The 134954-nt window shown below is 41.8% G+C and overlaps 2 protein-coding genes, 2 long non-coding RNA genes and 1 pseudogene across 11 annotated transcripts in view; 1 reads left to right on the top strand and 4 right to left on the bottom strand.

Moving 5' to 3' along the window:
• Anxa5 (annexin A5) overlaps window positions 1–29521 on the bottom strand; it is a 30334-nt gene extending 813 nt beyond the window's left edge. Inside the window, exons 1-12 of one of the 2 annotated variants that reach the window (XM_042278977.2) lie at window positions 29196–29521; window positions 29039–29078; window positions 16668–16752; window positions 15098–15192; window positions 12592–12705; window positions 11177–11267; window positions 8126–8205; window positions 7653–7709; window positions 3914–4007; window positions 3057–3152; window positions 916–974; window positions 590–712 (exon numbers count right to left, since the gene is read on the bottom strand). In XM_042278977.2, the coding sequence (XP_042134911.1) occupies window positions 590–712; window positions 916–974; window positions 3057–3152; window positions 3914–4007; window positions 7653–7709; window positions 8126–8205; window positions 11177–11267; window positions 12592–12705; window positions 15098–15192; window positions 16668–16752; window positions 29039–29047 (903 nt within the window). In that variant the 5' untranslated portion in view covers window positions 29048–29078; window positions 29196–29521. The remainder of the gene's footprint in view (window positions 1–589; window positions 713–915; window positions 975–3056; window positions 3153–3913; window positions 4008–7652; window positions 7710–8125; window positions 8206–11176; window positions 11268–12591; window positions 12706–15097; window positions 15193–16667; window positions 16753–29038; window positions 29079–29195) is intronic. The other variant, XM_006971097.4, reaches the window with a different exon arrangement.
• A 32471-nt stretch (window positions 29522–61992) lies between these two features.
• Window positions 61993–62815, bottom strand: LOC143273806 (uncharacterized). Its single transcript, XR_013051984.1, has 2 exons — window positions 62486–62815; window positions 61993–62046 (listed from the first exon to the last, which is right to left on the bottom strand). It is a non-coding gene; the product is annotated as an uncharacterized LOC143273806 (long non-coding RNA).
• A 7024-nt stretch (window positions 62816–69839) lies between these two features.
• LOC102908071 (rho GTPase-activating protein 20-like) lies at window positions 69840–121789 on the top strand. 7 transcript variants are annotated; one of them, XM_042278975.2, is made up of 17 exons: window positions 69840–69991; window positions 71835–71908; window positions 81026–81205; window positions 84107–84256; window positions 86127–86168; window positions 89158–89239; window positions 95619–95696; window positions 97344–97407; window positions 100602–100787; window positions 102393–102571; window positions 102995–103156; window positions 105110–105219; window positions 105675–105861; window positions 108029–108290; window positions 110138–110366; window positions 119732–119993; window positions 120371–121789. In XM_042278975.2, exons 3-14 carry the CDS (start codon window positions 81063–81065, stop codon window positions 108104–108106), a joined length of 1461 nt encoding a protein of 486 aa, XP_042134909.2. In that variant the 5' UTR covers window positions 69840–69991; window positions 71835–71908; window positions 81026–81062; the 3' UTR covers window positions 108107–108290; window positions 110138–110366; window positions 119732–119993; window positions 120371–121789. The 7 variants fall into 7 exon arrangements, with proteins under 7 accessions (XP_042134909.2, XP_076429964.1, XP_076429962.1 ...); XM_076573849.1 differs by lacking the exon at window positions 71835–71908; XM_076573847.1 differs by lacking the exon at window positions 71835–71908 and having other exon boundaries at window positions 80989–81205.
• LOC143273805 (uncharacterized) lies at window positions 97059–100908 on the bottom strand. The gene is made up of 2 exons (XR_013051983.1): window positions 100434–100908; window positions 97059–97206 (listed from the first exon to the last, which is right to left on the bottom strand). It is a non-coding gene; the product is annotated as an uncharacterized LOC143273805 (long non-coding RNA).
• On the bottom strand, window positions 115500–120780 carry LOC102907770 (fibroblast growth factor receptor 3-like; annotated as a pseudogene).
• Window positions 121790–134954: the final 13165 nt, after the last annotated feature.

Raw genomic sequence — 134954 nt, 5'->3', positions numbered from 1 at the left:
CTCTTAGGCTAACAAAGATTCAGGGCCACCTGGCTGCTGTGGCTTTTCCTCAAACACAAGCACAGAACATGATTTTCTCAACTTTGCCTCATATATCAGTATGTGTGAAATACTAGTGTCTTAAGTGTGCCAACTGTCTAGTGCCCTTCAGCACAAGCACACATACCACATACATTAAGTGCAAAACTTTGCCTAACTGAAACCCTGCTCTACCCGGTCCGGTCCGCAGTAACTTTTATGCCCCCACAAGAAAGGCTGTCAAAAGAACAACTGCCAAATGTCAAGGTCACAGCTTTTACAGTGATAGCAGTATTGGCCTTGACCCTTACTGCAGACAGGACCTGACAGCAGAGAAAAGGTGACCCGAGAGAGGCATTCACAAAGACAGCTGATACTGCGGAAACACAGAAGAACACAGTCTAACCACGGGCCAAGTCTTGGGTCTGTTGGGCCCTGCCATGCCGGTAACCCAGCTCTGCTCCTATGACTAAAATGTGTAATTGAGCACACAAACTGGAGGATTCTTTCATCCATCCTGCATGCTGCCCACTGTCTGGCTCTGGGTTTCCAACATAAGAAAAAGTTCTACCTTGATCATAGAATACAGAGAAGTGGCGAAGTTCTTCCTAAACTCCTTCCTAATGTTGAACAGATCAATCTCACTCCTCGACACCACGACTCTGATGAGGGTGTGATCGTCCGTCCCAGCACCCTTTAAAGGAGAAAGAACAGAGATGTTGAAAGTCTTCATATACAGCATCAAATGCCCCTGGATTGACTTAAGTCACTTCAGTCTAGCAGTTTAGTAGAAACAGGGTACACATTTGAAGAAGTAAACTCCAGGCTGTTGTCTAAAGCATAATCAGACAGAGAAGGATGCATTCATTAGACAGAAGGTTCCCAGGGTCCACTCACCTTCATAGCATAGTAGAGGGTCTCTGCAAGGTAGGCAGGTATGCTCCGAATAGACTTCACTAAGAAAACACATAATATAACTATCAGATGCTATTCTGACATGAGAAGAATGATGTTATCACAATGCAAACACTGTCTTGTGTTCCTAGCTCTGTTTCTAAGTGTAAAAGTGAGATGTGCAGCTGGGTGGTTGTGGCACACATCTTTAATCCCAGCACTCAGGAGCCAGAGGCAGGTGGATCTCTGAGAGTTCGAGGCCAGCCTGGTCTACAGAGTGAGTTCCAGGATAGCCAGGACTGTTTCACAGAGAAACCCTGTCTCAAAAAACCAAAAAAAAAACCAAACAAACAAAAAACCAAAGTGAGATGTGCTACTGGGGTTCCTCACCAACCATTTTCTTAGACGCTGGCTTGGTTCTCCCCCAGAGGTCTATGCAGGCACAGAATGGCACTGGGCCAAAGGCTCGAGTCTTCTCTGTACCTTTTGTTCTCTGAGGTCTTTGCTAGCACCTGAGTAATTATTCATGAGTATGATGAGTAGCCTTCATCACTGATAAGGTATACAAGTAGCTTGGAAGTTTCTGTTCCAAGATGTTCAAATCAGATGATACAAGAAGACTACTACACTCTCTGGAGGCACTTGGACTGACTTCCTGTGTTCTCTCCTAATCCTCCAAACTAAAACTCACAATTCCTATAAGCAGGCTGGATGTCCACCACTGCAGTCCACACTGCAGTCCACACTGCAATCCACACTGCAGTCCACACTGCAGTCCACACTGCAGTCCACAGGGCCAGGTTGACAAGGAAGCGGCTCTCCTCCTGCCACATACAACTGACACAGTTAAGGCTGTGCAGACCACAGTCCACCCAGCAAAGGACACCTCGCATATAAAAACTTGGTGGTAGAAAAAAAGACAATCCTTCAGCTGTGAGATTTATTCTTCCTTTTCAAAGATGAAGAAAAACAGCTTTCCAGGCAGACTGAGAAATTATCACCTGGCTAGGGGACAAAATCATTATCATTGACGTGACAGGAGATGGGATGGTGGTTGTTTTCAGGTTAAATAATACAGAATTTTAAGTAAGTGCTCAGAATCACTGTGACGTTCATGTTTGTCTCCATCATGAAAGAGCCAAGTTTCCAGCTCACAAAGTTGGCTCTTTCGTAACTCTTGCTCATTCTTCAGAAAAAAACAGCTGGAATGAGCTCTAAGTCAAATGCTCAGAGCAGATAGACAGATAGGCCGCCTTCAGACCATGTGAAACCAGGACCTCAGGATTTGGGGATTGGCTAAAAAAAAAAAAATAAATAAATAAAAAAAAAAAACCATAGTTGACTGCAAACTGACTTCTCCAGTTCTTCTGAGCACTTAAAATTCCCAATTATTTAACCCAAAAACAAGCACCATCCCATCTCCTGTCACATCAAAGATATACACTTTTTTTTCTAGTCAGATGATAATTTCTCAGTTTGCATGAAAAGTGGTGAGGACAGTATTCAAAAGAATTCTAAAACCCCACAGAAAGGTAAGCCTCTGTGATAACATCCACAGCATCAGAGGGCCACAGTATTATTTTTCATTTATTTGTTTTTCCGAGACAGGGTTTCTCTGTGTAGCCCTGGCTGTCTTGGAACTCACTGTAGATCAGGCTGGCCTCGAACTTACAGAGATCAGTCTGCCTCTCCCTCCCAAGTGCTAGGATTAAAGGTGTGTGCCAACACATGCGGCTGTATTTTTTTTTTGAGACAGGGCTTCTCTGTGTAGCTTTGGTGCCTGTCCTGGATCTCGCTCTGTAGACCAGGCTGGCCTCGAACTCACAGAGATTCACCTGGCTCTGCCTCCTGGGTGCTGGGATTAAAGGTTTGCGCCACCACCACCCAGGTGGCTGTACTATGTTTAATGTGATTTTAAAATGAGTCTTACTAATGCTCTTAGTATTACACATAATCAGGCAAATAACCATGTCTCCACAACATCAACCTAGACTTCCCAAAGGAAATCTCAGGAGTTTGGTTTATCCAATGTCAATCATTCCCTTACTTTCCATGAAGAAACGTGATGATTTTCAGATTTAGCTTCAACTGGATGAAATCAATTCCTACCACAGTAAATATTGCACACATGTGAATTCACCTACCCACAGCCAGGAGCAACTGCTCCAAGTTCCCTGAAGTCTCTCGGTCAATGGTTTCCTCAACCTGAAATCCTGATATCGTCATGTACTTGTCAAACACTAGAAAAATAAGAAAGAACATGCGTCCATACTCGCTGGAGAAACCCGCCCTCCTCACTGCCAGGGCCACCGTGTGCTAAGCCCAAGCACCATGCTTGGATTCCACACATTGTTTCATAAGTGCTGATTTCCTGGCCTCTTGCTGGTTGGCATCAGCGAGACCACCAGGTAAATCTGCTGCGAAAGATTCTGAAAAGCCCATTTCCTTCCTTCTAAAAGGTGATCAATAAATATGACTGGTTTAACTTTTTCTCCTCTTTCTGCTATGAAAATGAGGCTTGGAGCTACAGCAGCCATCTTGTGATGAGGAGGTAAAGAAGGGACAGGTTAGCACAGAGGGCAGTGTGGCAGGAAAGCAGAGAGATACACGTCCTGCCAAATCAACCTCGTTGTACCCGAGGAAATAGAGACCGACCAACTGTTAAAGCCATGAGGAGGGGTTTCTGTCGCTTGCCATCAAACTAATTCTAAACTGACACTGGCATGGGGACTGAATGGATGCATAGGAAGTCTTAGGGACCAACATGTAGGGAAGTTCTTAGAGTGAGACGCTCCTTGGTGTCCCTCATCACCTCTGAGGGTGGAAAGACTGCGGAGGGCATCTAACTTTGTAAGAGCTACAATAGCAGTGTCAAGATCTGTGAGATTTCTCCAGATCAAACTGAAAACTGATTTTGCTCTGGGGCAGGTGTCTTCTCAGACTTGCCCACACGCTTTCCAGATTTCGCAAAGCATTGGTCTCAAATCATGTTTTTACTTACCTCTTCTCAAATGAGACACACTGCGTGTCCCAAAGATGGTGATAAACTTTTCTTCATCTGTCCCCCACTTCAGCTCTCCAGCCTGGAACAAGGCCTGCAAGGAACCACCCTGCATGAGTCAGTCACTGTCTTGGTTTCCCAGGGCTCCACCCCCTTCCTGAACAGTGAATCTGCCTGCCTGGGTGCCAAGTTAATGGGTCACATGCAAAGCATGGAAATGACAGAAAGGACACAGGAGCTCATGCATGTTGACGGGAATGTCCCATCTTCCAGGAGTGGTGCCATGGTTTGGGAAAGCTCCTGCCATCTCACTGTTGAACATGGATTGACAGACAGGAAAGTAATTCCATGAGAAGTTGTCTGGGCTTGGCTTATGCTCAGCCTATAGCTGCTGTCATGTTTACAGCACACGGCAGAAAGAAAAACGCCATAGTTCCCGCTTATATCTGTGATTTAAGCCAAGTTAGTTATAGAACACCTTGGTACACAGCCACACAGATCATGGTAAAATGCTCAAACGTTATAGGTTATCACAGTGGTTGGCATCTGTAGGGCACTTAATAAATACCCTTGAAACCGCTTGAGTACCCATATTCACCTTTGACATGAAAAGCACAAATGTTCACAGAGTTCATGCACAAGCTTACAAAGCTTATATGTGAACATTATGAAATCTGAGGTGAAATGTGGCTAATCTTTACGATGTCATACAGTTACATGTTATTTAGTTACTGTTTTAACAGACAGATCCTTGTTGGGCCAAGAGGAATGTAACTTGCCCGGAGATGGCCTTCTGCCTCAAGGACACTCCAAATAAAGACAAGACACGACAGTATATGACAACTGATCTTGGTGGGCAAAAGCATTCGGAATATAGTGGTCTAGAGCTATTTTTTATTTTGCCAACAGACTATTAAGAGATAAGACCCCTCCCAACATCTTTGTACTCAATAAACATAATTCCCTTTTTTCCTCTCCCTCCTTCCTCTAAAGGTCCAGTCCTCTGTCCAGAACAAGCCTTTGGCAAGAAAGATGATAAACATCAGTTTTAACACTCTTAAAATAGTAAGTCAATTTAACACATTTTAAAACGTGAAACTGGGAGCTGGAGAGACTGCTCATCGGTTAAGAGCATTGGCTGTTCTTCCAAAGAACCGGGGTTCAATTCCCAGCACCCACATGGTAGTTCACAACTGTTTAACTCCAGTTCCAGAGGATCTGACACCCTCACAGAGGAATACATGCAGGCAAGACCCCAATGTACATAAAAAATAAATGAATCTGAAAAACAAAACATTTTTTAAAAGTTTAAGTTGATTTAGGATGTTTAAAATTATTTTTTAAAAAAATGGTGAAGTATTGTCTAGGAATTCAGTTCCCAAGCAAATGACTCACTGTGGCTTATCAGATTCCTGAGATAACGCCTGCCTCGGTACCAAGTATCAGTAGAGAAAAAACTCAGAGGGTTGTGCAAAAGCCCTTCACTGTCTCAGCTTCCTCTCCACCAAGAAATCACAGATCCTCCTAGTGAAGACAGTCTCGCTGCCTTTGCTACAAGGGACAAAGGGTGTGTGCTGGCCCAGACCTGTGAGAAGCAGTCTGCACAAGGCTGGATTACTGATTCGAACAGTCAAGTGGGCGTGGCCAGTGTGGCTTGCTCTCTGCTGCTCCTGGTCATGGCAAAGGCAGGAAATCTGGGGTTCCATCAGGGGATTTCAAAGTCCCCCCCACCCGCATAAGGCAGTATTTACACATACAAAATCTCACTTTCGGTATTCTAATGGTCACATCTGCTGCGTGACAGGTAAGTGACATGTCCACAGCCTGGGTAATCAACACAGTCCCCAGATAAGGACATCAGTGCCTGGGAGACTATGAGAACCCCACCCAGACCTGTAGGGTCCTGAAGCCCAAGATCTGCCGGTGATCCACAGGCCCATGGACCTGAGAGACAGTTCTGTGCAACAAACGGTGAGAAGAAAAATCAATGAGAAGGTTCAGGGGACAGCCGTCCCTAGGCCTCACACAGCACAGTGCCGATTACATCAACTATGCCGGGAAGTCTGCCCACAGGGCCCTCAGGTAGGCCTCACGGCTGTCATCTGAGACTGCACTTGGCTTCCCTCGCTGCAGCCACTGAAAAGCTTCCAGAACTCCTAATCCTGAGAGTAGGAATGTGAGAACAGTACTGTCTCTCATGAAAACCCATAGGAACCAATCCTGGAAAGCAATGTGATCATCTGAAACCAAGCAAAGCCCCTAGCTGGGGCAGAATGAATCAAGAGGTCTCTTCTTGCCCTTTCTCTGCAAGAACGTGGACTTAAGTTGGATCTGAGCTTTTAACCTGCATTTAGTTAAACACTTCATATGATACAGGTAATCAGAACAGGGAGCTAACATTGAACATGAGGCTTGTTTGGTGGAAGACAGAGGGTGTTCGAGTCCCAGAGTCAGGCTGGGGATTGGAGTTCCATTGTTACTCAGGGGGCCTGGGCTTGTTCCCTCAGTCACAGCTGGGAAAGGCCTCCTGGACCTGAGTGCGGCACTTACTCACGCATCAGTTACGGACTGAATGCCAGCAGCACCCGTGTAGGAGCTGAGGCCAGAACCGAATTGACACAGTGCCCCGGAAAAGCAGGCTGAGGCAGGAAGACGGGGACAGGAAGCCTGGGGTGGTGCTACAGTTTTGTGTGAGGGCCACCTGACTTGTGCCTTGAGGTCAGGAAGGGTCACACAGGAAGCATATGAGTGAGACTGACCTTTGAAGAGATGGGGTAGGAACGAGAGGAGAAGAAAAGAGAATTCAAGGTGGGGTGGAAGGCCTAAGACACGGATTACAAGGTTTAATAAAAACTTGATCCTGAGGAGAGTGAAACACGAAGTTTGAAGGGCTTAGATAGGAACATGGCACACCTGATATTTACAAGGCAGAATGGGCATGAGTGAACTACTGTACAGTGAGCCCTCAGTAAATGTTTCCTGTCTTCTCCAGGGAGGCCAGGACCACAGTGATTGAAGCTGTTAAGAAATCAGCCACTGAAAATATAACTTTCCTCTCCTTAGCAAAGTCAGAGACATATTGCAGGCAACTGCAGAGTGGACAACCCGTCTCCCATTTCCATGGCACCTTAACTGAAGCATGACCAGAGACAGGCTACAGCGGGTGATTCTAGGAACCAAGTACTGGGGGACCAATTTCCAGGTTTCAGCTCTCATGTTTCACTTTTCCTAATGCGTAGTCCTTACGTGTGACTGTTTTATAAACCACACTGAGATTGCACTGGGATTCAGAAGTCCCTGAAGTGAAAATGTTCATTTGGGGGTTGATAAAAAGTAGCTGTCAGAAGCACAATCATCCTGTTTGGAACGCTGTCAAAGGAAACAGAGAATTTCCTAACGATGAAATAAACTAATGTGTCACTTCTTTTGTAATAAAATGCCATTTAAACCATAAACACTTTATTCATTCTTCCTTATTTTATCATACTAGGAGACCTATTCCATCATGGCAATCGAATGGTAAAACAGGGTTGTTTTTTTTAATTGTCCATTTTGTGAATGATAATAAAGAACATGCCTAGGTGTAACTTGCAATATAATTTGCTTTCTTTTATTTCAGCTTTGGATAAAATTATATTGCTGGCCAGATCAAAGTAAGAAAAACTTACCTATAAGGGTCATATGTTTTATAGGGAGCTGCTAAATACATTTTTTACAAAACATAATAGACCTTACTCACCTGAGCATCCAGTTCAACTTGAGCATCATCAATTGCGGTATCGGGGTCTCTATTTGCCTGTAAGAAATGACATCACACACTGGGCCACGGAGCATCCTCCTTCTGATGGAAAGATGCACCTGATGCCAATGCACAGGCACTCCCTCTCTCCAGAAAACCATGCTTCTACTAAGATCATATCACTGCTGCAGCACGCTGCACTACCATACAGCAGCGTGCACCAGCACAACCCTGCTGATTCTAAATTCTGTGAATGAACGGGCTGCATACAGCTGCCTGAAATGAATAATGAGTTAGCTATTTACAGTCTGAATCAGATATTCTGAGGCACAAACAAGCAAAGGCAGCATGTGGCCATCACAGTGGGAATGGGCACATACCAGTAATTATTGAAAGACTTTTAAGTGGCCTTAATACAGGTAGGTCATTCCAACCCAACTCCTTAATCAACCATGTTAAGTCTTTAGCAGTACCTGAAGGAGGACCACCAACATCCTCTGGTAGTACCCTGAGGTATCCCCCACCACATCATCTTCCAGGCTGGAACCATATTCTGCAAAACAATGATTTCACACTTGTTCATAGCATCTCTCAACTAGAAAAACCCTGCCCCATTAATCAAATGAACAAGACATACAGGAAGACAGGTTATATTTGATTAACAAAAATCTTCTCTAGGCCATCTCTGAGTGCTCTAATTCAATAAGTGAGCGGCTGGATGAAAATGGGCTACATTAATGTCCCCCAAAAGCATTCACTCAAGCCTAAATTATGACAGCCACTTAGAAATGCTCTCTCCAAATGTCATTAGTAATATGCAGACACAGAATGACAGTGTAAGGCTTTGAAAGCGTGATAATCATGAAGCTCTGCTTCTCTCATATGTTTTATGTGATTTATTTTTTGCTACATGTTTTCCATCCTCTGAATTCTTGTCTTTGCATGGTCCTATCTCCACCAATAAGATACTTTTCCTTTGCAGCAATTATGTTACTTCTGACAGACAGCAATGACTGTTTAAAGTATGACCCCTCCTGCCTCGGGTTCCAACTCCTCACCTCGAGGTCATAGGAAGGGGAGAGCTGAGTGCTACTGAGTCATATATCCTTTCACTAACTCTCAAACTGCTATTTTAAAATGTTCCTGCTATAAGGCATTAAAATACTTAGTCATTGTTTCATTGTTTGAAAGCAGGACTATTTTAAAAGTCTGGTGCTTTTTTTTTTTTTTTTTTTTTGCATGTTAGAACCAGTTACCCAAATACGAAACCTGTGGGCATCTGCTTCCTTCCTCTACTCCAACACCTGCAACTAATTATCAAATCCCCCCAAACATTTGCTCCCCTGGTTTGCACTCTTCACGCCCCCACCTCCCAGCAACCTCGGTGGTGCCATAATTACTGCACAACCTCCTCCCTGCCTCCCTGCAGAGCTATCCATCCAATACACATCTACACTCAAATCTCCGTCGGTCCGTCAACTGCTCCTTCAGATTCCATCAGCCATTATACTGCCGACCCAAGGGCACGCTCATCATCCAGGCATGCAAATTCCCTGCACTGCCCTCCTACCCAGTGTGGTTTATCTCCACAACAGCCACACATTTGCCCTTCCCTAGAGTCAGGCTCTGTCAGCTCTCTCAGTCTACTGTCCTTGACGCAGGGTCCACGCCACTGATGATCAGAGTCACCTTTGGTACTGAAGACCCATCTTAGCCTTTCCTCCTCAGTTTGCTGAGTTACAAGGAATAAATAAAACATGGATGTATTTATGGTATACATCATGCTTGATACACTGTGAAATGGTTACCACAAACTAACTAACCACCATGTAGTTTTCTATGAATGGTGAAACACTTAATTTCTAGTTTCCTAGAAAATTTCAAGCATATGATATAATGCTATGAATAGTCTCCATGCTATAGCCAGATTCCCAAAACCTGTGCACCCTGCCGCACTGTGCGGTGAGCACCATCATCTTCTCCCAGAACCTGTGCACCTGTGCGGTGAGCACCATCATCTTCTCCCAGAACCTGTGCGCCCCACCACAATGTGCGGTGAGCACCATCATTATCTCTCTTCATTGTCCCTCCTGTCCAGCCTTGGCAAACACCACGTTACTCTCTCCACTAACAGCTTTATCTGTTTTATCACTTGGTTGGATTCTCCCCAGGTGAGGTCATGCAGTGTTTGTCTTTCTGCCCCGGCTCACCTCACTTAGTTACGTAATGCCTTCCATGTTGACCTGTGCTACTGCAAATGTCAGAAGTCCCACGTTTAAAGCTAAACAGTGCAGCACTGTGTGTGCATGTGTGTACACCAAGCCCGTTTCTTCCACGTATTTTTCAATGGATGCTTAGTATGTCACCTACACTTGAAATTCAACTATCTTGTTTGCATTATGAAGCCTCGCCTAAGACCCAAAGCTACGATGCCCCCTCCCTCCTGTCTGTATCCTGAATTAATACTCTTCATGTATGACTTTTTAAATTTCACCATCCTTTAAATACTGACTATAATCTCATTGAGGACAAGAGCTGTGCTGTGCATGCCTTCTATGTCTCTCAGGGAAGCAATGGACACAGAGGCATGCCCAGTAACACACCCAACGGGATGCAGCATGCACATTTACCACAACACAGATGCTCAGTGCTCAACATCAGTGTCCCTAGATGGAGAGCTCTGAAGATCACATCAAATAAACTGCCACTGTGAGATATGTGTATCACCTCTGCCATAGTGGCAGCAACCATCTTGACTACAAGGAGAAGCTGGAAAGAGAGACTCGGGTAGTTATTTAGTTGTCCTAAATTTCATACTGTTCTGATCTTGTGGGTTAACAGCATCACATCTAAATTCTATAAGCTAATCCTACTGGAGAGCCACAGCCACTGGCTGACATTCCAAGCTGAGTCCAAAGAGAGAAAAACCTGACAAGATCAGAACTCTCTTCCTTCATTTTCATTTTCATGGACTTGAATACATTCAAGGCATTAAAATATGGACTAGACTAAAATACACACACACACACACACACACACACACAAAGTAGGTCACACTAAAAATAACAACTAAAATACAGGACACGTTAGCCAAGCACTCCCAGCAGATGGACAGCCTACCTTTATCAATGTTTTATCAAGTCCAGTCTGGAAAAGGGTTTCAGTCTTTCTTTCTGTTCCCCAAAATGTCTTCTACATAGCTCTTAATGTCTAGTGTAAAATTGAATTGATTTGAAGAAACTTAATATGGAAGAAAAAGCCAGTCTATTCCTATAGTGTCTGCAAGTCCTATGCAAAAAGAAACTGCGTCTCCCTTACAGGTGCTGTCAATGACTATAACGGGAGTAACAAGGCGGAGTGTGTTCCTTTATTATTTTGTTTGCTGTCTGCTTTTATTGAAGGAGAAGAATAGTCTGCTCGACTTACAGTTCATTCACTCAACTATCATGTACAGCCTGATGCCTGATCTACACAGGACTGCATCCATGTAGACAAAGGGAAGGCAATGAACTCCAACTGCTCACCTTCTTCATAAACCTGTTTTATGGCCCTTAGTTCTTCAGGTGTCCTTGAAGCAATAATTTCTGTCAGTACTTTTTCGTTGGTCCCAGCTCCCTGTTGGAAGATTTAGTTTTAGTGGAGAAAACATGTCAATAAGATAAAAAAAGAAAGCTATTTCCCTGGATGTTATCCAAATTACATAATTACAAAAATATCCAACATAACATGGATTTCTTTGTATACATGTTCTATTATTACAGAGTTAAGAAATTCCACACTAATTTTCTTTCCAGAGACAATCCGATTCTATTTTACTTTTTATTTTGCTGAATGAAAAATAAAGTTTACTTTTCTATGTCCATCAAACATACCATTACAGTTGAGATCTTTAATGCTGTCCCCCTAAAAGCCCAAACGTTAAAAGTTTGGTGCCCAGAGTGGCACTAGGCACTGCTAACCAAACCTTTTAAGAGGCTTTTAGGTCACCGGGGGAATGTCTTTAAAGGGGATGGTGGGACCACAGTTGTCTCTTCTCTATCTCTGGCTTCCTGCCTGGCTACAGGCCAAAAACCTTGGGGCCAGCTATTTATGGACATCAGCCAAAGTAAACCCTGACTGCTTAAGTAGGTCATCTCAGGTAGCAGAACAGAGAGATGGCTGACAATGGAGACCACTTGCTGGAACTCACTTTCTCTTTCTAAAAAATAATTCTAGCTGGTTTCCTTTCTGTACTTATAAAATTCATGCCTGCACTGCTATATCAGAACATCTAAGCAGCAATACAGCTACATTTAGGTTTGTCTGTTTAAGACAGCATATTTTCTATTTCTGCTTCTTTGTAAAAACTCAAGCACTAAAATACCTAAGTTCATCCCTATGGGAAAATCTGAGTTGCTAACAATGCTTGAGATGTATTCTGTTAAAAGGCCCCTTTCTCAAGGTCCTCAGGTCTCATTTACTTCAAAACTGTAATTGCAAAACAGCACAGAGACTCGGAAAATGCAGTCTCCTGACTGGGTAATTCCCATTCTTCTGCTGTGAGCAGAATCCCTGAGCTGCTTATTCTGTCTACCGATTCAGAACCCACCAAGGACAAGGCACTCCTGTCACCGTCTGAGCAAATGTGTCAACACAGTCAACTACCAACTTTCTATTTCAAAAATTAAAATATCTCATCCGTAACATTTCCATAGCCTAAAAGTGAACTGAAAGTATAAAACTCCAGCACACTAAAATTTTAGGCAATATTTTTGAGTTTAACTCTATATGAAGATTGAATGACACATGTTAAGTTTGTTCCCCTTGACCCCTTATTGACTCCCACAGTTTTGTCTCCTGAGCATCCTTTGCTGGAATGAGTCAGATAAAGCACAGGCTAATTACCAGCATAAAGTAGCTCTATGCACGACAGGAACGCCCCTCGCCTGCCCCCTGTTACCTTCAGAGCATGCTTCAGTTCGTAGGCATCGTAGAGCCGGGAAGGCTTCATCAGAGCCACAATCAACTTCTCAAACTTTCCAGTTAGTTCAGACTTCAGGTCATCCAGAAGGTCCTATCTCAGAAGATACAAATTTGGTGACCATGGTCATCCCAAACAGAAAGGACGGCCCTTTGCTCTAGCCAATTCTCTACGGTGCTTCTTCAAGTATTACAGGAGATATTTGTGCTAACCAATGCCCTAAGGAGTGTACCTTCGACATTTGACCCAAACCTCAAATGGCAATATATACTGATTAAGGTGTTTAAAGCTGTTTTTCTTAACTTCAAGAGTTAAAATAATATGGAAAACTTTATAGAGCAGACTAATATTCGTGGTAGCATATGCTTGTAATTCCAGTATATGGGAGGCTGTGGCAGGAAGTCAGCCTGGAAACATGACTCTTTAATGTTGGTAATAGGATAAAACCCAGGGTTGCCTCATGCCAGGAAAACACCCTACAGCCAGTCTGCATTCTCAGCCCTTTATAAATTTTGAGGCAGCTGTCCAGCTGTCCAGACTGGTCTTAAACTCACTCTGTACCCCAGGTAGGATGATGATGATGATGATGATGATGATGATGATTTTATTACTATTATTTCTTCTTCCTTCCTTCCTTTTTTTTTTTTTTTTTTTTTTTTTTGAGACAGGGTCTCTCTATTATGTAGCCCTGGCCATTCTGGAACTCACTATGTAAACCAGGCTGACCTCAAACTCATAGAGATCCACCTACCTCTGCCTCCCAAGTGCTGGGATTAAAAGCCCACCCCACCACACCTGGCTCCAGGTGGATTTTGAACTTGTGGTCCCATCTCAACTTCTGAAGTATCTAGAATTACAGGCTTACAACACTATGCTCAGCTTTATATAGTAAGATTATACCTCAGAATCCCAAGTTTCCTGTCCTGACTCACCCACACACCCAAAAAACTTAACTAGCAATGTTGCTCTGTGGCAGAGCACCTGGGTCATGTAAAGCATATATTCAGCATACATATTTTTTCCAGTATCCTTTCAGAAATATCTTTATAAAAGTTCTTCCAAAGATCTAGAACATATCTTAGTGGCAGAGCACTGTGTCACATGTACAGGGCTTTGGGCTGGATCTCCAGCAGCAGAAGGAAAAAGACCAAAAAAATAAAAATAAAAAAAAAAGCACAAAAAAATTTTAAAAAAACCTCAAACTCACAAATATATTTTTAAGGGCAAGATTTAGCCTATAATATCCAAACAATATCTTTTCTTTTACTATCCAATTCTAATATATAATATTAATGTTCTAATACATAGTCGATGAACATTGTTATGCTGCGAGAGGCATCTTTAGTGTGGGAACATGTGCAGTCATTTATGAGAAGGAACACAGTGTTTCCCCAGCACACCAGGCAGCAGGATTGGAATTAGACATCTTCTACCAATGGGCTACACTGCAGCTCTCTGGAGAGCACTAGCCCTGGAATGTATCCCCAGCAACACAAAAGGACACTCTCTGGTTTTCCAATGCATCTGTTTCTCAGGGAAATGACAAATGTAAATTGTCAGAATAACAAGACTACATTATGGTATTTCACATGTCCTCTCATTCAGTAAGATCTCAATTTTTACTTTGAATTATTAATCAAACAAGAACTGAAATCAAACAATTTAAATTGTATTAAAATCATTGTAATAGAGGCATACACCTATTATTACAATACAAGCATGTATCTGCTGTGGATAACTGATTGATAAATAAAACACTGATTGGCCAGTAGCCAGGCAGGAAGTATAGGTGGGACTAACAGAGAGGAGAATTGAGAGAACAGGAAGGCAGGGAGGAGGAGATGCCAGCCTGCCGTCCAGGGAGCATCATGTAAAGGCAGCAGGTAAAGCCATAGAACACGTGGCGACATATAGATTATCAGGAATGGGCTGAGTATAAGAATAAGAGCTAGACAATGGTAGGCCTGAGCTAATAGCCGAGCAGTTTAAATAATATAAGCGTTTGTATGTTTATTTTATAAGTGGACTACAGGACTTCCGGGGTTTGGCAGGACCCGGAGAGAAAAACTCTAGCTACATATATCTAAAAATCAGATAATGGACCAGAGAGGAAAGAAGAGGGCAGTGACCAATATGGGGCCGCTGATACCTTACACCCCAAAAGCATTATGCAAGGAAGCAACTGTGAAGCTGTTTTCCATTGCCTTCTAAATCATTCAGTGTGATAATTTGTTGGTACAGTGCATGTATTCTATTTGTCATCGATTGATCTTCTAACCATCCAGGAATGGTTTAACCTAGTCAGAAGAAGGTAAGCAAGTTACAGAAGAGCACTGTGCCACTCTTGAGGACATGGGCATTAAGGATTCTCAGAGGTGGAGAGGAGGGTCCTGAAAAAATTCCTTACAGATTGTTTGACTTCTCAAAGTCTTTTAAAACTCACAGCCGAACTCTCCCTCCTACCTTCGATGGGCTGTGGTCTTACCTTGCCAAACAGAGTCTTAAACTCCTCGGCAATTTCCTGGCGCTGAGCATTGCTTCGAGATGTGAGCAGGGTCAGGATGGTCTCCTCATCAGTGCCTGGAATTGATGGTTAGCAATGAAAGCTGGCCTCCCACACACCCACTTGCTAAGCAACCTTTCCAATTAGCTCACCAGCCACTCTGTGCTCTCAATGCCCTCTATGAAAATATAAAACACAGCTTACACAAAAAAAATCACATAAAACTGAGAATTTTTAAAGTATTTTATTTCATATATATATATATATATATATATATATATATATATATATATGAAAACACCACACACACAAACTTCCTATTTTCAACTGGACTTAAAGTGGATGGACAAACACTTCTGGCTTTTAAAATCTCGGTGTGCCAATCTTTCATGCAAAGTTACATAGTTACCCCAGTAATAGCTATTCACAAAGTATAACGTGTTGGGTATTACAGGAGGTTTTTATTATTTATTTATTATTATTATTATAAGAGAAGAAAAAAACATAGTGCCTGGCTTCGAGTTATAGATAATTTAGGGTGGAAACTTAAAAACCTATAGATTACTAAACTACAGCAGAATGGCAAGTTCCTTAGGGAGGTCCAAGTCTTACATGAGAGGCAAAGGCAGGTCTCCTGGCTAACAAGAGAAGAAAGGAGTTTGGGGGAAGGGAGTACCCAACAGTGTCTTGAAAGATGAAGACTTCTGAGGGGCAGCCACATAGGGACAGGCTTAGAATGAGGACAAAGCTCACAGAATAAAAAAATGTGGGACTTGCATGCATAGCAGACAGCCAGGCCTGACTGGACCAGAGATATCAAACAGTAATGGGAGATGAGTCTGAAAAGGGGCCTGGGGATGCCATGGGCAACCTCTCAAGGTAAGGAGAGTGACAAATCCGGTGTAGGAGCCTGAGAGTAGATCAGCCACACACAAAAACCCTCAAGAGGTTAGCAACTGGTTAGAAAGGTACTGGGGTGCAGGATGGTGATGGTGGTGGCAATGGTAGCGGTGCTGGTGGCGGTGGCAGTGGTGGTGATGGTGGTGGTGATGGTAGTGGTGATGGTGGTGATGGTGATGGTGGTGGTGATGGTAGTGATGGTGGTGGTGATGGTAGTGATGGTGGTGGTGATGGTAGTGATGGTGGTGGTGATGGTAGTGATGGTGGTGGTGATGGTAGTGATGGTGGTGGTGATGGTGGTGGTGGTGATGGTAGTGATGGTGGTGGTGATGATGGTAGTGGTGGTGGGTGACAGTGATGGTGGTGATGATGGTGGCGGTGGCGGTAGTGATGGTGGCGGTAGTGATGTAAGAGCCCCTTAAGCAGGAGAAGTGGACATGTGATGGGCAAAATCACTGAGTTTGCCTCACACTGTGTGTAAGCTAGACTGGTGCCCTCAGAGCACAGAGCTGATGTCACTTGCCTACCCAGTTCTAGAGAATGAATCTAGAGACTTCAGGATGGTCTAAGATACCATGTCATCATCCGAATGCATTTGTACCCACCTCCCACCCTATTTTTTGGTCTTTGAGAATGAAAAGGTTTAACTTACCTAAGCCTTTCATGGCCTTCCGAAGAGTTTCTGCATCAGCCCTGCTATCAAATCCAGGGAAGTCAGTCACGGTGCCTCTGAGAACCTGAGACAGAAGGACAGTATTATTCACACTGTGACTAATGCCAAAAAGCCAGTAACATTGACAGTCCAGTCTCCCTTTGCTCAATGTTGTGTTTGACCTCTAAGTAAATTTACCACCTGGTAAGACTTGTGACCCACCTGAAAGGGGAGGAAGCACTAGGGAAGAAGTGGCAGGGCCCGTCAAGGGGAGGAGAAACCCAGAGCCACTGGCAATAGCATCGAGGGCAGCTCCCTCACCTCCCTCACGTCCAACCAAGGCCTCCTGCTCCCCAGAGGCATGCCTGCAGGCTTCCTTCTCTGCTAAGTCTCTCCCACTTCAGTCTTGAAGCACACCGAGCCTGCATTAAAATGTGATGTCCCACCCTAACCACTCAGTTAGAAGTACAGCTCCTGTAGAGCTGGGGATCTTGAGACGATTCAGCGATTTCTGAAAATACTTGGCCATTTGTGTGCCAGACAAGTACCGTGAAGGATACTCTTCTTTATAAGCCCTCCTGCTTTGAGTTGCCACATGGAGTGCTTCTATTAATCCCTTGGATTCCCAAAGCAGGAAAATCACAGACACGCTCCAAGTGCAGCGGAGCAAGCAGGTGCAGAGGCTGATGAGCACATGTGAGCACAAACATGAGAGAGGGTGAGAGGGAAAGCGCAGAAGGGGGAGGAAGAGAAACTGAGTGGGGGGGAGGTAACCCAAGACAGACTTAAAGGTTGCCTGTAAATTTGCCAACATCACAAAAACAGACAACTGCAGGGGTTAGCTGTCAGCATGCACAAAGTACATGAGAATAAAATGATCTGTTATTTCAGATAAAGGGTTAAGTGCTACAATGGACTGGAAAAAGAATCAGGTTGGACAGAGAGTCGACATGGGAAAGGTCTACAAATGCCACACAACAGGCACAGAGCTGATCCTGCAGCCAACAAGGAACACTGCAGACAATGGAGCCAGGAACAATGTCAGCTCTGCTCAGCACTGTCACTCATATCACTCATATATATATATATATATATATATATATATATATATATATATATATATATATATATATATATGAGCACAGCCAAGAGACTAACACAAGAGAAAGGAAGAAGGAGCTAAACAAATGCAACTGGTAATAACATGAGAGGGGAATGAGCAGGAACAGAGTCGGAGCTGTTGGTGCTGGTTTGAAAGTCAGACCTGGACAGCCGACTGCATCTGTCCACAGCAAGTACACGGGAAAGGGAGGCTTGAGTGACAGGTCATACAGATGGTGGCTAGGCTATGGGGAGGAAGCAGGACATCAAACCACAATAACAAGGTGGAAAGAAGTGGGTGGAAGAAGGATCCGGATCAGAATGGCAACAGCTACCTGCTAAGGACAAGAATGAGCCAGGTGCTGTGCTGGGTCCCGTAGATCGTCTCAGTGAGACCCAACTCTAAAAATGACTCCAGCTTAGCAGATTACCCGGTAACCGTGAAGCAAGTACACAGCAGTTAGGACTCGACTCAAGCCATGGGCCTGGGGCTCCTTAATCATGTGGTGTTGCGCTGCCTCCCGAGGCAAGAAGATGGAGGGAAAGAGGCTCCCAGAATGTTCTAGATAGGGTGTGATGAGACACCATGATCAAAGCAACTTAAGGAAAGGGTTTATCCTGCTCACACTTCCACATCCCTGTTCATCACTGAAGGAAGTCAGGGCAGGAACCTGGAGCAGGAGCTGATGCAGAGGCCATGGAGGACAGCTGCTTACTGGCTTGCTCTTCATGCTCAGCCTGCTTTCTTATAGAACCCAGGACCATCAGCCCAGGGACAGTACCACCCATCATGGGATGGGCCCTCTCCCATCTATCACTAATTAAGAAAATGCCCTGGGGTTGGGGATTTAGCTCAGTGGTAGAGTGCTTGCCTAGCAAGCACAAGGCCCTGGGTTCGGTCCTCAGCTCTGGAAAAAAAAAAAGAAAAAAAGAAAGAAAGAAAAAAGAAAAAAGAAAATGCCCTACAGGCTAGATTACAACCCCATCTTATAGAGGCATTTTCTCAATTGAGGTTCCCTCCTCTCAGATGACTTTAGCTTGTGTCAAGTTAACAGAAAACTATCCAGCACACAGAAGAAAGGAGGTGGGGGGCAGACCAAAGAGCTGCCCAGAGGAAGGGGACAGGAGGTGTGACAGGTATATCCCTGTGACAGACAAAGTATGCTGCAAGACAGTGAGGTGGACTGTCTCAGGAAAACCACCTCTCACAAACAACAGTTTGTAAAGTACACTTTGAAAAGAAAAAATGTTGATCTGCTTTGTAAGTTATGAAGAAACTGCAAGGAAACAGAGTTAAAAATGGGCAAGGTCGAAAAAAGAAGTCACTTGTCATAAAAAATATATCTGACCCTAAGGACTGAAGGAAACTTCTTGAGAGGTATAAGGAAGAAAACCATCTTTAAAGATTTCAGCTATTAGCTAGAAGAAATCACTTCCTGCCACATATTCAAGAGCTTTCTAGAAACTGTGATGCAGTTTTGCTGTATTCCATACAGGGCTAGCAAGGCCACATGGCAACCCTAGGAGACCAGATGTGAGTCACACAAATGAGTAATGAGGACAGAGCCCTGGCTAGAGCTCTGCCTGCCCCTTGCCACCCACGCAAACTGCAATGTGATTCTGAGTGACTCATCCAGGAGGCCCCCATTTCCTGAAATCCCCCCAGTCAAGCAGGATAAGCTTCGTCCGTGGGTTCTGGTGCTTCATCAGCCTCAACTGACCCTCGCTTCTCTTTCCTCTCACCACCAATTCCCCTCAAAAGGAACTATTCGAGCTGCTTGGACAACACCTGTTCAAAACAGAGAATTCACTTTTTAACTCTTTAAAAATGTCCATTCTTTAGCTCGATAATTTTGTTGCCTGTTAAGGTGGGGGACAGGAAGACAGAGAGTTCTGTACCCCCTTCCAATGAAGCAGGAAGGTCCGATTGGGTGAACAAACTAAAGGTCCACTAATATTCCTGTAATACTGCAACTAACTGATGAGGGGAAAAAAAACCTTAATCACTGAATAACTGGATGATCAAGAAAAGATGGAAAAGTCAGCCTGACATGATTGTGCATTGCAAAATAAAATGAAGTTAAGAAAAAAGTCAGAACTTCTAACAGGACCAAGGGGTACACCACATCCAGGTCAGACATAATCCCAGCCCATGCTCTGGCCCTGTCAGAAGAGGCATGCTAGCTTCAAGCCCCTGCATCACAGCTGGCTTCCCGCTCTCAAGACTCCCTCTCCCTTTCTCCCTCCTTCCTCCTTTGTTTCATTGCAGTTGGTCCAACTATCCAACGACTTTCGACCTCCTTCCTAAGGTCAGGAACAAAAGTATCACTGTAAAACACGTTATTTAAGTTATTTGCACAATGGTAGAAAGTTCCAATGACAAAATAAGGGTTTGTAAACATGACTTAAAAGTCTGTTAGTTGGGCTTTGTGGGACATGCCTATAATCCCAGCTGCTCAGAAGTCTGAGACAGGAAGGGCAAGAGTTCAAGGCAACAGAATGATTTCAAGGCTAGCCCAGGCAACTTAGTGAGAGCATGTCTCAAAATAAAAACCAAAAACAGGGCTGGGGACACAGCTCAATTGTAAAGCATTTGCCTAGTATGTACGAGGACCTGAGTTCTGTCCCCAATACCAGTTTAAAAAAAGAAAATCTTTGGTATGTATTTCCTTGATGTTATGTGCTTTGTTTTTAAATTTCCCTGCCAGTGAAGAATGTCTTCCACGGACAAACATCAGTAAAATGAAAGGAATGCTCTTAGAATCTGCCCACAGTAAGGATGGCTCCTCCTCTGCTGTTGTGTGCAAGAGCTTCCGCTCCCATGAGCCCTTGAGGTGGGGGAGAGTCTGCTGCTTCACCTAACTGTTCAGCAGGGCATTCTGTGAACAACCCTTGAAAGCAAGCAATAACCAACCAATTCATGTGCAAGGCAATCAGAAAACAATCTGCTTTATAGAGAGTCAACAGCACGAAGCTTTATTTCCTCTTGTATTGAAGAAGTACAAATCTAGTGAGTATGACTTAAACTATGCAAGGGTAGAAAAGAGTCCAGTGCTGTTTTGGTTACAGGCAGAGACAAACAATATCAAAATCAACACAAGTGAGAGGACTTAGGGAGAGGAAGTCCTCTCACTTGCTCTGTAGAAGGAAATGCAGCCTAAACAGTTCTATAAAATTATGTATATGAGTGTTTTGCCTGCATATATGTATGTGCACCACATGAGTGCCCACTGCCTACAGATACCAGGACAGGGCATCAGATCCCTGTGAACTGGAGCTACCTCCAGATGGTTATAAGCAGTGTGGGTACTTTACTGGAAAGCAAACCTGGATCATCTGCAAAAGCAAGTACCCTTAACTACCGAGCCAACGCTCCAGCCCCCATTAAAGTGTTATTTGTTTGTTTGTTTTTTTAACTTATGTGTATGCCTGTAAACTTGTGTGAGCCTATATGTACCAGAGGAGTATGGGTGCCCAGAGACCAGAATTAGACATTTGATCCCCTTGAACTAGAGTTCAAGTAGTTGTGAGCTGCCTGATGTGGATGCTGGGAACCTAAATATTTAATAGGAACTCAAATTCAACAAATCCACTCCTCTCTTCTCTGTCTACACCCAAGCTCAGCAAGCCAGCCATCCTGATCTGCACCTAACTCTTCATTAAACATCACCTCATCCACTTATCAAAGTCGTCCCCTTCTCCCATTGGTCCCTCCTATCCAGTCTCAGCTGTGCCCTGCATGATGACTAATGGCTGTATTCGTAGGACTCTGGAGGCTGATGCAGGAGGATTGTTGTAAAGTCAAGGAAAGCCTGTGCCTGAGTCAGACCCTGTCTTTAAATAATAATAATAATAATAATAATAATAATAATAATAATAATAATGAAGTCCTAGCCACTGCCTAGTTTACTTCGTTGGTGGTAGTGGAGCAGTCCCCAGGATTATCAGAACAGGTTCCTAAGTGATCCAGTTTCCCAAGCAACTCCAACACAGCAACCTGTCTACTACAACCCCCAGAAATGCAGCCACCATGCTAGCACCAGGACACCCTTCCTTAAACACAAATCTGGTCCAGGGATACTCACCTTTAACAACCCTTTGAAGGGTTCTCCATAACCTAGAAAGCAATTTCTACTACTTGGGTCTGGCTCTGCCTAGCCCCCTGGGATCCCAAAACAGGGAACCACTGGCCTCCCTAATCACAGCCACTCTGGCAGTGCTACCTGAAGGTACAGCCTGCTGAAGTCTTAGCCATGCCCTAAGCATTTACATTTGTTCCTGCTATGGCTACAAAGGATGCCTCCCCTCCTTTATCCCACACAAATCATGCCAGCAAAGCTACCTCAAATAAGAGTAATACATATTTCCAAAACATCACAAGTACTAGATAATGCATGGAGAGGGTTTGGCAATGCATCTATACTAGCAACAATGTTAGTCACAGTTCCCATTTTACTTTTTATGTCTTACAAGACCCAGGACAGAGTGGGAAAACAAATATCCAAACATTCAGGATGCACACACAAATGGAAAGTAAAAATAACAGAAACAGGAATCCAAAGAAATGAAGCTAACTACAGTATATGTTCCTCCCAATTAATTAGTGGCTTATATGTTTACATATTGTGTAAATCACTAGATAAAAGGATGGATCCAAAATATATTTAAATCAAAGATCTTAGGAGCACTAAATTCTAATTTGATTAGTGCTTTTGTACAAATTTAGGATAGTAAACAGTTACACAATCAAAGTGTCTTTCAGAAATGGATCTATGATGTAGAAATACATTTATTCTATTTTGTACTCTGAAGTCATTATAGGAAGAAAATCACAGACCGCACATCGCTAAGCACTGAAGCAGGTCTTCCAAGGAGCTGGGAAAAGCAGTAAGGAGACCAGGGCTTGATGGTGCCAATGAGGCAAGCAGTAGCTTGCAAAGCAGCCAACTGGCTTTCTCAGAATCCAAATCTCAGAGTCAGAGGGATCAGGAACTGCACCAGACTGAGCCAGGGCAGCAGAGGCCATGGGTAACAGGCAACCTTGATCCAGGGTCCTGAGACCAGCTATAGAAAAAACTGATCTGGGTCTGAGTCAACGTCCAGAGACTCCTCTGTAATGAACTCGTGGAAAATTTCATTGTTTACCCTGATCCTGCCAGCTCTGCAAAGGGTCTTTGTAAATTATTATTATGAGCCCACAATTCTAAACTAACCCTCAAATTTTCAAACCAATCTTTACGCAGTTTAAATATATACCACAGAGGTAACTGATACTCTTGAAGTTTCTGCTGAAGATTTATGCAGCCCAGTTTTGTCTTCATGACATTCCTGCTGTTGTGAATACATTAACTCTTTAAGAACAGCACAAGTAATAAAACTAAGTTCAGACTGCTCAAAATTAAATTCTTAAAATTTGATTATGTGAAAATTACATTCTTAAACTGAATTAAATTTATGAAATGTTTTATCTGTGTATGAAATACAGACAATTCCTTTTCCAAGCCAAAGAAAACGAGCCCATGAACTTTTAAGTATTTAAAGTAAATTGGAATACCTATTAATTTGGCTGTAGCTAGACAATGAAATGAAAAACTCGCTGTGCTATTACATGGAACTGTGAGGAACCCTTTCCTCCCCACATTGTTTTTGGTCATGGTGTTTCATCACAGCAACAGTAACCCTTACTAAGACAAGCTGGTACCAGGATCGCTGTGACAGACCTGATGTTGTTTTTGGGAGAACTGTGGAAGGACTTTGGAACTTTGGACTAGAGAAGCTACTGAGTGTTCAAAGCTTGGTGAGCTTTCTGTAGGAGCTTGGAAGATAAGAATGTTGAGAGTAAAGCTTGGAAGATAAGAATGTGTTGAGAGTAATGCAGATGATGGAGGCCTGGCTTGTGACATTTCAGAGGGAAGTAAAGACTGTACTGGGTAGAAAGCAGAGTCTGTGGTGTCTGGTCAGCTGGAGCTGAAGAACTGGCTGTGACTAGCAAGAGACCAGAACCACTGAAGTAAAACCTTGCTTTGTAGGGGCAATGGATGCTGGTCAGCTGGACATGAAGAATTAGCTGTGATTAAGAAGAGACCAGCGTCATTGAGGTGAAATGTTCTAGAAGTGTTTCCGACGGGTCAACATACTGAAGCTCTGGTCCAGAGGTGGCCAAGGTTATATCTTACACTGGCAGCCAAACTTGGTAATATAAGAGTTACCCAAGTGGTACTGGTTTTGAAGGCATGAGGAGGTCATGGAGGGCAGCTGAGGCTTGGTACTTTGTGGCATGGCTGGAGTGCTGTAGAGAGCCCAGGAGAGGCTACTGGTGAAAGTGCAGTCCAGCTGTAGCAAGGCACTCCCTCATTTCTGGAGATGTCAGTACCACAGGACAACAGCAGCAGAAGTGGAGTGGAGCCAGCCAGAGCCTAGAAGACAAGCTGTGTGTGCTGGAGAAGCAACCTAAGCCCTTTGGAGGAGCCCAGATGATCTTGAGTGGATCCCAGACATTGGACATTGAGTTATTTACACTTCTGGAGCTTGGTTTTACTTTGTTCAAATTGTCTGTACCCTGGTTCTTCCTTCTTTAAGTGAGATAGTATTTAACTTATTTTTTATTTGTAGATAATCCCATGGTTCAGACACTTTTAACTTTTAAAGAGATTTTGCAGTTTTACAGACTTTGGCTTTTAAAAGAGACTAAGTTGAATTTTGTTGTTGTTATTGTTGTCATTGTTTGGGGGGTGGCTTTTTTGGGGGAGGGGTTTCCAGACAGGTTTTATCTGTGTAACCGTGACTATCCTGGAACTCACTCTGTAGACCATTGGCCTCAAACTCAGAGATCCACCTGCCTCTGCTGGATTAGAGGTATGTGCCACCACCACCCAGCAAGACTTGAATATGTGTGTGTGTGTGTGTGTGTGTGTGTGTGTGTGTGTGTGTGTGTGTGTGTTTCGAGACAGGGTTTCTCTGTGTAGCTTTAGAGCCTTTCCTGAAACTCACTCTGTAGCCCAGGCTGGCCTCGAACTCATAGAGATCTGCCTGCTTCTGCCTCCCGAGTGCTGGGATTAAAGGTGTGTGCCACCACCGCCTGGCAGGACTGAGTATTTTTAAAGAGAATGAATTTGTTTGGATTTTTATCAACTGTGAAATAAAAGATTTTTTAAATTTGGAATGTTTATATTGTAATGTTGATATTTATGTGTGATCTTGCGGATGAACAAGAAAAGAAAGATTGTGGCTTAACAGTGATGTGTTTGTGTGTCAAGTTGACAAGGGGTCAGTTGTGCTCGCTAGTTTTGTGTCAACTTGACACAAACTAGGGTCATTGCAGAGGAGGAAACCGCAACTGAGAAAAACCCTCCAAAAGATCAGGTTGTAGGCAAACCTTCAGTGTGTTTTCTTAATTAGTGATTGATGTGTAAGAGCCCAGCCCATTGTGAGTGGTTCCATCCCTGGGCTAATGGTCTGGGGTTCTATAAAAAACTCAGGCTGAGCAAGCCATGAAGAGCAAGCCAATAAGCAGCGTCCTCCATGGCCTCTGTGTCATCTCCTGCCTCCAGGTCCCTGCCCTGCGTGAGTTCCTGCTCTGACTGCTTTTAATGATAAGCTGTTATATGGAACTGTAAGTGAAATAAACTCTTTCCTCCCATGTTGCTTTTGGTCATGGTGTTTCATCACAGCAATAATAACCCTACTAAAACAATAGCATAAAATTTAAGAAAAAGAAAACCTTTGGAACCCAATTTTTAAAATTTAACCCAATATATGATAAGTCTAACTGAAGAAACATTATTAAGATGTAAAGAAAAAATTACATTTATATAAGAAGTTGGATATAAAAAGAAAAAGATAAAATGATTCATACATATTCTACTTTATTTCACACATAGAAATAATTCAGGCAAATTTAACAGCTTTGTTAATTCTTAATAAATAATTTGAATTAGTTTGCATTCAAATTTACTATAGTAGAAAATGTTACTACTAATCCAAAAATCATAGTAATTTGTGAATAGCATAGCAGTATTGTTATACTAAAATAACAGGGGGCATTGCGGTTTAAAATCATATACAACTGATTCAAATGAATACTTTCAAGCATATATTTAAAAAATTAACTAGTATCAACTGTTTATATGTACATATAAGTTTATTTGTAATTTAACCTTTTCCTAGGTATCATAGAAAATACAATTAGCAACTGTGTTTTCTTTGAGGAAGACTGAGAAAGCCATCATTAAACTATTTCCTCCATCAAATAGCCAATCCACTGATCCTAAGGGACCAGGATCAGGACTGATTTAAGAGCAGATCACATGGTGTTACTCTATGGATTCTTCCAGTTCTGAGTGTATTTGCCAAACATGATAATAGAAATTACACAGCTTTCAGTATGATCTCCTGCCTCAGTTTTATTCCCTATTCTGATATGACAATTGAGGTGAAATTTAATTGAAAAAGAAAATTACAGTGGTAAACCCACCAGGCTCCATAGGTTGTTAAAAACTCATGTCCACACAGACAGCCCTGGTTTAACTCACTGGGTCAAGTTAACAAGACAAAAAGACATCAATGTGGGAAAAGGACCTGTAGTGAGGAGGTGGGGTTGGGAGGGTTGGGAGGGAGTTCAAAGAGAAGAAAGAATAATCAGAATGCACCATGTACATTCATGAAATTGTCAAAGAAATTTAATTAATAAAAAATAAAATATGTAACTGAAAAATTAACAATACATATATAAGGGACAAAGAGGAATTAGATTGGGAAGAGGGTGAGGGGGATGGAAATGAAGGGGAGGGATGGAAGTCCAAGGTACCACCAGAGATCAACCAATTCTTTGCACTTAATTCTTAGCAAGATGGTAATCCTCATGTTCTGCCTAAACACCTGGTTCTGGATTGCTCCACTTTCGTATATGGTGCATTCCCAACACAAATAAAAGGAAACTGTTAACATAGAAGATATAAATACATATTCCAAGTTCATAAATATTAAGAATTACTGTAGTAGGAAGCTACATTTCAAGTTTTCAATAAGCAAGAGACATTAATGTTTAAACAATAAAATTTTAATTGCTGAAGCACACTCCTTTAAGATAGAAATCTAATACCATTGCTTTCCAGATGCCATGAAATGGAAGTCTCTGGTTCCCACCCCCTTAGGTCAACAAAAGTCCTTCCATAGAAACGCCCTGAAACCTAACACGAAGCTCCAGCTTTCCTACAATGACACTAGAATCCAAAGGATTTAGACAGCAAAGCACAGTTAGAGCCAGGCATGGTGGTGCACACCTGGAATCCCAACACTTGGGAGGTAGAGGCAGAAGGATCAGGAGTTCAAAGTCATCCTCAGCTACATAGTAAGTTCAAGGCCACAGTGAGCTCTTTTAGGTCTATTCCCCCAAACCACTAGGGAGAAGGAGGGATAGCAGTTATACAATGTGGACATTCTGCTCATCACCAAATGCAAATATAAGGTACCAAACACTATTCTAATCTGAAATGTTTTAACAAAATGTTTTTACTTCTCTGGTTTCCACAGATTGCAGACAAAGCTGTGAAAACGTCAACATGCTACAATGTTTCCAATACTGCCCTGGATAAAGAGTGGATGTAACAGAAAAGAATTGATGGAGAAACTTCAAGCTGACTGTGGTGGCACATATTTGTTATCTCCACACTTGGTAGTCTGAGGCAAGGGGATCTCAGAGAAAGAGGAAGGCCACCCTTAGAGGACAAGCAAACTCCAGTCCAGCCTGGGCTACATACACACACAGAGACTTTGTCAAAACAAAAACACTTGAGACATCACTGGGATATTTACAAGAACAAGCCAAATGGGCAAGGACAAAGAGAAGTGCTCTGAGAGGCTTGCTAATCACCATGTCTCTCATCACACAGCTTATGAAGACAGGAGAGACTCCAAGGAGTAGGGCTAATCCCACAAACACACACTTTATGCCGAGGAACCTAAGTCCACAGTCCCCTGGAGGTAACATGAGAAAACCAAAGCCCAGAAGCAGAAGAATGGCAGGACTGTAGAAACTTAATGAAGGTTCGACATCATCTTAATCCCTCCATTTTCTCTTGAAAGGGCCAGGAAATCTTACCCAATTGTACCAAAGCAACCTGACTACTGAACTAATGGGAGAGAGTGTGTGTATGTGCTGGGGCATTGTTTGAGTAGGCTAACGATAGTCTGGACTCTGACAAGCCAGTTAGATTGGCAAGATGTGTGAAATTAGTTTAGGGGTGGAAACTTTTTGTTCTTTTGGTTTTTGAGACAGTCTCCTATAGCCAAGGCTCTTGATGACCAAAGATGACCTTTAACTCCTGATTCCCCTGCCTCCACCTCCCAAGTCATGGGATTCCAGGTATAACCTCCCTGACCTCAGGGTGAAATATTTTAGGAATGATAACTTACTCACATGATTAACTTTTAAAAATTACTTTACAAACCAGATGGTGGTGACGCAGGCATTGACTCCCAGCAGTCAGGAGGCAGAGGCAGGTGGACCTCTGTGAGTTCAAGGCCAACTCTGGTCTACAGAGCAAGTTCTAGAACAACCGGGGCTACACAGAGAAATCTTGTCTCGAAAAACAACAAAACAAAAGACAAATTACTGTACATTTGTTTTTCTTTGACACACCTTGACAAATATTAAAATATATATATTTCAAAAAAAAAAACCCAATAGCAACAACAAAAACCTATTAGGTAGTCAACTTCTGAAAGAGTCCCAAGGCAAATTCAATTCAGAACTCGTTTCGCGAGTTCATTACTTTGGAAAACCAGCTCTTTGGTTCAGTGCCTTTAGCGGAGAGGGGTGGGGGGAACAGTTGGTTCCTTTTAAATAAACTGCGCTGAGTGCTGGAAAAAAACCTCCCCAGAAGCACCATGGAAACCGCCCGCGCACACCCAGTATTCAAACACAGGAAACTGCGGGAAAAATAAAAAATAAGGGAAGCCCAAAGGCGTTCGCCTCACATGACCAAGAGAACTGTTCCTGCTCGGGTTCTAATTTTGGCAACTCTGGATTTGGGGCGGCCCGGTTCACCTGTACCGAGAGAAGCACCAGCTGGTTCCGGACACTCCGGAGCGAGGGAGGACACAGGAGAGCGGACACGGAGGGGGACACCAAGAGGTCACGGAGAGGGCACAGAACAGGACGTGAGAGGGGAAAGCAGAGACCAAGAGACTCCGAAAGCAGCGTCACCTCCCCTAGCTCTGCTGCTTTTGGAGAAGGTCCCGATTGCCCTGGTCGCAGGCGCACGGCTTACCTGGGCCATGATGCTGTCGGTCAGGAGATAGCCGGGGCTGCTGGGGGAGAGAGAGAGAGACGGTCACCAGAGCCCCGGCCCCCTTCCCCCAAAAGGGCCCCGTGCCACACCCCACTCCCACCGTGGAGGAGCCGCTCCCGGGACCACCGCCACTCACCGAGAAGGTAGAGCGCAGGTCTGCGGGCGAGAAGAGGACCGATGCACACGCCGAGGGACAGGGCACGACTCTCCGAGGCTCCGTGCAACGGAAACGCCCTAGCCAGCCCAGCCCAGCCCGACCTTGCCCCGCCACACCACGCCACGCCCCTGCAAGGCCGCACACCCACCAAGGCCCCGCCCCCAACTACACTACACTGCAAGCTCCTCCTTGTCCCAGGCACTGGCCGCACCCCTAACTACCCACCAAACTTTCCTTGCGGGACCGGGTCCCCAGGCAAGGCCACGCCCCCACCACGGCCACGTCCCTAAGTCTCAGGCCCGGCCACGCCCCCTATCAGGCCACGCCCTGCCACGTCCTAGCCTCTGTGCTCCTGCGCCTGCGTGGGGCGCGGCTGGTCCACGTCCATCCTCCCCTGTACAGTACCCGCTGCGGATCCCGCAGCCAGGGTGGGGCTGGGGAGCCGGGGACTGTCACAACACAGCCCACAGCGTCTTCCACCGCACGCTGAGCGTCGGTCAGGCACTGAGGGCCTTTCCCAGATTGTTTTCAAGTGTTTAGTGCTAATGACTGTTTCCAGATGGCCATGTCGCAGATGTAGTTTTGTGCTATGTCAAAGACTCTGGAAACGGTTTCGTTTCCAAGCTCAGCCTGTAACTTGCAAGAGACTTGCTAGGTGCAGGGTGACTAAAGTGACGCCGGAAAAGCAGCCGGTGCCATTCTTAGGTTCGCTGGTGAGGGAGGGAGGCGCCCGCAGGGCCTGCCGATGAGGCAATAGGACAGAGGCTTCCTAGTCACGGGTGTTCTAGAAGGAAACGTCAGGATCAGGTCTTGAGAAAGAAGAAGCCGATCACGTGGAGAAGGAATGTGATTGTGCAGGGCTCGTAATTTGTTGTGCGCCACATGCTTAGTCTGGTCCTGACAAGGTCCGGTAGATGGTTTTCTGGCAAAGGAGACAAAACTGCCTGCCACCCTTCCCATGGCCATACCCCTGTCCCATTGCCTTCCTCTTCATGACCTCGGTGGAATCCCTTCTCCAGGGACCTAGCCGCTCCTCATAGCCTCCATTTCAGCCCCTCTTCCAGGGTATTGTTCTGTTGTTGTTGTTGGGTTGATTTTTTTTTCTATAGACTACTTTTGTTTTGTTTTGTTCTTTTCCTGGACTCAGGTGACCCTCCCGCCTGACTCTTAAAGGACTGCAATGACGTCGACGCACCCATTTCCCTGTGCCCCGCCCCGAGCATTCTTTTAAGACCCACGTCTCCTCGGTCACTCATACTTGTCTATTTTCTGACCACAAATAATAGCATCTCCTTCGATCTGACCTAGGCATTCTTTTTCCCACCCACATCTACTCAACTGCATTTTCCTCCTTTCACTTTCTACTCTGGAGTTAGGACCAGAGGAGCATGTTTAACAATGTTGATGTAGAAAAAACTATGCCTTGCGGTGGGTAGTAAATAGTGCTCTGCCCTGCAGTCAACTAGTAAAGCATGAATTAGTAGCCCCAGAATCTTGATCTTCCCCAGCAAATGTTTCTTTTACTTCCAGTTACAACTAGTTTATTCACCCCAGATAGCTCTAAGCCCTCATTTTGAAAGAGCAAGCCGATTTTCCATATTCAATATATCCAATATGGTGAGTCCTATATAGAAAATAATGCAGAGCTCATGGATGAGAGATTATTCCTGAAGAAGGTCTGGAAGATTTTCCGACTAAAGGACAAGGCTGAATTAATACGATTGAGTGTGCTGAGCACCTGGAAAAACGTGCATAAGACAGCCCATCTTAAAATTCTAAACATAGCACACATACAGACACTGAGGAGACAGCATGCTGTGAAAGAATGCATGAGATGATGTAATACAGTTGTCTTATAAGCAACAGAATTTTATTTCTCAGCTCTCTGAAAGCTGGAAAATTCAAGATCGAGGCTCTGCAGATTCAGGGTCTAGTGTGACTCTGCTTCCTGGGAGAACATCATCTTACTCCTGACATGGAACAAGATGTTCACGAGCTCCTTGGGGGTCTCATTTATAAAGGCACTAATCTCAATCATGAAGTGAAATCTTCATAATTTAATTACTTCTTAAAGGTAATCCTATGACCTTGGAAGCTGGGTTCTCAACATATCAATCTGGGAGTGATACATCAGATCACAACAAGCCTAGATACATTTTCAGAATGTTGTGTGGCACCACCATGCTAATAGCCTGTATATGTGCTGTCCAAGGACTTAAAGTCTCCGGAGATTTACAATATTAGATGTCCTTCCCGTGGTGCCTAACCCAGTTGTCATCAGAGAGGCTTCATCCAGAAACTGATGGAAACAGAGACAGAAACCCACAGCCAGACATTAGGTTGAGCTCGGGGAATCCTGTTGAAGAAAGGGAGGAAGGATTGTAGGAACTAGAGGGGTCAAGGACTTCACAAGAAAACCCACAGAATCAATTAACCTGGGCTCACAGGGTCTGAATTGACAGCCAAGGAGCCTGCATGGGACTGACATAGGCTGTCTGCATATATGGAACAGTTGTGTAGCTTGGTCCTCTTGTGGGACTCCTAACAGTGGGAGCAGGGGCTGTCTCCGACTCTTTGGCTGGCTTTTGGGACCCTAATTCTCACACTGGGTTACCTTGCTCAGCCTTAATACATAGGGAGGTGCTTAGTCTTACTACAACTTGATATGCCATGTTTTGTTGATTTCCATGGGAGGCCTGCCCTTTCCTGAACAGAAATGGAGGAGTAGATAGATGAGGGTGAGGGCAGAAGGATGGGGAAGGGACTGGGAGGAGAGGAGGGAGGGGAAACTGCAGTTGGGATATAAAATTAACTAATTAATTAATTGAAATAACAAATAGGAGACTAGAATGTGCTGCATCTTGGATAAGTAATTACAATATTTCATAGGAATCTTTCAGAAAGAATGTTTGACCTTTAAAAGTCCAGCCAGACCTAGGGGTGCAGGCCTGTCGTAGTAGCTACTTAGGAAGCTAAGGCAGGAAAATTCAAAAGTTCAAAGTCAATCTGGTCTACAGAGTGAGTTCAAAGTCAGCCTGGAAAATTTAGTGGGATCTTGTTTTAAAATCAAAAGTAAAGTGAGGAATGGAAACGTAGCTCAGTGATGAGAGTGGCTTATCACCTGGTGTGCACAAAGCCCTAGATTTAACCGTAGTGCTGCAAATAGAGAAATAAACAAATCCCATAAAATAGGCAATACAAATATGTAAAATAATCTACAAAAAAAAAATACTTAGAAAAGGACAAAGGTCCTGTCTGAATCTTGAACACCTGCCACAGTGCCAGCACTCAGTGGAAGTGACATTGGTGTGGCTATGACTAGACACCTGACAGAAATGACTTAGCAGAGGAAGAACTTCTTTCAGTTCACAGTTTTGGAGGGTTTGGCCAACACTCTGGGCAGAATGTCATGTCAGCAGAAGTGTGTGGTAAAGGAACTTCTTCACTTCATGATGGGCAGGGCAGAGAGCTGGAACTCAGACCAGATATCATCTTCAAGGCAGCACCCAATGAAACCCCACCACCCAAAGTTTCTGTAATCTCCCAAAATGGCACTACCAGCTGAGAACCATTAAACCCAGAAGCCTATGCTAGATATTTCATGTTTAAACTATACTAGTAAATTGATGCATGACTTTAGTGTAGAATGAGGTTTTGAGTTAGTTTTCTTCAACAAGACTGCTGTTTAACATAAACTGCTGGTATCCAGAATGATCAAAAGGTATAACATGAGTTCAAAATAAACTTTGAGAGAATGTTCCTAGCAGAACAGATGTATTCTCAGATAGAGTCTGAATTTGGGGGACAACTCATTCCAGATTCAACTAAAATTTTGTCTTATGATCTTATTAGTATATGACCTTGGACAGTGACTTGATTTTTGTACCATTTTGTTTTGTTTAGTTGGTTTTGGTTTTTTAAAACAGGGTTTCTCTGTATAGCCCTGGCTGTCCTAGAACTCACTATGTAGACCAGACTGGCCTCAAACTCAGAGATCTGCCTGTCTCTGTCTCCTGAGTGCTAAAATTAAAGGCATGTGCCACCACCACTTGGTTTTGATCTTTCTTTATTTGGTATGGTGACTCAGATTGCATGTGCTGCCTTGTTCAATTCCTAAAATAACAGAATGACTGATTTCAATTTCTCATGCCTCTTTCTCCCTCCAAAAAACTGTTGCTACCAACCCCAACCCTCATTTTCCTGTCGATGATTCAATCTCCACCCATCCCACTCAAAAAAAGAAAATGCAGTCCCCACCCTTCCCACTCAAAAATGAAAATACATCTCTCTAAATCCATCCATAGCTCTACAGCTGTGAGCCTAGCTACCAGCTACCACACATCCGTGGCACCCAAACACCCCAGCTCATTTCAGCTTCTGGGGCCTATTTGATGGTCTTCTTAACATTATTATGATTCACTCGTTGCTCATTCATTCATAAATCTATTGTGTGCCTTGCCATTGACACTGAGATCATAGGGGTGGGAGGAAAGGTTCACGGAATCCAGCTAGCTAGCACTTGGCCTGACAGGGTGAGATAACAGCAGTATTCTGTTCAATAAGCTGCTGGGGAGTGAGGGAAGTCAGTGAGGAAAAGGTCCTCATGGGGATGCGAAGGTTTACGTGTTAACCTAACTGGGCTCCAGAGTACCCAGATGTCTGCATATATGTTGCTTCTCATCATGTCCAGGAGGTTATTTCTGCAGCAGACTGGCATTGAATTGGTAAACTGAGTAAAGCAGACTCTCCTCCCTGATAGGCCTAACCCTGTTTGTTAAGAACAAAGGGCCAGGAGGACCTGATTCATTTCTTCATGACAGCTGGGGTAGTCTTCTGCCCACTGTACTTCAGTTTCAGGCCTTCTGGCTTGAATTTGAATCTACCCATCCTCTTTTGTGCTCTCCCACAAGCCCACCTTGGTCTACTGTGTACAGATGGCAGATGGTACACCCCTTAGCCTCCCCAGTCACATGAACAATTTCTTATCAGTCTCATTGTGTATGTGTACACACATATGCATTTCACTGGTCCTATTTTTCAAATGAATACAAAAGGGAAAAAACAGCTTGTTGCTACTATGTGAGATCTTTCCATTCACAATAACCAGTTCTCAAACTCTTCTGATACTAACTATATAAGCTTCAATTTAATTTTGACTCTACCTGGGGTAAAGGTCTACCTGATAGACTATGGGCTTAGTCTCACAAGACCATGCTCATTTCAGACACCCACTGTGAGTCCTGAGTTGTAGTCTGCACTTAAAAAAAAAAAAGAAATTTAAGTTTTTACTCTATGAGTGTGTTGCTTACATGTATGTATGTATACCATGTGCATGCTTTGTGCCAAAGTAGGTCAGAATAATGTGTCACATTCCCTGGGACTGAAGCTGGTGTTAGAGATGGTCACAAGTCACTCTATGGAAACCCAGGTCCTCTGCAAAAGCAGCAAGTGCTCTTAACTGCTCAGCCAAATTCTCAGCCCCATCATCTGCATTTCTGAATGACGGTTATAGAACAGATTTCCCAGAGCCTCTTCCCCGGGTGTCATCTGTAATTGACCAAAATGATTCACAAGATTGAGTAAGACATTTGCATATGCTTATCAATTCATTATAAAAGCTATTACAAAAGATTCAGATGAAGAGGGCTATGGGACAGGCACAGAGCTTACAGACCTCAGCCCCACCCTCTGTGTGTGCTGGCAGCTTACTAAGGAGTGGGACCACAGGGATAATCATTCCAACCATTTCCACTTTAGAAATACACTGTACATTTATGAGTGAGAAGTGTGTGTGTTGGGCCATCCCCCGAAAGAGGATGCTTTTGGGCCAGCATTTTCGATGGGCAAAGGGAAGTCTTTACCTTGCCCTGCTGCTGCTGTTCTGGTACCTCAAGCATGACACTTGATTCCCAGGGGTGCTCCTGTCCTGTTAAGGAGCCACCCTGCTGGGCAATCCTATCTTAGTGCTTTGACTGCAACTCATGGAAAGCCCTGAGTCACACAACCCAGAAAGCCTGCTCTGGATTCCTGACCCATAGATATGGTGAGATTCTCTGGCCTTCATGGTAATCTGTTACAAAGCTGTAGCTAACATTCAAACAGTTTGTGTCAGAGGTCAACAGGACAGAAATTCCAGGGCCAACTTCCAAGGTCATGGTATTCAGTCTGTGGATTTTGAATGATATCCATGACCTGTTTTTGATTTCTCCCCCTTCACTTTGAAATAAGGTTTAAAAATTATGCTGAGGAATATTTTGAATGGGTTTCCTGGGTCTAGTGTGAAGGTCTAGACTTGACCTTACAGGCTCTATCTTAGGGAAAGGGCCACCATCTCAGACTACTTGATGTACTCAGTTCCAGGAAGGACCTCAGGAATATGCCATGACAACTCGAACGGATACAGAGCAGTATCCTCCTGCAGACATCCTGTCTACAGTTTATGGCCCTTGAAGATATCTAGATAATTCTGCTGAGTAGTCCAGATAATCCTGTTCAATGGGTTGTGGTTCCCTGCCAAAAGTCAAACCCAATGGTTTCAAATGTGGTTTTGCACCCAAAGTCTAGAGCAATAGTTTCAAAAAAATCACCATGCCCCATATGCCTTCTACCCAATCCCAAGCATGTAATTCCTGGCTTGAGGTTTTTCCCTATAAAAACCCTCTACACCTAGGCTCATGGCTGCTGCCACATTTCCTTCCATCTGCCACATGGTGGCACAGGTTGAACCTGAATAAAAGGACCCTTATGTGCTTGCATCGGAAACTGGCTCCTTGGTGATCTCTGGGGGTTTCAAGAAACGGGTACAACACTAGCTTGAGTGGGTCATCTGGGAATAGCTTAAGTGGATTGCCTGATTGATGCTCACAGAGTGATATGCAAAGAACAGTTCTAAATTCCTATCACCACTTCCATGGCTTTAAAGACTGGCATGGGAATCCAAGTTCTTACCTTTCTAGACTCCATCCATGCGCTGGAGTCTATCAGAATCTCTAGGAAACAAATCAAGAATTCTACGTCACATTTTTATGATCTGCCAGGCCCTGATTTTGATCTTCTGCACTGGAAGAAGGCAGGGGTGAGTGGGTGAATAATATGTAGTTGATTCTTATTCAGTAGCTAAAAAGCATAATAACATGAAATAATCTCAAAAAACAGTTGAACCAAAGGAATGAGACATAGGAAGGAAGGATCCATTCTGTTTCCATGATGAAGTTTAGGAACAGGAAACCTACCTTCTGGTGATGAGTCGGGAAGCTTCTAGAATTATTTTAGGGGAGAACCTTTCAGTTTACTAAAAGCAGGAGAGAGGGCAGTTTTTGAGGTGATGGAAAGTTTATGAACCTTAATATAATCACACAAGAGAACATGTTTTCAGAATTTGCTAGTTAATAAACTTCTGTTCATTTCAATAGATGTGTATGAATAGACAATGTAAAATAGTTTACAATTCCCAAATTAAAACATGTTTTAATAACCGAGCCTTCAGAACTCACTAGTTAAGCAAAACCACTATTTCCAAATACTGTGAGCAACTGCCCTTGGGAAGGGCAGGCTGCCGGCACTGGATCTGAGACACATTCTTCTCGCCTCCCCCTTCTCCTGGCCAAGCAAACTCAGGCTGCACAGGAAGGGGCCCTCGAGGTTAGGAAAGGCTCAGCAGGGCAGAGTAGAGGACACAACCACAGTGGCCTGCAGGAGTCAGCCGGTTCCAGAGTGACTCATCGTCCAGGAATGCCAGGAGGCCACCTGAGGAGGGAAACTGAAGAGGGAAAGCGTGCCCCAGTTCGTCTGGGGCATCTCAAGGGACACATGTGCTGCAGCTCTAACAGAGGGGGACGGTCACGTTAGCTGGAGAGGTGGCCTGGGGAGCGAGTGAAAGCCAATGAGGTGTCCTAGGACAACCGCACTGAGGACAGAAAAGGGCAAAGCAGTAGCTCAGGGAGGCTGTATGCCAGCTGGGCTCACAGGGCACGAGTCTGCCATGCAGCATTTCTAATCAAGTTGAAGACCTTTCTGTGGGCCCCTAGGTCTGAGAACCGTCCTCCATGGCAAGCCCCACTGCTGGCTAAATTAAATAGCTGTAACTCGTAAAGGGCTCCTAGTGAGGAAGCTGAGTCCACCTGCTCACAGTTTTTTCATCATTCTCAAGACTTTCATTGATGTCTGCGACTTTCTTATCTCTAAACTTTCCCCTAAAAAAGTCCCTTTCAACTCTTCACAATTCACTGGGAAGCCTGTGTAGGAACCTTTCCCTGGAGCCATCTTGTTCCTGTCCTGCCACCTCCTCCCAGCTGAGGATTCCAGATCCAGCAGCACCTTGGCTCATGCAGTCTGGACAAGTGCTCCCCTACTCAGAAGGCCCCCAGATCGTGGATCCTATTCTCTTTTTCCTGGTGCATTTGCTGACTTTGTAGTGTCCATTCTCCAGCATTTTCCTGAAAGAGATTCAAAGGATGGTAAATGTTTTAAACTTGTGTCTCTGGAATGTCTTGAACCCACTTTTATTGCTTTCTAGGAAACCAGGCTTGAAGTCATTTTCCACCTGGGTGGTAAGGGGAGGTGGTGAGAAGTCTGGGCTGCCCAGGTTCTTGCTCTCTTTAATCTCCAGAACTTCTCAGGATCTTTTCTTTAGCTCCAAGATTTGAAAGTTTCACACAGCACCCAGGAGCAACTTTTTAAATATTTCTCTGAAACTATCTTTCTTTTTTTATATTTTCTGAAACTCCTATCAGTGTTAGGCTTCTTGAATCCTAATATATATTTCCCTTGTTGATTTTCTGAATGATTTCCTTAATTTTATCCTCTAAGCACTCTAAACATTCTCCTGAAATGTTCTGTTACATTTAACATCAGTAAGTAAAGCGTGATAAAAATTCCCAACACACCCCCATGGTTGGGCATGGTCACGCATGCCCAGCGGGACACTTAGTCATTTCTGCCTAGTCATTTCCGGGTCAAATGTCCTGTGTGACCCATGACCCCATGGCTGCATGGTTGCTTAAAGCATGCAGGGCAACCATGTCATCTATTCACATGCGTGGAATAGCCATGTGGGCCTGTGTGCGCAGGCATGGCTTAGCCTTTATAAGATGGCACCATGTCTTTTCCCCACCCACCCACCCCCGTCCCCTTCACACACTTGTCTTTCCACAGGCCTGATCACATCTATCCTTCTCTCCTCGTCTTAATAAAACTTGTCAGTAGATTCTGTCGTGTTTTGTGACTTTTCCTTACAGGGGAAAAGAGCACCGCTAAAACCAACAACGAGTTAGTCTCTGTACAGCTTTGTACCACACCTGCCTCTCATTTCCCCCAGACACATCTCTGCTTACCCACACAAAGTTAGTACACTGCTTTCAAGCATTTATTTTATTTGTTATATTCGCCAAGATATACATTCAGTTTGCATGTCTGATGACTCATGCCTGTCTGCCACATTTAAAAGTAAAAACTATGAGCGGCAACACCTTCCTGTGATATCAGATCTCAGATGAAGTTCGACACACCCCTGAGAGTGAGCTGGGCAGTTTTACTATTAGATTCTTCTGGTTTTGCTTCCAGACAGCTTCCCCCGGAGGGCTCAGCTGTGCTCCCATCTAGAATGTAAAAGTTCAGCCGCTAATTCACAGACATGCAATAAATCCTCTTATTCAACCCTTGCTCTAACATCTCTAAACTATTCCTGGGTTCCCTTGTTTCAGCCTTCCTGGTTCCAACTGTGGTTTCAACTTCATCTGCCTCATACCATTGGTTTTTAAACTAATCCACCTCTTCATTTCCAGAATTCCACATATGTGTCATATCTATCCTCATGACTACACGCCTTGCTAGTTATTGAAAGTCACTTTACTGTCACTGTTGATAATCTTGGAAGGAATGGTGATGAGCATGAATTCACACTGCAGTTTTTAATCTTGGACTCTTTCCCCATCTGTTTCTTGTTGACTCTGGGGTAGGCTGAGGTGAGGACTCTAACAGTTCAGTCTACTGTCTAGTGCAAACTCTAACACAGGTTAGGAGCTCGCTGAGCATGTGAACACCCCAATCCAGTTCAGTGATGTTTACTGAACACTAACCAGGCTTGTGTTCCTCCAAAACATTTTACATCTTCCTATTTCATCTGCTCTCATATTCCTTTAGAAAACACATAGGGCTGTTTCTAGTTTGAGTGTCAAAAGCTTACATCTTAAGGGAAACTAAAAATCCTCATAGCATAAAGAAAACACTGAGGTCAAACACTGTGAGAGCATTGCTAGGCAAACTTGCACCATGCCTCTAAAAGCAGAACACTGACCCGAGGGTCCTAAAGGACAGGCTACACTTATCCCTGAAGAGATAGCAAAGCCCCATGGGGACAAAGCCCATTAGCTAGTATGTCTGGACAATGGGGAGCATTTTACAAACTGGGGCTAGACCTGGGGCCATGTGTGTACAGGGTTAACATTCCTGCTAGGGCTGTGTGTGTACAGGGTTAACACTCCTGATGGGGCTGTGTATATACAGGGTTACCACTCCTGCTGGGGCCGTGTGTATACAAGGTTAACATTGCTACTAGGCCACATGCAGTTTCTTCTCCTTAGACAGGGTCAGGAGCAGAACATTTCCTTTGCATTCACGAATGAAAAGTACTCAGAGGAAGGCAGGACTCTAAAGGGAATACAGGTTATGAGGAGACAGGAAGTGCCCACACTGGGGTTCATCTTGGACAAACGGTCCCTCACCCCAGCCTCAATGCTTTGCCACTTCATAAGCTTCTTGATGCCAATACACAGTCTAAGAATCCTATTTCCTGAGCTTAAGTTTCATTGCCCGTGTAAATTTAGAATTAAAGCCTTTAGTTATAAACATCATGTTTCCCCAATCTCTTTATCAGTTATTATATTTTACTTTATTCTTTTCTTTTGAGATAGGGTCTCACTACGTAGCTCTGGCTAGCCTGGAATTCACTATGTAGATCAGGGTAGCCTCAAACTCTCAAACTTATGGTGATTCTTCTGCCTCTGTCTCCCTAGTGTTGGATTACAGATTTGAGCTATCATACCCAGCTTCAGTTTCACATACACTATGCAATATGATGGTTCTGATCACTAAGTAGTCATTTTAAAATCCATAGAAATTTGGCTGACAAGATGGCCTTCTTAGTTTCTATTGTTGTGAAGAGACACCACGACAATGGCAACTCTTATAAAGGAAAACATTTCATTGTGGCTGAGCTTACAGTCCAGAGGTTCAGTCCCTTATCATCATGCTGGGAAGCATGGTGATGTGCAGGCAGACATGGTGCTGGAGAAGGAGCTGAGAGCTCTACATTCAGATGGGCAGGAAGCAAAGTGCCATACTGGCCAGGCTTGAGCTTCTGAGACCTCAAAGCCCACCCCTTAGCGAAACACTTCCTCCAACAAGGCCACATCTCCTAATGGGGCCACTCCCTATGGGTCTATGAGGTCCAATCTTTTTCAAACCACTACAATGGCTTAACAGGTAAGGGTGCTTATTGCCAATTTTGACAATCTGATGCTGTGGATATCACTCTATATAAATAAAACACTGATGGCCAGTGACCAGGCAGGAAGTATAGGTGGGACAAAGAGAGAGGAGAATTGGGGAAACAGGAAGAAGGAGGAGAGACACTGCAGCCACCACCAGGACAAGCAGCATGTGAAGACGCTGGTAAGCCACCAGCCACGTGGCAAGGTATAGATTTATAGAAATGGGTTAATTTAAGATTAAAGAACAGTTAACAAGAAGCTTGCCACGGCCATACAGTTTATAAGTGATATAAGCGTCTGAGTGATTATTTTATAAGTGGATTGTGGGACTGCCGGGCTTGGGGAACCTGGAGAGAAGCTCTCCAGCAACAAATGGCGCCCAAAGGCTCGAGTTTCCACCTTAAACCTGAGAATATTTAATAACCAATTCTAAACAGAGCCAAAACCAGGTTCCTGCTTCTTGTCTCATATGAGCAGCTAGATGCTGCAAAACACAGGTTTGAACACTGGCGGGTTCCTGGCGTGTGTGTTTGACCGGCAGTATGGCGGGAATGAGGGGTCTGCCAGGGCACATTATTCTGTGTAGTAGATTTAGTCTTTATTAGTATTTTTTTAAAAAAAGGTTTCTGGGCTACATGCTGCCTTGATAAAAGCTTAAACCCACTATTTCTGAGACTTGATGACTCCCAGAGCTGGCGGAAAACGTACCATTGCCATGTTGGGAAGCTGAAGTGGGCGGAGCCAGCAGCCACAGCGCTGTTTCAGGCTTAGAAGGATGCAGTTTAAAGCAATAGGCTCACAAAAAGACTGATTCAGATAACATTGTTTACAATGTGTGTAAAATATATGTAGGCTTGAAAGAGACAAATTAATGTAAAAAGCCACGTAAAGATGAATATTACACAGACAATCTGGATTGTGTTGTCTTTGGGATTTTTAACTGCAAAAAAACATTTGATCAAAAAAGATGTTGAATTAAACCAATATGTATATTTTAAAGGTAACTTGACTTCAAAATTTGGATTTAAGGATATGTTGCTTTGGAAAAGAGGTTCTGCTTTTGTTTCCACAGAAAGCCAGAGGCTATGGATTTGTTCCATATTAAGATACATCAGGTTTGACCAGCCAAGACCCCCTGAAAGATATCCGATGACACCATGGCCCAGATGATCCAACATCCAGAACGGTTTCAAGGCAACTGGCTCCCACAATACAGCCTCAAGGACTACCCCATAGGCCTAAAATTTTCTTTTGCGTCCCCATAAGATACAGCACCCCCCTCCAGCAGGAAGTAGTAAGAGATGCTACGTCCAAATTCCCAAATATACCAAGCTGGCTTTAGAGGTGGAATTGGCTCACTCCCCCTCTAAACCCAGACATATTGCTTAAAAAAAAAAAATGGTTAAGAGATTCTTGTGTCCCAAATCAGAAGAGCCCTCTGGTGTGGGACAGAGAAAAACCAATATTTTTATTTAAAACAGGTTGATTATAAATGTGATCTCTTTCTAAAAAAGAAAAAGGGGATATGATTAGATATATAGGAGGATATGGAGATGATAAGATAAAAGGATAGATTAATGAACCTACTTTTAAAGAAAAACTTGTTTAAAATGTTTTACATTGGTATACATTTTAGTTTATGTTTAAAATGTTTTACATTAGTATGAATTTTAGTTTATTGATACAAACTTGAAGTTAATTTTATTATACTGTATATATATATATATATTTTTGTTCTTGTTTGAGGTATTGTGTTTGTGTAACTTATTTAAAATTGTAATGGATAATTAAAAATAGATTAATAATTAGTCATCTATGATAATCATATTTGTAGCCATGTTAGTTAAGTCTTCTAGGTATACATAGATATATTTCAGATAGATAGGTAATCTTTAAACACTTCATAGACCTAGAGAATATGGCATTTAAATAACTTAAAATTCTGTTGACGTGAGACACAATTGCTCCTGGCTGCACCAATTGATCCCGAGAGAATGTTGGGCTTCTAAGACATTTCCATTTGGAAGTTTGTCTTTTTGGCACAAAATGGCCTACTGGGCAAAGAACTGCACTTGCCTTGATGGCTAACAGTACAAATATAATGCTGTCCTTTCTGGACAAGCGGGACACAAAGAAAGAGACCACTGTACTCTGCCAAGACGGTAAGATGGTCTCTCAAAATTCCTGCCTCTAAAAATGGTCTGTCAGATACTCTAGGCCTGTAGCCAATTTAAATGCACCAACAATGCTGAAAAACATTGGGTGACTGTCCAGGCTGCCAGCTGTCTTGGTCTACTTTTGCAAGATTCCCAAAAGTTGCTTGCATCCATCTACCATTTCTCAGGTACCATTATGTTCCTTCTCAGGTCTTTGATGTGGTTGAAAACTAGATAGTTGTAATTTCCTCAGTTATGATAAAAGATAATTTAGATATAAAACCTGAAACTCACAAATATAAGATAGATAGGACATCTTCTTTAATATTGTAACTGTAATTCTTGCTCAATAATTGTTTTATTATATGTAATATTACCATGTTAAAGTTAAAACCTTTTTAAAAAAAAAAGAAAAGGGGAAGTGCTGTGGATACCACTCTATATAAATAAAACACTGATGGCCAGTGACCAGGCAGGAAGTATAGGCGGGACAAAGAGAGAGGAGAATTGGGGAAACAGGAAGAAGGAGGAGAGACACTGCAGCCACCACCAGGACAAGCAGCATGTGAAGACGCTGGTAAGCCACCAGCCACGTGGCAAGGTATAGATTTATAGAAATGGGTTAATTTAAGATAAAAGAACAGTTAACAAGAAGCTTGCCACGGCCATACAGTTTATAAGTGATATAAGCGTCTGAGTGATTATTTTATAAGTGGATTGTGGGACTGCCGGGCTTGGGGAACCTGGAGAGAAGCTCTCCAGCAACAATCTGAGTTTGATTTCTGGGATGCACAGAAAAGAACTGACTCCCACACTTTGCCATCTAATCTCTATACTTGTTTGACATGGTGTATTAGGGTTCTCTAGAGTCACAGAACTTATAGAATAAAATCCCCCCTCTCCCATACATATATACATACATACACATGGAATCTATTGGAATGACTTGCAAGCTGCAGTCCAGCAATGGCTAGTTGTGAATGGAAAGTCTAAGATCTAGTAGTTGTGCAGTCCCATGAGGCGAGGTGTCTCAGCTGGTCTTCTGTACTTGCTGGAATCCCAAAGACGAACGCTCCAATGCCAGTGAAGGAATGGATGTGCTGACATGGCGAGGGCAAGCAGGCAAGAATGAGCAATCCCTTTCTTCTTCCACTGTCCTCACATACACTTCCATCAGAAGTTGTGGCCCAGACTAAAGGTGTGCCTCCCCCTCAAGATCCAGATTGAAGACATGTTGTCCTCCCGCCTCAAGACCTGGATCACAATTGTACCCTCCATTTCTAGATTGTAGTTCATTCCAGATATAGTCAAGTTTAACAACCAAGAATGGCCATCACACATGGCACACACACACACACACACACACACACACACACACACACACACACACAGAAGTAAATGAATATGATAAAAAAATTCAATTCATAAAATCAATAATATTTAATAACAAGAATCATCTGTAAAAATAAACACATGGTCAATGGGAAATGTAGATTTCCCACCTAAAGTTTATATGGATTATTATAAGTCACTTTGGTTGATTTGGCTTGACGTTTCTTGAGACAAGATCTCATATAGCTCAGGCTGCCCTTGAACTCCTGGTCTTTCTGCCTTCACTTACTAAGTGTTGGGGTTGGTTACAGCCATTATCACCATGCTCATTTTATTAATCAATAGAAGAAAGTAAGGACTAAATAGGAAATCATTTGTCGTGAATGTATGTCAGAAAGTCTTTCAGCTGAGATGAAGCTAGGGTTAGAGACTTGCCGAGGCTTCTGGGAAGGCTGGCTGAAGTCCGCAGATCAGGGTGGGTCTGGAAACCTGGAAGGATTGCTGAGATGTCTGCAGCTGGGCAAGATGATCCTGGAAAAAAAGAGGCAACTTGGAGAGGAAAGTTGATGTTTTGAAACTGGCTTTTCCTTTGGACAATTGCTCACTCTGAGCACTGGGTGAGAGGTCAGGAAGCTAGGCAGTGACACAGGGAGAGCCACTGAGGATGAGGAGATGGCAGAACTGCAGCCTTTGGGGACCGAGGCATCTCCTGAGCAAAGGTCCAAACAAGGTGTCAAGCTCGGTCTGATTGAATTCTGAAGCCTCATTAAAAATCCAGCAGAAAGCCTCTGAAAATGGAAAAGCTGGGTTTTTTAGTTTGTGTTGTTTGCTTTTTGTTTTTGTTTTTTTTTTTTGTGTGTGTGTCTCAAAAGACACATGCAGAAAAAAAAACTCATAGTGAGCACCCTGGCCCTCGAGGACCCTCTGGTAGAACTCATCTCCAAAAACAGGCTGAGTCCAAGACAGAAGAAAGCCTCCCGGGGCTTAGAGCAGTGTCTCTCCATGACATTCTGGCAAAGGTAAAGCTAGACAACGAAAACATTGGAAGTTTCCAAGGCTTGGGCAAGAGGGCGGTCTAGGTGAGTGAGAGGAGTGTTAGGAAGGGAAGCTGCTCTGCCTGGTGCTTTAATGTGACACGTGTCATTTGCCGGAACACACAGTACACCCACCATCAAGAGTGTACCAAGGCCGGGGTGGCAAGCTTTGGACACTGGATGATAACGGTGCAAATGTAGGCTCATCAGTGGGCAAAAGTCCTCCTCTGGTGGGCAATGTTGACAGCTGGGGGAGGCTGTGTGTGGAAGAAGACAGAGTTCTACGATTCTTCTCCATTTTGCTATGAATCTATGACTGCTTTGAAATAAAAACCATAGAAAGAAAAAGAGGAAATAAAAGAACGAAAATGAGGAAAAGGAAGGAAGAAGTGGGGAGGGAGAGAGAAAGGAAGGAAGGAAGGAAGGAAGGAAGGAAGGAAGGAAGGAAGGAAGGGAGGGAGGGAGGGAGGGAAGGAGGGAAGGAGGGAAGGAGGGAGGGAGGGAGAAAGGAAGGAAGGAAGGGAGGGAGGGAGGGAAGGAGGGAGGAAGGAAGGAAGGAAGGGAGGGAGGGAGGGAGGGAGGGAGGGAGAAAGGAAAGAAGGGAGGGAAGGAGGGAGGAAGGAAGGAAGGAAGGAAGGAAGGGAGGGAGGGAAGGAGGGAGGAAGGAAGGAAGGAAGGGAGGGAAGGAGGGAGGAAGGAAGGAAGGAAGGAAGGAAGGAAGGAAGGAAGGAAGGAAGGAAGGAAGGAAGGAAGGAAAGAAGGAAGGAAGGCAGCAGGCAGGCCAACAACTTTTACTGCACCCTGGAGCTGAGTCGGTCTCTGGCTGTCCTCCGATCCTCTTAGAGAAAAGATCTGGAGGAAAAACAGCATAGACATCTAATCCAGAGACTCTAGTTACCACAAGCAGTGTGACTGCTAATTTGTCACCTTGACAAGATTGAGAATCACCCACGAGGAGCCTCTGGGTATACCTGTGAAGTGCTTTCTTAACTGGGTTATTTGAAATGGGAAACCCCATCCTAAGTGTTATCTTTCCTTACATCTCGATTCCAAGTTCACCAGTTGCCCTTCAGAAACCCCCAGGCCTTGAGCACCAGAATGGGACCCCCGAGTCATCTAGGTGTGTAGGACTGAGACAAACATCACTGGATTACCCAGGCTGTATTATAGACACCAATTAATATAACAAATCCCTATTAATAGATCTCATTCTGTTGGTTCTGATCCTTTGGAGAACACTGACTGATGCAAACAGTAACTATGACAAATATATATGTAGGAAAAATTGGGTGTAAAAAATAAAATGTATGTCAGTATTTAAAGGCAAATATATATTTGGAGCACAATATATACCAAAGGATGTAACAGCTTATCACATTTTTGAGTGTTTATTGTATGTAATTGTCCTAAGTGCATCTAATTTCTTACAACACTCCTATGAAATAAATACTATTATTGTCCTCTCTTTATGAATGAAGAAACTGAAGTACACAATGCTTAAATAAATGGTTGTAGTCAAAGATTAGTAAATAGAAGAGCTAGAATTTGAGCTCAGGCAGTGTCTAAGTCACTGTTCTATGGCTGTCAAGTGACACCCTGATCAAAGCAACATCTATAAAAGAAAGCATGTAACTGGAGGCTTGCTTACAGTTTTAGAGGGTTAGTCCACAACCACTATGTTGGAAAGCAGACAGGCATGGTGCTGGAGTAGTGGCTGAGAGATTTACATCCTGATCTGTAGGCAGCAAGCTGAGAGAGAGAGAGAGAGAGAGAGAGAGAGAGAGAGAGAGAGAGAGAGAGAGAGAGAGAGAGAGAGACACTGTCCTGCTGTGGGCATTTGAAATCTCAAAGCCCACTCCCAGTGACTCACTTCCTCCAACAATGTTACACCTCCCAATCCTTGACAAACAGTTCCACTAAAGGAGCTTTCAATCACATGAGCCTATGTGGGCCCATTCTCACTCAAACTCCCACAGGCAGTGGCTCTTTGGAGCAGGAGAGGTGTCTTTTCCTCCCTTTCACCTGCTTGTTTTTTTTAAATGCATGAAATCCTTTCTCATCTCTCTCCCCGTTCCCTATCTAATCCTCCCCCCACTTCCCTGAAAGTTTCAGCTGCTCAGCCTACAATTGCTTTTGGTGCAAATACGATGGCGTGTGTCAGTCTGGTGTAGTGCTAAGAACCTGTCTGCACAGCAGACCTCTGGGAAGTGTCACCCCCGTGGTTTTCCTCCCTTCATAGTCCTCACGTCCCCCAGGCTTATCCCTCATCCTTCCTCTTAATATATTATCACATCTCTTACACACTCTCTTCTCTCAGAACACAAAACACAATTTTATCAAGAAAGCCAGTTCCAATGGGTTGGGAATTCGATATTACTGGCTTCTGCGACAGCCTTTTAAAATGCTGTTTACTCTGCCTCTCCATCCTAACATTGGTCCCAAGGAGATCTGTGAATGAAGCCTCCATTAAGCTTGTACCTCTGAGTGGGGAGCACACAAAGCAACGGTGAAGGGTGAAGTTAGCTCCTAGAGACGGTACTCTGTGGGACCATCAAAGACACTGAATGGAAACTCTGATTTCCCATCCCTTAAGTAATTCCCTGATTGAAAGCCACAAAGCATTACAGATGGGTGTTTCCAGGCCCATGGCATTTCTCCAAGACCACAGTTCTCTTCTAGCCCATCAGCGGAGATGAGAAGAACACAAACATATGCTCGGTGGGAAGCCTGCCCAAGGAGGAGTCCCACCACCTCACATTTTCCCTGACAACACAGAAAACAAGTATTCAACACAGAAAATGGATCCTCGGAGGCAGGGCACAGCACCAAACATCTCTAATTACTTCCAGCTCGGAATGAAACTCGAGACCACCATCTTAAAGCTGATGCTGAAAGCGGCTTCTCATCCCAGAACAGAAATGTCAAACCAGCACATTGTCTTTAGAGGACAGGGCAGAGTTTGCCAGAGGCTTATCTTTTATTGGTTTTACTGATAAGGACAAATACTAGCAACCACTTTGCCTCAAGTCTAACAGCATTTTTATTATCTTTCTTTTTCCCAAAGATAATCCTGGTAATAAAGTAATGGGCTGAGTGACTAATGACAACTTAAATCATATCTCAGTAGGTTTTTACTATAACCTTAGCAGTAGAGACCTCATTCAATCTATGTTCTATATTCTAGAGCAGCCTTAGACCTTTTCATTCATTCAAGGGCCCCTTTATCTCCCTAAGAAAAGTACCCAGAAAAACCATCATTGCCCTGTTTGTGTTTCCATGGTACCAAACACTGGCCTTTTGTTCTCATAATGTCTCATGAACATTCTTTTATGCATGTCTATGTCACCTGCCATATCACAAGCCTTAAGTATGTCGCATTCATAATTGTCCAAGTTTCAAGCACATGGGGGGAAGTATGAGTTCAGCATGTGCTTGTCGAGAGTGGGGCTTTATTGGTTAAGATGTCCTTGCTCTAACCATATCACTTTACACAGAATTCATTTTCATCTCAGTCCATGGAGTTAATGATAAAGCCTCCTTCACAGGCTGTTGAATATGTTGTTATTCAGTGTGTGTTCACCCTGGCTGTCCTGTCTATATGACCATTATTTCTCAGCAGCTTGAAACACCGTTCATAATGCTGGAGGAACTGCCACCTGAGCTCATGGTCCTTTGTAAACAGAGCCTCTGACGGGGGGAGAAGTAAGCTAGTTCTATGTCACATGGCATACAGACAAGAGAATGATCTTTCAGATGCTCTGTTGGCCAGGAATGAAGCTTGCACTGCATATGTTTCCTCATTTCAAAGGTTTGACTTTATTTCATCTTCATACGTGGGACAGAGAAGTTCTTATTATTCTAATTCTTGAAGATGAGGAAAATGAGCCAGAGGTTAAATGACCGAGAATTACGCCCCAGTAGCTGAGTCACTGGCCACAGATCCCATGATTTTGTTTCAAGTTGTAACAGAGAACAGACGAAGCACAGGCTTGGCATTAAATGTTTCCTGGAGTTGTGTCCAGTTCATCCTCCCAAGTCACCAGTATCTCCAGGTCTCCTCGGTTTGTGTGCTACCGAGGGACCAAGAACAGTGTTCCCCAAACCATGTGGTTGTTGGGGTTCCCCCAATCCATCAGCAGATCTTCTAGAATCAGTTCTATAAGGTACAGGATACAATTTCTTTTTAAAAGACTATAAGCCAAGCCGTTATTAGATATCATACATTCATAATAAAATAGTAATGCATAAAATATCCTGTGGCAGTCTCTGTCAAAATTGTCCTACATCCAGCCACAAAATATAAATGAGGGGGTGTGGTATTGTATTCCCCCAAATATTGTGCATGCTAATAAACTTATCTGGGGTCAGAGACAGAGCAGCCACAATATTAAACATAAAGGATAGGCAGTGGTAGCACACGCCTTTCATCCTAGCATTCCAGAGGCAGAAATCCATGTGTTCAAGGATACAGACAGGCATGGTGACTCATCTCGCCTTTAATTCCAGGGAGTGGTGGTAGAAAGCAGAAAGGTATATAAGGCGTGAGGACCAGCAACTAGAAGCATTTGGCTGGTTAAGCATTTGGCCTGGGTAAGCATTTGGCTGGTTAAGCTTTCAGGCGTCTAGCAGCACAGTTCAGCTGAGAGCCATTGGGATATGAGGACACAGAGGTTTCCAGTCTGAGGAAACAAGGCCAGCTGAGAAGTTGGCCAGGTGAGGTTGGCTGTGGCTTGTTCTGTCTCTCTGACCATCCAGCATTGACCCCAATAACTGGCCCTGGATTTGTTTTATTAATAAGAACTTTTAAGATTCCGGTTACAAGTGGGTCTCAGTATATTAGAGCCTACCATTAAACACAGATCAGTTATCAAATAGACATGAAAATAAGCATGTATTTTTAAATTTCATCAGAGTGAGGTGAGGGAAAGTAGCTTCCGGCCTCTGGGTAGTAGAGGCAGAGGAGGCTGCCAGCAGCTCAAAGCAAGCAGGACAGCCCCTGGCAACAAGTAATTATCCAGCCCCAATGCCAGTCAAGCCAACCCTGAGTAGTTGGGAAGCTGCATTTTCCATTAGGCAGCAAGCGAAGTCCAGAGAAGTTCTCTCTGCTCATCCTAGACCAAACCTAAAGCAACAAACATTTCCACATCAGAAGCCTTAGCCCTGTGGTGGTGACCTCCATCTTGCTTCATAATACGCTGTCGAAGAGGTTGCTGTTGGGGTAGAGGAAAAGTAGGCAGGTCAGGGGTGTTGAGAAGTAATGGTATCGCTTTCAAATAAACCTGCCCTAATGGCTAATTGAATAAACAGGGCAGCTGGGCTGTTTGTAAGGTCTGCACCTCCTTCCTGTAGGTGGCACAGAGCCACCAGCTAATGCGTTCATTAGCTATGTTTACTTAGTAGTGATAGCAGCCGCAGTCATGGCTGAGCATCTCCTAACTGCCTGATGTGAGTCACTTCAGCAATGCACTGTTAACCCTGGGGCTGTGCCCTCTCCTTTCCAGGGGCTGTGTCCCCTCTTGCTGGAGACACAGCCCTATTAAGATAGGCAGCAGGAAGCAGCGCCACCTGGTGGGTTGAGTGTGTAGGAGAGTCAGTTTGCAGAATGCTCGCAGTTCAGTGTGTGCAAGGGTCAGTCCTGCCTGTGCTGCTCCTGCCTAGGTTCCAGCGGAACTTAGGACACACTGGCCGCCAAGCTCTCCCAGCATCGCAAGTACCTGTTACAGAGTCCGGGCTCTTCTCAGCCCTTCTCACCACCCTCCGCCCTCCGCCCCCGCCCCCTACACTAAACCTCTCCAGCCTCTGAGCTTCCCTTACTTTCCCCAGCTTCTGCTTCCTACGTAACCTAGCCATTTTGGCAGCACGTTCTCATGGTTCCTCTTTGTACTCTCGGCCTCTTGGTTCCTCTACTTCTCCCGGTCCCTTCTCTTGAGCCTCTCTTCTCTTCTTGCTCTCCACTGCCGCCTCCCCCCTTCTCTCATGGCTGGTCTATTCTGCTGGCCATGTTCAGTCTGGACTCTTCCAGATGCCTCTGGCTGTTCTCTTCCTCATATCTGCAATAAAAGCGTTCTCCCATACCTAGGAGCGGGAGCGGTCATATCCTCATTTTCATTCACGACCCTCAAGGAATTTGTAAAGAAAAAAAATTATATTATTCTATTTCACTAATGCTCACATTTAAGACCCCCTCTCAGGTAAAATCAGATGCTCCATTTTCCCAGGGAATCAAGACCAGAAAAAAGGGAACCCCGCCTTGCTTGGTAGCTTTGGTTGCCAGTGAAGAGGACCAGAGCCAAGAAGACCCGCTGCATTTGGTGACTTTCTCAGGCCTAGACTTTCAGGTAGGTGCTGGGCCTGCAGAGAGACAAATCTTCAGCTGGGGCCCGGATCCCAGCAAGAAATGCACAGTTTGTCTCCAGTAAACGTTTCCCAAGACACTTCCCGGATGTGACTTTCTGCGGCTGCTCTTTGGCCACCTTGTTGTCAGATGAATCCTGTATTCTGGGCGAGCATCGATCGCTCCCCTTGTTCAGGGAATTGAATGCATAGCCCTCAGCCCAGGTTTGGAGACACCTGCTGTGGAGAAAGACGTTTCAGACCCAGCATTCAGGGCCCACGGCTTTCACCAGGAGGGAAGAGGCCCAGGCAGAACAAGAGTGGGACCACAGCGCTGGAGCTGAACCCGCTTCTCAAACTTTCTGAAGTGGTTTTAGGACGTTGGGCCCCGGTGCTTTGCCCAGGTCCTCAAGAGACCGCGAGGAGATGTCGTCCCCTAGCGGCTTCCTCGAGTCATGACTCAGGTTCCCTTTCTAACTTATTACAACCCTGACAGAAGGAAGGCTTTGTGCATGGAAACTGTAGGGCTTCCTAACACGCGTGGAGGCTGTGGTACGTAGGTTACAGCAGGAATCTAGCAATATCAAGTAGTTTATAATTGTTTTTTAAACTCAGAGTGAATAAATTAATAATAATTAATTTTTATGATGTCTAACTAAATTAATAATTTTTATGTCTAACTAAAATATTCTAGAAATAAAAAGTTGTTTATTTATAAGAAAAAAGGTTTCTTTCAACTTAAAAAATATATGTAGAACTGGGTGTGGTGGTGCATGCCTTTCATCTCAGCACGAGAGGCAGAGGCAGGAGAATTTCTGAGTTCAAGGCCAGCTTGATCTACATAGCAAGTACCAGTTAGCATACAAATGAAACTGTCTGAAGTGGGGGGGGGATCTGGGGGCTGGGGAGATAAGTGAGTGAGACCCTTGCCATGCAAGCATGAGACTGAAGTTCAGATTCCCAGAACCTACATAAATGTCATGTGGGTGTGACGGCCCACCTATAATCTCAGGGCCGAGAAAGCAAAGAGGAGATCCCTGTCTAGCTAGACTGGCTGAATCAGCGGGCTCCATGTCCAAGTAAGAGACCCTGCCTTGATATATAAGGTGGAAAGGGAAGAGGCAGACACTGAGATCACCCTCTGGTCTCCACGTGCACATGGACACATGTGCAATTTGCACATATGTGTGGGATAATGCTCTTGTACACTGGTTTAATAAAAATTGGCCAGTAGCCAGGCAGGAAGTATATATAGGTGGGGTGAGCAGACTAGGAGAATGCTGGGAAGAGGAAGGGAGAAGTGAGGAGTCGCCAGCCAGACACAGAGGAAGCAAGATGACAAGACCTGAGAAAAGGTATCAAGCCACGTGGCTAAACATAAATAAGAATTATGGGTTAATTTAAGTGTAAGAGCTAGTCAGTAATAAGCCTGAGCTAATGGCTGAGCAGTTACAATTAATATAAGCTTATAAGTGATTATTTCATAAGTAGGCTGCGGGACCACAGGGCTGGGCAGAACCAGAGAAAACTTTCAACTACACATGCACATATGCACCCACGCACATTCTATTCCATATACACACCTGCATGAACACCATACATACATACCGAAAAGATAAAATACGTGTGTTCAGGAGTACAGAATTCTCAGCAGGCTTCATGTGAGGAATGTTTGAGTTGAAACAACTTAACAACACTTAAGCATTCCTTCCTATAGAAAAGGAATTGTTATTAACCATTGTTGGTTATTCCTCTATACAAATTTTACTTTATGTTGTTCCTGCCTTAAAATTTGTTTGAAATGAATTAAATCACATATACTTTGTTATAGATGCTCCAGCTTAGGAAGACCCACTTGAGAGAAGCCTGGCCCATACCCACCATCTGTTTTCATTGCATTTTTAAAAAGTGATTTTCACACTTGTCTTAGTTAGGTCTTTTTTCTTGCTGTGAAGAGACACCATGACCACGACAACTCTTAAAACATTCAGTTGAGGTGGTGGCTTAGAGTTTCAGAGGTTCAAGCCATTATCATCATGATGGGGAGCATGGCAGTGTGCAGGCAGATGTGGTGCTGGCTACAGCTTGACCAGAAGGCAAGCAGGAAGTCACACTGAGTGAAGCTTGAGAGGAGACCTCAAAGCTCACCCTCGCAGTGACATACTTCCTCCAAAAAGAACACACCTACTCCAACAAGGCCACACCTCCTAATAGTGCCACTCCCTTTGGGGGCCATTTTCTTTCAAACTACCACAACATTTCTGCCTGAAATGACTAGTAGCAAATTATTTTAACCTTTTGTCTTCTGAAAATACTTACACTTTAGAAGTCTTGCTGTCACTTTCCTCGTTTAAGTCTTTCTTAGGGAAAAGAAGCAAGTATATTCCACGGGGCATGGCAGCATTGCCTGCAGTCCCAACACTGGGGAGGTGGAGTCAGGGGAATCAGAAGTTCAGGGTCGTTTTTGACTACATGAGACCTGGCCTAAATCAGACAAGCTAGGGAAGATTATTTTTACTGACTAGTTATTTTTCACCAGCTGTGCTTGGGCAGCCCAAGCCAGTCCAGGTGCTGAGTCAGCAATTCGTGTTCACACATTCACTCCTCTGGTGCTGAGCCAGGCTGTGGGCTCAGACAGCTTTCTGCCTTAAAAAAAAAAAAAAAAAAGATAGAAGGAAAGAATCATAGTCCCAGTAGAATGGCTTGCCATGCCTTCTCCATCAGGGCCCCCCTGGACACCAGATGCACCATGGAGGTGATTACCTGGGTCCTTGCTGCCAATGCTCAGGAGAGGTATGGGGAACAATGATCTCAAGTGCTCCACTGGCATCTGCTTAAGGGCTCAAGCAGCCAGACAGCCACCCTGCTGGCAACTCCGAGGACCTCACACTTGCCATTTCATGTCTTCTGCAAATTTTTGGTTTCCTTGTGGTCCTGAGGATCAAGGCCAGGGTGTGATGCAAGGGCTCTACGAGTCCTGTGTCTCTCCTTAAATACCCTCTTTGCATGGTTCCATGTAGCTTCAGGGTAACTCTGTGGCTGGATTTCTCCCACACTCAAACTGTTGCTATTCTTTCCCAGGCTCAATCTTTTCCCTATGCCAGAATTCTGAGCATCATGGGTTAGGATTCATGCAGCTTGCTTGATCTCCTTCTTTTCTGGTGGTCTCTACTCTCCCACACTCACTTGTGATGCTAGCTTTGAATGATGTCTACATATTTGTATCTGCTGAATATAGAATTCTAAACCCATTGTGTTGACACCTGCCCTCCTGTTTTTACCCACAAGCCTCAATATTCTCCCTCTTTCTGAGCACCAACTGAAGCCTCCCAGCTGCTCATCCCATGACATGGAGCTATCCTTGACAACTGTCTTCCTTGCATCCTGTATCAGCAGACCAAAACATATGCTGTAGAATTAGACTCCTGCTGAGGCTGACACATGAAACAATTCTAAGAGGCTATGTTGATGCAGGGAATATTGGGGATGGAAACTTTGGAAGCTCCAGGTCTGTTCATCACTGTCACTGGTGCTGTGGATATCACTCTGTATGCTGTGAATGTGCTGCTCTGATTGGTTAATAAATAAAGTGATGATTGGCCAATAGTCAGGCAGGAATTATAGGTGGGACAAAGAGAGAGGAGAATTCTGGGAACAGGAAGGCTGAGTCAGGAGTCACCAGCCAGACACAGAGGAAGGAAGATGTGAAGGCAGAACTGGGAAAAGGTACCAAGCCACGTGGCTAAACATAAATAAGAATTGTGGGTTAATTTAAGTGTAAGATCTAGCTAGCAAGAAGCTTGAGCCATTAGGCCATACAGTTTTAATTAATATAAGCATCCGTGTGTTTATTTGGGTCTGAGTGGCTGTGGGCCTGGGTGGGACTGGAGAAAACTCCAGCTACACACTGGTCTTAATTTAGTATCTTCATCTTTTAAACTGTTTATTTCTGTTTTCTGAGACAGGGTCTCTTATGCTGGTCTACATAAGAATGTGAAGCCAAGAATGACCTCGAACTCCTGGTCTTCCTGCCTCTACTTCCTGACTGCTGGGATTACAGGTGTAGACCATCACACCTGGCTTTAATACTGTCACCTTGAGCTGTACTGTAAAAATGTGCTTGATGCTGGTGCCTCTGCCCCCATGTTGCCCACTCCTATTTGTCCTCAACTTGTGGTCACAAGATTCTATGAAAATTCACATCTCATCTGATAATGTTCCTCCTCAAAACTTTTCTCAACTCATTCAAAGTAAAAGTTAATACTTTACTGTGAGCTCAAAACCCTGTGCGTCGTGGTCTCTGCCCTCACCCTACGCTGAACACTTCCTTGCTCATACTCCTATATAGTGCCCATGCCTGCTTGCTTCCCCTGCCTGAAATGAAATTGCCCCAGGTTTCTTTCTTAGATATTTACTCAATGTCACCTCCTAAGTGAGGCTACCTGGGACAGCCTGTGGAAAGTTCTGGAGCCTGTCTTCTCCCTGTGACTTTCCCTGCTTCACATTCTTTGGCTGACACACACTACCATAAAAGGCTGTGAGGATGGACATCACCCTCAAAGATGCCTCTCAACATCCCATGACTTTATGTGATGTGATGGGCCCAACAGATAGAAGAGGAGGGTACAGAAAGCAAGAGTTAAAAGCAGAATCAGCCCATTTTGCTCACACTATTGCTGTGCTTTGCCATCTTGTGGCTACACACTGCCCTCTGGTGTCACCGCATAGCTAAGATGAATGCTTACAAAATAAGTTTTGTTTGATTTTAATAAGCATTTTGAGCCATTAAAATCACAAATGGGAGCCAGGAAGATGGCTTGGTGGGTAAGGGCACTTACGGCCAGACTGACACCCTGAGTTCAATCCCAAGAACCCTTAATGTGGAAAGAGAAAGCTGGCTTCTCTGATCTTCACATAAGTATATGCTGTGTTATGCACATGCATGTGCACACACTAAATGTGAAAAAAAATTAATTATAAATGGTTTAAGGCCAAAGCTTAGTGGTATAGTGTTTACCTAGCATATGCAAGACCCTGAGTTCAATCCTCAGCAAGGGGACTGAAACAAACAAACAGATAAACAAAAAACAATCACAATGGTCAGTGTGGAATACCCTTTCATTTTAGTAAGAATCACAGACATATCTTCTCTAAGCTCTTTGAAACTCCAATGCCCCCAAAGGTGCAAGCACTCATATGCTATGTATGGAGTTCAGATTGGGAACATAACAGCTCCCAAAGTGAGATCTGCAATCTTGTGGTCATAACAGTAACTTCAGGCCCCAAGAGTATGCTGTAGGTATGAAGATGGTTCAGTGGTTAACAGTATTTGCTGCTCTTCTAAAAGACTGGAGTTTGGTTCCCATCACTCATGTTGGGCAGCTCACAATTGCCTGTAACTGCAGCTCCAGGGAATCTAATACCTTCTTCTGACCTCCTCAGGTACCTGTGCATGTGCCCATGCATGTGCACATGTACACACACACACACACACACACACACACACACACACACACACACAAATAATAAAATAATGTTGTTGTTTTTTTTAACCCAAGTCTACCTGGGCTACAAAGGGAGGCCCTGCCTCAAAGTAAAAACTTCTTATGAAAGTCACCACAGGAGTTGGAGCTGGGTCTGTAGCTCCACTGGTAACTGCTTACCAAGGATGACTGAAGCCCTGGGTTCAATCCCTGGCACCACATAAACTGGGTATGATGGTGCTCACCTGCAATTTCAGCATTTGGGATAGGGAGGACCAACCATTCAAGCTCACATCGAAATTCAAGGCTAACCTGAGTTACTTAAAACCCTATCTCAAAAAGTGCTTGAGATATAGCTCAGGGACTAAATGCCCTCACAGGTGTGCCTCACAGAGGTTCAGCACCGCAGAAACCTGTTACCATCTCCATCTTTCACATGACACTGAGGGAGGAGTCAAGGATGTCAGTGCTTTGCTGTTTCAGTTTAAGCATTGCCTCTCTAACTGTGGAGAAGCAGACAGTAGTAGGCAAGGGGAATTCATGAACGAGAGCTGAGTCATGGTGAGATCATTTCTGTTGGGAAAAAATGAGGGAGAAAATTGAAATTCTTATGAAATGGGCATCTTGACCAGACTTCAGACATAATGGTGCAGTCCAACTCAAAGGACCAGCTGATCCAGAGACAAATGTTGTCATGGCTAGTGAGCATAGCTTTCAGGAAAGCTGCTAGCCAACGTCCTGCTTTTGTTGAAGAATCCTGCTTGTGTTGGGAATGGCAGTCTCTCAATTCTCCTCATAGTTCAAGGATGCAGAGGAACCCTGTGGAAGGGTATGGGAACCATACACTTAGATAAGGGCCTTACTTTCAAAGATCAAGCAGGGTATTCAGAGGCAAAGGAGTCTGGGAATGAGTAAGGTGAGCTGAGTCTCAGCCCACATCAAAATCTAATATGATAGCTGTCCACAGATAGACATGAAGCTGGATGAAAACCATCAAGTCTGACATGTTTTGTTGGGTTAGAGGTGACTGATATCCAGGTGGAATTTGTGATCCCCTTTCTTCAACTGCAGCCTTTCCTAGCTATACTGTCCTGTGCCTGTTGGGATGCTGAGTACACTGACACCCCAGTAAGCCAGATGTGCTGGCAATGGGGATCTACAGTGAGTCTTGTCACCAGCCACAGCAGTGAGACTGCATGTCTGTCCCTTCAGCCTGCAGCAGTGTCCCTGGAGTCCCCACCAGGTTCCCTTGTTCATGCCCCATCAGGACCTCTTCTGCCTATTGACAACCACGAGGCTCTTGACTTCTCTACAGCCAAGAGCTCTCACTTGCTCTGCTTTCTCTTAGCAGCGCTATTCCCTTTGCATGTATGAAATAACTTCTGGTCATGCCTAGCATTTATTTTCTGTCTCCTGCTCCAAGATAACTCCCACAAAGATGTGGAGATGCCCAACTTTTTTGTTCATGCATGCTCCACAGGCCAGAGCCATGTAGGTACTCAAAGCATTTGCTGAATAAATTAAGAAATTTGACCATTAATTAATTAGCAATTAACCAGCCACTAATTGGCTAGAGAGATGGCCTGGTTTCATATTTAACTATTAAGAATGTTCATCCAGCTTTTTACATGGGTACTGGGGATCCAAACTTGGTCTTCAAGCTTACACAGCATGCATTTTATCTTCAACCATCTCTCCAGATCCCCTACTTCTCATATTTATCTGTACCTCAGTATGGAGCAAATACAGTAATCTGGTAAAGGATGTAAAATAATTGAATGTTTAAAATGGAGTTTTAGATTCAGAAAAAAGATATAAGTATAGACCTTTATACTTTTTAACAAAAAGAGTGAAAAGTCATACAGAAGGTCCTGTATCTCAAGAGTCCTGGAGACCCAGGTTTTCAAAGTAAAGGGTTCAGACAAGTTCTGCCCTGGGCACTCTAGCCAGGTCAGGCTGGCCTCATCCTCAGAGAGTGTGCCAAACGTTAGGCTAGACGCACACATACCGTTCCACGGTGTGTTTTTCCTAAATTGTAATGCATTCACTTTTCAATTAGAAGATCAGTAAAACATTTTTAAAGCTTTAAAAATAATCAGAGAATCCTGTAGTCCATGGTTATTCTTATTTGTTTATGGCCAATTTGTACATGTGTTTCATATAGTTATAGCCATGGTAAACACAAACTTTTATGGTAGGACTTTTTAGCATAATATATTAGAATAATGTTTTATTGCTACATATATTTCATATGTTCTATTTTATTTTATTGTCTTATTTTTTAATTCACAAATTTGAAGGCTTTCTCTTTTTTAAAAAAATTAATTTGTGTGTATGAGTGTTTTGCCTGAGTGTATTTCTGTGCACTATATGTGTGTCTGGTGGCCCAGGAGGCCAGAAGAGGGCATCAGATTCCCTGGAACTAGAGTTACAGATGGTTGTGAACCGCCATGTGGGGCCTCTGGAGGAGCAGACCATGTTCTTAACTGCTGAGCCTCTCATCAGCTGTTATGTTCCATCTTAAAGTAACTACATGGTATCACATTGAGGAAATATTTTGTGTTTAATCATCCTTAAACCACCAGATTGAGTTTGTTGTCAAATATGTACTAAAAATTTCTGTGGTGACTTTTTTTTTTTTACAGTAACCCAGATGTATAGAAAACAATTTTTAGCAATAAACTAAATATTTTCAGACATTTTAAAACTCTGGCCAGGCTAATAGTCCCACGTTTTTGTTTTTTTAAGCAGACAAACAAAGGATGCAATATAAGACTGAAGTTTCAAAATCTCAGTCCAGATCTGACATTAAAACCTTAAAGCAAATGAACTCTTAAGGCACCTTTTAGGTCCCTATTATTAGCAACAAAGGACAACCTGAACAGCCTGTGCATACCAGACCATAGGTCATGAGCCTGCTGTGTCTGTTTGGGCTGCATAATATTTATGATTTCTAAAGGACATTTGAAGGTAGAGAAGATGCCATCAAGCTAGTCAGAGCCCTCCTCTCTCCCCATGCACATGCATGTGCACATATGGGCTCACATACACCTGCACAATTCACAAACAGAAACATATGACACACAGCACAACCACATAAAATTACATACACTTAGCTACACACACATGCACACATAGACACATAACCATACAAACAACATGCAACATAAATGTATGATACACACAGGCAACCACATATACATTGACATGTAATACATATAAATGTGCATGCACACATGTGCACACACACACACACACACACACACACACACATGCATACATACCCATACACCCTTTTGCCTTCCTACAAGTTCCTTGACCAGCAGAGGTGCCTGAGTTTATGTTGCCTCTGTTAATTAAGTGTTAAGAAATGGAGAACCACTGAAGTGATTCTGTGTACATGCACAATGAGTACATTTAGAGTTAATGCTGTCATAGTAACAGACAGTTTGACTGTAAACAATGATCACGTAGACTCAGATATGTGCATACTTTGAATGTGTAAAAATCATATTTTTACTTGTTCTGTTTCAAAAATTATGTCCTTTTTTGAGATTGCCTAGGACCAGAAAAAAGGAAAAAAAGGAACCTGGCTGAACAATAATGATATTAGACTTATGAGGACAAATTCAACTTTTTAAGTACTTCAGATCTGTGGTGTATGGCTCTAGAATAAAAATAAGAGCAATTCAAATCATGTACAAAGACATCCAAAGCTGGGATGATATATTCAAAAGTTTGTATTGAAACATGAAAGAAATAAACATTTTGAAAGGGAATCTTGTCACATTACCTAGTCTGCTTTTCCTATAGAATTCCACTTTTGTTTCCTGGGATGATGCCAAAGGAGTCTTTACCCTTGAATGAATGTGTCTTACAGAGACTTAGGACAGTAAGCTGCCATCAAGGCACCCCGTCCTCATTATGCTACCTGTAACATCTGGAACTCAGGAAATAATAGGGTTATGAAATGGTTTTAGGACATTACAGTGTGAACTTGAACAACTCTTAGAAACTTGTTATAGTTTTATAGATAATTCTGTAGTGTCTGTTAAAAACACCTACATTTTCTATATAAAAATTAGCACTGTGATAATCCAATATTTACATAAATTCATATCTAATTAGTTCCCATACTGATTATAGGTTCACCTTTTTCAAATATTAAATTAATAAGCATTCAGAAACTTCAATACATAATAATTTTTAGAGGAATCAATACATTGACTAATTCAAGCATTTGTTACCCAATATAAAAAGGTGAACAGGCTTTGTACATATTACTTTATTTTATGCTTGGCTTGCTCAGCACAAGCTCCCATCTTCATGACAAATGTCCCAGAGGGAGTGCTGGTACCAAGGCCACCACAGCTGAGGCTACACAACCATGCCACTCAGGCAGTGGAAAGGAAGAAATCAGAAGGGACAATCAGGCATGTCCAGCTTGTTTCCTTGTAAGGGAGGCTCCCGAAAGTGTTTCTGAGTAATCCCAAATATATTAATGAAAGGGATCCTCTGTCCAGTATGCCTTTTTTCAACAATATCCCATCTATTCATTAGGTTTCAAGTCCTGCACATCCTTAGTCCAAGTGATCTAGATGCAGACCCATCTCCATCCCTTCTCAGCTTTCTGGCTAAAATTGAATGCAGTCCAATCCTCAATACTAGAGTTGGAGCACAGAAATATGCCCAGATCATATCCATACACTGCAGCCCACAGACCAAGTGATTGGGTCAGGACTTACTTGTGGCCATTCAGAATGAAATTTCTCCTCCTCCTCCTCCTCCTCCTCCTCCTCCTCCTCCTCCTCCTCCTCCTCCTCCTCCTCCTCCTTCTTCCTCTTCCTCTTCTTCTTCCTCTTCTCCTTCCTCCTCCTCTTCCTCTTCTTTTCTCCTTATTCTCTTTTTTCTCCTCCTCTCCTCCTCCTTTTTTTCCTCCTCTTCCTCCCCTCCTCCTCCTCCTTCTACCAGGATATAAGATCATCAAAAGTAAGGACTTGGAGCTAGGAAGATAACTCAATTAACACCATGTAAGCATGAAGCCTCCCCAAAAGCTCACATAAAAAGGCTAGGAGCAGTGGTCTCAGTATTATCATAATCTCAGTGCTAGGAAGGTAGAAGCAGGTGAATCCTTGGGGCTCACTCATCAGCCAGTCTAGTCTAATCAGTAAGGTTCATGTCAGTGAGACACCTTCTCAAAATGCAAGTTGGACTGCAACTGAGGGACAGCATCCTACATCGAACTTCAACTTCCACATGCACATGTATCCACACAAATATGTATGTATTTGAGCAGATGAGGACACACACACACACACACACACACACACACACACACACACACCACTTCATTTGCCTGTTTACACTGCCTCCCCAGCATTTTAAGCAGTGCCTGGAACAAAGCAGGTGCTGAATAAATATGACTGAGGGAGGGTCAAATACCTAAGGCAAAGCTGGGAAGTGATCCGAGAGAAAAACTGGATTTTGATGACATTCGTATCTGTGGTTTTGTTTTGAAGTCTGGAATCAGACAACATTCATTCTGTAAAACAGAATAGTGTTCCAATGAGATGAACAGACTGGTTCTGTGAACAGAAAGAGCTTCAAGGAAGCAGAAAAAAAAGGATATTGGCTGTTTCAAAGTTACCCTGCTTGTAATGTAGAGCCGGGATGGGAGATAGGAGTGTTCTGCCCAGATTAGGACACCCAAAGAGACCACTGGAGACCAAAGATGTCCAGAATGCATAGCAAGGTTTATTTCCTTTACAAGTCTCTACAGGGAACTCATCTTAAGCACTCATTGGCTGCAGCAGAGCAAGGCAGGGAAGAGTTACTCTCTCTTGGGGAAGTTAGTTTTTATAGGCAAAAACCACAAAATTTCTTAGAGGGGACGGAGTTAGTATGGGTCCATTTTCTATTGGTCCAGTTTTTCCCGGGCCTGGACTTTGTGTTATTCTAGCTTATCTGTTTGCCCTGTCAGTTTTACAACCCACCTCCAGGGTCTGGTCATGTTATCTCCAAAGAGGGGCATCTCGTGGTTAATCAGTCATCACCAGACATCCTTTGTTCTTTTGAAAACACCTTACTTCACCCTCTCCAGGAAGGGGGAACTGACTCAGTTCTGGTTATTTTTAAGATATCACTTCCCTCAGCTCTTTTGGGTTTCTGGGGGAACTGTGTCTGGGCCTTTGGTGAGGGTCTTTCAAGGAGAACAGGAAAAGAACTGATTAGCTAACATCCGGGTACTTCACGCTGTTTCTTTTGTGCAAGGAGTAAGACACCAAGAGCATCTTTATTGTTCTGCTTTAGACCGGCCTATTAGGGAGGCACACTGCTGTCTGGCTCACTTCAGCCTGGTGGTGTGCAGCCTGAGCAGTCTCTCCGTTCTCTTTGACTAAGTCCCTGGAGCCTGTGCAGGGCTTTAAATGATGCCTGTCCTCTGCTCCCGTTAGAGGGTGAGCTGCTTCTAGACCTTGACCTTGGGTAAAGGATGTCATTCAAAGACCCTAACCCTTCAGGCTTACACCCCCCAAGCCTCAGGAGAATGAGGAACTAAAAAGCTAGTTCCAAGGGCAGACTGACTCAGCCATTTCTCAACCACCCTTACCACAATGTGTGGAGATTTCTGTTAAGATATGATGCTCACCTGTGACTGGGATAATTGCAAATGTTCCAGGAAAGACCACTGTAACCTTTGTGTAACTTTCACTCCCCCCCCCTTGAGGTTCTGGGAAAAATGTACATGATTGTACCTACCCTGTGATTAGGCCATGATCTTGTGAATTGGAACGGAATTGTAGGGGAATTGTAATCTTATGACTTTGTATGGGTTTTTTTCCTCTAAAAGTACCTATGTGGCTGCAGCAGGGTGTGACTCTTGCTCTTGGGAGGAGAGTAGCCCGACTGTACAGCCACATCAATAAACCTCTTTCTGTTTGCATCAACTGGACTGGAGTCTGGGTTCTTGGGGCACCCACCTGAGAAGGTAGTACCCTGGGTCTGGGGTCTATCATCATCTCTGCTCTGAGTAAGTTTCTTCATTAGGGAAACAGCAGCAGTAGTGATGGCATGGGTGGACATGAGTTTTTTTTTTAATTCTCTTTTTCTTTTTGGTTTTTCAAGACAGGGTTTCTCTGTGTATCTTTGGAGCCTGTCCTGGAACTGACTCAGTAGACCAGGCTGGCTTCAAACTCACAGAGATCTTCCTGCCTCTGCCTTGGGAGTGCTGTGATTAAAGGCAGGTGCCACCACCACCCAAAGGGCATGAGTTTTAAGAAGTGTGGCTAACCTGGAATCAAGGCAAGCACCACTAAGTCTGATTTTAAAATCAGATTTAAAAGCTCATGATTTTATTTAGGACTCTGTGCCTTGATTAAATATATTTCTGGATCTTTCATCGTGCCAGTCAATACATATCCCTTTGGTTTGCTGCACCAGTTTGAGTATGGATTTCTCATTGACAACCCAGTAGTAACCAGGAAGCAGGTCTTAGCCTACAGTGGTTGGCAGGATCAAGAATATAGCCAGAAAGGGCTTAAATATTTAATAGGTTTAAACAAGACCATCATTTAACAAGAGAACTGTAAACAAAGTTGAGCATGGAGGTGAATGCCTGAAATTCCAGCCCTGGGGTGAGGGGGTGTGGAGGCAGGAGATCAGGATTTCAAGGTCATTTTTGACTGTATGGTAAGTTTGAGGTCAACATGGACTATGTCAGATGAGAGAGACAGACAGACAGAACAAATTAATAGATAGTAATTTGAATTATGAAGATATACAAATTTACTTTTTGATGACATTTTTAGTTTTGAAAATCCAATCAGTCTTTTCAACAAATGGCATTAGAATAAATGAACAGCCACATTCAAAACCAGAAAAAAAGAAATTTTTGGATTCATGTTTCATAATATTCATAAAATTCCACTCAAAATGGATTACAGACCTAAACAAAAGATACAAATAAAAACCTCAGGCCAGGTGGAGGCTGGCCTCAAACTCACAGAGATCCACCTGTCTCTGCCTCCCAAGTGCTGGGAATAAAAGGTGTGTGCCACTACTGCCCAGCTTTTATAGATTTTTTTGAAAAATTTTTGTTATAAAGTTTCACAGACTGTATGTACCCAAAAATACCACACCTAGTATTTTATTTTGTAGCTATACCTGCTTCGATCACAGATTTGTTTCAAAGGGTTATATGGTGTTCCTAGGAATGGCAAAAGCCTAGAGAGCTACATGTACATTAAGAAAGAGTTGATTGACCAAATGATTCTTTTGCATGGGATACTACAAAATCACTAGAAAGAAGCAGCCACATGTGCAAGCTCCATGAGCAAGGAATTGCTGTCTTCTTTGATTATGAGTCAAGCCTAAGTAACAAGAATTATGTCTAGGTCTTCATTAAATATTAGTTAAATAAATGAATATGGAATAACTGATGCATTTTTAAAATGAAGTACAAAATATGCATTTAGTTTGCCATTTAGATTTTAAAATGTAAATATATGTATGAATATATAGATATATATTTCGCATCTAAAAGGGTACACAACAGTTTGGTGACCATGTAGGTCACGGTTGCTCATACTTATAATTCCAGCACTCAGGAAGCTAAGGCAGGAGGATTGCCTTAAGTATAAGCCCAGCCTAAGCTACAGTTGAGACCATACAAACAAACAAACAAAAACACCACCACCACCAACAACAACAAAATCAGAATCTGGTGGCTATGATGAAGAAATTTAATGAGAGCTAGGGAAAGGAGGAAGATTTAATCTTATTGTATTCCTACTTACAAATAAAAGTCTCCAACAGACCAAGAGAAAGTATCATCAAAGGACCAATGAAGAACTAAAGAATATTGCAACAGAGACGTGGACAACTGATAAAAAAAAAATCCAAAGAGAAATTAGCAATACTTAAACTAAAAATGCAACGAATGCCAATAACAACACAGCATTCCTCCATATATGATGCTTCCGAAAGAAAAGATCCTCAAAAGGAAGAGTTGGCATGGGTAGAGAGAGACGGACATGCTTTCTCTGTTCATGAAAACATAAAAATATACACCTTCCTGGACACCATTCAGTCCTCAACCACTTTTATAAATAGACAGTAAGGTATGACACTGCCTGTTGTCTTTAACTAAACATGCCCAACTTCAGTGTAGATGACATGGACATGGAAACTCCACTCATAAACAGACTGTGTAACAAAGTTTTCTGTGTAGACTCAGTGAATTACAATGCAGAAATCACAATGCAGTGATGAACCCCTTCTCCCTGAAGCTGTTTCTGTGGTCAGGGCATTTTATTAACAACAGGAGTGAAAATGGGACAGGAAGTAATGAGCACAGCTTTGGGTTCCTCCAGCAAGTGGAAATGACCACGTCCTAAACAACTCCAAGTTTCCTGTCGACCAGCCCTTCTAAACGCACACATATTTACCTTTCAAGTCTGGTCTTCACTGTCATTAACTACTATCACCTTGTAAGTGAACATAGGGTCCTGTTTTTGCAAGAAGCAAAAATAACAAATCATAATTTAGCAAAAATATGATAGAGATTAATAAAGATATAACAGTATTCTTAAATTGTCTTTAATGTTTCTGTGTATGTGTACATGTGTATGTGTGGGGGGATGATCATGGTGCACATATGGAGGTCAGAAGACAACTTGTGGGGGTCGGCTCTCTCCTACCATGTGAGTCACAGGGATCAATCTCAGATGGTCAGGCTTGACAGCAGGGGTCTTTACCCAGTGAGCCACCTTGCCATCCTGTAAAACTGTAATTTAAAAAACATTTTTTCTCTCAAATTTATTTATTTTACTATCTATCTATCTATCTATCTATCTATCTATCTATCTATCTATTTATTTATTTATGTTTTTTGAGACAGGGTCTCTCTGTGTAGCTTTGTGCCTTTCCTGGAACTTACTCTGTAGCCCAGGCTAGCCTCCAACTCAGAGATCCACTTTCCTCTGCCTCCCGAGTGCTGGGATTAAAGGTGTGTGCCACTACCGCATGGCTTCAAATTTATTTTTAATAGTGTATATGTGTGTTTATGTGTGTGTATATGCACACGACTCATAAACATGGGCTTGCATATGCATGGAGTTTAGAGGACAACTTGCAGAAATCAGTTCTCTTCTTCCACTGTGGGGTCTCAGGATGAACACAGGTCATCCGTCTTGGACAGCAAGCACCTTCACCTGCTAAGACATCTTCTCAGCCCTAAGGAAGTTATAATTTAAGCAACAGGTGTTCTAGTGTTGCTAGGGACAAATACAGGCAGTAGTAACAAACCACATGAAATATGAAAGGCTCAGAAGGAACAGGACAGATGATGGGTAGACATCTGCCCCGTAACACACGAGTGGAGGCAGCATGTATCTGTGATGCTAAGGCAGACTGGGGAGGAGAGTCATGTATGAGAAAGAAGTCTCTGAGGTCTAGGGCAGAGGAATACTCAGTGTGTGCACCAATCCTTAGCCTTACAGGAGGAGCCCAGTTCAATTCTGCTTTACCTCACACAAATTCAAGTCTGTAATAGTCCTTTTCAGTCAAGAAATCTGTCTTAAAATCCAAAGCAAAGCAAAGCAATATAAGGAACGTTCTAGACAGAGATAGAAAAAGATGAGGTATAAAGCTCACTCTATCTTTAACTCTTCCAAGACAACTCCAAAGAGAGATATCAATTGCTGTGCTTCTGAATATAAAAAGTACAAGCATTTATAAAATAGACATCTTTTAGGGTTGGATATACAGCCCCTGTAGCATGCCTGCCTAGGATGTTTTGAGTGTCTGCATGAATGTTTAAGTGTAAATAGGCCCAATATTGGGATTGTTTTTGAGGGAAGGATGTACTAAAATATTTTATTTTTGTGCGATTAGTTTATAATTAAAAGATTTTAAGACTATAACTTTGTATCACTTAATTGATATGATTTCATTTGAGAAACAATGTTCTACAGACTATGGTATAGAGACTCCAGTGGATCTCTATACATGAATATACACACATACATACACCTCTTTTGAAAGATGTCACAGAAGTGAGCCCACACACATTCACTGGCACACAATCTATAATATATCACAGGCAAGAGAGAATTAGGAGGTGGGGGAGGGGACTTGAGAGAAATGCCAGCTTCCTGGTTTGTCTGCCTCTGGAGGTAGCACAGTGCTCCTAGCTCCGGGTCTACAATTGGTGACCTGCTTTAGTTTAAACTGGAAGTGTGACATTGAAAGAGAAGTGTGATACCTGTCTCTTCTCTAGGTAGTTCAGGGCTTCACCTACCGTCACAGGCACCAAAGGGAAAAGATACTTTAGAGATTGCTTTTGAAAATGAGTTAGCTAGCCCAGCATACTCCATTCACACAGGGAAGGTGTGCCTGTCATCTACCAACACCCTCTGGGATGTCACTCAGGCCACCCAGAATGTCCCTTGTTCTCATCCTAGGACTTCTCTAGAAAACCTCAATCCTGCCATCTCACTTTCCCTCTTCCCAATCCCAGCTGCCAACCTCGCACTCCTTCAGTGAGGGCAACAGTGCATGATTCCTTTTCTTCCCTAATTACCAACTAGGGAAGGAACTCAAGCAGAAGTTCAAGGCATGACAACAGACAGTTGTTTGGTGGGTGAGTCCCAGATGCTGGGTTTCCATCTGGCCTTTGGCCTTGAGGAAGAATTTCTCTTCTTCATGCTGGTGACATGGTGGCATTTGTGTAGCATTTATAAATGCAGTGACAGGAACCTAAAGGCAGACGTGGAAAGCAGGTTACATTGACCTCTTTTAATATTCGCTGTGCTGATATTATATAATATTAATATTATTGTGCTGATACCTTAATGTTCGCGGGGATGGCGGCAGACAGTGCCATGCCTTGCACCACCAGCTGCATCCCGGAGAACCTGGAATCGCCCAGCCCTACACAAGAGGCCTTGCTGGCCCATTGCCGCCGCCCTCAGCGCCAGGGCAGGTACCCGATGCCACCCGCAGCACCTGTGGCTCCACAAAGGATCTGAGGGCAGGTCCCCGAGTGCCGCCCTGGGCATCCGAGAACTGACAGCGCCACCAGCCTCACACCCATGCTATCTAGTGATGCCTGGAGCCAGGGACTGTTCCCGTCTCCCCGTTTATTTCCCGCGCGTGTGTATGTGTGTGTGCACGTGCGCACAGGCCCGTGGGGGCCGGGGTGTGGGACCCCGGAGGCTGGCGACACAGGCGGTTGTCAGCCCTACAGACCCGGCCGTCCCCAATAGGCCTGGTCCTGGGCAGGGGCTGGAGGGTCGCTCGGGCTCGCCGGAGCTGGTGTTCACGCCGCCCACGCGGGAACACGGCAGCCTCCACGGGAGGAGGTGCTTCTCGAACACAGGACTCCTCCAAGTCTCAGGGCTGGAGCAATGTCTGCAGAGGGAAGGGCGCAGGCGTGGCGGGCTGCGCAGGCGCGGCACGGGCGGGAGGACGGCGGCCAGGGTCAAGTGAGTGGTGGCGCCCACAGAAGGCACAGAAGCGCGGGTGTGGCGCGTGCCATGACTTCAGATGCTGCATTGCCGGCTTCAGAACTAGAGTCACATGAGTAACACCCAAGTTCATCCTCCGCTAAGTGTGTCAAGGGCCCTGGACTCCGGTCCTCTTGACTAGGGCACAGTTAAGAGGACCGAGGAAGGCTGGTTGCTGCTGTAAGGCCTTTTTATAAATACGATTAAAACCTTAGAGGGTGGAACCACTGCAGTATGACAGGAGATTTCTGGTGAGGAAAGGGCTTTTGATAAAAATGCCATGCTTCAAGGCATAGTCTTTCAATTCATTTAAATTAGTAGAGCTTAATGTGTTTCCCCTTCATAAGTGAAATACATGTGTAATCTATTTCCTTATAAACATTTAGGAAGAAAACTGCCGTCCCGATGGAAGAGAACTTGGTGAATTCAGAACCACAACTGTCAAGTAGGTGAAGACACACTTCATTTCAGCTGGTGGGACACCCCTCCCCCCATCCTGTGTGCCACTTTTTTCCCAGCCAGTTCTACTATGCCTAAGGCATTTAAAGATGTTAAGAGATTTTTATCATGACACCAGCTTTGTAGTTGATCAAAACATGATTAGCTCAAATTGGGGGACAGAAGAAAAGAAATTGAGACATTAAGTAGTAATACCATCTGACCTGAACCTGTCAAAAGTTCAGAGGCCACTGCAGCTTGAAAGACCAGCTGTCAGGTCTGCATGCAGGGTAGCAGAAAAGAATGGTTTTCAGAGTAGAGGGGACTGGGGAAATTTCTTATCTGTAATAAATTCACACACGAACTGTTTGCCATGCTCTCTTATTCTTCTGCTCTGGCTTCAACTTTCCATAGCTTATGTCCACATACAACAGCAAACTCTGGCGATAAAGAAGGTTACAGAAGCTTCTTCTCAGGGTCACAACAGTGTTCCTTTGTAAGCGACAAGGGGCAGCTGCAGCTGTGGTTGAAAAAGTTTACCTTGTAACATTATCTCTTAAGGAGACAGCTACAAGGGTTACAAAGGAGAAAGGCTGAACCATAGGGAATCAAGGAAGGAGTAAAGGAGCTGTGCACTAACCTACATTTCTAGGGAGAAATTGACATTATAGGCTATCATTTTGTGATCAGCACAACATAAAAGTGCCTGGGAAGTGCAGCCATGGCTGAAAGTTTTCCCCACAGCAAACTATGAGTAACCATGGCAACCTGCACAAAGCAAGGGGGGAAGTGAACAGTGCCAAGTCTTATCAGCACTTTGGACAAAACCTGGCACTAAAAAACAACCCAAGTCTACAGATACCTTTTCTCATCCTGAATACAGCCCAGAGCACAAGAGGGGAAGGTATAACTTTTGTATTCAAGACTGTGGGACCAGATTACTCTCTGCAGTTCTGACCATTGGTGGAGCCTCTCCTATGGGAACTGGATGTAAAGCTGATTCCCTCATGACTTGGTTAATTGATTAACTGCTTAATTGCTTGCTGTCCACATAAAATCCAGGACTTAAAGATAAACAGTTAGTTATCTAAGCCTAAAATCTTGTACCATAAATTGAGGTTAGAAGTATGTGCAAAGTGTTAATTGCTCAGGGAATTCCACCAGTTGCAGGTCCTCATGTTATCAACTGGACCTGGAAGGGGAAGTGAATACAATTTAGATTACTTTTGTGCCCAAAAAGACTTTGATTCAACAAATTAGACATCTGCACTTTTGTCCTTGAATAATATCTGTAAAAGTCTGCTTTGGATCCATACACAGTCTGGCTAACTTGCCTTGTCAACTTAGCTAAAGATGGAAAACAAGCTTCTAAGTTTCTCACCATTTTGTGGAACAAAGGCTGAACTATAAGCGCTTGCTTTACTTACCAGAATTACACTGTTTTGGAAGAAGTCATTCTTCTGATAATGCACAGGAATAACAGAGCCCTATAAATGAGGAACACACTGCTAATGTTGTAGGACAAATCCCATAGCTGTTTTGGGAGGATTATAGTATCACACAAGAGAATTACAGACAGAAGTAGTCAGAACTTATAGGCAATATCCCTCATAGGCCTAGCCCATGAATTTCCTCCATCAGATAGGTGTTTCTCTGGTGGGTTGGCCTTTTAAATATCAGCTGTCATCTACTGTATATCTTTGCAGACTAAGGCAAGAGGCAACTTAAAAGTCTAGCCAGATATCTATACACACTAAAGCATTTAAATTAATTTGCAGGAAACTTTATGGTTATTTATATTCCTTTACCTTTTTAGGGATTTTGTGTAAATATCGTGTTTCCCTTTCCAGGTTCAATCAGTGTGGAGAACAGTTCTGCTCTAGTGAAGCTGGGGAACACCACAGTCATTTCTGGAGTTAAAGCAGTAGGTTCACTGTATGTCTGTTGACAGCTGAATTTCTAATTAGCTTCCTGATTATGAGGTTTAATTAATTAGGGGTCATAATTTAGAATTGTAATCCACCCCCAATATTTTTTTAACCCACGAGTGTAACCTTTTCCAAGGCAAATAACTGAATCTCAGCACCCATACTTTAAAGATCTTGGCAATATTGTTTTTGGAATTAAGATTGTTACTGTGATACCTTCTAGCCATCCATAGTTTTTAATTGTTAGTCACAAAGGAACAGTAGCTATCTGCTGGCTGCCTGCTGTTGGAGCATCTTATTAAGCACTTTCAGAATTGCCAGTCTCCAACCCATGAAGCTCAGTAGCCCATGAAGTTCAGTATACATACATATAAAATACACACACACACACACACACACACACACACACACACACACACACACACATTTATATATATCCTGTTCTCCATGCTTCCATCTCTGGAGTTCCAGGAATATTAACATTTACTACTCTGTACACTTTCTTAATCACTTCTATTTTACAGACAATTGTGAACTAAATAATGCCAGATGTGGTCTGTGGGATCCTATTGACTCCTCTGTTTTCTTTACTTTTTGTCTTGTTTTATCATGAAGTTTTGAATTCCCTTTCTGATACCTGCAAAATATCTTAAGATTTTGATTAATATTGTACTGAATATGTATAATTTGAGAAAAGTTGCCATCAACAGTGTGGAGTATTCTAAGAAAGAGAAAGGATCTCTATGAAAGGGAACAGTGTTTAAATTTTTATATGACATTCAATTTCATTGTAAAAGTCAAATACAGTGTATTCTACTAGTGAATAATCTGTTTTTTTTTTCCTGTTTTCTAATAAGAAAGCTAAAGATACTAGGAACATTCCTGTACATATTTTGGTGAACACTGACAGATATTTGATTGGTTATATGCCAAGAAGAGAATGTGCTGGTTTAATATTATGATATAATAATCTTTAGTTCAGGCTGCTAAACATTGTGTAAAATAATAAACATTCAAATATGTGATATCTAAATATAACTGAGTGTGTCTGTTCTACATTCTCCTCAATGTAAGAACTGTCTTCTCACTCTTAGCTATTTTGATGGTTTTGCACTAATAGTTTGTTATAACCTGAAAATTTGCTGATGAAAATACAAATATTCACATTTTTTATTGGTTTTCAAGAGGTTGTTTATTTTCTGGGTATGATTATTTTATCATCATCATACAAAGAAAATAACTCATCAAGGCTTACACTTAATGTTATGCTTCAAGCTCTAGTTAATTCTTTTTTCTTTTGATTCTGTACTAAGATTAGGAAAACATGCAAGGAAATTACATAGGAACTTAACTGATTATGATCACTCATCCAGACTTGTGAATATTTTGAATCACAATTTCTTATTTTTATTGACTTTATAGGTAGATAGTTAACTCTGAATTTTTTGTTGAGAGTATTAACTATTAAATTTACACAGTGAATTGACATTGTTAACTGCAGAAGATTCCTCTGTAACTTAGTAAAATATTTTTCAGATACATTTATAATTTCCTTTTACACACAGTCAAAAGCTGTGTTGATTGACATAAAGGCGAATGAAAATATTTTTTCTGTTACTTCACTGACACAAATATATATTAATATGTATTCATTTTTCTATTTGTTTTTTAAGACAGGGTTTTTCTATGTAGCCTGGGGTGTCCTGGAACTTACTCTGTAGACCAGGCTGACCTTTAAATCACAAAGATCTGCTTTCTTCTGCCTCCTTAGTGTTAGGATTAAAGGCATGCTCTACCAACACCCAGCCATGTATGCATTTTTAAATGAAGTATTGACAACACTCTGCCCACCTATTGACTGGAACATTTAACCTTAATATTTAGTTGAATATAGTTTGCGGTCATAAAAAACCCACAAATGAACATAGAGTCTAGGATGATTAAAAACCAACAAAATTTAAAACACATACACATACACAAGGAGATTATGCCTTGAAATGCTAAAATCTCAGTATTGGCAGAGTTTCTGAGCTAAATAATGTGACTTTTGAATTTACAAATTAAAAATGTCTCTGTATGATGATAGAATCTTCTAGTTACGAGGAATCACACTCATGATTTCCCACAGTTCCCTTGGTTTGCAGGAGAAACACTATTGCAAAGAGGGTGAATAAATTCATAGCAGTGAGAAGTAGAACAGGTACAGTGGACAGGAAACTATGAGAGGACAAGAATCATCTGAATAGTTAATCAGTAGCATCTACTCTGGAAAAAGTAATTTAGTTGAGTTAGTTGCTAAGATCAGGTAATAATTCTGAGTTTATTCAAGATTTTACACCTTAAAATACTTAAAACCAATTGAACACCATGTCAATTATTTTTGCAAGACAATCATATAGACATGCCACCAAGCACTTATTGATTAAAAATAGTGATATAAACAAAATGCAGAATGTGTACACATTTTATTAGAGCTACTTTTAGGTTGTATATTACTTAAATTTGATTATATATTGGAAAAATACACAATCCACAAAGGATTTGGAAGCTACAATTATTTTCTCATTGGTTGGGTTTATAAGTAAAATCACTATTAGTGGAATGCTGGTAGGAAGATTGCCTAAGGTGCGTAGTGTGATTGTGTTTTAGACAAACAGACACAGCTTTTGTTATATCCATGGAATACATACAAAGAGGACAAGTCCATGCTGCGTCTAAAGGAACATTCCTCCCATAAAACCTTGCAATGGAAAGCTTACCAACTGATGTGGTTGAAATCAATTATGAGAATGCAGACAAAAAATATATCATATTAATTTTCATCTAAGATATTTTCTCTAACAATCTTAGTCCAATTGAAATAGTTCAACATATAAAATATTAACTGTAAATATAAAAGAGAAAAGCAATTACAATACACACACTGGTTATCATCCTCATTGGGGTAGAGTTTAAAAATTAAATTCTCATGCCCTTTAAAAGATTTTTTACAAATGATTTTAGCAATTGTGTTTCTAAAATAGATGCAACCATGAATCTATCAATAGTGCAATGGTTTAAAAAGAAGTGCCATAGGTGTTACCCAGGAATGTCCTTAAATATACTACTTATATGACTGAACCTCCAATAACATGCAAGAATATGAATGATTGAATGAGCCTCCAGTTATGCTGATTGGAATAAAAGAAAAAAATACTGAATATTCCATATATTTCTAAATATATATCTTTCTTTAAAATACAAAAACCAAGCAAACAAACCAAATAAGACAAAAATTGGAGAATTTTAAAGTACTTGATTGCCATTTAAAAAGATGCTCAACAGGGAGGTATCAATTGGTGTGTCTGGTGAAGAATAATATTAAGGAACCATATTTTAGTGGGAATGTCCAAAGATTGATACACATCTTCATTGTATCAAGATTCACACCACAGTTCTTTGGTTCAATGTGATTTGGCCCTCATGGGCTTATCTGCTCTAAATTTAGTCTCAAGTGTGACAGTGTTGGTAGGTAGTGTCAATTTTAAGAGACAAAGCATATAATGAAGGTTCTCTGCCATTGGAAATGCTGCCTTCTGAAGAGATTAATGCTGTTCTGGAACCCTCTAGTCCTTGCATCAGGACTATTGTCAGAGAGTAAGACAGCCTCCTTGTCACTCTGTCTGGCTTCCTCTTACACCATGTGCTCTCTCCGAAATGCCCCATCTGTGAGGCCATGTGACATTACCAGGATGCCATGAGTAGAGGACAAACTGTTGAAACTAGGCCATTTGTCCTTTCAAAACAGTGAGCAACAAAACATAGTCCTTCATATCTGATTATGGTAGTACAGAAGAGTTTGGGGAGGCACACTGCCATTGATTTTAATCTCTCTACTCATCTATCTATCATCTATCTATCTATCTATCTATCTATCTATCTATCTATCTATCTATCATCTATCTATCTATCATCTATCTATCTATCTATCTATCTATCTATCTATCTATCTATCTATCTATCTATCATCTATCTATCTATTTATCTATCATCTATCTATCTATCTATCTATCTATCTATCTATCTATCTATCTATCTATCTATCTATCTATAAATGTCTGTCAGTTCTATCATCTATCTATCTATCATCTATCTATCTATCATCTATCTATCTATCTATCTATCTATCTATCTATCTATCTATCTATCTATATCTCTATCATCTATCTATCTATCTACCTCTCAATCTATGCATGTGAAAATCTGTTGTTCCTTGCAAACACTTGTGGTTCAACAGTTGCTCAAAAATAATTTTTCAAAGCCAAAAGGTGGAAGGAAATGAATATGTCACTTTGTCAGTTATGGCATGAGCCTTAGAATGTTGACATCAGTGGTCTGTCACCCTGACTACCTCAGAGTGCTCAGACTTCAGTAGTTGGTCTACCAACTACTGTGGCCATCTTTGGTGTTTAGTGCCAAGAAGGGAAAAGATAATTTCAAGTTCATTGAAAGGTTCTCCATTCCAGGCTCCACTGTAAAGGTATTTTTAATAAGTAGTTTTGATTCTCATGATAGACTAATGACATCAGGATCTATTCACTCTTTCTCTCTGTCCCTCTCCTCCCTATTCCTCTCCATCTCTCTCTCCCTCTTCTTCCCCCCTCTCTGTATGTCATATCTATCTATCATCTATCTATCTATCTATCTATCTATCTATCTATCTATCTATCTATCTATCTATCTATCTATCTATCATGTATTTGTCTGTCACATCTATCTGTTTATTTATAATATACTTGTCAATTCTATCTATCTATCTATCTATCTATCTATCTATCATCTATCTATCTATCTATTATAATTATGTCTGTCAGTTTTGTCTATCATCTATCTGTCATCTATCTATCTATCTATCTATCTATCTATCTATCTATCTATCTATCATCTATCTATCTATCTATCTATCTATCTATCTATCTATCTATATCTCTATCATCTATCTATTTCTATCAATCTACCTATCAATCTGTGCTTGTGAAAATCTGTTGTTCCTCACAAACACTTGTGGTACAACAGTTTCTCAAAAATAATTTTTCAAAGCCAAAAGGTAGAAGGAAATATGTCACTTTGTCAGTTATGGCATGAGCCTTAGAATGTTGACATCAGTGGTCTGTCACCCTGACTACCTCAGAGTGCTCAGACTTCAGTAGTTGGTCTACCAACTGCTGTGGCCATCTTTGGTGTTTACTGCCAAGAAGGGAAAAGATAATTTCAAGTTCATTGAAAGGTTCTCCATTCCAGGCGCCACTGTAAAGGTATTTTTAATAAGTAGTTTTGATCCTCATGATAGACTAATGGCATCAGGATCTATTCTCTCTCTCTCTCTCTCTGTCTCTTTCTGTATCTCACTCTCTCTCTGTCTCTCTCTCTCCTCTTTCTGTCATATCTATATCTATCTATCTATCTATCTATCTATCTATCTATCTATCTATCTACCTACCTATCCATCTATCATCTATCTATAAATATGTTTGCCAGTTACATCTATCTATCTATCTATCTATCTATCTATCTATCATCTATCTATCTATCTATCTATCTATCTATCTATCTATCTATCTAACTATCTATCTGCCTATATTTATGCCTGTCTGATATCTATCTATCTATTATCTATCTATCTATCTATCTATCTATCTATCTATCTATCTATCTATCTATCTATCATCTATCTATCTATCAATCATCTATCTATCTATCTATCTATCTATCTATCTATCTATCTATCTATCTATCTATCTATCTATGTATCTATCTATCTATGTATCTATCTATCTATCTATCTATCTATCTATCTATCTATCTATCTATCTATCTACCTCTCAATCTATGCTTATGAAAATCTGTTGTTCCTTACACACACTTGTGGTTCAACAGTTTCTCAAAAATAATTTTTCAAAGCCAAAAGGTGGAAGGAAATAAATATGTCACTTTGTCAGTTATGGCATGAGCCTTAGAATGTTGACATCAGTGGTCTGTCACCCTGACTACCTCAGAGTGCTGAGACTTCAGTAGTTGGTCTACCAACTGCTGTGGCCATCTTTGGTGTTTAGTGCCAAGAAAGAAAAAGATAATTTCAAGTTCATTGAAAGGTTCTCCATTCCAGGCTCTACTGTAAAGGTATTTCTAATAAGTAGTTTTGATTTTTCATGATAACTAGTGGTATGAGGTATTCTGTCTTGATTCCTGCAGATCGTGTGAGCCAATTCTTAACTCAGCCATGGTTTTATGGAAAGCTACCCATGTTAGTAATATTCACTACCAATCCCCTAAATAAATATGGTTATCATGTCAGGGGAGGTATGTTCTAGGCTACACATGAGAATAGTATCTGTAAATCTACAAAATTATCTGTCCAAGTTATGAGAGATGGTTATTTTTTGATTCTTCTAGTTGTTTTACCCACTATGACCACAAAGTTTTATTGGAAATGATCAGATTTCAACCCAAAATATAAAAACTCTCTGGTTTTCAGCAAAATGTAATGGTTTCCAACATATATTGTGTTCTTTAGAATCTGTTTCCCCATATTTTAACATTGATTCAGATTAGACAGGAATGACTTTCCAAACATGTCATTTACTTTCAAATTTGTTTATCATGAAACTGAGTTGGTACTATTTTTTAATTTATGTTTATATGTGTGGGGACATGTGCTTGACATGTGTGAGGACAACCATTGGCTGTTTGATTCTCTCTTTGATGCTTTGATTTACGGGTTTTTTTGTTTGTTTGTTTGTTTGTTTTGAGACAGGGTTTCTCTGTGTAGCTTTGTGCCTTTCCTGGGACTCACTTGGTAGTCCAGGCTGGCCTCGAACTCACAGAGATCCACCTGGCTCTGCCTCCCGAGTGCTGGGATTAAAGGTGTGCGCCACCACCGCCCGGCTATTTACAGGTATCTTAAAGCTAAATGAAAGCTATGGTATTTCTATGCATATTCCTTAAAGAGATAACATATGTCTTGGGAAGAATAATACTCACTTGAAGAACTATATATTTTGAATATTCAAACTCTGTGAGCATGGCACAGTAAAGAAACCACTGAAAATGCTGCTCCATAATTGCAGGGGAGAATTTTATTGTGGATAAGAGAGAATGTTCAGAGGCATCTGGAAGAGTTCAGAGCAGAAATAAAAAGAAACAGACTTGATGTGACCAAAACAGTCTGTGAGAGAAGGGAGAACAGCAAAAGAGAGTAGTGGAGATGCCTGGGGCAGGGAGGAAATATCTAGACCTCCTAAAGAGAGCAAGGGGAGTTCTAGAACATTTTGGGAGTCTGCATAGTTCAGAAGGAGGTGGGGTGGTTGTGAAGGGACAGGAAAGTAGATGGGGCTGTGAGATATTTAGCAAGTACTTTTGAATCGAGACACAGGGAACCTGGAAGGCAGCATGGATGTTGATAGCAGCCACAGGTCATTGGAGAGCCATATGTCCCTTTTGCCAGAGGCAACGGAAATGACTCCTTCTGCTGTTCGAGAACCATTTTACAAATTCTGGATGAATGCTAATTTTTGTTTTTGTTTGTTTGTTTGGTTTTGTTTTGTTGTTATCTAACTACCGGAGATCCTTGACTGACATGTCTGGATATGTTTGCTCCCTGACTTGTTTAAATCATTAGGAAAAACCTTTTTTTTTATATATATATATTTCTTTCATATCTGTTTATGACAGCCTACAAAGAAATGGGTGAATTATGGCATTTCAATACATAGATTATTATTTGTTTTCTTTACCACATTCCAACATCAGTCATTTTCAAATGGAATTTCACAGCAGAAAATCTTTATAAAGAACTTTACAATTTGATAGAGTTTTGCTATCTTAATTAGTACCATACAACTACACATATCAGTGAAAATACACATTTTGCAGAAAATACAATCTATTACTATCACCAAAATTAAATCATTTTAAAGACATGGGCATTCTAGTCTTACATGATCTTTCTATGATTATTATGTGTCCAAGGTATACTACATAATGAACTATGAGATTTACACAGCATCTTCTAGGTTGTTTCAGTCACAATCCTTTGTGCCTCTAGGCTTTACTTCTTCTAAGCATGCACCTCTCCTCCATAGTCTTCAAAGCTACCTGACTTACCTGTGCATGCAGCTTTCTGACTGTCTCGCTAAGGTACATTTGTCTATAAAGACTCCTGTGATTCTTGCATCTGTTAGACTCTAACGTTCATAGTGTTAATGATGTCTGCATGCTGCTTTTATCACACGGACCTTTGATAGGTTAAAAGAATTAGGATTGAGAGTCTTTGGGGATAAATCTGCATTTCATAAAGTTTTGCACAAGAATTCCTCCTATTATTGCACACATATTATTGCAGTTAGGGTTGGCAATGACATCCAAGTTGCTACTCCAATGGCCATTTTTCAGGAGTCACCTACTTCTGCCCTCATTTAATGTTAGACATTGATCTCTCCTTTCTTGTGAATCCCTCTAGCGTGTGAATATTTCCTCTCTCCAACAGGATGCCTTGCAATGTGTTACTACTTTTATTTTTAAATCATGAATAATGTTGGTGAATCCAATTTTTTTTTTAAAAAATTGATATTTTTTATGTTCAATTTTTAAAATGATTTAAAATGAGTAAGAATTACATCCCTCAGTCCTTTCCTCACTCTAGACTAGTGGTTTTCAACCTGTGGGTAGCGACTCCCTTTGGGATCCCTTTTCAGATAGTCTGCATATCAGATATTCACATTAGGATCCATAACAGTAGCAAAATTACAGTGATGAAGTAGTAATGAAATAATTGTACAGTTGGGTGTCCACAACATGAAGAACTGTACTGAAGGGATGCATCATTAGAAAGGTGGAGAACCACTTCTCTAGACCCTACCAGCTACCCTTGTTCAGACTGTTCCCAGGCCCCTAAGTTGATAACTTCTGGAAGAGCCCCCTCCTGCAGTCTGTTCCCATTGCTTCCTTTCCTAAGCAACCTTAAAACTGTTGATAACTCAACAGAGTCCTGTTGGAGAACTGAGCCTGTGTTTTAATATCATTCACCCTTTGAATTTAGGTATCAATTAACAACCACTGAATACCTGTTCTGTTAGTTGGAGATCTGGACCAGGAGAAGCCTTTTTTTCCTACATGGAAACCCTTGAGGAGAAAGCCATGGGAGGGATACATCGAACCTTGCTGTGCCAAGGCCCCGTGGAACTCAGAAGAGGCTGGAGAAGGAAGAAACAACATCTCTCCTTGTTCAGTGATGTTTTGATTGTATCTAATAACCTGTGAGTATGTGCATTGTGCCTTCCTTACTATGAGAGGCTACACTTTGATTAGGCCTTCCTGTTCAAAACCACAAAAGTTTTATTTATTCTTTTTTATTTTTTGAGATTATAAATACTTCATTATCATCTCCTTTTTCCCTTTGCACTTGACAAGTCCTCCCATATTCCCCCTCTTGCTCTCTTTGAAAATCATGGCTTCTTTTTTATTAATTGTTATTACATATAAATGTATATTAAGATATATGTATGTATATATACAATACATATGTATTTTTAGCTGTACATATATTAGACGCTTGTATATGTGTTTTCAGGGCTGTCTATATGCTGTTGGGTAACCAATTGTTCTGCTGTTTGATCCTGGGGAACGAATAGCAACAAACTTGAAAAGGAGGCAGGTGTGGTAGCACATGCCAGGAATTCCAGCACTTTGGAAGCTGATTTATGAGTATTGCAAATTTGTGGATCTTGTGGAGACATCTTCTCAAAGAAAATTTATAAATCATGATAATCAGGGGCCCTCTTGCTTGCTGTTTACAGACAGATTGTAGATGCAAGAGGGGAAATCCCTGATTATGATGGTTGCTCATAAGGGGCCACACATGTGAACCTCTGTGATCTCATAACTTCCAAAGCAGTATGGAGAGATGAGAAGCAGCTACTGTCCCTAAACCAATCAGGGGAAACTTAGACATCAACTAGGTCCAGCATGGTGATCATGTGGATGATATAGGAAACTACTGTGATTGAAGCTTTATGCATGGTGGTATTGTCACATAGAACTGTGGAGGTATTTTCTGTGATCACCTCTCCAGAGGATCATAGCCTTCATATTACTCTGAAAGGCATGAAATAGGTACTGGTCTTATCAAGTAAACATTTTAAGGGTGTGTTCTCATAAAGACATAAGTAGACTGGAGGACAGGCATCAATAGAACAGTTCACTCAGTTTTGGGGGTAAACTTCCTAGTCATCAGTGATTAATATTGCTGAAGATCTACTTCACAAATGGTGAGAAGAAGGAAGGGTGCTGGAGAGAGTTCTGCTCTACATTCTAGACACAACCAACTGGATCCATTTCTTTTCAACCCTGAACAGTCCCCCAAAGTTCCCAGTCTAGACACTGATGGTCAGTTAGTGTCCAACAGCGGCAAGAATGAAACGATTGAATGACCTGGCTGTCCACCAACCTGTCCATCTTCCTTATCATTTCTCCTCAGCACCCCTTCATGCCACGGTTGGAAATCCTCATATTTTAATCTGAAAAGATAGTAATAAACTCATTTGAAATAAATAAAACATACTGATAATTTCCCATATGAATGTAATTTGTGAATGTAAGTGAAATTCACTGAGTTTTTTGAGAATAAATAAAAGTAAAATGGTTGACTTTCCTAAAAGACAAAGTTGTTGTTCCACTTCTGTTGTGTGACAATGGTAACTAAAACTATTTTGAGATTGTCGTTCATATTAAGGAAAGAGGATTATCAAGCTTATGAGATCATTTTCATTATTTACGTTTTCAAGGCAGATTATCCCTTAACACCAATATAAGAATTAGAGGTTTCTAGTTTAAGCATTTCATTATATATATATATATATATATATGTATATGTATATGTATATAGTATATATATAATAATTGTGTATTGATATATATGTAGTTAGGTGTCTCGGGGGTGCAAAGCAAATGGAAATACAGATGTTTCATATATTTGAGACATATGTGTATGTGAAACCTGAAATGAATGTTACATGCTATACTTGCATTTTGACTAGAGAATGTTCCATTATATGGGGTGGGCCTTCTTTCATGGGAGTATCATATTAGTCTTCAGATGTATTGAATTTGAGAAGATTTACATGTAGGGTTTTTGAGGTTATACTTATAACAAAGTGTCCTTGGAATCTGAGAGAGAGCGAGTCATTATCTTCAATTATGTAGCCACCTATTAGCTCACTAGTCTCCAATGGAGAGTTCCATGTCCAGGTTCACACCAAAAAATGCCCCAGGGAAAACACAGACAATCATTAAAAAAAATACAAAAAAGTATGGGTGTGGGAAGGAGAGTGGTCAATAGATAGAAGGGAAAGAAGATAGAGTAATAGAAAATAATCAGAACACATTGAATACACATGTGAAATTATCAAAGAACAAGCTCCATATAAAAAGAGCAAAGAAAGAAAGAAAATTAGTGCTCCCAAGACAATTGTTTCTCAAGAACACTTTTGATAGCATCAAAAGACTTGATAGAAATACATATTTGTAATCATTTGACTAGGTTATTAGAGAACAGAATCTTCTACATGGTTAGTTGTATGAGAAGTACATCATGGGTTTACTAAAAGAACAATTGTACTGAGCTCAGACTCTCCTGAGCAATTGCTCACATGACTTACCAGGACAGGTAGAGGGACAATAGAATATGAATTTTATTCAGTTAGGCAGTATTTCTATATTTTTTATTTGGAAAAGATCATTAAATGTAATTATTTGAGTACAATATAAAATATTTAACTCATTTTCTTGCTATTGAAGTTATGGAAGTAAACAAGCAGAAAAGTTTAGCACTTAACTAAATAGGGGGGAGAAGTATTGAAGTGCATTGTTTTATAAAAATGCCGTGTCTTTAAAATACACAGTATGGTCATTCTAAACACTCACCAATCAGAAAAAAAGACCAGACTATGGCTATTCTTGGCCATTGAAAAATGTGAACCTCATAACTTCTTTCAGCACAAGCGTTGCTGAGGTGCATCTATTATGGCATGAGCTCTGCCTGTGTGATAGAAATGGATGAGTCCTCCTCTGCTCTGGAGCAGGAAGAACTAGGCCTTACCACAAGTAATTCCCACTGCAATGAAAAGCAAACTAACAAATTGCCTTGATTCTCTCTCTAGGCATAAGAGAAACTTTAAGATGAAATATGTTATCCCACTGAGTTATCTGTGGATGGGTGACTATGTGGACATAGTTGGGACAGACAACAGCTCTGCTTGCAAGTCGATTCTCCTGTCCTGGCCCATGGGAAATTTTGTGGCTACTTTTCGGTAAGACCTACAGCTTGGACTTCTATTCACAAGAGGCTGGCTGTGGAAACTTAATTGTGGGTCAACTTAATGCTGTTTAATTCACAGGGGAAAAAAATCAAATCAATGAACCAACATGTTTACAGATTAAGAAACCATGTTAGTCTGATTGTATACAGGCTGCCAACTCAAGTTTTTTCCTCCTATGATGAACCTAGTTTGTACTTTCCACCACACACATTTCTTCATGGAACTAGACTGCTTAGATTTTCACCTGTGATGTTCATCAGGACTCAACAAGATCCTTGGGGTAGAAATGAGGTCATCCTGTTCTTTGAAGGATATGGACAGGACAAAGCCTCACTCCATTCCCCACATTCTTCTTCCCCAACTGATCTGATATTCTCTGGGTTTTGAAAGTACACAAATTGATCTCACTCCAATGGTATTGTGTAGTATAAATTTTAAAATTACCTCCTACACTCCCAAGTTAATTTCCTAAAAAATATATAATATTTAACCATACATATAAACCTAGTTACTCATTAAAAGCTCAGATTCTTGAGTGTTTGTGTAGTGGAGTATCATTGGTGTCTATAGTCAACACATGAGGACCAGTGTCATTAGACCATCAGAGTCAGAGTTATTTTGTGGAGTGCAGGTAAATGTCGAATTCACATTCTTATCTTTCATGAGATGATCTGATCATAGTGTACCAAGAATACCTTGATTGTATTCATTGGAATCACTGGGATAGTGTAGCATACACCTGCTGTGGGAAAGCATACAGCAGCATTCATCTTTCTTTTCCACATGAAGAGTTCATCATATACAATCCCCCCAATTTGGACTCTTCTCATTAATCTGTCCAAACTTCTAGCCTCATTCCAGAGTTTACTCAACTAACATAAACATTTGTAAGTTTTATAAACTTTCTGGTTATGTGAGTTTGCTCTTTACCTGAGAAAAACATTTCCACAGAACTCTTTGAGGAAGAAGATCATCTTTGTGTCATTCTTTAAATACACTCTTTCCCCTTGTTAATATTCCTGAAGATTATCTATAGTTAATGCTTAGTGTTTCTCCCACATTGAATATGAGAGGAAGTACTGTAATTAGGGATTTATGAAGAGTTTCATGACAGCATTTCCATTAAACTTTTCTTTTTATGAAGGAGTGAAATTTGGAAGTCATATTTAGACTAGTTCACATTCAGTTGAATGTGTATCAGTGTCTTCAGCTAAGTGTCTTAAAGTTCCTGCTGTGTCACTTTTGTAACTCGTGACATTAGATGATTATGTAGACAACAGTCTATGTACATGTGAAGGTTGGGAATCACAGGCACAATCCACCCTTCTGATGAAACTGGTTGCAGGCAGAATATAAAGTGGATGAGCAGGTAATTGTAGAAACATGAAATGTGTTGGTCTTTGGGCAAAAATCAGTCTATAGTTCCACAGAAAGTTACATGGAATTTCCATATGACTGCAGCTCCAAACATGGATGTAGAACCATTGAAAAAAGGAGAAGAAAAGTCTGCACAAAAATCTTCTTCACAGCACGGATCATTCATTATATTCAGAATGTAGAAACAACTCACATATTAAACTTATGAATGGAAAAACAATATATGGCACAGGGATGTGGGCAAAGGGAAATAAAACTAGTGAGATGCACGGCCAGCCTCCACACTATAGTGAACTTCTTATCATGAAAGATTTCCAGTGAAATAACAGGTCAATCAGAATCCCAGTCATATGGAGAATGCCACCTACACCTGCACTCTCATTGATGACAACTGTCTTATAATATTTTTTATGAGGAATAGTCTTAAAAATCTTTGCATAAGTGTTTCAAGAGTCTAATTTGTTTTTCACTTTTTATATTACAGTTCCATGGAACAGAAAGATTGGTGGTATTTTTATCTTCAAAGGTATCTTACTAGTATTCATATTTTAATTCCTTGGTGGTATAGGAATATAGGAATGGTAGTCTGTGATATACATAATCTGATAGATTGTCTCCAAATGTGGTGTTGATTAGATGATCCCTGACTACTGTTTCATTCTCTCCTGTTAATATGCATATTTTGTTTAATTTTGAGGAAGTCCTGCTTGCCATGCTCTTCACCATCTCCTCTTTAATCTATATATTGGGGTAAACTGTACTCCCAGACTTATTTTAAACTCCCACCAATACAGGTTATGCTATCATCCACATGCAAATTATCTGCTGCTTCCAATTTTGAAATTAAGCAAGTTCCTGCCCTTCTCTGTCACACAAAACAATTGAGGACTGGATATGCTTCCACAATCACATCTTAGGGCAATGTGCTATTACCTATGGGAGGCCAGCTCCCACCTTTTAAAGGGTTCCTATTAGGAGGAGAGATGGATAAGAAAATATTAGATAGAAAGATAGTGAAGAGGAGAAAGACAGAAACATAGGATATTTTCAGGAGGATCTAGATCAAAACCCACCAGCCCCTTCTGCCTCTTCAAAAGGGACTTTTATAATGGTGTCAAGGGGCAGAGCAAAAGACCTCCTCTTTGCTAGATCAAAGCACACCACCCAGCCAAGTGTAGACCCTTCCCAATACCTGGTAACCACGCCTGTGGCCAAATCATCGCCTTATGTAGCCCTGCTGGGTAAAGCAAGTACAAATTCTTGGACCCTGAGTAAGTTCTTACTAGGAAACCTCTGTGGTTCTCTACTGCTCCCACTTCTTAATACATTAAAGGGCCCCTCAGACCCCTCAGATGGACTGTGCCTGCCTTAGGTCCTCCTTCTTTAGTAATCTTCTTTACCCATCATGGAGATACACTTCCCATCAAGCATACTCTGTCATCCGTTAGCAGCTAGCAAGAACTTGACCCATCCCTGAATACCAGCCTTTGGAAGGGGGAAGTACAAAGCTTAACTCAGCTCGGACTCAAGTCCCTACTAGGAGCTGCAAGTAGTTCTAATAACCACAGCAATCCCTATGGCTGCCACACACCCCCAGGAAAGGAGTAGAGGATGACCAAGATGGAATGTCCTTTTTGTATGGGTCAAGATGTTTATAACAGCCTTAGCTGTGCTAAGCCCTTTTTTAAATCAATAAACTCTTGATGCAAAGGCATCAAGTAATTGATAAACTTTTGATGCAACTGTATAAAACCTAAAGACTCCCTTAGGCTCACCAAACTATAGTTCATTAGTATTATGGATGACTTTGCCATTCTGATAGATGACCCCCCCGCCCCGCCTGAAGTTCCCTTCTGAGAAGGAGAGACCTGAAGAGCTTCCAGTTTTTTTTTTTTTTTTTTTTTTTTTTTTTTTTTTTTTGGTTTTTCGAGACAGGGTTTCTCTGTGTAGCTTTGCGCCTTTCCTGGAACTCACTTGGTAGACCAGGCTGGCCTCGAACTCACAGAGATCCGCCTGCCTCTGCCTCCCGAGTGCTGGGATTAAAGGCGTGCGCCACCACCGCCCGGCTAGAGCTTCCAGTTTTTGAGAAAGAGAAATTATGAAGTTTTCCAAGCACTTTAGTTCCTCCTTTGTCTAATCCCAAGACTTCTGTTCCTTAAACTAAGCTTCATGGCTAAGAGGGAACTGACCCTGATTGAGTGATGTTGTAAAAGCATTCTCATCGACTGGCAGCTCTGGTAGAGCAGAGGGTTTTGTTATGCCTGTATCTGCCTCAGGAAAACTCACCCCCACCCCCACCCCCGTGCTGCTCAGGACATAGATCTAAGCTGTCCCGAATTAATGCCCACAGACTAAAAGCTTCCACTGGAATTTTTTCCAGCCCATGTTCCTCATAATATTTTTGCATTTCAACTCCAAGTCTTCACCTGGAATCTGCATCCAGAGTCCCATAGTCAGAAAACCAAGGACACGGCTCCTCTACGAACTCCAAGAACCTCTGTACTTGTGCTGTTCTACCTTAACTCCCCTAGTTTTCAAACTCTCTACAAACGAGTATACAAACATCTGCCTCCTATTTCCCTGCCCTATAGCCGCTTTTCTTCCTCAGACTGCTAAATCTGCAGTGGCTGCTTGTTCCTGGATGCTGTTTTCAGGTCCGGCACTATGGAAATTCTACTCTTATCCTAAGTTTCTTCCTACACAATATTCCTATACCTAAACCCTACATTTTTTTCTTAATTTAATAGATAGAAATTGAGAGAGAGAGAGAGAGAGAGAGAGAGAGAGAGAGAGAGAGAGGAGAAACCTAGACAGAGATACTTGCTGTATACAGTTTTTGCTCCCAAAGAATAAAATACCACTGCCTTTAACATTAATACAAAACCAGACATGTCCAGCTGCTTCCGTGGTTCTTCCTCCCCTCTGCACCCAAGTCCCTAGTTCTGGTGCCAATCTGTGGGAGGCCAGCTCCCACCTTTTAAAGGGTTCCTATGAGGAGGAGAGAGGGATAAGAAACTTTTAGATAGAAAGATAGTGAGGAGGAGAAAGACAGAAACACAGGATATTTTCGGGAGGACCTGGATCAAAACCCACCAGCCCCTTCTGTCTCTTCAAAAGGGCTTTTTATAACAATACCAAAAAGCAGGGCAAAAGACCTCCCCCTTTCTAGATCAACACACACCACACAGCCAATTGTACACCCTTCCAAATACCTGGTAACCATACCCATGGTCAAATCATTCCCTTATGCATCCCTGCTGGGTAAAGCAAGCTCAGATTTTCAGACACTGCATAACTTGTTAATAGGAAACCTCTGTGGGTCTCTACAATTACCTAAACATGTCTTTGTTGCTGAAATATTTTTGAACATTCCCTAATCTATAATGCATATTGCTGAACTGATAGTCTTTTATTTAAAACCAACATGGTATTGATAAAATACTGACAATGACTAGTGCAAAATAAGATATTAACAAATTCATTACTGTATTGTGTGTTTTAATGCATTTGAACAGATCCATTAATGAAGCCACAAAGGGCTACAGGAAGCATGTTAAACTCCCGATATTCACCGAGGACATCCCAAGCTGTGCCAGTGTATGTGAATATAAAACCAAAAATGACATCCAAAGTTCATGACTAGGAGAGACATGCAGTTTATAGAGCAATGGAAGTTGGGGACATAAAAAGAGGGTGGAGGGGAGAGAGAGTTTGAGATTTAGGTAGTATTTTGTTGAAAAGGGATATGTGTATGCCATGCATACATGTCTTTCACATGTGATATGTAGAAAGCAACATGAAGCAAGATTGATCTACATTAGCTACAGTGCTAAAACAAAAGAAATAATTTTTGGTTATATGACTGAAGATTGACTCAGGTAGTTACAACAACATACATTTCCAAGCTAAGTATTCCTACTGCAATTAAATTTTTTCCAGTCCTTATTGCTTACATAGAGACTTACATGTTGTTTCTACTATTCCTTATTTATTTTAAAATATTTGTCTAATCATAAATTATTCTAATCATCTAATCTAATCTAGGAGATTATCATAAACAAATTTTAAGCCAAATATTATCAAGAATTTTATTCACTCTCCATACTCACCTGCTTGATCACAATTGACCTCTATGAACCCATCCCCTGCTCCTTCTCTTTGTCTCTCGCTGGGCATTCTCTCACGTGCTTTGAAGAACGGCTGCCTCACCATGTGAATCTCACGGCATAAGGACGTCCTTTCACGGAACTTCAGTTGAGAATCCACCATTAGACACTTAATATAGCTGTGTGTGTGTGTGTGTGTGTGTGTGTGTGTGTGTGTGTGTGTGTGTGTGTAAGAGAGAGAGAGAGAGAGAGAGAGAGAGAGAGAGAGAGAGAGAGAGAGAGAGAGAGAGAGAGAGAGAGAGGAGAGAGAGAGGAGAGATCATCTGGTGTGTAGTCTTTAAAATAAGTCTTATGACTTCATACATACTGGAGAGTTGTTCTGTCATTGAGTTACACCCATGTCTATTAATATACTTGTTTGCTTTTCTGGTTTGTTTTTTTAATTTTTTTATTTTTGTTCCCATTCCACTACTGGATTCACTGAAGATCAGCAATTTAGCTATTACGTAGAATGCTGAGCACTGAAAAAACCTTTCCTACTATAAAAATAGGATGGAATCTAGCTGAAAGGATTGCCACCTTTCTGACTTTTATACAAAAAACATTAGAGTCAATATTCTAATGTGTCACTGTTGAAATTGAACTCGGGTAACCAAGTTGTGTCTGATGAAGATAGTTTAGATCATGCAGCAATTGGTTCTGCATAGCAGGTCCCCATCATACACAACAGTCCTTAAGGAGAAGTGTTGTATAAAAGTAATTTCTAGCCTGCAATGTAAATAATGAGAACACTCTAGCTGGCTTTGCTGAACCAGATGTGTCCTCAGAGCAGAGCAGAATGACCAGTAGGGAAATGTTCTCTTGCCCCTGCTTGCTTGATTTCAGCCATGGCAAATGTTCAGTATTGCACACGAGAAATCTCCCCAATACCTTAAGATACCATTGCAGATGAGACCTAATTCTTTTAAAATAAACTTACCTACCAATTTTCATACAAGATTCTGTTGCTTTTATATTTTATCCTGCAATATTTTATCCAGTACCCTTTTGTGTAGTGCAGGTGATTGGCTATAGATATGTTTTGGTTTTCTTCATGTGATAATGTGTTTATTTCCCTCTTCTTCTTAAAGAGATATTCTCAGAACATAGAACATTCTTTTGATTGTTTACTTCTTAAATATCATCCATCATTTTTCTTTCTCCATGTTTTCCAGTCAGCAGTGATCCTTCATACATATTTTTATCCACTTCTTTGAAAGTTTTCTTTGATTTTTCTATTTATAATCTGGCCTTTTGAGGTTTGATAGTTCTATGAATCATCTGTGTATTTCTTTTTTCTTTTCCTTTTCTTTTCTTTTCTTTTTTTTTTTTTTTTGGTTTTTTGAGACAGGGTTTCTCTTGTGTAGCTTTGCACCTTTCCTGGAACTCACTTGGTAGCCCAGGCTGGCCTCGAACTCACAGAGATCCGTCTGCCTCTGCCTCCCGAGTTCTGGGATTAAAGGCGTGTGCCACCACCGCCCGGACATCTGTGTATTTCATTACACTTAAAATAAACTTGTAATTTTTTTGTACTAATTAGGGAAAGTTTTTTTTTTTTTTTGTAGCTATTCTTACTTTAGGACTATTTTGCCTCCTAATTTTCACATTAAAATTCTTAGAATTGAACATAGATCCCTTAGACTGTTTATATTTCTAAACACATAGATGCAGATGATTTCTGAAATTATCTTCCATAATTTCATGCAAGTATACAAATCCAGTGCCAACTTACTTGCACCACTCCCAAGATACCCCAGATACCATTCTCTCTCTTCTCTCTCCCTTCCTTATTGACTTCAATTGCACATGTAGAAAATATTGACTTCTTAAACTTAATCTTGTGTACATAATAATTAACTGTGTTGTCCTCATGAGTCAATGGCTATGCTATGGCTGGAAGAAAGCATTTCACTGCATGCCTATATGATTTTAAATAATATGTTTTGAAATTCATGCCTTGTTAGTGATATCAATCATATTATTTTACCTGCTCATTGTTTTTAATTAGTTTTTTATGTATAACTTCATTATTATTATACTTTCTATTTCTATCTGAGGCTATATTTTTAACATTAAACATAATGCCTTTATATCATTAAGCATAATTATAAAAACTTATTATTCCTCATAGTTTCAACATGTGAGCTATTGTGAGGTTGGCCTTCACTCTTGAGAATTATTTACATATCCCTGGTTCTTTATGTGTCAAGTAATATTTTAACATATACAGCAAAACTGTGGTATACTTTCATTTTTAATTCTCCAGTAAACCTTATTTTCAGAAATAGTTTTTTATATAGACTCTGTCTTTTGAAATGTGTCTGTTTTATGAACAAAATCATCATCAGGAAGGAATGTACACATCCCTGAAATCATTATTTAGATATTAGTATGTTCCAAATGCTTTGAAAATACAATATCTTACAATGATGTGAATTAAAACACTATTAGCCATCACACACATTTTTTCTGTAAAAATACTTCTCTGTTTTAAAATTATTGAGAAGAGTTTTCACACATTCAACAAAATATTAGAAGCTTTTCTTATTGTTATACATATATATATATGCATACCGTGTGTGTGTGTGTGTATGTGTGTGTGTGTGTGTGTGTGTGTGTGTGTGTATGTGTGTGTGGTGTTCTAGTGCATGTGTGTTAAAGTACCAATGTTGAGTTAAGAAGAAATCTTGCAGGAGTTGGTTGTCCAGTTCCTTCCATCATTGATGTTTTCTGAGCCCTGTTCTATCTTTCTGGCCAGAGATGATTAACTCCACATTCTGAACAAAAAACCATTGGCTCTTCCTACTTATGTTAAGTACTGTAAGATCAGAGCTCTGCTTTCAGATTTTTGAGATGCTTTCTTAGCCTATGGTTTGTAAGCTGTTAAATCAGTGAGTGAAAGATGTCCTTGTTCATAAAATTCAATTAACCTGGCATGTTACGGTAAAGTTTGTTGGCATCAATCTTCAGCACTGCACACACACTTATTTTCAAGTTAGTCAGTTATGCCTAGCAGTTAAAGGATAATAAATAAAATTGCCCTGAAAGAGGTGGCTTATGGAGTGGTTCCTTTCACCTTGCTTCAGTGATGTTGTTAAGGATAGGGAGAGGGCACCTGTGCTGTTTTTCTCCTTTAAAGGACAGTTTCCTAGAGTCTTCCTACAATCCTTATTGCAGACATATCTGATATTGTAGAACCCATGTGCATAAAACTATACCTATCTATTGACTGTCTATTGATTATTCTATAAAGATGTATTAGAATTCCACTATATCAGTGCTATCAACTCAGATTCCTATCAGTTGGTTTCATTCTATTTCCTACACAGTCTTCCTAGATCTTTGGAGAAGATTATAAACGTGAGAGGCAGTAAAGAGCTAATACTATGAGCACATTGTTTTTCTTAAGAGTATTAAGAGATGGGCTTTCATTTCTAAAATCTTCATTTTGGATTTCTAGATCTATCACCTCAACAGATTTCTTTTAATTTAAGAAATTTTTTTATTCATTTGCATACCAACCACAGATCCCCCACTCATTTCCTCCTGCTGCTCCTCTCCAGTCTTTTTCCCTGCTGACCCAGCCCCCATTCCCTCCTCCAAAAGGGTAAAGGATGCCATGGGGAGTCAGCAAAGCCTGGTACATTTGGTTGAGTCAGGACTAATCCCTTTCCCCCTACATCTAGGCAGAGCAAAGCATTCCACCATAGGTCGTGGGCACCAAAATGCAGCTCATGTACCATGGATAGATTCTGATCCCACTGCCAGGTTCCCCTCAAACAGAACAAGCTACACAACTGTCTCCCACGTGCAGAGGGCCGAGTCTGGTCCCATGCAGGTTCCACAGCTGTTGGTCTAAAGTTCGTGAGTTCCTATGAGCTTGGTTCAGTTGTCTCTGTAGATTTCCCCATCATGATCTTGAACCCCCTTACTCATATAATCCCTCTTCCCTCTCTTCGACTGGACTCTAGAGTTTGGCCTGCTGCTTAGCTGTGGATCTCTGCATCTGCTTCCATCAGTTACTGGATGAAGGCTCTATGATGACAGGGTGTTCACCAGTCTGATTACAGCAGTAGGCCAGCTCAAGCACCTCCTTCACTATTGCTAGTAGTCTAGGCCGGGCTGGTCCTTGTGGATTCCTGGGAACTTCCCTAGCCCCATAATGTCTGCCTCTATCAAGATATCACTTTCATTGCTCTCCCACTCCATCCTTTTCCAGCTCAACTATCCTGTTCCCTCATGCACTCATCCCCCATTCCCTCCCCTCTATTGCCCCCCTTGCTCCCAGTTTACTCATGGAGAGCTCATCTATTTCTTCTTCCCAAAGCAATCCATGAGTCCCTCTATGATCCTCCTTGTTACCTAGCTTCTCTGGAGCTGTGGGTTGTAGCCTGGTTACTCTTTGCTTTACATCTAGAATCCACATATGAGTGAGTACATACCATATTTGTCATTCTGAGTGGATTACCTCACTCAGGATAATATTTTCTAGTTCCATCCAGTTGTCTGCCAATTTCATGATGTCATTGTTTTTTACAGCTGAGTAGTACTCCATTGTGTATATGTACCACATGTTCTTTATCCATTCTTCAGTTGAGGGGCATCTAGATTGTTTCCAGGTTCTGGCTATTATGAATAATGCTGCTATGAACATAGTTGAGCATGTGTCCTTGTGGTATGGTTGAGCTTGCCTTGGGTATATGCTCAAGAGTTGTATCATTGGTTTTCAATACTGATTTCCAAAAGGCTGTACAAGCTTGCACTCCCAGCAACAGTGAAGGAGTGTTCCTCTTGCTCCACATCTTCTCCAACTTAAGCTGTCATCAGTGTTTTTTGATCTTAGTCATTCTGACAGGTGTAACATGGTATCTCAGAGTTGTTTTGATTTGCATTTCCCTGATGACTAAGGATGTTGAGCAATTCCTTAAATGTCTTTCAGCCATTTGCGAGTCTTCTGTTGAGAATTCTCTGTTTAGATCTTTAGCTCTTTTTTTTTTTAAAAAAAAATTCGATTGTTTGGTATTTTGATGTCTAGTTTCTTGAGTTCTTTTTATATTTTGGAGATCAGCCCTCTATCAGATGTGGGGTTGGTGAAGATCTTTTTCCATTCTGTAGGCTGTTGTTTTGTCTTATTTATCATATCCTTTGCTTTACAGAAGCTTTTAAGTTTCAGGATGTCCCATTTATTAATTGTTGCTCTCAGTGTCTGTGCTACTGGTGTTCTATTTAGTAAGTGGTCTCCTGTGCCAATGCTTTCAAGGCTACTTCCTACTTTCTCTTCTATTCAGGTTCAGTGTCTCTGAATTTATGACCTCAACAGATTTCTACACTGAATATCATCTATTTGCCAAGCCTGATATGGAGAAAGTTCTCATTCATATTGGTATTTTGAAGAGAAAGAAAAGATGCAGCCAGTTCTTATCCTGACTTTCCTAGACCTGCACACATGCTGTGCATGAAAATAAAGATGTAACATGATGGAGCAGAGCTGGAATGGAAGGAAAAGCATCAACCCTCTTTTTAACCCCCAGCCCCAATAAGGAAAGAAAATTCAGAATGCTGAGTTCCAGCACCAGTGGCTCCACAGTCTCCCTTTATAATAAAAACCAGTCACCAGCTATGTTTGAATACCCAGTACCCAAGTACTTAAATTGAAGTAAATATGTTAGACTTATAGTCTTCCAGCATTATGGTATATAAAGGGAAGAAAACAAGATATTTATTCTACATTAGAGTTGTCATTATACCCCATAGATTGTAAGTGATGATTAGACAATAACTAATCATGTGCTTTAAGTTATTTTATAGCATTTTCTCTGCACTTTTTATAGCCTTTATATGTAACAATAACAGACTTGGAAACCGTGAATGATGTTATGAAGAAGTTACTACCTATGATAGGAATGCCTGTAAGTTACTTTCAAGCTACTTTGACTTTAATTTGAGCCTTTTTTGGAGATCCACATATGTACAAATGTGCATATAAAGATATACAGAAGATACTTGATCATGATAAATTTACAAATCATATTTTACAATCTCCATTTAGAACTGAAGCATCTAAGATATAATGATAGATTTTAGAGGAACATTTTTCTTGAATATTTGTCTAAGGTTCATGTGAAATGAAATTCATAGCTCAATGGTTTTGAGCTATACTTTTAGTCTCCCTGGACAATTTACATTTTCTATTGTAAAAAATAATTGAGATTATTTGGTCATATGCACACATCAAATTTAAAGACTGCCAATTGTGGAGGTAATGATGTTCTTTCTTATTTTTGATTATATTGTACTTCATATTTGGTATATAATTTGTCCTCCTCTCCCATTCTTTCTTCTTTAACTTCTGTGTGTGTGGAGGTGTAGATGGATGTGTTTGGGTATGTTCTTTTTTCTCTCTCTCTTAATATTTATGTGTATGTGTCTTTTTCTATCTCTGTTCTTCTTTCTCTCTGCATACATATCTGTGTTTAACTTTGTCTTTTTGTGTGTGAATATACGTGTCTCTGTGTATTTATGTCTCTCTTTGTGTATATGTTTCTCTGTATGTATAGATGACCCTCTCTATCACCATCTGTGAATTTATATAATTTCTCTGTGTTGTTCTCTCTGTCTCTGTCTTTCCATGTCTATGTCTGTCTTTCCCTGGGTCTGTCTCTCTCTCTCTCTTTGTCTCACTTCCATGGTGTGTTGGGGGGGTGGTAGTGGTGTTTATCTGCTTGAGTGTGTATGTCTGTTCATTTTAATAATTAAGACTTCTACAGGGCAGTGCAATTGTTTTTAATCTGGAATCAACAACAAAGTCCAATTAATGATAACTCCAGTTAAAGCATATTTTTACTTTACCCACTATAGTAGGGTGCTAAATATTTCAACAGAATACTCTATTTAGATGGTTGTTCCAAATGGATCCATAGCACTGTGTACAGTAATTGTGTTGTGGAGCTGTTTTCAGCATCTGGCCTATTTTCTAGGTTAGACACACGTCCTTCCTCTCTACAGATTGGACATTTCTGAATGAAAGTCAAATGTTCTTTTTACTCCTAGGCATCCTCAAAGCCTCTCTGTTTTTTTTTTTTTTTTTTTTTTTGTCTATTTGCCCAGTCTTGCTGAGGTTACCACATCTTTCAAAGGATACTTTGCTCAAGAAATCATAGGCACTGAGGGTGTATGGCTCTCTGAGTACTAGGTTGTGTGGGCATTTCATGTCAAAGTTCAATATTCCACATACATGTGGACAAACGGATGTAACAGATCTTGGAATAACATTTTTGTTGGTAAGTGTTGATGGGTGAATGTAATTTTTTATCCATGGTCATTCAGAGTCTATTGTGGATCAATAGATCTAGGCTCCATCAGAAAGGCAAGGCAAGTACCCAAGGGTTTTCTCCTGAAATCATCGCAGATGACTCAAACCTGTAGTCAAAAAACACATCATTAATAGTGATCCTAAAAATTTTCCTCCTGGAGAGCTGGGAATGGTGAGGAAAGGTATTCTTAAAGTATCCACTGTTAAAGACTATCTGTGATGGTTGGTTCTTTTTGTCCCCCAGAGTGCTCAAGATTACCAACTGTGGTTCTGTCGTGGCCTCCAAGAAGCCCCAAGCCTACTCCAAGGTAAGTAACAGGGAAAACTAAAGAGGGCTGACCAAGGCAATGTTTTCACCCTGAATTCTCAATGTTTTCATCATTCAGTCTTAAATTTAAATCAACATTAAAAAAAATAACTTAAACATTATTTCATTCATTTAATTCACAATTACCAACTATTTAATAGAACCCAGTCACATGATACTATCTCTTTTATGCAACAGTCTATGGGCTGGTGAAAAAAAACCTGGAATTTTCCTGTGCATTTCCACCTGAGAAATATAATTTTCCTAAAAAGTCAAATAAAACAAGATTTTGGATTTCTTGATTCTAAATAAAAAAAATTTAATTTTCATTCGTTGAAGATTAAAGACAATGCTAGGGGCTAGAGAGATGTCTCGGTGATTAAGAGCACTTACTAACTTGTTGTTCTTGCAAAAGGACTTGTTTTGATCCACAACACCCACAACCATCCAAAACTCGAGTTTCAGGGGATGTGATTCCCTCTTCTGACCTGCTCAGGCAGCAGGTACAGCATGATGCACAGATATACATGTGAGAAAAAAACACTTACATTCATAAATAAGTCTAAAATTTAAAAACTGAAATTTAAAAACTTTAAAGAATATTCCATTTATTCCAAACTATGTAGCTTCTGTTTTGGCATGAACATGTGAAATCTAGCCATTTCTCTGAATCCATGTAAATATAGTCAGTTACATCTCTCTATGACCTCATTGAATGAGAAATATTCTGTTCAGACTTTGGGAGCCTTCCTGACTGAATCATCTGTTATTCCTTATGTTGCACTTTTCTGGAAATTTTCACAAGATTATTGACATGTAGATAATAGTAATAGAAGATTTATCTGAAGCATTTGGATAAGAATTAAAAATCTGAGATTACCAAATCTGCTTCTGAGGCTGACCTTCAAAAGATACTGAAAAGGTGATGTTCTAAGACATGTAGTGTTCCTCAGACAAGTAACAGTGAGGATGTCTGTTGGAGGTGAGAGAACATTACCTTGTTCAAACCTTTCTCCTGTATCCTAAGAACAATCTGTGGGGACATTCTTGGTTATTCAACATACAGAAATCAGACTAATTTTTAAAAATATTTATTTTCCGGGTTTTAGGACATTGGGCAATATCAGGGGAATAACCCACCTACATATTTTATATTTTTTTCTTTATGGCACAGGATATTGATATGGAGCCCAGACAGGTAAGGGACTCATGACCCTCACTGTCATAAGCAAATGAGTGCTGGGAATACAGACATATGCCAAAAATGTCTGGTCCTTTTGCTTTTTATAAGGTGGATACAATTACAGTTCTCAGTCAATAATAAAACAAATGGGGGGGGCTTATTACAAAATAAATTTAATTACTGTAAGGTGTCAACTTGGTAATATTTTAATTCTACGGTTTGGAAGAGCTTTGCACATCATGGATGCTTCAGAAATCCCAAGAACTGAACAGTCTTGTTGATTTCTCAGCATTCATTTTGAATGTGTATTTCAACCCACAGGCCATTCTCAAGTAAGTATACTCATACTAGATTGTTCCATATTGATCCCTTGGAAGTTTCTGGAGTATACTAATTTAAATGTTACTGTAACTCTTGATCTGACTGTAGCACTGGCATTGTATCTGTGTCAGAAGGAAAGGCAAAGCAAGAGCTTAATTATACTGGTGATTAATCAGAAATGGACAGGGGCAAGATTCCATCCTTCTCAGAAAATCATATCCACACCACAGCACAGACTCTTTAAGGTTCCTTTAGAGAAGAAAAATGTAAAACGTGGGAGAGCAAAGAAAACATCTCTACATTAATTCCAATTTTGTGGATGTAGTTCTAGCCCACAGTCGCTGTCAGAGCAAAGTCCAAGAATGGAGTCTTGAGAGGGAAATTCTGAGTGCTTGTGAGAAAACTCCACAAGACCAAGACAATGGTCTTGTGACTTCTGTTTCATCAAAAACATGGAAATGTTTTGACATGTGATTTTGTGCTCTTCCCAGGTGTAGCAGATAGGAGTGAGTTCACTTTCACGTCAGCTGCTGTTACTCAGCAGCCTCTGTGGAAAGTATTTTTGCCACGGGCAACTTGTCCTTGTGATTGTGCACTTTGCTCAGGAGACTCTTCTTCACCCTCAGAGTACCAATTGTCTAATGCTCTCAATAAAGTTGGCTGCTTCATGAGACTTTAATCCACCTCATGTTAAGGCCCCATATCCCAGGTTCGTGCCCCCTCGAGCCGTAAACAACTGCTGTGTGCAGGAGGCATCTGTGTTTTCAAGGCAGAAACCAGCAGGCCTTAAAACTGTCACAGGGCCCACTGCCTAGATGCCTCCCAAACTGATCAAGCCAATCAACTGTCTCACCTATTCAGAGGGCCTGATCCAGCTGGGAGCCCCTCAGCCTTTGGTTCATAGTTCATGTGTTTCCATTCATTTGGCTATTTTTTTTTCAATAATTGAGTAAAACTGAAATTTATTATATGCCACAGTCGTCCTAGGGACCTCCATGCTATATATATAGCCTCTATGGTTCTATGGGTTGTGGTCTGATTGTTCATTTTATATCTAGAATCCACCAATGAGTGAGTACATACCATAACTGTCAGTTTGGGAGGCATCTAGGCAGTGGGACCAAGTCCTGTGCTCATTCCATGAGTTGGCTGTTTGAAACCAGGAACTTATGCAGGGACACTTGGCTTAGTCTGGGAGGAAGGGATTGGACCTCCCTGGACTGAGTCTACCAAGTTGATCACAGTCCTCGGGGGAGGACTTGTCCTGGAGGAGGTGGGAATGGAGGGTGGGCTGGGGGTAAGGGGAGGGCGTGGGAAGGGGGAGAATAGGGGAACCCATGGCTGATATGTAGAACTGAATGGTATTGTAAAATAAAAAATATATATCACAAAAAAAAAAAAACCTGTCACAGGGAGCACAGCAAAAGTCCCCCACACAGTGCGCTGATGGGCCTATGTTCTTCAAACAAAGTGACAAGTGGAAAGTTTTCTGTTTTTAGAGTTCTCAACTTACACATCCTTACCTCATCAGAGCATCCCAGGGAGGCTCCTGATGCTCAGCGTGTACAGTCTACTTGGTCGAGAAGCACAAGGAGAAATCCAATGTAACAGTGCATGCTAAAGCACATTGGCAGGTTTGCTCACATTCATGACCCTCAGTTTCAACTCACATTCCTATTTTCTTCTCATAGAGCATGAGCATCCCTATGACATCATCATGAGAAACATTCAAAGTAACGTCAGTCAACGACGACGACAGAAATCAAGGAAGTGCACAGCTTTTCCTGCCCTGCCTGGGCTGTATGTGGAACAACCAGATCTACAGGGGCGATTCATCCTAAAGCCCACAGACCCAGCAGGAAGCCAGAAGCAGAGCAGTGAGTCCCTGACCTTCCTTCAAGTGGCCTTTCTCAATTCCAGTTTCTGTTCTGCATACAATATCAATGCATGGTGTCATATCTTGCTTGGAAAGGGGCACAATAAGGAACAAAATAAAAAACCAAACAACATGCCCCAGGCCAGACTTGAGAGAATTCTAAGTGCTGCAAGACTTGCTTGTCCATAGGGAGAACATTTTATTCTTCCAGACAGATTGTCACCATAAGTATGCCAAGATACTGCCTACACATAACCATGTGTGCAGACAACTTTGGTCCCATTAGAATATGATTTCTAAGACCTGGGTCCCCATATGTTCCCCATCAAGTTTCATGATCAGAGCAAAAGATGTCCTAATCACTACACTTAGACAAACCTGTAATGAAAGTTATACAGAAAAGTTACGTGTACAGAAGGGGAGATCATCTGTTCTGGACTTGGGTAGAAATGGCCTTAGGATTGGAGCCCAGTCTCTAATCTCATTTCAGTTCACAAAATAACTGTGTTTTATGTGTGTCTTTAGATCTGAGTCTGAACTGGAAATGGACCCAATATTTATATATTGGGGCCTTTGAATTTATTTAAATATTTTTTCAAATTATACTATACTTTCATTATTTTCCCCTTTCCTTTCTCCAAAACCTCCCATGAACCATTGAGATTGCTTTCAAATTTTTTGTCTTTTAAAAAATTATTACATATATACATGTATAAGCACATGTGCACACGAACATACACACACACATATGCTCACTCACTCACTCACTCATTCACACATCTTACTCAATCTGAATGATATTACTTGTGTTTTAAGGCCTGACTATTTGGTATTGGAAAGCCAACCAGTATATTGTATGCTGAGAAAGACTGTATATTTTGTGATTTGTTCTGAGACTCCTTTGTTTTCTGTTCATGCATTTGTAGTAACTTTTAAAGATTTCACTATGGTCCAATATTCTAAAAGCAATCTCAGGAGAGAAAAAGAGACTTTGATCTCAGCTTTGAACTAACACATGGGGGCATGGTCCCAGAGTCTGTCTGACAAACGTAGTCATGCACACTTTCTCATGAGGGCATCTGCTGCTGAGGAAAGAAATCTGACAGTGGTTCTTCAAAAAGCTCAGCAAGAAAGCTAAGAATGGGACACTATGACACTGGAGGACAAGAACACAGCTTGATCTGAATACCAGTGAGGGAGGCTGTGAGAAAGGAAATGACCACTGAGACCTCTGATGGTATATAACTCAGGAAGCTTGTTCAACTGGCAATCAAGTACCTCATGATGTAATGGGGGCTAGACAGCATTGTGTTGTGAGAATTCCCACCGAAGAACAGAATTCCCACTGAAGAACACTCAGATCAAGTCTCTGAGACTAACAACTGTGTAGAGTATAGAGAAGAAGAATACACACACACACACACACACACACACACACACACACACACACAGAGGATGAGTAACCAACTTAAGAATGTGGGGAATTTTATATCAGAAATGATGACCTCTTTGTATGCGTTACACCAGGTACATTATAAACTGGGAATCTGCGACAAAGGTTACATAAATGAAACTACTCTGTGTAATGATCTCATCTCCTCTTTAGATACAGAGGAGCCAACAGTTAAGAGAAGATGGCCTTTCAGATCCTGGTTGTTCCACAAGGGCTCTGTGCCTCACCAGGACCAAGTGTGCACAACCCCACCAGTTGTGAAGACAGGAAAACTCTTCGGAAAAGATCTGACTGCCATTTGTGAGGATGGCAATCTACCCACAGCAATTCTGGTAGGTCTCATATAGTTCTTCTCTGGCTGTCCTGAGGACAAAATCCCGCTTCTCCTAAATACCTCCCCTCTTCGATTCTATCATCAAGTGGAGAAACAAGTGTGCATCAAATCATTGGCTTAAGAATAGGAAGGTAAGAGAGGGCTATTCACCACAAACTGTGTATTGGAAAAGTTGGATTAAATCACTTTACTGTAGTGGAAAATCTGATTACAAATAAACATTGCCTGAGGTCTCAGGGTTAACATTAGGGTAGGATTGGTACAACAGGAGATAGAAGCACCAAAACCAGGTCAAGGTCTTCTTCGTCCACGCCAGCTCTGGCATTGCACCTGCGCACACCATTAGCCTGGTTCTCAAGAAGAAGGGACACCTGCTCTGTGCTGCCAGTGGAGTGACAGGTGTTTCTCTTTCTTTTCTCAGGACATACTATCCTTTATTAGTATAAGGGGGCCAATCACTGAAGGTATCTTCAGCATACCTGGCAAAATAAGACCATTCCTATCCCTAAAAGAAAGGCTGGATTCTGGGACAGAAGTGAACTTGAACAACGAAAGTGTCCCTGTTGTGGCATCTATCTTAAAGGTAGGGCGAGTCCTCGCATCCTCTACACTCAGGATTCCTCCCAATCGGTGTGAGTAGTTTCCTGCATCATGTGTACTCTTGAAGGACAGTAGACAGGACTGATAGTAGTCTGATAAGCCAAAGGTTCCTCTGATGCTCACAACAGAAGGGTTCAAGCATAAACCTGTCACAGTGAAGGGTAATGTGACTAAGTATCTTCTATTTGATTCCTCTGTGTTCCTCATGCAAAACAGGTTTCAAAATAATAATAGGGTATGGGGGGGTCATATTATACAGATACATGAGTGTCACCTGTGTACATGCCTAGTCAGATGTGTTTTGTTACCAGTTTTCATCATTCTTTGTCACTCTTTAAGTTTTTTCTGAGAGGCGAGTTTTTCTTCCTTAGTAGAGCATGCATCTCCTCCATATACACTTTGGCTACACATAGCCAGTAAGATCCCATGATTTTCCTGTCTCCCTCTCATGCAATGTTGAGATCCAAATGCAGGTCCTCATGGCTTTGAAGCTGGCATTCTTAATCACTGAGCCATCTCTTCAGCCCCATAAAATGATACTTTTATGTTACTATTAAAATTCAACTTAAATTACATCATTTCATTCCTTCCTTTTCCTTGCTCTAAGTTCTCATGTTTCCCATCAGCTTCCCACTTCCTCTCAAATACAGGGTCCATTTTCTTTAATTTTTGTTATTATATACATATATACATATACATCCAAAAAATGTTAAAACAACCTGATGAGTCCACTAATGGTTAACAGTATATGCATTATTTCTTAGCCATCAGTTGGTATTGGATTACCAATTAGGGGGTTCATCTTTGAGGAAGACTTATTTTTCCACTCTCAGTAGTATTTATGTGTCTGTAGTTCTTCATCTAGAAGTCTGGCTTCATGAGATTTCCCCATCCCAAGTTAGTGCTACTAAGGATGATATTTTTGTTCAGGAATATTGTTTAAGGAACCATATTGTTGCTCAGTCTTGTGATATTTATTTGACAGTCACTATACAATGACACACATTCCATTTCCTCTGCCACTTAGAGGATGTTATGTTGTTGGTTTTGTTCTTTTTTGGTGGGGAGGGGGCTCTCAGTTCTCAAATAAACCACACACAAAGGCTTATTCTTAATTACAAATGCCCAGCCTTAACTTGGTTTATTTCTTGCCAACTTTTCTTACCTTTAAATTATCCCATCTAATTTTTCCCCTCTGGGTTTTTCCTTTTCTTACTTCTGTATATCTTACTTTCATTCTTACTCTGTGGCTTGCTATGTAGCTGGGTGTCTGGCCCCTGAAGGCCTCATCCTTCTCTGGCTCCTTGATCTCCCCAGATTTCTCCTTCTATGTACTCTTTCTGCATGCCAGCCCCACATATTTCTCTGTCCTGCCTCGCTATTGGCCATTCAGCTCTCTGTTAGACCATCAGGTGTTTTAGACAGGCAAAGTAACAGTTTCACAGAGTTAAACAAATGCAACATAAACAAAAGTAACACACCTTAAAATAGTATTCTACAACAATGTTACTACAAGCATTTTCTCTTGGAGAATGAAGCACATGAAAGAAAGTCCAGGCTCACCCAGCCTTGGCTTATGTGTGCATGGGTCCATGCACTTAGATCACTTGTTTCAGAGCCATTAGAGTGAGAAGCAAAAAGTCCTTGATCATGAAGAAATTACCATAATGAATGTTTGTCATTTGAACATAAGAGTTGAGATGAGGTATTGATCTCTTAAGTGTGTGCCAGTGTGCTCTACCCAAAACCTGCTCTTAGGTTTCTAGTTTTGATGGACAAAACTTAGTGGGTCTACATGTCAGACTAGGTGCCAAATAGGGGATAGGTTGGGAACTAAGAATGAAGTTGGAACTAAGCTGAATTTTACAGTTGAAAGTATTCTGAGCAATTTCTGTGATATATATTTTCCACAAAATATTTTTTCTATGTATGTCAGGAGTTTCTAAAAAATATACCAGGAAGTGTGCTGACATCTAGACTATATGATGAATGGCTTGGTGTCCTCGACCAAGTGTATGAAGAGAAGAAAGTAGCTGCAGTGAAGAGGTAATGATTCACTAATTTCCTGAGCAACACCAACAAAAGAGGAATAATGTTTGCTTAGACACATTAGATCATATACCACAGAATCATTTACTAAACATATTGACTGACAACGAAAGGTTTCAATTGTTCACAACACAGAAGACATTTTGAAAGGATAAGTATGACTTGGGGAGTCACAGTGGCCCATGCTTTTAATCTCAGCATTTACGTAACGTGTGTGTGTGTGTGTGTGTGTGTGTGTGTGTGTGTGTGTGTGTGTGTGTACATATCAATTAAATTTGTCCTTTTTCTGACTTTGGAGAGATATTGCAAGCATAATTTATAGGACACATTCCTACTTTCACTTTACTCTCAAGGAACCATGAATAAGATACAATTACTCTGTTCCCTCTCTTCGTATTTACAATTTCATGAGTAAAATTTATTGTTTTTAAATAACTTGTCTCTGTGTTCAGTCTTTTAGAGCAACTACCCCAACCAAACATCATTCTTTTGAAACCACTTTTTGGAATATTATATAAAATTGAGAGAAACTCTCAATTAAACCACATGACATCTTCTAATTTAGCCATTTGCATAGCCCTGTGTATTCTATGCCTGCCTAGTTCTGGCAACTCAAGATTGACAGATATCACCAAAAAGGTAATGAGACATATATTTATGCCTAGAGTAAATATACACAAATGAGACAGGAATACAGGATTATCCTGAGAGTCTGGGGTTTGTTTTTTGTTTGTTTTTGTTTTTTAAATGAGTACCCCTTTGATTTTCATTCATCTGGAGAGGAAAAATCACTTGTGGGTTTTAAGTAAGTAGAATTTAAATGGTTATTTGAGCTCAGTGACTCAGTCCTTTGTCGATTGTGATTTAGAATATTGTTAGACTAACCCACTGAGAGCTAACATTGTGAAATGATAAGAAAACATGGGTGCTGGGTTAGAAAATCAAGACTGGACCCTTGATGTGATCACTGAGGAATGTGTGAATTTCTACTTGTTTTCAAGGTGATTTCCCAACTAAACAAAGGCAAAATGAATTGTTTTATCAGATATGTTGTTCTGAGACATGGTTAGTGTGATTAAATATATCCTTGGCCTCTTGTTGCTGATTATGGTTGAATTAGAGATACTTTTCTATGGCAGGCACACTTCAAATACTACAGTAAAATACCAGAATTTATTCAGCATAAAGACTCTAGTATTTGAGTTTCTGATTAACTATTGATTGAGCAATTGCTCTTGGGCCCCTAAGAAGTACATCACAGAAAGGCCTGACTCAGCACAGCTTTTCTCATTTTGTGTAGAATCAACGAACAGAAGAGAAAGCTAGGGTTCCAAACAACATGTCATTGCAGATCCACAATTACCCAATTCACTGCAAATAGGCCTTACATCAAATATTCCCCAATATAATTGTAGGGAAAAGGGGCTGGCTAAAGAAACCCACCCTGACCCTGGAGCCCAGAAATAGGGAAAGATGGATCAGATCAGGGCAGAAAGAAACACAGTTAGGCTCAGATCAGAGCCGACTCTGCCCCTGGCCAACTGATCTGTGAAATCAACCAATCACAGAGCAGGAAAGTAGCACCTTGGTACTGAAGCCCAGGACCAGTGAAAGAAACACAGACTGGATTTGAGATCTGAGCCAGAGAAATGAACACTTTATCCCCAAACCTAGAACTAAGGAAACATGCCCTGACTCTGAAACCACTACCAAAGTAACACTCTTGGTCCCTAGAATCAGAGTCAGTGAAAGATATGTGCCGTGGCCTTAGAATTCATGTCAAAAAGCTAAGAAAGGCCAGTGAAGGAGACACAGGTAGGCTCAGACCAGAGTCATCTCTGCCCCTGGCCAACTGACCTGTGGAATCAACCAATCACAGACAGGAAAGCACCCTGGCCCTGGACTCCTAAGCAGCTCAAGATGTCTGGGACACCTCCATGGCAGAGGTGTTCTGTGCAGCTTGAGGTGTCTGGAATACCTCTCCCTCCAGGGCTGAGCTGTCTTTTTGCAGCTCCAACTGTCAGGGCTGTTCTAAGCATCCCAAGGTGTCTGGGACACCTCCAGGTCAGAGATGTTCTAAGCAGTTCCAGATGTCCAGGATACCTTGCCCTCCCTGGCTGAATTGTCTCTTTGCAGCTCCAGCCATCAGCTGTCCTAGCAGCCCTAAGCAAACCCCCAGAATTGCACCTAAGTTACTTATATTTTGGTGCTGAAACCCGGGACCAAGGCTACAGAGTTACAAAGTTACTTATAATAATGAACATGTTTGTCAAGCTGTTAACATTGCACTTGAACTGAGCAATCAGAGACACATGAATGCTCTTGCTCAGTTGGCTTTGCCTGTCTCTTCATTTTTAGTCACTCAGTAGGAACTTTCAATAGGATGGAGCCCACATTGAGGCTTCCCTCCTTAACTGTACCTTTCTGTAAGCATCCTTAGAGACATGCTCAGCTATGTCTGCCACAAATGGAACAAAAGTTATTCAAGTTAACAGTATATACTGGCCATCACATTGGGAACACTAGAAATCATCCTTTTATGTAGTACTGTGATGATCGCATTTTACCATCTGATCTCAAAAATCTTCTTTCATATTTCTAACAACTCCCATATTATATAGAAGCTGCCTTTTTCTCTGAATTTTGAACTACATACTTTTATATATTAAAAGGATTATATATTATATATTAAATGTGATTTACAACCATGCAAAATGACAGAGACCCTTTGGGTTTATATATTAAATGTGATTTACAACCATGCAAAATGACAGAGACCCTTTGGGTTTGCCTTGTTTTTTCACAGATTTCTCTTGTCAGATTTCTTATTGAGAATTATCCAAAAATATTTGGAGAAGAGCTCATTTATGAGAGCTCATTATAGAGCTCATTGCTTTACTCTGATGGGGAGAAGGCTTACAATTCCCTGAACACTCCAACCGACAGTGTTGAGACAGAGGAAGAAGAACAAGAAGACAACCCCTGTCCCAGTGGGAGGACAAGCCCCACAGTTAGTGATGCAGAGCCCAGAAGTCCAGCTGCTCCTCTCCACAGTGAGGGAAGTATAGGTAAGTATAGATGTTTAGCACCCAAAAGCATTATTTACAACAAACAGCTTCTCCAGTCCTGCCTGGCCCCACAGTCAGGATAAATTTCTCTCACTCACTAGTGTCCCACAGCCTCTTGGTCCCAAGTAAACACACAGAGGCTTATATTATTTACAAACTGTATGGCTTAATGGCTCAGGCTTCCCGAGAGCTAGCTCTTACAACTCAACTCAGCCCATTTCTATTAATATATGCAGTAAGAGAACAGGCAAAGCCCAGAGGCAAAAGATAGACAGGTTAATTTAAGGAAAGCTGGCTAGAAACTAAGCCAAGCTAAGTCCTGGCTATCATAAGTAATAGTAAGTCTCCATGTGTGATTTATTTGGGAGCTGGGTGCCCCCCCCCCCCACAAAGAGCCAAAAAACAACAAACAACATCTATGCTTGGAGGAGAGAAATCAGACTTAAGCAATGGCCCGAAGGAGAGAGAATGTGTGATGGCTGTCACAGTGCATGGTGGGAAGAGGAGACACAGGCAGGGCAGACAGGGGTGACGACTGTCACAGTGCATGGTGGGAAGAGGGGACACAGGCAGACAGGGGTGACGACTGTCACAGTGCATGGTGGGAAGAGGGGACACAGGCAGACAGGGGTGACGACTGTCACAGTGCATGGTGGGAAGAGGAGACACAGGCAGACAGGGGTGACGACTGTCACAGTGCATGGTGGGAAGAGGGGACACAGGCAGGGCAGACAGGGGTGACGACTGTCACAGTGCATGGTGGGGAAGAGAGGACACAGGCAGGGCAGACAGGGGTGATGACTGTCACAGTGCATGGTGGGAAGAGGGGACACATGCAGGGGCAGCTTTGCAATGACCTCTAAAGGTCATGGGAAACCACTGCAGATTGAAGCAGCAGTGTGAGTGTGACTACAAAGATCCCTGGGCCTGCTTGGTGGTGGACATGCAGAGAAACCAACAGGCTGTGGCCATGGCTGGACACATGCAGGGGCTGAACGAATGTCAGGGCTGGTTCAGGAGTCAGCAATGACAAACATGTGAGGTAGGAGGGATAGGATGGGGAAAGATGAAGGCAGCCACCGCAGGGCTCCCTTTCCATAAAAGGCTGTGGCTGGAGTAAACAGGGCTGGAGCTCAGGACACCGGCAGGGTCAACGGACAGGGTTGGAAAGAAGATGAGCTAAGAAGGAAAGGGTGACCACACACGAGAGAAGAAATGGAAAAGGCCAGCTTTCAAGTTGGCAGGAGAGAGAGCTCAGCAATCCAAGAGTCAGGCTGAGGAGAGAGACCTACCAACTGCAAAGGAGTGTGGGAGGGGAGGGGGAGGCCTGAGGAGACAGGGTGTATTCTAGTCACACAGCTGACACTGCCTATGCTTAGGTGAACACATAACACACGTGTCAATCTGGCTCCTTCTGGATATGTGTCATGAGACAGCAGAGCTGGTCTTATTATCTGGATGCCCAGTGTCCACAACCCACAGCTCCAGAAAAGCTGGCTAACAAGGAGGACCCTAAGAAAGATGCATAGATCACCCAGTGAAGGAGAAATAGATGAGATCTACATGAGCAAACTGGGGGTGAGGGGGTAATAGAGTGCAAGGGATGAGGAATGAGAACATAAGGGCACGGGAGGTTCGAGCTGGAATAGGGACAGTGTGGGAGAGCAAGGAAAGAGATATAATGATAAATGAAGACATCATGGGAATAAGGAGAAACAGGGTACTAGGGAAGCTCCCAGGAATACACAAGGATGACCCCACCTTAGACTACTAGCAATAGTTGAGAGGGTGCCTGAACTGGCCTATTCTGGTAATCAGATTAGTGAATACCCTAACTGTCATCATAGAGCCTTCATCCAGTAACTGATGGAAGCAGATGCAGAGATCAATGGCCAGGCACCAGCCTGAGCTCCAGGAATCCAATTGATGAGAAAGAGGAAGCATTTTATGAGCAAGGGACATCGAGATTATGATGGAAAAATGTACAAAGATGGCCAGCCAAACTAGTGGAAATGCATGAACTGTAGATCTACAGCTATGGAGCCCCCATAATACTGGACTAGGCCCTCTGGATAGGTAAGACAGTTGTTTAGTTTGAACTGTTTAGGGGTCCCACAGGCAGTGGGATTGACATCCATCCCTGGTGCATGAGCAGGCTTTTTGGAGCCCAGTGCCTATGGTGGAACACTTTGTGCAGCCTTGGTGCAGGGGGGGAGGGGCTTGGACCTGCCTCAATGGAATGCATCAGGCTCTGCTGACTCCCTATGGGAGACCTTGCCTTGGAGGAGGTGGGAATGAGGGATGAGTTGGGGGAAAGGCTGAGCGATGGGAGGAGGGAGGAGGGAGGAGAGGGGAATCTGTGGTTGGTATATAAAATGAATAGAAAATTTCTTAATAATAATAATAATAATAAAAAGAAAGTTATGTGGAGCCACATCCCTATTCTTCCCCATGAATGGAGGATTCCATTCCCTGAGATAAGAAAATGGGGGAATGAAAGATCCCAGCATACTAGCTTAGCCTAACGCCATTTCAAGTAAGGTCTGAAAAGCGCAGGGTGTCTACAGCCGGCCTCCTGGCCCCAGAAAAGGGTACTAAAGGTCAGAAAAACAACTTGGAGCCCCGCAGCAGGCGTGTCAAGCTCGGGGAAAAACCACGAGCTGCCCTGAGTTTGAACCCGGCCTCATTTGAATCGTCCAATCAGAGCCCTGTAAACCATGAGTTGCCCTGAGTTTGAACCCGCCCTCCTCGTGCTCCTGCTGCCCGACCCTATAAAAACCCTCCGCTCCAGCCCGGGGGGGGGGGGGGGGGGGGGGGGCGCCAGTCTCTTGAGCTTCTTGAGGGACTGTGTTGCCCCGGGTACCCGTGTTCCTGAATAAAGCCTCTTGCTGTTTGCATCTGACAAAAAAAAAAAAAAAAAAAAAAAAAAAAAAAAGAAAGTTATGACTAAATAAAAGAGAACATTTTTTACATATACAAATGTCCTGTAGCACCCATTTCCAAAATAAGAGTAGTGTAGCTTTGTAAATTACAAGCATCATCATCATTACTGCACATGGTTTCCCACATGACATCTAATATCCAATGCAGTTCAATTAATGTACCACATTTAATGACTCAATTAACGATACCTTCTGAAATATATGCCCCTTTAAAAATATTAGGGACTATTCCACATATATAAATACATATATACACACACACACACACAAATATGTCAATATCACTTAGGGCTAGAATTTATCATTTTTTTTTCAAATTTCACATCAACATATGACATTTCACCACTTCTGTTCAAGGCATACTCTAAGATGTCTACACTACAAAAGAAATGTATATAGTCTTCATTATATAACATTTGGTAAACATGCAATATTAGTCATATTGATAAATGTCACTATAGCTATATATGTCACATAAGCTTTCAAATCAGAATTATTTCCTAAGATGCATAGACATGATTGTCTAGTAAATACCTGAAACATAGTTAGCACAATATAGGTGACATATAGTGTATAGATGTGTTTAACTATTTAAAAAAAAGAAAAGTGCTGGGCGGTGTTGGCGCATGCCTTTAGTCCCAACACTTGGGAGGCAGAGCCAAGTGGATCTCGGTGAGTTCAAGGCCAGCCTGAACTACCAAGTGAGTTCCAGGAAAGGCACAAAGCTACACAGAGAAACCCTGTCTCGAAAAAACAAAAAAAGAAAAATGAAAAAAAAGGAAAAGAAAAATGATATGTCCATACTGCTGGACCAGCAAAAATGGTAAAACTTAGGGAGGCCACATAAGGAGGAGGATTGTTAGTATCAGGTACATATATCCTTTCTTTTCCCTGTCCTGAGACCCTGAAAGCAGATGTGCATGGGCATGTACATGATCCTCTACCCACTAAGATGATACATGGCCAGTGTGCTCCCTCCTTAGACTCAAGGCAGGGAGGCATAGAAGAGCAAATGCTTGGGCCCCAGGCACTAGAGTGCACTTTGACAAAGCTATGCACAGAAGGCAGTCAATGCAGGCAGGTAGTCCATGGGAATCAGGAAGAAACCCACAGATAGAAGCTTGCCCTTCCTCAGATTGCTAGAGAATATACTTTTCTCACTGAGAACAGGGAGACCCACCCTGATGAGCCCCCATTGCCAACCTAGGATGATGGCAGGCCACAGGCCAGTGTCAGTAAGTAGGAGTGTCTGACTGGGAGTCAGTCTATGCCTGATGCTAGCCAGAGCAAACAAAGCAATCACCATCAGCACCACCAATTCTAAAGGGCAAGACAGTTGGGTAGAGAGACTCCTCTGGATTACAGGAGACTAGACACAGTAGGAGGAGCCCAACTTCAATATGGCATGGGCAGTTTGAATGGGAAACTCAGGCCCTTTAGCTACCTCCTCCTGCCTGGTCACTGTCATCAGGTGTTTGCATGGCTCTGAGTCCTTGGAATGAATCTGTCTGGTGCCCCTTGTTACGTTGCTGTGGGGGACCAACAGAGAGACAGACCTACAGCTTCCTCTAAAACCCAGGACTTTCCAGAAGTTTTTTGGGTTCACATTTACAGTTATCTAGAACCCAGACTCCAGTCACTTTGCCAATGCAGAAAGTCCATTCACCTAGATGGTAGGCCTGATCCTAGCAAGAGGTGAAGGCAGGGCCAAAGTTCACTCAGCCCGAAGGAGTTCAGAAGAATGACAATCAAGATGTATGTGGGAGGGAAACATCAGCTTCTTTCTACATAGCCCTGGCAGTCCTAGAACTCATTTTGTAGACCAGGCTGACCTTGAATTCACAGAACATCTGCCTCTACTTCTCAAGTGATGAGATTAAGGGCATTTGCTATCAGTGTACACTGTTTAGACCAGGTATTTTGCCTACCTTTCTTCCCACAGAGGTTATCACGTACAACTGACCACCCTGTTCTCATAGGATCCTTCTTCTGTCAAGGCATTCAGGGACCTAGACAGTCCCAGAGCAAGTCCTCCACATTGCCATTATTCCCTCCTATGAACACAGCTCTCTTGCATGCTATTCTTGGGACCTCTAGACTCTGGTTACTCTAAGGTTCTGCTTTGCACATTGGGCCACAGGTAGGCCTGTCCAAACCCAGCTGCCCTCGACCTGGGAAGGAAAAGCAAAGACTAGTAGTCCCCCTGGAGCCTGAATCTAGCAGTTTGATCTAGGGAGAAGCCAGCAGCTGAGGATTCCTCAGCAGCTATTATCCCTCCTCCCTGAGGGACAAACCTCAGAACCTGTACCCACAGGCAGTGATGGCACAGCTGCCCAGGTCCCAGAACAGAAGGTAAGAGGCACAGATATAAACCAGAGCTGGTTATCTCTTATTGTTTGGAAAATGTGGGAGTCTGTGGGAGACTGGCTCTGACCCATTCCCACCTATCAAAGAGTTCTTGGTTGGTGGAGAGAGGAATGAGGAAATGATAGAGAGAAAGATAAAAAGAGATTATAAGAAAGACAGAGACACAGGATAGCTTCAGGAGGGCAATGGGTCAATACCCAGTTGCCCAGAAATTTGTTCAAAGGAGCTTTTTATAATATGCCAAGGGGAGAGGCAAAAGACCTCCCTCTTGCAAGATCAAGGCATGCCATACAGCAAAGTATAGACCCTTCAAAACACTTGGTAACCATGCCCATGGTCAAATCATCCCATTATGCAGCCCTGCTGGGTAAAACAAGCCCAGATTCTCTGAGCCTGAGTAAGTTCTCACTAGGAAGCATCTCTGGGTCTCCACAGTTTCCCCTTCCTAATAATATAAAGGTCTCAAGTGAGGGTACACAGCTTAACTCTATGCAGCTCTGAATCAGCTTTCCACTAAGAGCTTGTAAGTAGCTGGAATAATTATACCAGTACTCCTGCTCCTTGTGGATGATGTATCTCCTAGTAAAGGAGTAGAGGATGATAAAGATGGAATGGCCTTTTTGAATGGGTCTAAGACGGCTACAGCAGTTTTAGCTGCATCAAATCCTTTGTTAAATGAATAAACTCCTGATGCAACCACATCAAATAAATCAGTAAGCTCCTGGTACAACTGCATCAAATCTAAGGACTTCTTAGCATCATCATTATCACTAATGGGTTAACATTGTAATTCTAATATGACTACTACTATACACAATTACAGTTCTCACAAACTTACATCCAAAAGCAAATTCTCAATAGAACTGTTAACATGTTACAAGCTTTAGCAAACATCCAAAAAGCAATCTCTTAATAGAATGATTTACACTTTCTACTAACAAAACATAGGGTATATTAACCCAAGTTAACATTAATCTGCTCAAGGGACAAGAAATTTTTTTTAAATTAAAGAGACTGAAGAATATTAACTTCCCCTTTTCTTTATAATTTTTTAAACTACATCTTGAGCCTGGGTAGAAAAAACAAATTTCTCTATTCCTACACAAACAGTTTCAATTTTTTAAAAATACAAAACAGTTCCATTTCTACACAACAGTTCCACAAAACAGTTTACAAGTCACCACAGTTAAATAAAATTGTAGGTGAAATCAAAATTTTCCCATTTTTGAAGTCTGAAAAGTTAAAAAAAAGTCAATTCTGATACCAGTCTTAACATTCCATTGAATGCTAGAACTCAGGGCCTGGCTTATCAGCTGCCCTGAAGTCTTTGTATAGCTGTCCAAGTCATAAGCAAACAGCTCCAAATATGAGGAATCCCATTACCAAAACTTGTTGCAGTGCAACAACCCAGTTCACATGAGCATCTTTGAAACTTTTGTTCTCAGCTACAGTTGTGATTAGCAGTCCATAGTCTTTCCCTAAGGCAATTTGCTCCAAGACTAAATCTGTTAGTGCCATAGCTAGCACTGCAGTAGCTAACTGGTACAGACTTCTTCAAAAGACACCTATGTGCAGCCAGCATGGACCTTAAAGGAGACATGTATTTGTTCAACACAACAAAGAGAAACTGTGTGGCTAAGGGCCCCATCCTACTCAGCTTTCACTGTCCCAGTCATTGAACACCAAATAGCAGCAAAGCCTTTGGCCCAGCAAAGCTGCTTTTGTTTTATACTCCTGGTCCTGTTACTGAGGGCTCTCAACTGCCTCTCACCCCAGGGGCTCCAGGAGAGCTGAGGCTTTCACTCAGCACCCCAGTTTTGTTACCTGCTCTGCTGGGATCTTCCTCTGTAAGCTACTCCACTTGCACAGCTGAATGCTGCCCCTAGGGCAGCTCCATGGTTCAGCCACGTCCTGCTGCTGGGAGCCCAGGCTGCTCCTGGCTTCCAGCGAGTCTCCACCTCACCCCAGCAGTTCCCTGGGTTCCAGCATGTCTCAGCTGCTTGTCCAGCTGCTTCTGCTCATGTTGCTGACACCGCTTCTCTGCCCAGGGCAGCACCCTCTCTGCAGGTGCTTGGACTGCTAAGTTTGCAGTGGCTGCTCGGTCCCCAATGCTACTTTCTAGGTTCCAGGTTCCACAACTTGGGAAAACCTACTCTTACCCTAAGTTACGTTATATTAAACCTTCACCATATCCCTAGACCTAAAGCTTATATTCCCCAAACTTGACCACAACTTTTCTACAACTGTGTGTGTGTGTGTGTGTGTGTGTGTGTGTGTGTGTGTGTGTAGAGAGAGAGAGAGAGAGAGAGAGAGAGAGAGAGAGAGAGAGAAGCAGAGAAACAGAGACAGAGAGAAATACTTGCTGCAGCCTAACTTTAACTACTTGCTTTACATTTACAATTTTACTCCTCAAGATTAGAATTTCACCTCCTTATTTAATTTACTGGGCATGCCCCCTTAACCTGCAGTGTTCCTTCTTTTTATTCTCCATGCCTAAGCCTCACTTCCAGGCACCATGTATGGGAGTCTTTAGGAGAACAGCTCTGACCTGTTCTCACCTATCAAAGGGTTCTTGGGTGGTGGAGAGAGGAATAAGGAAATGATAGAAAGAGAGAAAGAGAGAGAGAGAGAAAGAAAAAAGAAAGGAAGGAAGGAAAGAAGGAATAGATGATAAGGAAAACAGAGATACAGGATAGCATTGGGAGAGCCCTGGGTCAATACCCAGTCACCCAGAAATTTATTCAAAAGGGCTTTTTATAATATGCCAAGGGGGGAGCAAAAATCTTCCCCTTGCAAGATCAAAGCATGCCATATAGCCAAGTGTAGACCCTTCAAAACACCAGATAACCACACCCTTGGTCAAAATATCCCATTAAGCAGCCCTGCTGGGTAAAGCAATCTGCGATTTTCTGACTTGAGTTCTCACTAGGAAGCCTCTGTGGGTCTCTACAGGAAAAGATGTTGGCTGCATTAACAGACCACATCTGCCAGTGTGGGCTGACAAACCATGTATTGGGGCCCAAGAAAAATCGAACCCCTGTCCTAGCCCTGCTATCTGACAAGCAAAGGATAACCACCAAAGCCTAGGGCCCAGTGATAGCACAAAAACAATACAAAAGTGAGACCACTGCCCTTTCTCTCAAACTTTGAAACATCGCAGTCCAAGGTGTAAAATGAAGAAGCATTGTATAAGAAGTGTTAAGCCTACAGCAAATACAACTTTTAAAAGATTCAATAAATTATATATACACAGTTAAAAACTTCTTTTTTTTTTAAAGATTTATTTATTTATTATGTACACAGCATGTATGACTGCAGGCCAGAAGAGGGCACCAGATCTCATTACAGGTGGTTGTGAGCCACCATGTGGTTGCTGGGAATTGAACTCAGGACCTCTGGAAGAGCAGTCAGTGCTCTTAACCGCTGAGCCATCTCTCTAGCCCCACATAGTTACAAACTTCTAACATCTATTAATATCTGAACCTTCGTGCAATACTGGCCCCTCCCTGGGTACAGACTCCTACCTGTAATACATACCAATTAAAAGAATGTGTGAAAAACCAGCTCACCTTGAAATTAAAAAAAAAATAATAATCTCATGAAGAAAGTTTCAATAGAAATATAATTGACCACAAAAGAGGGCCAGAGGAAATAAAAATTGCTCACTGGATCCAGCTCTAACTATGGGGCTGCTCAAGCTCCAAGGGTCTTGTTGTGGGATGTTCTGTATGGCAAATGTGTTGTTCTGATTGGTTAATAAATGAAACACTGATTGGCCAATAGCCAGGCAGGAAGTATAGGCGGGACTAACAGAGAGGAGAATTGAGGGAACAGGAAGGCAGAGGGGGGAGACTTCCACTGCTGCTGCCAGGACAAGGAAGATGTAAGGTACTAGTAAGCCACGAGCCACGTGGCAAAGTATAGATTAATAGAAATGGGCTGAGTATAAAAGTAAGAGCTAGACAATGGTAGGCCTGAGCTAATGACCAAGCAGTTTAAATAATATGTGTCTGTATGTTTATTTTATAAGTGGGCTAAGGGACTGCCAGGGCTTGGCGGGACCTAGAGGGAAAACTCTCAAGCTACAGGGTCTACCTCCAGCCTTGGTGTGGGCCAATTGTACATTTTCAACAATACCCCTAAATTCTGCATAAACCTCTTTAGCTATTAACAAGTTACAACTTAAGTTTCTGTCATACTGAGGCTTAATTCTATGGACCTAGGGTGAGGGATTGGCACTCTGGGGTTAATAAATAACTTCACAAATGTGAAGGTCCAGCCACAAATGAAACTGCAGTGTCACAAAAGCACCTTGCTTCTCAGCTTCTCTTGTCATTTCACTGTGAGCCCCATTGGATAGAAGATGGTTTTGCTTTCCATCACATAGATAGATATTCTTATATATGTGTGTGTGCATAGATATCACACACAGCTATTTATACACATTCCTTTCTGGAATAGAATTCTGAGAGAATTCAATGGCCCCTAATTTCAGATACATAATTTCAGTCTCTGAGGGTCAGGGTGGAAAGTTGGAGGCCTGAAAGTGAGGAGCTTCAACTCACCCCCAGACGAAAACTACCACAGAGAAGGGTGGCCCACCACATTGGGCAGAGCTTCTCTGCAGGCTCAGCTTTGTATACAAGAAAGGCCAACGCCCATCCTGGACTCAAAGTCCAGACCTCTCTACAATGGTCCCTTCAAGGTGGCAGTGGGGAACGAGGAAACCAGAACCACAGGTTTATACAGGGCAGGCTGTCTCACATATTACATCTGGTGCTCCTGGCCAAGGCCAGTCAGGAGATCACTATAGAGTAAAGTATGTTCCCAAGTGACAACTGCACCCGGGAGTCAAGGATACACACACACACACACACACACACACACACACACACACACACACACACACACACACGAGATGTCTCATCTGCTGTTGGTCCAGCAGCAGCAAGGCAAGATAGGATTGGCATAAAGATTGGCTGGGGCTTGGTAGGTAGGATTGTTGCCCCCTCACATCTGAGGCCTCCGATTCCTGGTTCAATTGGGAGCAACAGGTCGTGGGTGAACAGTCATGCCCAATGACCTGAGGCTACTGGTATCCTCACCACCTGCTGTGTACTGCTCAAAGGGCACCAATAGGTCCAGGTAAACCTGTTGGAAAAGCTGTAGGATTATTTTTTAGTGTGCATCTTCTTTGATGCCACAGCCATCTGTGTTCAGGCTGTGCCTCTAAAGCCCTGTCCCACTAGTGGTACTGCAAGGAGCAGCACCAACAGGAATCAGAGGCGGCACAGAGGGTGCAGGACTGAGCTGCACTCACATTGGCTGATGTCACAGTGACATCTAAATCCAGTATCAGAAGCTTGAAAGTGGGTCTCTGTGAAGGCACTTTATGCCCACATTCCCACAGGATCACATGCCTGTCACAAGCACAGCTGTGGTTTCCTGTCCTGTTGCCCATCTCTACCTCAACCCAGGTCACTAGCCACTTACTCATCCCAGAGGCCCTGGTAGGAATCCAGTCACTCCCCGGGACTGGTTACAGGAGTGATCAAAGAATGTTCTAGTCACAGGTTTTATGTGCAGCTGACAGGTTGTCCATGTGGTGGCACTCTTTCAATAGCTTGAAAAGTTCTCCTACTGGGATGCCAATATACCTTGAGCTCCCTAGGATAAAGATATCCCAGAATAGGACCCCAAAGATCCAACTGCAAGAGAGAGAGAGGCAAAGGGCCTATAAGTACTGGCCCACTGCTGCAGGAGTCCTTCACCAGGACATGCCACAGTGGGCAAGGTGAGGGCAGCAGGATGAGGAAGATGCCAGGGCTGTGCTGTTGACTCAATGGAAAGTCAGAATACATCCTGAGAGGACCAGGACCCTGAAGGCCGTGATAGATGTGACTTGGGTCTTACTGTCCCCAGAACTCTGTACCCCCATTCTATGTTGGGACACATACACATAACTCTGGTGGGTTTAAATTTGGTCAAACATGGACTCTGAGGCCATCCACTTCACAGGTAGCTGGCCATGGGCAGAGGGAGAGGTGTTGACTGTCAGGTGTCCCCTAATGGGGCACTGTACCTCAACCACCCTGGACCAGGGCTCACATTTGTGGTCTTGTTGTATTCCAGGTTGTACATGTTGTGGGCCAGGCTAAAGTCTGCAATCTCCATCACATTGTCCTCAGTCACCAGTACATTTCAGGCAGCCATGTCTCTGTGAATGCACTGAGGAGATTTGAAAGGAACCTGGGCAGAGCTGAGCCCTCCTCAGCCCAGGCAAGCTTGTCAACCACTTTTCCACTTAGTGAGGACTCACATAGCCTGCGCCCTACCTCTGCTCACCTTCTGAGAAGCCAGAAACTCCTTGCCCAGGGACACCCGATATTTGTAGGTAAGCTGCTCTCCTGGCATCTTGGAGGTATCAAAGGAGTAGTCAATGCCTGGGGGACATCATGCCCACAGAAATTCCCATTGGATACCCTTAGTTGCTTACTCCCTCAACATATGCGGTGGCCCTAGTAGCACATGCACCTCAGAGATGTATGACTCAGGAGCCTCCACCCACCTACCACATCTACTGCCCTGTGTGCAGGCCCCCAGCAGGTTGATGATGTTCTTGTACTTGTCAGTCATTTTCATCTCGTCCATCTCAGACACCAAGTCCAACAGTTTTGGCCATTGGCATCAAGTGTGCTGGGAGCTAGGGTGTTAGGGTGTTACCTAGCCCTGAAATGTCCTATACTAATTCTCTCCCTCCTCACCTTTCAGTATTTTCACAGCCACAATGAAAGGCTTGGCAGTGCTTTCCATGTCAATGTCAATAGACTCTGCCATTAAAACTGGGCAAAAGCAGCATTCTCCAAGACGCTTACCAAATGTCAGCCTGCCCACAGATGCAGACAGTGAGTATGTGCCCAGCATCCCTATCCCTTGTGACCCTGTGCCACTGCATCTCAGAAGCCCTATAGCTGGCTATGGACCATTGCTCATGAATACAGAGTAACCCCTAAGATCTCATCCTGAACCCCATCTTAGAAGTATTTCATCTCACCCCCAACAGGCTTCTACCTGGTAGCCATATAGCCCCCTAACACTGGACCTCCTCCAGGTATACACCAAACCAACGAAGTGCATCATGTCTCTCACTAGCACTGACTTGGGGTCAGCAGGTGGCTCAAGCTCAGAAACACTGGCTATAACAGGATTTTCTTTTGAGAATGAGCTGACCATACAGACCGGGCTATGTCAGAGTTTATGCAGAGGTAGGACTGCATGTCCACTTGCTCAGATCGTGTGGGACAGGGTTTTGCCACATAACTGGTATAACACCCAGGATTGGCAAGGTCAAATCTGTGTGAGGCAGGATATGGGGCCGAGTAGAGGGATGCTGACTTTTATATAGTGGTTGCTGAAGATTCAAAATTGTTTTGCACCTCAGAGTGAGTTTGGCTCCACCTGGAGAATAGAAATAGGAAGATATCAGCCCATCTGACTGCAGAGAAATGTGTCCTGGGCAGGCCCCTGGTGCTGCTGGGACTCTAGGAGACTTAAGGCAGGAGAGAGAGATCAATACCTGGTATCTACTTTCACTTGTCACTTAGGTATGAAGTGAGAGCTCTTGAGAATGAATGGAGAAACGAGGACCTTCCCTGAGGAACCATTCAAGCAGCAGAGTGTCACAGTTTCGATCATCAGGATTAAGAGGGAGAAGCACACCCAGAAGCTGATGATGCTTGTGGATAAACTGCAGCCTCATTACCCTCCATCAGGTCTTTCTCAGCAGTGTGGACATGAGTGTTGGGACCTCAGCCAGCTTTTGTGACTTCTATTGACCTGAAACCCTGGCACCATAGGGGAGGGAGTTTTGCTGCAGAGCTTGGCCAGATAACAACAACAACAACAACAACAACAACAATAATAATAATAATAAAAACCTGAGACTTTCTTCCAGTCACCCAAATGCCTCACCGTCACCCTTCTCTTGTGATGTCTCCGTAGAGCACCAGTGAGAAAGCCAGCAAGTGCAGAAGAGGAAGCCTCTGACATCTTCCTAAAAATTCTCTCTTATGTATTTGCAGACTGCCAGATCCTAGAACTTTGAAAGCAACCAGTCTCTCATTTTCTCTCTCTCTCTCTCTCTCTCTCTCTCTCTCTCTCTCTCTCTCTCTCTCTCTCTCTCTCTCTCTCTCTTCTCTCTCTCTCTCTCTCTCTCTCTCTCTCTCTCTCTCTCTCTCTCTCTCTCTCTCTCTCAAAGAAACCCTAAGGATAATCCTTCTTCTTTTTCTGTCTACATGAATTCCTAATGCTAAGATTGTTTGGTTTTTTTGGAAAAACTGAATTTCAGTGTTTATGATTTCACCAGGTCTCTAAAGGATGAATGACAGATGCTGAATGGATGTGCTTTTCACATCATCCACGTTGCCTGCAGCTATGTAGCAATTATTGCATTTATATATCATTGTAACACAGAGAAGGGTGGAGTTCCTACACCCATAGAAATGACTTATTTTATTTGATGCTGATCATTTTACTCTATAATTCATTTGATCTCCCTATGAATAATGTCAAATTATCCAGTCATTTGGATCTTGAGATGGTTATGTACATCACATATGGAATAATTACTCAGATTCAGGCAGAATATTTAATTATTTAACATAATGTACAATGTACCTTCACCTTACTATTTATTATCATTTGGTGTGACAAAAACATTTTTCATGATCATTTTCACCAAGAGAGCATGTTCTATACTGACTCTGCTATTTCTGGTTTATTTTGATATGTTTGTCATCACAATAAATAAGAGTGGTATTGATTAAAGTATTGTTAAAATACTTCAGCAAAGTGTGTGAAAGTTAATGTTAATCAGGATCCCCAAAACAGTGATTTTTTTTTCTTGTGTGTAGTGCGGATAAGATATAAACATTACTTGAGGCCAATTTTTCCTTCTTGCCCCATAACAATTATTGAAATTTATAAAGCCTATCATCTTCACAGTAATAAAAAATAGCGGGATTTTTTAAAATTTACCTGACATGTTAAGGATCTTTTTTTTTACCTTGTAAGAAAGATAAAATACTGTTTCTTAGAATATTCAGAATACTCTATTAAAAGAGCATTGAGTAGATCACTCATAAAAGCCTAACTTCACTCCTGACAGTTCTGTAGAAAATGCTTGAATGATGTCCTCATCTGTGTCCTCACATTCAAATGACAGAAACAAATACCCCCCCCTAAACTGACTGATAATTTTACTGAGGAAGGGGAACAAGCTAGCACATGATACCAAAAAGTGGGACATCTTAATGCTGATTACATTAGGTTTATATATTAAGGTATGAATTTGGGGAGCATCCAGTGCCTATTCACCTGCCTTGTATATCCAAGTATTAATCCAAGAACCAATTGAGAAACAAGCTATTTGGCCAACTGCCAAAGCAAAATACTTCACATATAAAGAATTAAGTTTGGTACAATTCACTCGCTTTTGAAAGTTTAGCTGTCTGCTAATATGACTGTTTCTGGTTTTATTGCAATTCCATTACATCATTAAATAAAATTTTAAAATAGGGGATATTTCCTTTACTGTGATTTTCCCAGCAAAATAATGCTTTTTATTCACTTGTCTAAATCTTTTTGTTCTAAATGTTATTCTTCAAAAATATGGCCACATGCCAGGCAGTGGTGGAACACAACTTTAATCCCAGCACTTGGGAGACAGAGGGAGGTGGGGCTCTGTAAATTTGAGGCCAGCCTGGTCTACAGATTGAGTTCCAGGACAGCCAGGGCTGTTACACAGAAAAATACAGTCTCAAAAAAGAGGCCACATATAAATAAACTTAAAAAAAAAATTCTGTCTAGGTATATAATTTATGGGTTGACTTGTCAATTCTCTTTCCCATACAGCAAGATTAATGAGCAATGCAAAACATTGATTCTGTTGGTTCTCATTCTTACTAGCAGAGAGTAAATTCCATATAATAATTGCCCTGGAGGAGGTGGGAATGAGGGGTGGGCTGGGGGGAAGAGGAGGGGGGCAGGAGGGGGGGAGAACAAGGGAATCTGTGGCTGATATGTAGAACTGAATGGTATTGTAAAATAAAATAAAAGGAAAAAAATAATAATAAAATAAAATACAAAAAAAGAAAAAAATAATTAAGTATAAAACAGATAAACATGTCTTTTATGTGTTTGACACTATCACCCACATAACCAGATTTTGCAAAGTTCCTTTCCAACACAATTATTTTAATTCTTTTTGTCTGAATGTACTCAGTAGGATTCATATTACATTTCTATGCAGCTATCGACGCCATCATTTACATTATCACTCAACTTCTTCAATTTCAAGCAAAGTGAAGATTTTCTACAAAGTATACTAGGTATGTCATGAAGTTGCAATTTTTAATACTTAGCTGCTTCTACTAATTCCACTAAAACTTACCAATAGCATAGACACTGATCTATGAGTGAAAGTTAGTGAACAGAAATATTTTTATTTTAAATTTATTTAAATTTTACAACCTGACAAGTTTTTCCTCCTCCTCCCTCCCAACTCCCCCAACCTCCCCTCTGATATAAAAAATTACTGATATCAAAATTCCACTAAAAATCCACTAACTACCCTTCAAAACCATGATCATAAAAAAATCTGTTGGTACCATCTCAAGCATATGCATATAAACACATATATCTTCCCATAGTTTTCTTTAAGACATTTAGTGCAGCCTTGTGACACTGGCCTGAGTTTGCATTTCTAATTGTTCTTTTCAGTAGGGACTATGAGAAGAAGAAGAGAAAACAAAACCTACTCATTGACCTTATGATGTGTCATGGCAAGTTCTACACATAACAACCACTCCTTTGAGCAAACACAACTTGGTCATCTGCCACTTGTCAATCACTTTACTAGGCACTGTAAAGTAAAGGCATAGAAGATTACTGTGTTGGATGTTGCTTTTACTTAACCTCAGTGATTATTAAATACAGGTTGTGTATGAAATTTTCTGTGGAATATAAAATACACATTAGTGTTAGTGTGTTTCCTTTCTGGATGTGGAAGCCCACAGTCAAACATAAGGCCTAGTTTAGGGAATTCTGCTGAAGAGGGAGGAAGGAGTGTAAGAGCCAGAGAGGTCAAAGACTTCACAAGAAAACACAGAATCAACTAACCTGGGCTTGTAGGTACTCAGAGACTGAATTGACAACCAGCGAGCCAGCATAGGACTGACCTAGTCCTCTGCATACATGTGACAGTCCTGCAGCTTGGTCTTCTTGTGGAATACCTAATAGTAGGAGCAGGGACTGTCTTTGTTTGCTGACTTTGGGGACTCTATTCTTCATACTGGGTTGCCTTGCCCAGCCTTAATACAAGGGGAAGCACTTAATCTTACTGTAACTTGGTATGCCATGTTTTGTTGATATGCCATAGAAGGCCTGCCCTTTTCTGAATAGAAACTGAAGGGGAGTAGAAGCGGGGCGGGGGGGGGGGGTACATAGGGAAGGTGATGGAGAGAGACTGGGAGGAGAATTTTATATGAGCTGTTCAAGCTTAAGCATTTAAAAGTGCCAGATTTCTTTGATGCCTTGCTAGTTTTGAAGGCGCATGGCTAACAAAATTCTTCACTTTCTACTTGAAGCCATTACATATATCAGATAAAGCAATGTGTCAAAAAAAAATCAAAGCTAACATACACCATAGAAGTCTGGTGTCACCTCTTTAGTATAAATGGGGTAATCCCCTGAGGGCTCAGTAGCAGCAAGTTTATGGAGGTCTCCATTGTTTTATGCCACAGCAACCAAGAAGTCACATGGCATTGATGCCTTTTATGAAACCATTAGCAAAGAAGATGGCTAATTCACTAGGCTGTTTCCATTGTGATGAGGTCACCAGTCAAATGGGAGCAACTACATGGTTCCTGTTTGCTCAAGATTAGCTCAGCCCCATTGGGGGGGGGGTGAGTCCATCCCCCAAAATGCAAAAATCTCTGCAGGATCCTCCCATCTCACAGGTTAAATGTTCATTACAGCTCTCTAATCATAATCATATTGAGAAATTCTTAGCTTTTCATATAGCTTTAGAAACAGCTTTTCTCAGGTGTCACCTGTATATACATGAAAGACATTCTTACACACACACACACACACACACACACACACACACTTGAAAATGAAATTAGAATTTTTTTCAAATGTACTTAAGGCTTATAAAGCAATTGGTGTAAAACAAGTTGCTTTGAGTGTGTAATACAAATCATACAATTTTTTTTTAAAATCTGCTGTCTTCTCAATTTTCTGAGAAACTGCCATACTGATTTTCAGAGTGGCTGTACAAGTTTGCATTCCCCCCAACAGTGGAGGAGTGTTTTCCTTGCTCCACATCCTCTCCAACATAAGCTGTCATCAGTGTTTTTGATCTTAGCAATTCTGACAGGACAGCTATACCACTCTTGGGCATATACCCAAGGAATGCTCAATCTTACCACAAGGACACATGCTCAACTATGTTCATATCAGCATTATTTGTAATATCAAGAACCTGGAAACAATGTAGAAGAATGGATAAAGAAAATGTGGCACATATACACAATGGAGTAAAAAACAATGGTATCATGAAATTTGCAGGCAAATGGATGGAACTAGAAAACATCATCCTGAGTGTCTATCCTGTCCAGCCCCAAAGTACATTTCATGCAATAAACAAAAATTCATTCACCTATTCAAAATAATAAAAGAACTAATTAAATGGGGATACATTTGATGATCCTTATGAACATGACTCAGACTCAGAAGGACAAACATAGTATGTATTCACTCATAAGTGGATACTAAATGTGAGGGAAGGGATGGCCAGACTGCAATCCACAGCTCCAGAGAGGCTAGCTAGCAGGGAAAGACTCTAGGAGGGACACATGGATGACCCTGTGAAGAAGTGGATGAGATCTACATGAGCAGACTGGGAGTGGGGTGGTGGTGGCAGAGGGCAAGGAGTGGGGCATGACAACATGGGGAAATGGGAGGGTCAAGCTGGAACAGGGACAGAGTAGGAGGGCAGGGAGGGAGATATCATGATAGATGAGGACATCATGGGAATAGGAAGAGGCAGGGTGCCAGGAGGCTCTCAGGAATCCACAAGGATGACCCCACATTTGGAGTGATGGCAGTGGTCCAGAAGGTGCCTGGACTGGTCTACTCTGGTGACCAGTCTAGTGAATACCCTGTCATCATAGAGCCTTTGTCCAGTGACTAATGGAGGCAGATGCAGAGATCCATGGCCAGGCGCCAGGCTAAGCTCCAGGAATCCAATCAATGAGAGAGAGGAGGGATTATGCATGCAGGGTTCATTGAGATCATGATGGGAAGATGTGCAGAGATGACCGGCCACACTAGTGGAAGCTCATGAACTGTAGACTAATGGCTGTGGAGCCCCCATGGGACTGGACTAGGCCATCTGGATATGGGAGACAGTTGTTTGGCTCGAACTGTTTGGGGGGCACCCAGACAGGGGGATTGAGATCCATCCCTGGTGCATGGGCAGGCTTTTGGGAGCCCAGTGCCTGTGGTGTGACACCTTGTGCAGCCTTGGTGCAGTGGGGAGGGGCTTGGACCTGCCTAGGCTCAGTGTGCCAGGCTCTGCTGACTCCCCATAGGAGATCTTGATTTTGGGGATGTGGGTATGTGGGGTGGCTTGGGAGGGAGGGCTGGAGGTGGGAGGAGGGAGGAGGTGGGATCTATGGGTGGTATGTAGAGTGACTAGAAAATTTCTCAATAAAGAAAAATGAAAAAAAAATCTGCTATCTTGCTATTGGTTTTAAAATATTTGCAATACCTTACCTCACTATGATACAAAATTACATACAATCATCAATCATAGAAAGTAAAAAATAGTTTCTAAGTGATCATAAAAGGTATCATTCCCATTACCATAAGAGAACAAAGTAGATTGTATTAATTAAAACTATTATCTGCAATGTTGAAATAACAGTTATTGAGTAAGTCTCAAATATTTAAAGAAGAACCCCACAAACACACCATTTGTATGACTGGTAAAGTAGAGAGTACTAGAGTGCACACAGCGTGAGTGCTGGCCTGTGGTTTATTCTTATTGTTGTTTTATTAAAATCTTGTACTTCTTTGTTTAAAGGACAATGATATATTTGTAGCTTTGTGTCTTTCTTCAGTGATGCTGTCTATGATGTATTTTTAAAATAATTATATATCTAATTATTCGTTGTTCTTTTTCCAGAAAAAGATAGACTTTCATGTATTTTTATATTCTGAAAATTGGCTATAGTAACTTCTTAGCCTCTTGAAATTTGTGGTTTGGGGAGTTTCTGTAAAGAAATAGTTGTATTTTTCTTTTCTCATTCTCAGTGGCTTCCATTTTTCCATTTCCTAGCATATCTGTGTTTTCTAATTTTTCTATTAATTAAATTTATTCACTAATTTTACATCCCAGCTGCAGTTTCCCCTCCCTTTTCTCCTTCTATCCCTTCTCCCCACCTCCATTATCCCCAATTGACTACAGTTTCTGTTTCTGTTCAGAAAGGGGCAGGCCTCCCAAGGATGTTAACAAAGCATGGCATATTAAATTGAGATAGTACTAAGCCCCTCTCCTTTTATTAAGGCTGGGCCATTGCAACCCAGTATGAAGAATATGTCCCCCAAATCTAACTAAAGTGTTAAGGACAAGCCCTGTTCCCACTGCTAAGAGTCCCACAAGTATTCTAAGCTACACAACAGTCATGAATATGAAGTGGGTCTAAGTTGATCACATGCAGGCTCCCTAGGTGTCAGGCCAGTCTATACGCTCCTATGAGGCCAAGTTATTTGTTTCTGTTGTTTCTCTTGTAATGAGCTTGACACCTCCTGGCTCATACAATCCTTCTTCTGTCTCTTCAAAGGGATTCCCTGAGCTCAGTCCAGAGCTTTGTTGTGATTCTTTGCATCTGTTGATATCAGTTATTGGATAAAGGCTCTCTGATGACAATTGGGGTAGTTACCAATCTGATTACAAGAGATGATCAGTTGAGTCTACCTATTCACTATTGCTAGGAGTCTTAGCAACAGGTCATCCTTGTAGATTTGTGGGAGTTTCCCTTGCAACAGGTTTCTACCTGACCCACAAATGACCACCCTATCAAGACATCTCTTTCATTATTCTCCCCCTCCACCTACCCCAAATCAGATCCCTTATATTTCCAACCCCACCCACCCTTGTCTAACCAGGAGATCTATTTCTCTTCCCATGGAAATCCATGATTTCATCTTTGGACCTCATTGACCAGCTTATCTGGGACTGTGGATTATAGCACCATTATCCTTTATTTTACACCTAATATCCACTGATGCGTAAGTACATACCATGTTTGTCTTTCTGGGCCTGGGTTACCTCATTAAGAATAATTTTTGTTAGTTCCATCCATTTGCCTTCAAATTTACTAATGTCATTGTTTTTAAAAGTTGTGTAATAATCAGTTGTGTAAAATTATGATATTTTCTATATATTATGGAATTTATCCATTCTTCAGTAGAGGAACATCTAGGATGTTTCCAGTTTGTGGCTATTATGAAAAATGCTGATATGAACATAGTTGAGCAAGTGTCCTTGTGGTATGGTTGAACATCGTTTGGGTATATTCCCAAGAGTAGTATAGCTGGATCCTGAGATAGATTGATTCCCAATTTTCTGAGAAATGGCCATACTGATTTGCAAAATGGCTGTACAAGTTTGTACTTCCATCAGCAACCGAGGAGAGTTTCCCTTGCGCCACATCCTCTCCAGAATAAGTTGTCATTAGAGTTTATGATCTTTGACATTCTGACTGGTGTAAAAGGGAATTATGGAGTCATTTTAATTTATGTTTCCCTGATGGCTAAGGATGTTGAACAATTTTTAAAATGTATCTCAGCCATTTGAGATTTTTCTGTTAAGAATTCTGTTTAGATCTGTACCATTTTTAAATAAATTATTATTATTTGTTGTTGTTGTTTGATGTCTAGTTTCTTGAGTTCTTTATACATTTTGGAGATCTAACTCTCTAAGATATGGGGTTGAAGATCATTTCCCATTGTATACACTGCCATTTTGTCTTAACAGTGTCCTTTGCCTTACAGAAGCTTTTCAGTTCCATGAGGCCCCATTTATTAACTATCCATCTCAATGTCTGTGCTACTAGTGTTCTATTCAGGAAGTTGTCTCCTTTGCCAATGCATTCAAGACTTTTTCCCATTTTCTCTTGTATTTATGAATTTATGCTGAGGCATTTAATCCAGTTGGACTTGTGTTTTGTACAGGGCAATAGACATGGATCTATTTGCATTCTTCTACAAACCAACATCCAGTTATGCCAGCAACGTTTGTTGAAGATGATTTTCTCCATTGTATAGTTTCAGCTTCTTTGTCAAAAACAAGGTGTTCATAGGTGTATGGATTTATACATCAGGGTCTTTGATTTGAATTCATTGATCTACCGGTCTGTTTTTATGCCAATCCCACCATCCTGTTTTTATTACTCTATCTCTTTAGAGTACCTCAGACTTATTTGGTCCATTTGCTGTCCACTTTTGTGTCTGCCCCAGAATACCTGCATATGGAGCTTCCAGCTGTCATAGCTGACAGGGGTAGTAGCTTGTCTCACACACAGAAATCTATTCCTCTTGTTCCCTTGGGATACATGCTTTCCCAAGAACAGCCCTAGATGATGCAAGTTCCCATGAGTCTTTCAAGTTTAAACACTTTAAAACATCCCCTTCCTTTTATAGTTAGCTAGTTTTGGAGACACTTGGCTAAAAAAATCCTTCAGTGTCCGTGGAAGCCAGAAAATATATTATGTAAAGCAATGTGTCAAAAATAAAGCAAACATACAACATGGAAATCTGTCATCACCTTCTTAGTGTAAATGAGGTAATATACTGAAGGTTCAGTGGCACCAGGAAGTTCATGGGTGTCATCATTTTGGTTTATGTCAAGTGGTTACAGTAACCAAGAATTCACATTTCTTTTATCTGTTTTATGAAACCATTAGCAAAATGGTGGCCAAGTCCCATGACTGTATCCTTCATGATAAAGTCAGAAGTCAAATTGTCAGCAGACCACATGGTGACCTTCTGTTCAATGTTAACCCAGCTCCCTGTTAAGATGAGCCCATCCATCATCAGGTACTGTCCCTGTATAATTAAGACATATGGAGGTTAAATGTTCATTATTACACCCCTTTCTTTGAAATGGAACTTTATATAGGGTATTATTAATACTATCATTAGTTAGGGTAGTGCAGTGCCCTCATGACTGCAATGTCTAACATGATCAACAAATCAACTATATCTTTCCAACATACAACAGCACATAATATACATTCCCCTCCAATGGAGAGGGCAGAAGACACAGTGAGGAACATTTCAACCAAAGAAAAATTCTGAACCCAGCAGGGCTAAGACCAATTCCTACAGCTCTGTTTCAGACACCTAGAACTTCATTTTCAAAAGGCTTAAAAAGCTCCATGCCTGCAGCTTCTCACACATATAACTCTCCTTTTGGCTTTTTCTGTTTATGATATATAGCTCTCCATGAAAAATACCTCACAATTTGGTATCTCAACATCTTGTGTCTCAAAATGCAACCCAGGCTTCATCCTCACAGCTTCATGCAATGAACTCTTAGGATCTCCTCAAAGAGATTCTGACTCTCAAATATAGATACCTACATCAGTACAGAACTGAGGCCATACAGGAGGAATCCATGACATTTAAATTTTGCTTCTTTCTTTTTAATAGAAAAAGTAGCATTCAGATGATACAGCCATATGGGGACCTGGCTGTGAATGGAATCACCCAACTTAGGACAGAGCAACATGTGTTGTAGGAAAGTAATTTTTGTGCCTACAAATTGGCTTCCCTTTTGCTTCCATAACTTGAAGATTTAGCTGAGTGAGTCCTTTTCTTAGGACACCTTTCCTATGCTTACAGTGAAGGACAGGTGTCTTCTCTTTAATGTCATTAACCTTGAAAATTACTGCCTCTGTCTTAGTATGTCACTGACAACTAAAGCTGAGTTCTCAAAAGGCATGAGCCACCATATCCAGCTTGTCTGCCCTTTCATAAAGTTAGTAATTGCTGATACTGTTTCTCTGATGTATACTCAATACTGTTGATCTGTTTGTGTGTCTCTCTGAACAAATGTTAGCAGGCATTTCTCCTGCAATGCCATATCCTACTGAATGGGCCCAAAAACAAAAGGGGTTATCCTCTTTTTCTCTTTCCTTCTAAAATGACTTGTTTTTCTCTACAAACTGCACATTTCATTTCTTTTTGCCTTACTTGTTGCTGTTTTTCACTATAGACCTGCACGAATCATAAATACTAACTGTATCACCAACTCAGTGTTTTGTCAGAGAAGTCGTTACTTTTTAATTCTGCCTCAGTTTCTCAGTACCTGGGCAGAATACAGATTTCTTTGCCAAGATAATATACAAATGGCCTGGCTAAGTTACTGCTGTGAGGGGAACATTGTCAAATCAACTCTTAAAACAGGAGGCTTTTAATTGGGAGATTGCTTTCACTTCTCAGAGGATTAGTCCTGTTAGTGTCCACTGCAGCAGCAGCCTGCTTCTGCTGTCAAAGTAGATAAGCTATGTCATCACCTGCTGCCAGGGCCTTTGCATCATCAGGATGTGATATGCGCACCCCTAAAAAGTGCCCACCAGGCACAGCTCATTCTCTTTCCTCTTCTTTCCACTTTACAACCTCTTTCCTCTCTTACTTCTTCTTTCCTCTTTGCCTCATCTCACCTCTCTTGTCTCTTGTCTCTCTTGCTTCTTACTCCTCTCTAGCCTCTTCTTTCCTCTCTTAACACTTCTTTCCTCTCAAACATCTGTTCTTCCTCTGGTTTTTTCCTCTTTTCTGTCCGTCTGCCTCTCTCATGTCCTTACTCTGACATGGCCTTTCAACCTTTCACTCCCAAATAAATCTCCCCCAATAAACCCTTTGCACTAACTTTTTTGCTTATGGCATGCTTGCTTATGGCATGCCTTGGCAGTGACCACCAAAAGTACCCACTTTGCATTATTTTTATTCTTTCAAGTCCATTATCATCATTGGAGGAAAGATGGCAGAAGGAAAGCATGGACCTAAGAGTTTACATCCTGATCTGAAGGCAGCAGGCAGCAAACAAGAGTCTATTTTCAATGACACACCTCCTCCAACTATGTCATATCCCCTAATGTTTCTCAATCAATCCACTAAATGGGGAACAAGCATTCAAATGACTAAACATATGGGAATGATTCTCATTCAAAGCACATGACCTTTATCCTAGGTTTTATGGAGTTTGTTTCCCACTGTATCCTCATGACCTTGACCTCCACTATATAAATTACTCAGCCCTCTCATTTTCCAGTTCTCTTGGAATGGCCCATTAAGATTAGTGTAGAGTTTACAATGGCTTTAGATATCCAGAGTCCTGCATGTCTTTGGCATTCTTGCAAAATACAACATTCTCAGATTCTTACAGCAACAACCTCATTTAAGTGTACCAACTTTTGATCTAAACTGCTTCTCTGTTGCTGTGATTAAATACTTTTACCAAAAGCAACTGAGGTAATAAACAGGCTTATTTAGCTGACACTGCCAGAGCATGTTCAATCATTGAAGGAACTCATGAAAAATTTTAGGCTAGTGACTGAAGGTAAAATCATTGTGAAACATTGCTTGCTAGTGTTTTCTCTTGCATGGTTATAGTCTCATGCTCAGCTAGCTCTCTTATTAACTCTGGGCTACATGCCTAGGGACACTGCCACACTCAGTGCTTGGATCTTCCTACTTAATCAACAATCAAGGTAATCTCTCAGGCATACCCACGGATGATTCTGATCTATGCCAGCCCTCAACTGATAGTTCTTAGATCATGCTAGGCTATGTAACAATGATAGTAGAAGCTATCTAGAACACACAAAAGATATGATTTTTATTTACCATCAATGTATTAACCATATCCATCATTTAAGTAGCAAAACCACGAGCAAACTTAGCAAAAATTGGAAAACACGGATATGCCAAGGAATGAGATCAAAGAAACTTCCAATGCTAAGAAGCTATCGGGCCTGTCAACAGTCAGCTGGATCGCTGGGTAGAGGTGTGCAGATTAAAGAGACAATGAAGAAGACAGAAAAGATTTGAGTGGTCTGCCGGTCAATGCCAGACAGCTCTGAGTTTATTTCACAGCCAGCTTATATACAGTCTTGAAGGACAGAGGTAGAACAATGCACAGCACAGGCATTCAACCACTATCTATCCAGCCTTACATCAAGGAGTAGGCAGTTTCATTTTCTACCTCCTTTTGTACCTCTGGCTGGCATCAGCAGCTTGCATCTAGCTAGATAGAGTGTTCTTTCTTGTGGGCTAATCAGGACTTTCTCACAGCCCTTCAAGGAGACTCTGTGGCCTAATCAGAACTTTCTCACAGCCTTGGAACAAACATGCTTGAACTCTATTGACTCAGAATAGACTTCAGATTCAAACTGGGAAACTGAGTCAGTTGTGGGCTCCCACAAGAAGCAAAAAATAAAATTATCTCATTATATAAAGGCTCCCAAAACAAAAAATTTCTAGAAGGTAATAAGATATGGTAGCCAATTTTCAGAATACCAAATTACATAGAAGTTCATCATTTTCTATTAAAAAAACATACTTAAACCTATATTTGATAAAATTAATGCAATATGGACAGCACCACTGATGAATGACACAAACAGAAACATATAAATATAACAAGTTCGTTTAAACAAGAACTACAAGATTCTAATTAAAATAATTGAATCATGAACCAAATTAGACTTATCAATAAAAACCTAGAGTCAGCTATTGGGGTAATAACCTGAAAGATCAGAGAAGCAAAGGAACAGCCACCAGTGACTTCTTACCTCTCCAGATCCTCTGAGATCCTGTCTCCACCTGACTTTATCACTTTCTCTCTCTGAGTCCTGAGTGCTAGGATTAAAGGCCTGAGCCTTTCAAGTACTGGGATTGAAGTTGAGAGCCTCCCAAGTGTTGGGATTAAAGGCATGAGCCATCCTACCCAGCTTCAATAGTTAACTAGTGCTAACTTCATCCTCTGATCTCCTGACAAGCTTTATTTGTCTGAACACAAAACATCACACATTTCCCCCTTTTTGTCTAAATAAAAAGTGTAAGTTTTAATGACCATAGAAAAACTATATACTATAAATAAAATAACTATATACAAATATATACAGGAAATAATTACATTAGCAACATCTAGTCCATTAACATTTGACAAATTCAGAGAAAATTATCCATTATCTATCCTATCTTGGTGAGTCCAAAGTGTTGT

Source organism: Peromyscus maniculatus, chromosome 6 (genome assembly GCF_049852395.1).
Source record: "Peromyscus maniculatus bairdii isolate BWxNUB_F1_BW_parent chromosome 6, HU_Pman_BW_mat_3.1, whole genome shotgun sequence".
Taxonomy (NCBI): Eukaryota; Metazoa; Chordata; class Mammalia; order Rodentia; family Cricetidae; genus Peromyscus; species Peromyscus maniculatus.
This window is presented reverse-complemented; position numbering and strand designations above follow the sequence as displayed.

Bases quoted from the DNA above. Each gene is read 5' to 3' on its own strand.
- LOC102908071 (XM_076573849.1), top strand. From the start codon at position 81,063: ATGGAAACCCTTGAGGAGAAAGCCATGGGAGGGATACATCGAACCTTG. The intron at 103,157-105,109 runs GTAGGGCGAGTC...TATGTATGTCAG, and splicing joins TTGTGGCATCTATCTTAAAG to GAGTTTCTAAAAAATATACC. The intron at 105,862-108,028 runs GTAATGAGACAT...GTTTTTTCACAG, and splicing joins TGACAGATATCACCAAAAAG to ATTTCTCTTGTCAGATTTCT.